Source organism: Pinus tabuliformis, chromosome 5_2 (assembly GCF_031772625.1).
Source record: "Pinus tabuliformis cultivar Carrire ecotype Pingquan chromosome 5_2, CPIR1, whole genome shotgun sequence".
In the NCBI taxonomy this organism is placed as follows: domain Eukaryota; kingdom Viridiplantae; phylum Streptophyta; class Pinopsida; order Pinales; family Pinaceae; genus Pinus; species Pinus tabuliformis.
In genome coordinates, this window is record NC_142306.1 from 972,978,636 (window position 1) to 973,122,814 (window position 144,179).

The 144,179-nt window shown below is 39.5% G+C and overlaps 1 non-coding gene and 1 pseudogene across 1 annotated transcript; one reads left to right on the forward strand and one right to left on the reverse strand.

Annotated features, from left to right (window-relative positions):
- Positions 1-31,203: 31,203 nt before the first annotated feature.
- On the reverse strand, positions 31,204-89,723 carry LOC149162539 (70 kDa peptidyl-prolyl isomerase-like; annotated as a pseudogene).
- Positions 39,829-39,900, forward strand: TRNAG-UCC (transfer RNA glycine (anticodon UCC)). Its single transcript has one exon. It is a non-coding gene; the product is annotated as a tRNA-Gly (tRNA).
- Positions 89,724-144,179: the final 54,456 nt, after the last annotated feature.

The following is a 144,179-nucleotide window of genomic DNA, read 5'->3' on the forward strand; positions in this document are numbered from 1 at the left end:
CAACTGTCAAGTGTTTGATCGAAAGATGCGCGCTCCACCTGCTCCTCTCCACCCTATAATTGCCGCTGGTCCATTCGCCAAATGGGGCATTGACTTTATTACTTGTAACCCTCACTCGGCCGGGGGCATGCGTATATCATCCTCGCGGTTGATTATTTTACAAAATGGGCCGAGGCGATGCCTACATTCGACGCAAGCGGCAAGACAGCTGCAGTTTTCGTATTCAATCATATCATAACTAGGTTTGGTGTCCCACAAGCAATCATTACTGACCATGGGAGCCATTTTCGAAACGTCATGATGACTGAGCTTACAAGCCAGCTTGGTTTGCGCCACGATAGCTCTACTCCTTATTATCCGCAAGCCAACGGTTTGGTTGAGTCAATCAACAAAGTTCTAGTCATCATGATTCGACGGATCATTGGTATCCATCGAACGAATTGGCATAACATGTTATTTTCGGCGCTATGGGCATATCGAACTTCAGTGAAAAATTCAACAGGTTTCACCCCTTTCCAGCTAGTTTATGGCTTAGAAGCTGTGTTACCTATTGAATGCGAAATCCCATCACTTCAAATGGCTGTCGAATTACTTCCAGCTACTTCCGAAGAGGAGAAACGGTTATTATACTTGGCTAAATTAGATGAGACTCGACGTGACGCTACTTTAGCTATCGAGACTCACGCGAAACGAATGAAAGCTCAGTACGATAAAAATGTAACCCCTCGAAGTTTTTCGGAAGGAGACCTAGTACTATTATATGATCAAGCTAACGATAAGCTAGGTGCCGGAAAATTCGTTCCCATGTGGCATGGGCCCTACATTGTAAAGCGAAAGCTAGCAAAAGGGGCTTATGAGTTAGTTGATTTTGATGGGGACTCTTTGGGTAAACCCAGAAATGGACTTTACCTAAAGAGGTATTATGCTTAAAATGATGGGTATGGAGAAATTTTTAGATAGGTTAGATTTTCTTTCTAGCTAGCAAGTGTGTTAGTTTAGTCAGTGTGCTTAGCTTAGCGAGTGTGGTTTTTCGTCATTATTCTGGCTTATCTTGGTTTTACTCTTGATATTGTAGATGTCGACGCCTCTCCAAACATACATTGGATTTGCTGATGGTGCTTGTCGTAATACACGGAATATCTCTTCCGCAGCTTGGGTTATCTATTCGCCCTCTGACGAGTTAGTTTCTATGCATGGGGTAAGCCTCGGTCAAACAACGAATAACATTGCAGAATACAGTGCAGTGGTTGAATTATTATCCGAATCTATTTCATTTGGAATTCGACGTTTGATAGTGAGGTTAGATTCTGAACTTGTTGTATTACAGCTTAATAGAGTTTATGCCATTAGAAATCCTGTGTTATTAAGGTTGTTTTTGAGAGTGCGTCTCTTGGAACGTGAATTTGATTACATTGAATATCAACATATTCCAAGGTCTTTGAATACATTAGCAGATGCAATTGCTTCTCGAATGTTGGACAGACATTTACGATAATCATGCAAGTAAATTTAAAAACATTTCATCACATATGTTAAACAAGATAAGCCGGTAATAGTGATATATATAGATAGAAGTGTGTCAAAAAATATATACATCGTCTTCGATCATAGGTTTAAAACACCTTATGATCGGCAAAATGATAGTACAAAAAGTCAAAAATGTCACATGTGACTACAAAAGTGACTAGTCAATCACTGGTGGTGCTCTCTGTACGACACCACTGCGCGGGCTACCTTACGCAAAAATCTCCTAAACGGTCCAGGGACCGCGACTACGAAGCGCTGAAGCCTGATAGGAATGTCGTCCATAGTAGTCTCAGGTATATCTGCCGTGAGACGCTCTAGATCATGCTCCAACTCAGCTAGTACTTCTGCTGTCGCATCCTGTGGGGCCGGTACCGGTGCAGCTGGATGTAGTCTATCATAAGGCCGGAGGTTGGCTGGACGCTGTGGACCAACATCTGCATTTTGAAAAAGTTTACTATTAGTTTTGAGACGATATATATAAAAAATACAAAAAATACATAATTAGAAAACTTGTGAAAATAAAAAGTACCTCTGTCGTCCCATTGTTCTCCCTGTGGAAGAACCATGTCCGGATCACCTCTGAAATCCATTCCGGCATACGGAAAGTCCTGTATCACAAAAAGCTGGCCCTCTAACCAGTCAAAATAACTATCTGAGAATCGAACTACTGTCGCGCCCTCGTCAGGATGCCGGGCCATCACCGCAACCCATCGTATCAGCTTTGGCTGCCGAGGACCCAAGATATCAACAGTGAGTTGCTGAGGGATCAGCATTGGAATTCTCTCCAAGGCAAAGCTCACGACTATAGGCCCATATCCAAAAGTCTTTAGTCGTCCGTTCTTTGCCTTGGTCAGTTGGCTCTTCATATGAGCCGACACAGCTTCACACCAGTTGAAAATGGTGCCTTGGTAACAGTCAATTGCCATCCGCATTTGGGATCCGGAAGCAATGTGTAAAGCGGCCGCGCCGCAAATTCTGGTAACCGTGAACGCTATGACTTTGAGTTCCGTAGAGTGATGTGTTTTATCTCTATGCCTTTTGAATGGTGAGCCCCACGTGTGCACCAATCCTCGCGGAGACTATCAAGGGATTGGCCACCCGGCCTAGTCCCCGCAAGACTGAGTTGCTCACCTCTGTTTGGCAAGCCAGTGAGAAAGTATACATCCGAGGGCTCTATCTCGAGCTGGTGCCCTCCTATGTAAAAGCATTGTTCTTGTACGTTCCATCGCTCAACCAGCCATTCCAAGAATCTTACCTGGCCCCTCATGCCCGGTATGGTCCAATATTTGTATAATCCGCATGCTCTTAGGGCATCCAGGGAAGGTTGATGATTTATTGCAGCTTCATCTTCCTCTACATGCTCTCTTTCTCTCCAGTCTAACATGATTAATGCCCTGCATATCAAAAATAGCAATTAGAAATTGATTTGGGAATTTTTGGTGGTTTTTTGAGAGAGTTGGGGTTTTGAAATGCGCGTTTCTCGGAGGACGCACCCCGGCTTTGTAGCACAGGGCGCCCGGACGCAGCTGGCCTGAAGGCGGGCTGCGTCTTCCGACCGTTTTCCCGTATGAGAAAAAGTCGGGGGACGCAGGTCACCCGAAGGGCACCTGCGTCCGCCGAGAGGCGCATTCCAAAACCAAAACCCCCCCAAAAAATGAAACTAAAACCTAAAAATTGATTCTAAACGGATAGAAATGCAGAGTAGGATGTGTAAAATACCTGGATGAGACGGCGTTCGATTCCGACGGTCAGATTTTCCGCAGCGACCACGGGAAGTTTCTTGTCAAAAGCTCCTTTTTCAACCTCAACAGTGAAACGGTAAAAATGACATGGTAAAAGGTCTTTTTATAGGTTTTTTGGATGAATTAGTTCATTTTTTACCATGAAAAGATGTTTTTGAATGTATTTTTGCCTATTTTAAACAGGTATGAGTAATGTGTTGCTTTTGTGCAGGACAAAGGGATTTCGAGGGAAATTGTAATTTTTCACAAACAAAAATATCAGAGTCATCTTTTAAGCCCTTTTCTGACTCCTAAAACATGAAAAGATCGCCGAGTGTTTCTTTTTCACTCGTTAAAACGGAATTAAAAGACGGTCCCCTTTTAGCTCTTTTCTGACCGCAAAATCAGGAAAAGATTGCCGGGTTTTTGTCGTTTCGAACTCGATAAGGAAATAAAACGACGTGTCCTTGATCGCTTTTTACTTTTCAGGTCAACGACACTATTATGAAAGTACTCCTTGGTCGCAAGATCAAGCGGTTCCCCCAGGTATTATTTTATACTTTTTCGGGCTTGAGGGACACAAATATACGAAAAAGTTCAACGTGGAGTCTCCTTTAGTTTTTTCAGACTCTCTAAAATTGAAAAACGCCGAGTTTCTCCTATACTGGGCTCGTTAAAACTTTTACAGTAGAGGACCTGTTCAATTACAAACAGGAACGAACCACTCCTTCCTAGGGTTCGAATTTAAACTAGGTTGGACTCGTCCAAAGGATGAGCTTATAATCAAGCATATGTTATCCTCCTCAAGCTTGTTAAAAATAAAGAGGTACTTGCCAGAAATGGTGGGGAAAAGAGAGAAGAATGAACCTGTTTGTCACCTTTTGTCTCAGAAGAAACTTTATTACCACTCTTGAACACGACACTTTTCATTCACCTGGGTTGGGAAATCTTTTACCTCACAGTTGACCAAATCACTTTGAAAGTCTTTACCGGGTTTCGGGGATTAACTTTGAGTTATTCGTCACCAAGCCATCTGTTGTGTCGTTATGTGTTCAAGAGGTCTGCAAGCAAAACCTTCATCTGCAAAATACTTGTCATCCATTTGACCATCCCTGAGTCAGTCCTTACAGCAACATTTCTTCAACTTGAACAATGATTTCGTGTTGCGGGCTTGCCTGCAACGGGTCGCTTTCTATCGACATCGACACATTATCTAGAAAGATGACTTAGGAATCGACAGTACCTTGAAGTCTGCATGCATCAATGGCAGGTTTCTCGCCTTTGACGTCAGTTTACATCATTGACTTTCGATCAAAGGATTCCGTGAAGTGTTCGACATCAAAACATCTATTCACATTTCACGGGTTGTGCTTGGTACTTTGAGAACCATTGACATTACTGGTGGTCTCTCTCATACTTGTTAACAGTTTACATCATTGACTGGTAATCAAGTGGTTTCTACCATGTTCGACATCGAATCATTTAATCACATGGCTAGAATCGTACCAATTCGGGAAGTAGAAGTGAAGACCCTGGATCTAGTTTCTACCATCCAGGCTGCGAGGAGTTTTGTATTCATTATCTATGTAGACTAATCATAAACAGATGGCTGCGTCCATACTGTGTCTACAAAAGTCTATTAAAATGATGTACTGCAAGATCATTCCTGTATCAGAATAGTTAGTCCATTAGTTAAAGTTTTGAATCTGAGTATGGGAATGCCTACCTCAGTGATGATATAATCTTATCCATGTATTTTGTGTTGAAAATTGCAGGTTCCAACCAGGCCATCCACAAGACAATCCTTGAAATGATAAAGCGCTTCACCCTTCCTAGAATTACAAAACCCTATTCTATTCCAGGCTTCGCACTTTAGGGGGCAATCTGTTACACTAAAAAATGTCACCTTGACTACTTACAGTTAGTATGGCTCAAATCAACAGTCATGCTACCCTCTTAGGCAAGTCTCATGCCTCTGTTATCCATCTCAAACTCAAAGAAGAGAGAAAGTCTTGTAAAAACTATGTTTATCTCTGGGGTCGCAGGTTCTCTCTAGCCTTACCTGCGGGGACGCTGACCATGTTCACAAAATCTGCGTCCATGGACGCTCTGTATGTTAAGGGACAGGTGCGTCCCTCTGTAAAAGGCAAAATGCGCGAGTTTTATCTTGAAAAAGTTACTTGTGGTTACTTCTAGAACATTCTAGAGGTCGGTTTGATGAAATGGATGCGCCTCCAGTTGGTTCATGTATCTCTATTAAGGGGGAACTTATCCCATCAATAAGGGAGCTATCCCACCCAAAGAGGGGGATGATCCCATTGATAGTGGACCTGAATAACCTCTTTACAGCACTATAAATAAAGGCATTGAGCCAGAAGGAGAGGAGGTTGGAGCTATACATTTTCTTTGGGTAAATGCTGCAGGATTTAGGTCTTCCATTAGAGCCTTTGTGAGGAGAGATTGTCTTCACTTGATTCTACTTGGGAGAGGGTGAGCTTTGTCAAAGTAGAGGAAAACCCTTGATGGACCCTGGGAGGAACTTGCACAACACCAAGGCCAGGTTGTAAGAGTTTCTTTGTTTCGTTATTAATACAAACTGGTTTATTTTTCTCAATAGCTTGTGTTAATGAGTTATTTCATGTGTTCCTTGGTCTGCATGTTGAATATATGTTTTATTATATGAAATGCAAGTGCTTGGTAATTGTTTGATTGTTTGTGGTTGCAGGAATTGACTTGAAGGAGGAGCTCATCCGGATCGTCAAGAACGGACTTCAACAACAGCGTTTTGGAATAAGGTAAGCCTAAACACTTGTAGTTTTCATGTTGTAAAAGGTGTATTTAGAGAAAGATCACTCCATTTTGTCTTGTTTGTCATTAGAATGTCTTAGACTTCTAGGAAGGTCAGTCGTGTCCGCACCCTTGACAAATTCCGTGTGACAAATTGGCGACTCCGCTGGGGAATCCATTAATGAGAGAGTCTTTTCCTTTATATGAACTTTGCTTTGAGAAAATCATTTTTATTTTCTGGTTTTTGACTGTGAGAATTAGTATTTGGGTGGCTTAGCTTTAGATTTAGTTAGATTTGGTTTTTCTTCATTTTTCCAGAAGGACGCACCCTCTGAGTACTGCACAGTGCGTCTTTGGACGCGCTGTTGCCGTCTGCACAGAGCGGGGCCGCACCTGTGACAACGGGTTGCCTGCGTCTTCCTGTAAACTTTAAGAAAATTCCATTTTTGCTTTAAATTGCTTTTAGATTTTGTTTTTCCTTAGTGTTTTCTGCCCAGATCCTTTAGTACCCTGTCAAGAATTTTCACCTGAACTTGTTTTGTGAGCTTTGAGTGTTTTAGTGGTTTTCAACGAAGTTTAGACCTAGGGTTTGATTTTTGGAAAGGCTTTGTAGTGACTTTGATAGTAGAAAGTTGTCCAGCCTTAGATCTCTCTGGTTAGTCAACCTTCTTAGAAGTCGGGCCTGTCGTAAAGTCTCCTTTTGTGAGCAACTTGCCATTTGAGTTGTTTTGGGTCAAATTTCGAATTGCTTGTTTATAAAGTATTGATTTCCATTTTACAAAAAGAACAAAAAGATTAGAGTTTTGTTTTGACTAGTTTTTGGTTCTGCAATAAGCTAGTCCTTGATTTGATTGTGATCAAGTAAAACACCTTAGAAATAATCATTGTTAGTTTTGGCCTCGTTAAGATTGCTTAGAGTAAATTTGCCTTTAGTTTGCTTATGAGTGCATTTTCATAGATTTTAAGAGTTGTTAAGATTGATTTTTGGTTATATTAGATTTATTTGCTTTATTAAAAGAAAAATACAAAAACATCTTCTTTAAAAAGTCTTGTTTCAAGTAGCTTTTTGTTTTTGAAAGAAGAAAAGAGTTTTTTTCGTGCATGTAAAGAGAGGTTATGTTTTTATGCTTGGAAAAGAAAAACGAATTGTTTCTTTGATTGTCTTCAATTAAGAAGTTGCTTTTATAAAGATTGCATTCTCTCAACTTTTTAGTTAAGCAATTCATCGAAAAAGTAAAGTAGTGGATAAATCATTCTAGGTGCATTTTGTAGTGGTTTCGAGTCGAGTCAACACACCACTGGTTTCACTTCCATCACCTTTTGACTTAAGAAACAACCTTAAAAGTAACGCTTAAATTAAAATCAATCTAGTAATCTTTATTTTTCTAGGGCTCTGAAGCACCAACATAGCTTAGGCTAGGGTCTTGGAGTAGGTGAGTACTTAACTCTCCAAGACTACAAAACCAAACAGATAGTCTATCTTGAGTAGAACAAATCCAATTGTTTCAGTTACATTCTGGGAAAGCTCCTCTTAAAGGAGAAGCACGAGCTCGTGTCCGAACCAGTGAGGGGATCATTCCTCCCTCGTTGGGAACGACGCCAGGCAGTACGTATTACAAACGGTAAACCTCGGATTAACCATTGTCGAGGAGCCAGGGGTCACTTATCGGTAAACCTTGGATTGTTGTCAAGGAGCCGGTAAGGGGATTGGAGCTTGCTACTCTGCCCTTGCGTGCTGTCGGAGTTTAGACTGTTCCCCCAGGTGTAATTGTTGTGATTGGTAACCTTAGTGGCCATAATATCTAGGATTCTACCCAAGGTGACGGTGGAGGGAAGGTCCCACTGTACCTGGAGCAGACGTCGGTTATACTCACTTGGATTTTCTGGGGGGTTCGCTTCACTTCGAGACGGTTAAAGTGGAGGAACTTGGTCCAGTCTATTCATTAAGCAGGTTGCCGGGGTAACTGTTCCACCCACCATTTCTGTACTGAATCCTGCGAGGTTGGGCCTAATCACCAACTAGCGCTTTTGGTCCGGAAGACTACTGTTTGTGTGTGGTTTGACGCTCTAGATTATTTAGGCGTGTGCTTCAAATTTGTTTGGTTCTTTAGAAGACTTTAGGTGGTTTGATTTGAAATTTTTTACTTTGTTTTCGTGTGTTGTAGTTAAAATCTTTAATTGTGGCGGAATTACCGAGACAGTCCCGTAGACTTCGGGGCAAGTCTCCTGAGATTGTTACCGGAATAGATTTGTTAAGAAAACTCCGTAAATCGCGGGGTGAATCTCCTGAAGACATTCCGGGTCATTTAGAAGGGTTAAAGGTCCTTGTAACTCCTCCTAGTGGCAGTAGAGTAGGTTCACCTGAAGAAGGAGAATCTTCCTTGGTAGTCCATCCAGATTACCAAAGTTTAGAAACAGGTTACAATCCCGAAGCTGTTACAGTTTCCGAGCTTGCTGGTAGTTTTTCATCTGCCAGTGAAACAGGCGAAGAACCTGAAATTTCCGAACCTGTTACTCCAACTCCTAGTGTTCCTGATTCACCAAGAATAGAAAGAATTATCACCGAAAATCTTCCTGTTGGATTAATTGCTATAGAAGAACTTGTTCCAGAGGAAGAAATAGGCGTTTCTGATTCTGAAGATCTAATTACCCTTGATCTAAGGGAGCGTGAATCCATCTTTTACAGTCCTCCTAGAAGTGAATCTTGGTACCTTGCATTAACCAATTTTTTAGACAACTCAGTAGGTTTTTCTACACCTCGTACTCCGGTTCCACCTAGAGGAATTCATTCTCCTGTAAATATGTCTGGTCAGTCATCTGTGTTTTCACAAAGTCCTGAATCATTTTTACATGGCGGTCCTTCTGTTCCTACTGGGTATCAATCACTTTCTGGTACCTTTGCGGGAGCATCTCCTCAACCCATTGATCATGGGTTATTAGTTGGAAACAGTGGTAATGTACCATTGAGTATAGGTGACGTTTATATGATGTCAGGTTCAACTCCCATTAACCAACCTCAAGGTGGCCAATTACCGCCTGGGGGGCAACCTTCGTTAATGCCTGGGGGGCAACCTCAAGGTACTTCATTCGTGACTGGGGGGCAACCTCAAGGGTATCAACCCCAAGGGTATCAACCCCAGCCTCAATATGTACCCCAAAGTCAACCTCAGTATCAATATCAACCTCAAGGATGGCAACCTCAAGGATGGCAACCCCAAGGGTATCAACCCCAAGGGTATCAACCTCAAGGATACCAACCTCAAGGTCAAGGTCAACCCCAGTATTCGTATTTACCTCAAGGTTATCAACCACCTCAAGGGCAATCATATGGGACTGCACCTTACAGTTATCAACCCTATCCTCAATACGGCTATGGATCTCAGTATCCTCAACCTGTTACGAGTCAATACCCTGGAATGTTAACATGGGATCCGTCACAGGGTCAACAGATGTCGCAACCAAGTATACAGTCGGTACCTCAAGCAGGACAACCTGCAGTTCCTGGTCCACCCCAGCAACCGCAACCTGTCCAGTCAAGTGTTCAGACCCCTGTAACTTCTGTAGTTACTCAGCCGCCAATTGCACCTGGTACTCCACCTCACACGGCTGCAGCAACTACCGCTTCATCTACCATGCTTACTTCTGGAGTATCGGCAGCTCCGGTTTCTACTGTCCCTGTAACCACTCCTCAGACATCTGTACCGTTGTCTGGACCCACGGTTCAAACCACAGTCCAGATGCCTGCAGGCCAACCTGGTACAAGTACGGTTGTTACTACTCAACCTCAATTTGTTCAACCTCCGTACCAGGGACAGTATCAACCTGGGCAAGCTGCCCAACAACCGGTTTACCAGTATCAACCGTATCCTGGGTACACTTATCAACCACCTCAGCAACCCCAGTACGGTCCGGTTAATCCTGGTTTTCCAGGAGGATATAATATCCCAAATGCGACTCCTGTTCCTAGTTATCCTGGATATCCTCCTCCTGGGGCTGGTATTGTGACTCAGAGTTTTAGAGATCCTAACCGGCAGTTACCGTTTATTGCGACTTTAGATTTACCCGACTTGACGCGCCTAACGAACGATCCAATTCAATATCTTCAGTTCTGGCCGCCAATGCCAAATAAGTTGCCCAGCGATATACCCAAGTTCGAAGGTAAGTCTGGAGAGGATCCGTCTAATCACGTGATGACTTACCACCTCTGGTGTGCATCAAATTCCATCTCAGATGATTCCATCCGCTTACGTCTTTTCCAGCGTACACTCATTGGTCTCGCAGCCAAGTGGTACATTGAGTTACCACGGGCCTCTTTTTACAACTTTAGCCAGTTAGCTACCTCGTTCTTAACTCATTTTCAGTTACCAGTCAGATACGATAATGGTACAGAATTATTAACTTCGCTAAAACAATCGACATCCACGTACATTTCTGATCACATCCATGAGTGGAGACGTCGAAGAAGATTAGTGAAAGTTTTTATCCCGGACCAAATCTTAGCTGAATGGTTTGTCAAATCATTATTACCAAGAATTACTGAAGATGTAGCTAAGGCCGGAGTAGTTACTGAGGAGCAAGTCATTGCTCAGGCACAATACCTTGACTTAGTTTACACTCAGTCGGGTACGTTACACGAGAAAATTCCGGATCTTCCAAAGTCAAACCAAATCGCTGCTGCTCCTTCGGGATCTCATGCCGCTGATGGTATGATTGGTATCGTGACTACGAAGAGTAAGAAGAAGTCTTCCAAGGCCTCCAATACTCCAATTATCACTTTGCCTGATTCTCCGACAGGAGAGTCTTCTCCTCCTGAACTTACCGCCGACATTCACGCTGTAGAGTCATCTACGGCCAAATCAAAAAACGGTGGAAAGAAGAAAGGAAAGAAGAAGGCTAAAGCAGACAAGGCTCCAAAGGAGAAAACGGAAAAGTCGGAAACCAATGACGAAAAACGCAAACCTCGATATCCTTGTCTCATTTGTGAAGAAGATCATTTTACGAGAGACTGCCCTCATCGGGCCGAGGTAGTGAAAATAGTCAAAGGTTCTCCCACTCCTGCTGTGTTAAAAAATCCATTTCCAGAGCAGGAGAATAAGATGATAGGTTCTTCTTCGAATGCCAGTGAAGAACCCATTTTGATGATGTCTCATGTCAGGATTGCGACTCGATCGCAAGATTATGGTAGTAAGGCTCCTGTTGATGGTAAGGAAGCAGAATCTTCTCACTCTAACCCATCAACCTCAGCTCCTGGTTCCGATCCACTACAGATCGAAAAACCTAACCCAGACTTAGTGATTAAGCCGCCCGCCAAGGGTGTACTTCGAAGGTCTGCTTTCAATCCACATGCGAGAGCAGCCCAGAATTACAACATTGTTGAAGACTTAGCTGTTTCACCTTCAGCAATGTCGGCACTCGAAGTGCTGCAATCATGTCCAGCGCAACGAAAATTGCTTTTGTCGGCTATTGGAGCTGTCGATGTTCAGGACCCGAACCTAATGATCTTTGATCTAGAAAATAGTACACCGCGTCTCCCCCATCAAATGGCTTTCCAAATTCCAGTGATAGTCAAAAACAGGCCTATTCATCGGACTGTGATTGATGAGGGAGCTTCTACGTGTATTATGTCGATTCAATGTTGGAGATCGCTTGGTTCTCCTTCGTTGAACCAATCCCCCACCATCCTTAAGGCCTTTGATGGCCGTGGGTTCCGTCCGTTTGGTATTCTACAAGAATTGCCTATAGGGGTCGAAGGTAAAACCGTTAGTCTGGATGTGGAAGTGGTTGATGCCCCTCTAGACTACAACCTTCTTTTGGGTCGAAGTTGGTCATATGCTATGACAGCGGTCGTTTCATCGGTCTTCAGAGTCATTAAGTTTCCACATAACGGTAAGATCGTGACTATTGATCAGCTGACATACTTTTCATCCGACCCAACCTCTTTAGAAACTATCCAGCATGTTGGTAAAACGACAATCCCTTATAGGGACATTGGTGTAGGTTTAGTTAAGGATTCCGGTTTACTGGGAACTTTTCCTCTCCCTCCACTCAATGCAGACCCTTCGTTTGCAACAATTCATATGATCACGTCAGAAAACATTATTTATGATGATCCTTGGTATGTTCCATCTGACTCTGAGCTAGACTCACTCGGTGATGTTATGCCGTTGAGTCCGTATGAGATTGCTTATGAAGCTCTTATGTCTTTTACCGACTTTCATTCAACCGAAACCGACCAAATGAATGTGGTCAGTGAAGAGTCACTTTTCACCTCACCCTTAGAACGGATAACGTTTCCCGAAGAAGTGTCATCTGACGAACAACTTCGCGAAATCCTAAGTGTAGATGATCTACCATGGGAAGATCTCCATCACAGATCTTCGTTTTTACCTAAGGATGATGCATTTGAAAATGATTTTTCATCTATCTTTACCGCTGAATATGTCAAAGACGCTCAGGATCCAACGAAACATTCTGATTCAGAGCTGAATTTAGGGAATATTTCTCGTACTATTCCCATTGATATTTCAGTGAAGCCCGGAATCGAGGAGAACATTCATATAGGTGCCGCATGTACTGAAGAAGAAATCCAAACTTACAAGGCCCTATTCCAAGAATTCCGCGACGTGTTTGCCTGGTCTTACGAGGAAATGCCAGGAATTGATCCTGCCATTGTTGTTCATGAAATCAAAACCTACCCGGATGCTAAACCCATTCGGCAACGGTTGCGTCAGATTCACCCTCGAAAAGCGGCTGCGATTAAAGCAGAAGTCGAAAAGCTGTTGAAAGCAGGTTTCATTTATCCGATCCCGTTAACGGATTGGGTATCGAATATTGTTCCCGTCAATAAAAAACAAGGAACAATAAGAATCTGTATCGACTATAGGGATATCAATCGAGCTTGTCCAAAAGACAACTATCCTACGCCTTATATCGATCAAATTATTGATGATTGTGCCGGAAGTGAGATGTTTTCCTTCATGGATGGTTTCTCAGGCTATAATCAAATCAATATTCTACCTGCCGATCAACCAAAAACGGCATTCATTTGTCCATGGGGGACATTTGCTTATTGCAAATTACCTTTTGGGCTTAAGAATGCCGGCGCTACTTTTCAACGGGCAATGTCTTATGCATTTCATGACATCAAGCACATTGTGCAACCCTATCTCGATGATTTGCCTGCTCATTCTTTACGTCGAGCTGATCACCTTGTCCACCTACGAGCAATCTTTATGAGGTGTAGGCATTATCGAATTCGGTTGAATCCCCACAAGTGTGTTTTCTGTATAGAAACAGGTCGATTGCTGGGATTTGTTGTTTCAAAAGCCGGCATTCGCGTCGATCCCTCGAAAGTCGAGGCTATCATCAAATTGCCTCCTCCTTCGAGTTTGCGCCAACTCCAAAGTTTGCAAGGGAAAGCGAACTTTTTACGCCGATTCATCCCAAACTACGCCGAGGTCACTAAAGGTTTTACACGGTTGTTGAAACAGAACGCACAATTCTTTTGGGACGAGATTGCCCAACAATCTTTTGATGCATTAAAACACGCGTTGACCCATGCACCGTTATTGCATCCTCCCAACTACAACCAGGACTACTTCTTATACCTCGCAGCTTCGCATTCCACCATTGGAATGGTGTTAGTTCAAGAAGATGAATTCAAAGCAGAGCATGTGATATATTATCTTAGTAGAACCTTAAATCCCACTGAGTTAAAATATTCGCATGTGGAGAAATTGGCCCTGGCAGCCGTTCAAGCTGTCCAGCGTTTTCGTCACTACATTCTTCTCCGCAAGACTACAGTTATTTCGGATTGCAACCCTATGATTTATATTTTGACAAAACAACTGCTAGGGGGCAAGTACTCTAAATGGATTGTTATCCTGCAAGAGTTCGACTTGGAGTTCGAGAAGTCCAAGTCTAAGAAATCTTTAGTTTTTGCGGAATTGATGTGTGATTTCCCGAGTGCTGACACAGAGACTGTGGCAGAGGAGTCCATTGCGGACGAATCTTTGTTTCTTATTAGCACTTTAGATCCGTGGTATGGGGATATAATCATCTATCTCCAAACCCAAACCTTTCGGCCTGAAGCTTCCAAGGAAGACCGTCGAAAAATTCGGTTTCGATCCCAGCAATACAGAATTATTGGAGATACACTTTATCGCCGGGGGGCAGACTTAGTTTTTCGACGTTGTTTAACTCACGAAGAGGCTGAGAGAGTTTTGAATGATTGTCACTCTGGAGCATGTGGCGGTCATATGTCTGGGTATGCCACAGCTCAGAAGGTGTTGCGCGCTGGCTATTTCTGGCCGTCTATGTTTAAAGATTGTATCCTTGCTGTCAGAACATGCCACAACTGTCAAGTGTTTGATCGAAAGATGCGCGCTCCACCTGCTCCTCTCCACCCTATAATTGCCGCTGGTCCATTCGCCAAATGGGGCATTGACTTTATTACTTGTAACCCTCACTCGGCCGGGGGGCATGCGTATATCATCCTCGCGGTTGATTATTTTACAAAATGGGCCGAGGCGATGCCTACATTCGACGCAAGCGGCAAGACAGCTGCAGTTTTCGTATTCAATCATATCATAACTAGGTTTGGTGTCCCACAAGCAATCATTACTGACCATGGGAGCCATTTTCGAAACGTCATGATGACTGAGCTTACAAGCCAGCTTGGTTTGCGCCACGATAGCTCTACTCCTTATTATCCGCAAGCCAACGGTTTGGTTGAGTCAATCAACAAAGTTCTAGTCATCATGATTCGACGGATCATTGGTATCCATCGAACGAATTGGCATAACATGTTATTTTCGGCGCTATGGGCATATCGAACTTCAGTGAAAAATTCAACAGGTTTCACCCCTTTCCAGCTAGTTTATGGCTTAGAAGCTGTGTTACCTATTGAATGCGAAATCCCATCACTTCAAATGGCTGTCGAATTACTTCCAGCTACTTCCGAAGAGGAGAAACGGTTATTATACTTGGCTAAATTAGATGAGACTCGACGTGACGCTACTTTAGCTATCGAGACTCACGCGAAACGAATGAAAGCTCAGTACGATAAAAATGTAACCCCTCGAAGTTTTTCGGAAGGAGACCTAGTACTATTATATGATCAAGCTAACGATAAGCTAGGTGCCGGAAAATTCGTTCCCATGTGGCATGGGCCCTACATTGTAAAGCGAAAGCTAGCAAAAGGGGCTTATGAGTTAGTTGATTTTGATGGGGACTCTTTGGGTAAACCCAGAAATGGACTTTACCTAAAGAGGTATTATGCTTAAAATGATGGGTATGGAGAAATTTTTAGATAGGTTAGATTTTCTTTCTAGCTAGCAAGTGTGTTAGTTTAGTCAGTGTGCTTAGCTTAGCGAGTGTGGTTTTTCGTCATTATTCTGGCTTATCTTGGTTTTACTCTTGATATTGTAGATGTCGACGCCTCTCCAAACATACATTGGATTTGCTGATGGTGCTTGTCGTAATACACGGAATATCTCTTCCGCAGCTTGGGTTATCTATTCGCCCTCTGACGAGTTAGTTTCTATGCATGGGGTAAGCCTCGGTCAAACAACGAATAACATTGCAGAATACAGTGCAGTGGTTGAATTATTATCCGAATCTATTTCATTTGGAATTCGACGTTTGATAGTGAGGTTAGATTCTGAACTTGTTGTATTACAGCTTAATAGAGTTTATGCCATTAGAAATCCTGTGTTATTAAGGTTGTTTTTGAGAGTGCGTCTCTTGGAACGTGAATTTGATTACATTGAATATCAACATATTCCAAGGTCTTTGAATACATTAGCAGATGCAATTGCTTCTCGAATGTTGGACAGACATTTACGATAATCATGCAAGTAAATTTAAAAACATTTCATCACATATGTTAAACAAGATAAGCCGGTAATAGTGATATATATAGATAGAAGTGTGTCAAAAAATATATACATCGTCTTCGATCATAGGTTTAAAACACCTTATGATCGGCAAAATGATAGTACAAAAAGTCAAAAATGTCACATGTGACTACAAAAGTGACTAGTCAATCACTGGTGGTGCTCTCTGTACGACACCACTGCGCGGGCTACCTTACGCAAAAATCTCCTAAACGGTCCAGGGACCGCGACTACGAAGCGCTGAAGCCTGATAGGAATGTCGTCCATAGTAGTCTCAGGTATATCTGCCGTGAGACGCTCTAGATCATGCTCCAACTCAGCTAGTACTTCTGCTGCCGCATCCTGTGGGGCCGGTACCGGTGCAGCTGGATGTAGTCTATCATAAGGCCGGAGGTTGGCTGGACGCTGTGGACCAACATCTGCATTTTGAAAAAGTTTACTATTAGTTTTGAGACGATATATATAAAAAATACAAAAAATACATAATTAGAAAACTTGTGAAAATAAAAAGTACCTCTGTCGTCCCATTGTTCTCCCTGTGGAAGAACCATGTCCGGATCACCTCTGAAATCCATTCCGGCATACGGAAAGTCCTGTATCACAAAAAGCTGGCCCTCTAACCAGTCAAAATAACTATCTGAGAATCGAACTACTGTCGCGCCCTCGTCAGGATGCCGGGCCATCACCGCAACCCATCGTATCAGCTTTGGCTGCCGAGGACCCAAGATATCAACAGTGAGTTGCTGAGGGATCAGCATTGGAATTCTCTCCAAGGCAAAGCTCACGACTATAGGCCCATATCCAAAAGTCTTTAGTCGTCCGTTCTTTGCCTTGGTCAGTTGGCTCTTCATATGAGCCGACACAGCTTCACACCAGTTGAAAATGGTGCCTTGGTAACAGTCAATTGCCATCCGCATTTGGGATCCGGAAGCAATGTGTAAAGCGGCCGCGCAGCAAATTCTGGTAACCGTGAACGCTATGACTTTGAGTTCCAGTAGAGTGATGTGTTTTATCTCTATGCCTTTTGAATGGTGAGCCCCACGTGTGCACCAATCCTCGCGGAGACTATCAAGGGATTGGCCACCCGGCCTAGTCCCCGCAAGACTGAGTTGCTCACCTCTGTTTGGCAAGCCAGTGAGAAAGTATACATCCGAGGGCTCTATCTCGAGCTGGTGCCCTCCTATGTAAAAGCATTGTTCTTGTACGTTCCATCGCTCAACCAGCCATTCCAAGAATCTTACCTGGCCCCTCATGCCCGGTATGGTCCAATATTTGTATAATCCGCATGCTCTTAGGGCATCCAGGGAAGGTTGATGATTTATTGCAGCTTCATCTTCCTCTACATGCTCTCTTTCTCTCCAGTCTAACATGATTAATGCCCTGCATATCAAAAATAGCAATTAGAAATTGATTTGGGAATTTTTGGTGGTTTTTTGAGAGAGTTGGGGTTTTGAAATGCGCGTTTCTCGGAGGACGCACCCCGGCTTTGTAGTACAGGGCGCCCGGACGCAGCTGGCCTGAAGGCGGGCTGCGTCTTCCGACCGTTTTCCCGTATGAGAAAAAGTCGGGGGACGCAGGTCACCCGAAGGGCACCTGCGTCCGCCGAGAGGCGCTTTCCAAAACCAAAACCCCCCCAAAAAATGAAACTAAAACCTAAAAATTGATTCTAAACGGATAGAAATGCAGAGTAGGATGTGTAAAATACCTGGATGAGACGGCGTTCGATTCCGACGGTCAGATTTTCCGCAGCGACCACGGGAAGTTTCTTGTCAAAAGCTCCTTTTTCAACCTCAACAGTGAAACGGTAAAAATGACATGGTAAAAGGTCTTTTTATAGGTTTTTTGGATGAATTAGTTCATTTTTTACCATGAAAAGATGTTTTTGAATGTATTTTTGCCTATTTTAAACAGGTATGAGTAATGTGTTGCTTTTGTGCAGGACAAAGGGATTTCGAGGGAAATTGTAATTTTTCACAAACAAAAATATCAGAGTCATCTTTTAAGCCCTTTTCTGACTCCTAAAACATGAAAAGATCGCCGAGTGTTTCTTTTTCACTCGTTAAAACGGAATTAAAAGACGGTCCCCTTTTAGCTCTTTTATGACCGCAAAATCAGGAAAAGATTGCCGGGTTTTTGTCGTTTCGAACTCGATAAGGAAATAAAACGACGTGTCCTTGATCGCTTTTTACTTTTCAGGTCAACGACACTATTATGAAAGTACTCCTTGGTCGCAAGATCAAGCGGTTCCCCCAGGTATTATTTTATACTTTTTCGGGCTTGAGGGACACAAATATACGAAAAAGTTCAACGTGGAGTCTCCTTTAGTTTTTTCAGACTCTCTAAAATTGAAAAACGCCGAGTTTCTCCTATACTGGGCTCGTTAAAACTTTTACAGTAGAGGACCTGTTCAATTACAAACAGGAACGAACCACTCCTTCCTAGGGTTCGAATTTAAACTAGGTTGGACTCATCCAAAGGATGAGCTTATAATCAAGCATATGTTATCCTCCTCAAGCTTGTTAAAAATAAAGAGGTACTTGCCAGAAATGGTGGGGGAAAAGAGAGAAGAATGAACCTGTTTGTCACCTTTTGTCTCAGAAGAAACTTTATTACCACTCTTGAACACGACACTTTTCATTCACCTGGGTTGGGAAATCTTTTACCTCACAGTTGACCAAATCACTTTGGAAGTCTTTAGCCGGGTTTCGGGGATTAACTTTGAGATTATTCGTCACCAAGCCATCTGTTGTGTCGTTATGTGTTCAAGAGGTCTACAAGCAAAACCTTCATCTGCAAAATACTTGTCATCCATTTGACCATCCCTGAGTCAGTCCTTACAGCAACATTTCTTCAACTTGAACAATGATTTCGTGTTGCGGGCTTGCCTACAACGGGTCGCTTTCTATCGACATCGACACATTATCTAGAAAGATGACTTAGGAATCGACAGTACCTTGAAGTCTGCATGCATCAATGGCAGGTTTCTCGCCTTTGACGTCAGTTTACATCATTGACTTTCGATCAAAGGATTCCGTGAAGTGTTCGACATCAAAACATCTATTCACATTTCACGGGTTGTGCTTGGTACTTTGAGAACCATTGACATTACTGGTGGTCTCTCTCATACTTGTTAACAGTTTACATCATTGACTGGTAATCAAGTAGTTTCTACCATGTTCGACATCGAATCATTTAATCACATGGCTAGAATCGTACCAATTCGGGAAGTAGAAGTGAAGACCCTGGATCTAGTTTCTACCATCCAGGCTGCGAGGAGTTTTGTATTCATTATCTATGTAGACTAATCATAAACAGATGGCTGCGTCCATACTGTGTCTACAAAAGTCTATTAAAATGATGTACTACAAGATCATTCCTGTATCAGAATAGTTAGTCCATTAGTTAAAGTTTTGAATCTGAGTATGGGAATGCCTACCTCAGTGATGATATAATCTTATCCATGTATTTTGTGTTGAAAATTGCAGGTTCCAACCAGGCCATCCACAAGACAATCCTTGAAATGATAAAGCGCTTCACCCTTCCTAGAATTACAAAACCCTATTCTATTCCAGGCTTCGCACTTTAGGGGGCAATCTGTTACACTAAAAAATGTCACCTTGACTACTCACAGTTAGTATGGCTCAAATCAACAGTCATGCTACCCTCTTAGGCAAGTCTCATGCCTCTGTTATCCATCTCAAACTCAAAGAAGAGAGAAAGTCTTGTAAAAACTATGTTTATCTCTGGGGTCGCAGGTTCTCTCTAGTCTTACCTGCGGGGACGCTGACCATGTTCACAAAATCTGCGTCCATGGACGCTCTGTATGTTAAGGGACAGGTGCGTCCCTCTGTAAAAGGCAAAATGCGCGAGTTTTATCTTGAAAAAGTTACTTGTGGTTACTTCTAGAACATTCTAGAGGTCGGTTTGATGAAATGGATGCGCCTCCAGTTGGTTCATGTATCTCTATTAAGGGGGAACTTATCCCATCAATAAGGGAGCTATCCCACCCAAAGAGGGGGATGATCCCATTGATAGTGGACCTGAATAACCTCTTTACAGCACTATAAATAAAGGCATTGAGCCAGAAGGAGAGGAGGTTGGAGCTATACATTTTCTTTGGGTAAATGCTGCAGGATTTAGGTCTTCCATTAGAGCCTTTGTGAGGAGAGATTGTCTTCACTTGATTCTACTTGGGAGAGGGTGAGCTTTGTCAAAGTAGAGGAAAACCCTTGATGGACCCTGGGAGGAACTTGCACAACACCAAGGCCAGGTTGTAAGAGTTTCTTTGTTTCGTTATTAATACAAACTGGTTTATTTTTCTCAATAGCTTGTGTTAATGAGTTATTTCATGTGTTCCTTGGTCTGCATGTTGAATATATGTTTTATTATATGAAATGCAAGTGCTTGGTAATTGTTTGATTGTTTGTGGTTGCAGGAATTGACTTGAAGGAGGAGATCATCCGGATCGTCAAGAACGGACTTCAACAACAGCGTTTTGGAATAAGGTAAGCCTAAACACTTGTAGATTTCATGTTGTAAAAGGTGTATTTAGAGAAAGATCACTCCATTTTGTCTTGTTTGTCATTAGAATGTCTTAGACTTCTAGGAAGGTCAGTCGTGTCCGCACCCTTGACAAATTCCGTGTGACCACATCCATATAGACTTCCTCACAGTCATGGATCAGATCAGAGAAAATGGCAAGTACAACTCTTTGGAAAGTGGCAGGGGCATTACAAATATGAAAGGGGAGGACTTTATATGCATAAGTACCCCACGGGCATTTAAAGGTAGTCTTTTCCTAGTCTTCTTTGGCTATTTGTATTTGATTGTACCCACTGTACCCATCTAGAAAAGAAAAATATTTCTTACCTGAAAGCGTGTCAAGAACTTGATCGATGAAGGGAAATGGAAAATAGTTGTGCAATGTGGCCTTGTTTAGTTCTCTGTAGTCAACGCAGATCCACCACTTGTCATTCTTCTTTGGAACTACAACTAGAGGTGACACCCACTTACTATCAAAAATGGGGTAGATGAAATCTGTGGCCAAAATTTTGTGAAGCTCCTCTTTGACAATGTCTTTTAATGTTGGGTTCATATGCCTTTGTGGTTGCCGAATAGGTCTCATTTTTTCATTCGTATATATATGGTGGATGAAAGTGTCTGGATGTATACCCCTCATATCCAAGTAATCCCATGTGAATTCTCTAGATTGTTCACGAATCATACTCATCAACTGCTGCTTTTGTTCTGCAGTCAATCCTGTACCGATATGTAAAATTTTCCCTTCAAATATTTCCATAGGTTCTGTGGTGAGCTCATGGCTTTCCTCCATTGCTACAAATGAGGTGAAGACAGCTGGGTGGAAAGTTTCCTGAAACTCATCACTAAACACATGCTGATAACCATTAAAAGATATGGGATAATCGATACAAGAGCTATCAGCTAAAAAATGTTGCAAAACATGCTCATCAAAATGCTCTTGGAGACCTCTAGACTAATCTAATGTTAACAAGGGTAACATGCAGTCTTTGTCTCCATGTGGGTTTTTGAGCCATAATGGTACTTCGACAGCTATTTGAGCAGGTGGAAAAATAGACAATGTTTAATTTTTAGGGCCATTAGAAATGATCATTTCCCCATTTTTGCATCCAATGACGGCATCAGCAGTTGCCAGCCATGGCCGCCCCAGGACTACCGGGTGTCTAGGCCTAAAGGTTTTTGGAGAAATGAATATGAAATATATAGGGTATTGCCAAGAGGAAATAGTAACTACTATGTCCTCCAGGGATCCTATTGGTCTAACGACGGATTTATCTACCATTTCTAAAAGGATATGGTGGTTTTAAGACTAGGTAGTTGTAGTGACATCATTATTTCATACGTCATTGCATTTATTATTACCCCTAGATCTAGAAGTGTGTTGGGTATAAGTACTCTATTTATCTCAATAGTGACAATGGGATTCTTGGGGTCATTGTATTTGGCAGGCATATCAGCAATCATGGTGGACATTTGGCTCATGATTTTAACATTATGGTTCTTATGCCCCTTACTCCCCAGTTTCTTAATGAATAGATCCTTGAAAATTTTGGTGTATATGGGAATGTCTGTAATTGATTGTAAAAGTGGGATTTTAATATAGACATTTCTATTTTCATTTTCCAGATCATATTCAAGTGGGGTCTCTTCTTTCTTTAGAATTAGTCTTTCCGGGTATGGTGGTTCAGGTGATTCTTCTTGTTTCTGTGACTGTTGTTGTTTTCCGTTTTGTGAATGATTTTCGGATAACGTGGAGGGTACCTCTTCTTGGATGACAACAACTTATTTTCCTTTGTAGACTGTCTTTCGTGATCATAATTGGATTTCATTCATAGGAATGGTAGTGATCATGTATGTAGGAAAAGGTTGAATATCAATGTTTTGCACTGGTTGAGGTAACCTTTTATGACTTGGGTTAGGTACAGGTTGCACAGGCAACAGTGTAGTATGGTGTGAGTTTATGGTAGCATGTGCTTGTGAAGATGATAGGTTAGTAGGTGCAGGTAATATTTGATGCAAAGGAGGTGGTGGAAACGTAGGTTTTTGATACATATTAGGGTTATACACTTGTTGATAGGTTTGCATGGTCGGATTATATGAAGAAATTGGCATATTTGGATAAGGCACATAGAATTGGCACTGAGGTTGATAGTTGTTGGCATACGGGTTTGTCCTCCAATTCTAGCCCCAGGAAGTATTTTTTGGTTGCTAAGCAACCCAAGGAGGGTAGGATGCAGGAAAGGTCCATGGTTGAGTTTGGCTATAACCTTGAGGTTTTGGATCTGGAAACACATTCTGACTCTGGCCTCTCCAGGTGGGTCTTTTGGTTGCTTGATATTGGTCAACGGTTTCTGCATTGGCCTTGTAGATGTCTTGTAAGCCGGGAAGTGATGGGCACTTCTCAGTCAGGTGTTATAGGGTATAGATTCCACAAACCTCAATGGTGTTTAAAGGACATTCCCTTTCTGCATGTTTATGCCTACACTTGGAACAAAAGACTTCCATGGCTGCTTTCTTGGCTTCTTCCTTTTGTTTAATTTTCATGGGGTCTAGCTAGTCACTAATTATGTTCAGGATATCAGTTTTAAAATTTTCTAATAGGTTTCCCAGCTCAACTCTTGTAACATCATTAACCACAGTTTTCTTTTGCACATAGTCTCTAGAATTGTCTCTAAGTTCCCGAAGCTTTTTACCTACTTTAGCTTGGCTTCTAGAATAGGTGTGACACAACTCAATGACTTCAACAAATTTCTTTTTATAAATGTATCCACCATTGAGTAGGTTTAATGTTTCAATCGAGTCATCTCTTAGCCATTTTAGGAACACAGTTCTTATAATATTTTCATCTAGGTTGGACCCATGGGATTTGTGGAATTTGTATAGGAATCATTCAAGATACTCTTCTAGGTTTTCATCTTCATTTTGTTGCATCCTAAGGATATCATTGATGTCCCTACTTTTTCAAAAATCTTGATACTTTTTAAGAAAAATTGATCTCATGTCATCCCGTGTGTATATAGTGTGTTGCCCTAGACTCACGAACCACATAAGGGATGAATCTTTTAATGTGGTGGGAAACAATTCAAGTTTATGAGAATCACCATAATATTTATAACTGCGACATAAAATATCGAATTCAAAAAGAAAGGCATCAGGATCTTTAGATGATTTATGTAGAACAGTGGGAGAGATGCTATTCAAATTCTTTTCATTGTGATGTCACGAGTCACATCTAGGATAGGGAATCTGAAGGTAACCTCCTCTTAGTTTTCTTAGTTTCCCCCTATAAATAGGTTCCCGTTGCATCGAGGACCTTCTCCCTCTTCCTGGCATTCATCGTTGTGTCTGTCCTCCCCATCTTGATGATCCATTTCTACAACTAGCACCTGTTAGGGTTTGTTGATTATGCTATGAATAGGGGGGATTGGGACATGGTTGATGTTGGTTGATTTCTCATCCTACTTGTCTTGTTGTTCCACTGGTTCTTATATAGGGTTGTCAAAGACTATTTGCTAAATGATCCTTTCCCCTCGATCTAAGAATTCCTGATTCGAAACCACATTGGCATCTGTTATCACTTAGAATTTCCTTTGAATTTATAAGAAGAAGGCATAGTCTGAGGTAACCACAAACCAATATTTTAAATATAGGTTCTATCCAACCTACACTCAGAGAGGGCTCTCTCTTTATGATTTAACTTTGTTTTTATGGGATCTTAGGCTAGCTATTAAAGTTCTGTGGAGTTTTGGTTTTGATATTGAGTTTGGGTGGTGGAATTTTGGAAATAGATGGATAGAGCAGGGTCTTCAAACCATTGGGCTATGGAGTCAACTAAAGAATGGTAGAACTGGACTAGATCATTAAATGGAATGTCTATAGGGAGAGTTAGCAAAGCAAAAGGAAAATATTTTAGACCAAGTGGATGAAGAGTTTCTAACCAGGGTAAAAGGGAACTTAAGAATCCTTGGACTGGGAACAGAATGAGGAACAGGTGATGATAATGAACAAAGGGCAATGAAGAATCCTTTGCTATAGATCATAGGAAGCTACCTAATCTAAGGAGCAATGAAGAATTCTTTAATTTAAATATACTGAATAAAACATTGATAAAGTATAACTGTCAAAACAGAGTGCATTCAAGCAAATTCTGAATTATCATTCCATGTTATAACTTTTAGAATTGAAAGATACATTAAATATTTATGGAAAACATAATAAAGCACAAAATTTAAAAAAAATATGACACTTATTTGTTATCTGCCTTGCATAGGAATCCTGTAAAATATCTCATCATTATTCCTTGGTCCAGCAAGCCAAACCAATCATTGATACAATAGAATTTTGAGTTGGAAGAGAAAGTCTATAACAATGTCTTAGAATCCACACTACATACTTCGAAATGTGAAATATTTATACAAAAATAGCTACAAAATATCTCATAACAGCTTGAGATTTAATCTAGGAAATAAAAATATCTTCAAGCACGAATATAGAGACAGATGGAAAACTGCATCCTGTTGTCCCTTTTATTGTGGTGTTGTTGGCTGTTTGCAGTTGAGATGTGAGCCTTTTAAGTAGGCTGGTAGTAGTGGTGTTTCCACGCTAGAACCTTCTTTCTTTTGATATTTTACTGATGCTCTTTGACCCTATTACTCTTTGACCCTGTTAATCTACCTTTTACCTATTTACCTGGTTGTCCTCAGATTTATTGTAGTAACTTATGATGTAAAAAAAAATTATAATCAATATGTCATTTTCTCCTACCATTCATCATCAGGTAATTTCACATTTAGCATCCTTTTGTAGATTTCATCTACCTCTGTGTATTTTTCAAAGTTTGGCTTTGTGGTGAACATATGCTTGATTTCATGCTCCAAAAAGAACAGGTTATCAAAGCTGTCATAGAGAACTTTCCCTGTTGGCAAGGCTTTGATAGTAGAAGTGCTTGCTTGCTCCTTTGCCAATTTCCTCAATCTATCACCATAGTCCAACTGGGTCATAAGTTTATTGTTGATGACCATTGGACTTGGGAGTCCCTTCTCCCTCAAAATTTGAAACTTGACCATGAACCTATCAATGGCTACCTGCATGTTTTGGCATTTTTCTTCCAAATTCAACATAAGGTTTCTTTTAGAGAGAACCTTCCTAATTTCTAAGATAGCTGTAGTCATGTCTTCTATATCAATCTCCTGAAGCTCATACCTATTTTTGTTGTTCAGGAAGTGGATGAGTTGATTGGCATCCTCTGTTATATCACCCAACTCTTCCTTCACCTTTTGGATAGCTTCATTAGCTATCTTCACTAGTTCTGTTTGCTCAAATATGACTTGAATTGATGGCCAAACATCATTCAGAGAGTCAATGTTGTTGTCCTGGAGCATTCCTTTAGTATGGCCTAATGGCTTTTGCAGTGTTAGATATTTCTCCAAGGCTTTGACTTTCTCACTCATCTTAAGATCTTTCTGTGTTTCTTCTCTTTGTTGTATTTGGGCAAGTTTGCAATCTGTTTCTAAACTTGCCACTTTCTCCTTTAACTTCTTATGTTTTGTTGCCTGGATTGATATCTCCTCCATGACTTTAACTAGCTCTGTTGTTTTCTATGTTGATGTGCCTACTATTGTGGATTCAGTGGTGATAGGAAGAGTTGTGGCAGGTAGAGCTGTAGGTGCCAATTAAGCTTCCAATGTTGAAGGTACTGCAGTAGAAACAATGGGAATGATAGTCCTAGAAGTGGTGTCCAGGTCACTTTGTTTGGACTATATCAGTGTGTCTAATTCCTTCTCTGTTTCTTTCAGTTGGTCATTTAGCTTTAGGACCAATTCCATGAGCTCTTCTTGTCCATTTTGTGTCTCCAAGACTTCTATTGTTTGTGGTTGATGTAATTGTGGAATCTTGAGTTGCTTCTTTAAAGCAGCTATATCATCATTCTTTTTCTTTATCAATTTTTCAGTTGCTTTTACATCTTTGGGATCATGTTGAACCTCAATGATTAAGTCCTCCAAGGACTTGATTCTGGTATCTTTGGCCTGTGAAGAGGCCTTCTCTAATTGGAACTGAGCTGATATATTGTTCAAGGAATTTTGTAATTGGTGAGATGTTATGGCTTTCCCTATCAAGGTGGAGTAAATCATCTCTCGTGTTTGTTTGTGTAGCTCAATTTGATCAACAGGATGTATGTCTTTTGCCAGTACATTGAAATCCATCTTTGTGTAGCCTGTTGTTGTACTTGCTTGTTGAATAGTGGGCTTCATGAACGTCATATGCATTTTACCTTCCTTGACATCATAGGCTGACATGAGCCTGGTTTGATTTGTGGGGGCCATTTTTAAGTACTGTGCATAACTTTTGGCCTTTAGCCTCTCATTTCTGGAATTAATTTGTATTTTCTCTGATGTCTTGGTCTTTGTCGGCTGACATTCTAAATGAGGTCACTTCAACACTCTACTGCCTTTCCAACATCTGAGTGTGTGATGTGGAAGGTTCTTGTACGCCTCCAGAGGGAGTAGCATGCCTGCTCCCTTCTCTTTTTGTGCTTGTGGCTCCAACTATTTCTTCTGTCAATTCCTATTCAGAGAAAGGATTTAATCTTTGCCTTTTGACCAGGCTGGTCTCTACATAGGCCTGTGATGTTGCTCTGCCTAAAGGAGTTGCCTCTTCATTGTTTCTTTTGAGGTTTTTCTCCTCATTTAGAGGAGTTTGCAAGGCTGGGGGAGTACTCATGATGGGCTCTGGTATACTTGTTTAAATAAGCTCCTCTGATAGGTCTGGTTGTTCTGACTCTTCTTGTACTAGGGATTCTTCTTCTACATGTGATTCACTTTGTGCCTGTGATTCTCCTTGTGCCTGTGATTCACCTGGTACCTGCAAGAAAGAACCTTCATCAAGTCGTTTCTCTAGGTCAATCAGTGTGTTTTCCACAGCCACTTTAGTACTATCCTTGTCCTATAGAGTGTTTTCTACCCACTCTAATTGGTTGGCATATTTGCCTATTTCAGGGATTCTGTGATGAATATAAGGAGCCATATTGTTTTCTGTCTTTTGTGGCAGATGAAATCCAAGGGATTGTATCTCCATATGAAGCTATGTTTTAGATTTAGTCTATGAAGGATCTGTTCTGCTTCCTTTCCAACTTCTCGGCTATTACACACAAAGGGGCCTAGTTGATCTTTGATTATGAGTTGGGCCTTCTTTTTGGCTTTGACAAAATGTACCTCATTTGAATTGATTATCTGCCTATAGTACTCCAGAGCAAATAACCTCATTGGGAGGTATCTGGGTAGTTTATATGGGGCCAACTCACAACCATAAATCCTAATTTTAGTGTGATTTTGGTACAAGTACCAATCTCCCACTTTATGTTGTTTTGAAAGCTGCAGGATCCTCCTGGTATCTGAACTAATTCTTGGAGGAGGGCTACATATCCGCATTGTTACAATAGGATGTAAAAATAGATCTATGAAGTCTGTATATGGATATGGGGAGTCATACTTATGGATCAAAGAAATCCAGAAAATCACTGACCTAGGGTGACCTTTGGTATCAAGTTTTTGGAGAGTAAATGGAAATTTGTCAGCTTGGAAATATAGGAAAAGGTGGTATAATACTGAGGAGTATTAGAAGACTCGTTCATTACTCATTCTCAGGAATTAGACATGCATATTATCTGCTATGAATTTGGCATAATCGTAGATGATGTCAGGGGGCTGTCCTCGAGTGAAAATGGACATGAAAGCTAAAATGATTTCATCTATGTACTCACTAGTAGTGTAGCCTAGAACTCTGGAAATCATTGTTACAATATCTTGGCAAAATGGGGAAAATATGGTGGCCACATAGGGAGGGGGGTCTCTTGGGATATGTTTTTCTTCCCTAATGAAAGTTTGAAACATTTCAACTAGTTTTCCAGTGGTAAGATTAGGGAATTGGTTCAGTAGATTACCAATTGACAGAGGGGTTAGGTTTTGTCCAGGCTGAAATTGGAGCATTTCATTGATGGATTCAGAAATGATGGTAAAGAGTACAGTCTGCTTTGGGGACATCACTGCTCTCTGATTGGGGATGTAATTGGCATGGAAATAATGGACAATTTCAAGGAAAACATGTACTTCTGGGAATTGGTACTTGGGAAAATTGGATTCCCAAAGCCCAATTTGGTCAGCATGATTGAGGAATAGGTCTCTGTATTTGCAATACAATTTTAATGGGGATTCAAGGACAATAGTGTCCTTAATTTGGAAATATTTATATGCCAGAGGGAGATGGTCTAAGTCCAGATGAGGAGTTTAAACTAGTCGGACATCCATGGCAATTGGAGCAGCCATTCTCAGTTCTTGTGGATTTCAGAACAGGGGAAATATTTTTCAGTTTCTTGAGGGTAATAGGGTTTTAATGTAGAGTATTCTTGAGTTACTGTGAACTTCTTTCAATTAATTTTTACTTTAATTTCAGAAATTGAGTAACTGGTTCAAATTTAGACAAGGTTTCCAGTGAATTTTGGGTTAAATACCTGGAATTTGGGGAAAAATGGCTCTGAACAGGTTGATGGGCGACTACGCACAGTCAAAAAAGTTTTGTGTGGGCTGGAAGGTGAACTGAGTGTTCTATGGCATCTTCAAGTTGGCAAATGGATGTAGGTTGACAGGTTCATCATTTGTTGGCACGTGCAGGGAGGTCTGGAGTTGAATTTCATGATAAAACAAATGATTTTGGGGTTTTGGCTTTATTCAGCAAGTCAACTTTTTGGTGGGTGATGGGAACAGTGGTCATTTTCGCATTTAGTGGGGTGATGGTGACGGTTTGTTTTGTATCGGGTGGCAGTATATGGTTTCCATCACACCACTTTAGGGCACTGGGTGGTTTTGGGGGGAGGCCACCCAATTCCATACATTGAACGCCACATCGCATCGGGGGCCTAACAGAAAACAACCCTTTTTGGGCGGGTAACTTTCAGATTTTGGGCCCTTCTGAAATCAACACGGGTCGTAGGATGGGGAGGGGAGAGATCGTGTGGTGGTCGGGTGATGGAGTTGCACGAAAGGTAACGGGGGGGGCCAGCAGGAATTTAAGCATGGTGGTTTTGATTTTATGTGAGATTAAGGCAAGGATTAAGGTATCGGGTGGGATTTAATTGGGTTTTTTAACTAACTTAATCGAAGATCGATTAGTTAGTGGGTCCGGGATAGGAAACTTTAGTTTATATAATTAAACTACGGTGGGGTTAAATAATATTTCGGGAGTTAATATATACGGGAAACAGATTTTGTTTATGTATTTAATAAATATAAAAAATTAGAAGTTAATATGAAAAAGGCAGAAAATGGATTGCGCTAAGCATAATGTGTATTTGTAATTTATTTTCTTTTTACATACATGCATTATAACTTAGGCTAAAGTATTTGTTATCACAAAATCAGGTACTGAGGGCTGCCAATCAGCAAGACTCTGTGTAACTGTTTCAAACCAGGCTTTTAACTAAGGCTTAGCCTCCTTAGTCTGAGAGGGCTCTCTCACAGGTTTTTAATATTGAACAAGATGGCTAACTCTTACAAGACACATGAAGAAAATATGTTGGCTGGACAAATATCAAATTGGTTCCCATTGGGCTTATGGAGTCACTAAAATCTCAGTAAACAATGGCACTATCCTTTCATAGAAATCAGGGCACTTTACATCTAATGTTCAAACATAACTTACATGAAACACAGTTTGCCAAGCATACAGGAAGTCAGAGCATGAAACATGAGTTATGAGTGATTATGCAATAACAAAACTGTAAAAGAACACTAAAGAGAATAAACCATCACACATTTGAACAATAAGATCTATTGTGAATCCTGAGAAGAAATAACAGTCATTTGTATTACTGAACTCTGCTATACATAAACCAAAATAGTCTTCTCTATTATCAAAACATCCAACCCCCTTTTCATTCATCTTTCAGCTCTATATAGAATGCTTACTCTACCTGATTCGAGCTCCCTCCTCCAGCGTGAGGGGAGCTCAATAATTACCTATGATGACACCTACTAAATTTTAACTAACTAATAATTACAGCTGACCACTAATTGACAGCGCTGGAATCCTAAAGCAAATAAGATCCTAATTCTACATCATGCTGGACATAGCATTTATTACAATTAAGACTCGTTCTCTGCCAAGTGGATTACTACAGCGGTAGCTTTGATGGCTTTAATAACAATGAACTTCATTCTTTGACATCTGCTCTCTTTCTGGAAGCGGCTGTGATAGCATGAGATGAGGATTCAATGTTCCAGGTTAGCATTGGATGCTGGATGCGTTGATGATTCAATAATATTAGGATAGAACCCATGTTTTCCCGGTCCTTGTCTTCCACCACTCTTCGAAAATGTAGCAGCATGTTCCCAGCTCTTTAATAACCCCAGGTATGGAACGCTGCCATGTTTTTGATGTGTTGTAGGTTGTATTGATGGGCAGGTGTCTCTCTTTCAAAATTCCCACTCACAGTATCACAATAGCTGCTCTGCGTTTAAAATCACCACCTACAGCAGTTTCGTAGCGCGCTACGAAACTGCTGTGTAATTTAAAAAACATAGCTTCAACCCAAAATCTTTATCAACTGAATATTACGAGTGGAATTTGCAGTCACCATTATTTTTTATTTCCCTCTCCTTCAGTTCAGACTTAAAATCCTGTTTCAAATTCTCCAAGAAGTTTTGCAGCTTATTGTGCACCATCTCAGAACACTTTACTTGTTAAGATTGAGAAAATCTCATGGATGTCAAACCTTCTTCTGCAGTGTCTGCCATATGAGACGACACAGATTCTAACGAAACTTGAGTGTTTGTTTTTCCAACAGAAATTCCCTTGCAACTAAAAGCAGAGGATGCTTTAACTTTTGTTGATTCTTTCCTTGAAAAATCCAAATCCATTTTACAACGGCTGCATCTATCCGACTTACAAACCTTTTGAGTGCTCCTTAAATTGCCAGAAATAGAGGACATCTCAGGCTTTGATGCATCTCCAACATTTGATATAGGAAACTCCATCTTTTTTACAAGATACTCATTTGTTATTATTGTGCTTTCTGAAGGGGAACCATCATCAGTCGTAGAAAAACTTTGAGAACATTCAACTACTGCAGTTTCATTGAAATAGAGAGATGGTAACTGACAAACCTCTAACTTCTGATATTCTGACGAATCTTTTAAAAACTCTGGCTCAGAAACTGTAAAATCCATTAAAGAGGGATGAAGCAGTGAGTTTAATCCTAAATTAGTAGGTCTTGTTGATCTTTTTACAAGCTGTGCATTTGAAACAATAAGCGTATTCTCCCTTGAAAACAAAGGAAATAATCTTTTAGGCGTAGGCGGGTGGTTCTGGTTCTGAGACATCAACTGGAACCGGTGTTGTACGTTACACACCTCTCCCAACCACACTAAGATGCGTTACATTACCACTGGAAGGGACTGCTGGTAGACTAGGCTGATCAAAACCACTGTTTGTCGTAGCTTCTACTTCATGAGAGGAATTCACACTCATACAAGCATTTTTATCCTGAGAAACGCTCTTATCATCATAAAGAGCCTGAAGAACCTCAGACAACGATGGAGCTGACATCATCGCCTTGAGATCTTCAATAATACCTTTAATCACCAAAGAATATTTAGAGGTGGCCCCGATGTATATTTTAATGGGTCCCCGGTGTCACCAATAACGGCGGCCTTGTGGCAATTAGATCCTTACCATCATTTGGCCTCTTCACTCATTCCATGTGATCCTCAAGCATTCTTTGTGAAAGCTCATTCTTTGTGACATATGTGTGCCAGGTATAAACCTATTCGCTTAGCTACTGAAAAGTAGGTTTCGAAAACACCACTAATTTCACCGGAGGCATTTGAATCACAGTCCTTGATACCTTTTGTTATCAGAAAATCGAGCACAGGAATAATGTTTTTTTTTATTTACTTGCTATTGTACTCCAGAGTTTCTCTATAAGAGCCCTGTACTCGAGCTTCACATCCCTGTTGTTGGGGTCAATCTCGAGTGCTTTCTTTATGTCCAGCTCTGCGAGCTCCAAATCTGCTGTCTGAATATATGCTTGTGCTCTTCTATATAAAGCCTTAACGTTTTGCGATTCAATCTCCAAAACCTTTGTACATAATTTTTCTGCTTGTGTATAGTCTTTCAATTTGAGTTTACAAGCTGCATTGTTGAGATTACAAGTGACCTTCAAGGGCTTCGACTGCTTCTTCTCCAGCCATAAACTCGAATGGTTCTTCATCAGATCCCTTTTTCTCAAATATGGTGCCATCCTCTAACTTCCCCGTGTATTTCACTTTGACCGCTGCCCCATCATTAGGTCGTTCATAACCTTCTCCTTGCTTCAGGATTTTCTTCAGCACTTTCTTATCATCAATAACTTCATCGACAACCTTCCAAGACACAAGCTCAAGATCCACAAACAATGTTGCCTTTGGTGGCGCGGCTACATCATTTCCAATTGCTTCACGTCCTTGATGTCCAAAACCATACTGAGGCTTCACTGTCAACAATACTTTTTCTCCCTTCTTCATCGTTTTGACAGCTATGGCAAAAGCTGGACAGAAATATCCATCCTTCACATAAAACTCCACACCCTCCTCTGATTTTGATACAGCAGTTCCGTCCTCCAGTCTAGCCTCATATTTAACCAAAACTTCATCAGCTTCTTTTGGGTGCTCCCATTTCTTATACTTGAAGTATTCAAGGACCCTGAGTCAACATATGAAGCCTGAATACAAACATCTGCAACAATATCATCTGCTAGTTCAGTTCCAACGGCAAAACTCAAGTTTGCTTCAAGTTGTCCTGGAGAGAGAAAGCATGTGTGCTTGAAATCATAATCATTGTAATACAATGGTGGACCTTCCAAAATGCAGAGAAACTTGGGCATGTCTCAGCAATAGCATGAAGTGATGATGGCACCAAATGGTGGAAAGAAGACCACTCCTGCTCAAGCCTAGGAGCAATTGAAGCAAAATCATGTGTCTGAGTTGTGAAGATCTCATTGCCATCCACTTGAATGAGTCGTTGCAATCGATGCTTGTCCTTCAAAATCCGTTGCCAAAACAGAATTGCACAAAAATTTGCCATAAGTGTCTTTGTATGATATGAAGAACCAACAGATCCATTAGCATCATTGTAATAGATGTCCACATATTTATTGAACAAAGATTGCTGCCCAAATGGCTGTATGATAGGCATTGGTCGTGCATCCATCAATGAACCAATTATTGCACCCTCTCTAAGAAACCCACACTGACCAAACTTAATGACAAGCATTGATGCCTCCAAAGAAAGGGGAAGACTCCCAAGCAAATTGCCATATAATGTTGGTTCATACTTTCCCCTATGATGAGATGGTGCCTTCAGAGCATCTAAAGAAACCAACAAATCTAGTGCATCTTGAGAAACAGAACGCTGCACTAAGGAACTTGGCAGTGCAATCACTTCAACCTTTTCATTCTTACCAAGATCTTTAAAGTAGTCCCTGTATCTTGTTATATCTGCACCTTTGGGGATTAGGTTGTTTTGCAGCTGCAACACTTCAAACTTTTCCCTTGTCTCTGCTTGGCAACAGTGGTGGATGCAAAGCATAAAAGTCACCATCCCACTCAAAACACTCCTTCACCTGTAATATTTCCCTTCAGATTCAGAACTGATGACAAGCATACATGCAGGAGCTTGAGAACATGCCACCTGTAAAATGCATCTACCCCAGAGCTATTTTGCATGACAGTTGCTATGGATTCAAACAAATCCCCAATTTCGTAGCGCAGCCAGTGCAAAAATATGAATTATGCGCTACGAAATCACTTAAAGCATGTTGCGCTGCGAAACTGCTAAAGGATTTATGCGCTGCTAAAACACTTTGTCCTTAAGCTAGTCTGAGCAATTTTTGGCAACAGAATTTTCAGTGATAACAGTGGCTCCACTTGGGATAGTGTGCCCTTGTGGTGCACTAAGAACCTGCAGTTCCAGTGCCTTATAAAATTTATTTGACAAACAGAAATTTGCTTGACCAGCATGACTGTAGGAGAAAGAAAGCTACTTCTACTGAAAAATGCTCAGTTGACCTTGAGCTTATTTTGCATTTACCTCTACCTACCTACCCTAACAATTTCAACTTCTTTCTGCTCAATCAATATGAAATTTCCAATGTAGCCAATCCTCTGTTTTATCTGATATTTGATTTTTTTGACTGCATCGGAGTTCAGAGCCAATCTGATAGTGTGATGACCGCTGCCACTGAAACGGCCTCTGATCTTCATAGCAAAACTGAAAAACTTGAGAGTAAAACTCTTCCATGTAGTCAGCTACAGGATCCCAGAATACATGATCAGCTTGATGATTCTTGTAACTTTTAGGTTGTGCAAACTGATCTTCAACAGCAGTGTACATTTCCTCAAGCGTAAAAGAGAAAGGAACCAGCATTCTCTCCTTGCGTTCTGCCATAGAAAACTTCTGAAAATAATGATCATGATTATGAAGATTATATGCCTGAATTTGTCCTTCTAAACCTTCAATGTCTTTCTCAATGTCTTTGGCAAATTCATCCAAAAATTTCATTTTATCCTCTGCCTTGCAGTCAAATGAATTTAAATACGAGGACAAGGACAAAGAAAATTTTTCACCTGTTTCCCCATTACTATGCTCATTATTCCATTTTGAAATCTTGAACTGAAGGAGAGTTTACCACCACCTCTGACCTATCTATCCATTCCTCCAAAAACATAAGCCATAAGTCTTGAAATGACTTAATGGATTTGACAGGAAAGCTTTCAACCCATTGTTTACATTTCCCTTGAAGTGAATCATAGAATAACATAATGCAAACATCCTCATGTTTAACTCTAAGAAGCTCAGTAAAATGACAGAAATCTGAGATATGCTTCAGAGTTAAACTCAAATCTTCTCCATTGAATTTTGGACCATTCCTTAGAAAATATGCATCCTTGGGAAAATGATTTGGGAAACCATGAATTCCTGAAAAATTTATGCATGCATACCTTGAACTAAGAATGGTAGCTTCTGGGTCCTTCATAACTCCAGTGGAATCACCATGAATGTATGAATTTCGAATTCTTCAACAATGGAGTTGCCAAGGTAGTTTTGCAGCCTCAAAAACCTTCTGAGCTCCTGCTACCTTCAGAAGTTCAGCTTCATAATTTCGGGAAAGAATAATCTTCAGGCTCCCGGCAGATGCACCAAAATGTTATCACAAAATCAGGTACTGAGGGCTGCCAATCAGCAAGACTCTGTGTAACTGTTTCAAACCAGGCTTTTAACTAAGGCTTAGCCTCCTTAGTCTGAGAGGGCTCTCTCACAGGTTTTTAATATTGAACAAGATGGCTAACTCTTACAAGAAGCATTGAAGGATACAGGATTTCATCTAAGTTGACATTGGTGGTGGCTTTTTAGAGCTGTTTGCAGAGAAGTGATGAGACTGAGTAGGTTGAAATTACATAGCAGTTTCGTAGCGTAGCAAAGCTAGTAAAGGGGCATCCGGAGCTGAGTGAACTCCTGTGTGAGGAAATCATGCTGAGACAACTAGATGCTGATGATATCATGGCTCAACATCAAGTATTGACATGCATGGCCTCTTGGATTGAAAAATTGAATTTTGTTACGCTTCTAGAATCGGGATCGCCACCCACAATTCCACCCAATGCGACTCTGAAATTCGATGTTGAATTGCTCTCTTGGGCTAGTGTAAAAGATATCTGCAAGGATGGGGGCATTTTTAAGAAAATTATCAAGGAAGGGGAGGAATGGGAGCACCCAAAAGAAGCTGATGAAGTTTTGGTTAAATATGAGGCTAGACTGGAAGACGGAACTGCTGTATCAAAATCAGAGGAGGGTGTGGAGTTTTATGTGAAGGATGGATATTTCTGTCCAGCTTTTGCCATAGCTGTCAAAACAATGAAGAAGGAAGAACAAGTATTGTTGACAGTGAAGCCTCAGTATGGTTTTAGACAACAGGGATGTGAAGCTCGAGTATAGGGCTCTTATAGAGAAACTCTAGAGTACAATAGCAAGTAAATAAAAAAACGCATTATTCCTGTGCTCGATTTTCTGATAACAAAAGGTATCAAGGACGGTGATTCAAATGCCTCCGGTGAAATTAGTGGTGCTTTCGAAACCTACTTTTCAGTAGCTAAGCGAATAGGTTTATACCTGGCACACATATGTCAACAACAGACAATTGATCACTTGGTAAATGAGCTTTCACAAAGAATGCTTGAGGATCACAGGGAATAAGTGAAGAGGCCAAATGATGGTGAGGTTCTGATTGCCACAAGGCCGCCGTTATTGGTGACACCGGGGACCCATTGAGATATACATCGGGGCCACCTCTAAACATTCTTTGGTGATTAAAGGTCTTATTGAAGATCTCAAGGCGATGATGTCAGCTCCACCGTTGTCTGATGTTCTTCAGGCTCTTTATGATGATAAGAGCGTTTCTCAGGATAAAAATGCTTGTATGAGTGTGAATTTCTCTCATGAAGTAGAAGCTACGACAAACAATGGTTTTGATCAGCCTAGTCTACCAGCAGTCCCTTCCAGTGGTAATGTAACGCAGCTTAGTGTGGTTGGGAGAGGTGTGAAACGTGCAACACCGGTTCCAGTTGATGTCTCAGAACCAGAACCACCCGCCTACGCCTAAAAGATTATTTCCTTTGTCTTCAAGGGAGAATACACTTATTGTTTCAAATGCACAGCTTGTAAAAAGATCGACAAGACCTACTAATTTAGGATTAAACTCACTGCTTCATCCCTCTTTAATGGATTTTACAGTTTCTGAGCCAGATTGTTTAAAAGATTCGTCAGAATATCAGAAGTTAGAGGTTTGTCGGTTACCAACTCTCTATTTCAATGAAACTGCAATAGTTGAATGTTCTCAAAGTTTTTCTGCGACTGATGATGGTTCCCCTTCAGAAAACACAATAATAACAAATGAGTATCTTGTAAAAAAAAAGATGGAGTTTCCTATATCAAATGTTGGAGATGCATCAAAGCCTGAGATGTCCTCTATTTCTGGCAATTTAAGGAGCACTCAAAAGGTTTGTAAGTTGGATAGATGCAGCAGTTGTAAAATGGATGTGGATTTTTCAAGGAAAGAATCAACGAAAGTTGAAGTATCCTTTGCTTTAAGTTGCAAGGGAATTTCTGTTGGAGAAACAAACACTCAAGTTTCGTTAGAATCTGTGTCGTCTCATATGGCAGATACTACAGAAAAAGGTTTGACATCCATGAGATTTTCTCAATCTTAACAAGTAAAGTGTACACTCAAGTTGTGGGATCTTACAAAAGCCAATCCTTCTGGGTTATCCAATAATGCTTGTACTCTGACCTATACTGGTCATACCAATGAGAAGATTGTTGTGGGGTTTTCTGTCATGGATGGATATATTGCAGGTGGTTCAGAGATCAATTCTGTTTTTGCTTACTACAAATCTCTGCCTATGCCTATGGGATAACATAGTTTTGGATTTGAAGACTCTATATCTAGTCAAGAAATGGAAGATGATAGTGGTTAATTTGTTTCAAGTGTATGCTGGAGAGGGAAATCAAAAATAATGGTGACTGCAAATTCCACTGGCAATATTCAGTTGATAAAGATTTTGGGTTGAAGCTATGTTTTTGAAATTACACAGCAGTTTCGTAGCGCGCTACGAAACTGCTGTAGGTTTTGTTTTTGAACGCAGACATACAGTTTGATATGATGATCAAGAATTTTCCAAAGGGAACACCTCAGTGACATGAAAGGGATCAAAGGAAGCTGCTACAGCCATTCAACATATGCCAGGTGTACCTTTAACAAAAGGTGAAATCTTTTAACCTAGGTTTAAGATTTTTGGTTATAAAGCCACTTTATTCTCGGTGATTAGGGTTTTGAGGGAGCTGCATACGAGAAGTTGGTTGGCACACCTGTCCATCAAAGAAGCTTCCAGCATATCAGAAACATGGTGATGCCCTATATTCTTGGCTCATTAAAGACTTAAAGTACCTGCTGCTGCATATTCGAAGTGATGAACAACCAAAAGGGAACAGCACATCAAGGACCGGCAAACAGGGGCCTATGTTTCAGGGTAACAGAAAAGATGTATCATTAAAGATCAACAAGCAGCTATAACCATCCATCACAGCCACCGCCAGAAAGAGAGCAGATGTCAAAGAATGAAGTTCATTGTAATTAAAGCCTTCAAAGCTACCGCTATAGTAATCCACTTGGCAGAGAATGAGTCTTGATTGTAATAAATGCTATGTCCAGCATGATGTAGAATTAGAATCTTATTTGCTTTAGGTTTCTAGAGCTGTCAGTTAGTAGTAAGTGGCTTTTATTAGTTAGTTTAAAGGTGAGTAGGTGTCATTAGAAAAGGACTTCGAGTTCCCCTTTACTAGTTTACTAGCTGGCTGGACAAATATCAAATTGATTCCCATTGGGCTTATGGAGTCTCACACATCTCAGCAAACAAAAACACCATCTTTTCATAGAAATCAAGGCTCTTTACATCTAATGTTCAAACACAACTTACATAAAACACAGTTTGCGAAAGGACACAGGAAGTCAGAGCATGATACATGAGTTCTGAGTGATTATGCAATAACAGGACTGTAAAAGAACACTAAGAGAATAAACCACCATACATTTGAACAATAAGATCTATTGAGAATCCTGAGAAGAAACAACAGTCATTTGCATTACTGAAATCTGCTTTACATAAACCAAAATAGACTTGTTCTCTATCAAAACATCCAACCCTTTGTCTATCTCTGTTTCAACTATTTATAAAGTTCTTCTACCTGACTTCGATTCATCTGAGGGGAACTCGAAGTCCTTTTCTCATGACACCTATTCATCTTTAAACTAACTAATAAAAGTCACTTACTACTAACTGACAGCTCTAGAAACCTAAAACAACTAGGATTCTAATCCTACATCATGCTGGACATAGCATTTATTACAATTAAGATTCATCCTCTGCCAAGTGGACTACTACAGCGGTAGCTTTGATGGCTTTAATTACAATGAACTTCATTCTTTGACATCTGCTCTCTCTCTGGCGGTGGCTGTGATGGATGTTTATAGCTGCTTACTGATCTTTAATAACACATCTTTTCTGTTACCCTGAAACATAGGCCCCTGTTTGTCGGTCTTTGATGTGCTTTACCATACTCGAATCCAAAGAAGCATAATTAATGAATTCTGATTACTCAAAATAGAACAGGCTGCCACGTCTTCGATGTGCTGGCCATTTTTTCATGCGTGAAGACAACATCTTTCAGAAAGATTTGCTGATTTGTCAATCATAATTGATTGGCTTAATTGATGGGTGTTTGTAGTCCAACGGTTAGGATAATTGCCTTCCAAGCAATAGACCCGGGTTCGACTCCCGGCAGACGCACCAAAATGTTATCACAAAATCAGGTATTGAGGGCTGCCAATCAGCAAGACTCTATGTAACTGTTTCAAACCAGGCTTTTAACTAAGGCTTAGCCTCCTTAGTCTGAGAGGGCTCTCTCACAGGTTTTTAATATTGAACAAGATGGCTAACTCTTACAAGACACATGAAGAAAATATGCTGGCTGGACAAATATCAAATTGATTCCCATTGGGCTTATGGAGTCACTAAAATCTCAGTAAAAAATGGCACTATCCTTTCATAGAAATCAGGGCACTTTACATCTAATGTTCAAACATAACTTACATGAAACACAGTTTGCCAAGCATACAGGAAGTCAGAGCATGAAACATGAGTTCTAAGTGATTATGCAATAACAAAACTGTAAAAGAACACTAAAGAGAATAAACCATCACACATTTGAACAATAAGATCTATTGTGAATCCTGAGAAGAAATAAAAGTCATTTGTATTACTGAACTCTGCTATACATAAACCAAAATAGTCTTCTCTATTATCAAAACATCCAACCCCCTTTTCATTCATCTTTCAGCTCTATATAGAATGCTTACTCTACCTGATTCGAGCTCCCTCCTCCAGCGTGAGGGGAGCTCAATAATTACCTATGATGACACCTACTAAATTTTAACTAACTAATAATTACAGCTGACCACTAATTGACAGCGCTGGAATCCTAAAGCAAATAAGATCCTAATTCTACATCATGCTGGACATAGCATTTATTACAATTAAGACTCGTTCTCTGCCAAGTGGATTACTATAGCGGTAGCTTTGATGGCTTTAATTACAATGAACTTCATTCTTTGACATCTGCTCTCTTTCTGGAAGCGGCTGTGATAGCATGAGATGAGGATTCAATGTTCTAGGTTAGCATTGGATGCTGGATGCGTTGATGATTCAATAGTATTAGGATAGAACCCCTGTTTTCCCGGTCCTTGTCTTCCACCACTCTTTGAAAATGTAGCAGCATGTTCCCAGCTCTTTAATAACCCCAGGTATGGAATGCTGCCATGTTTCTGATGTGCTGTAGGTTGTATTGATGGGCAGGTGTCTCTCTTTCAAAATTCCCACTCACAGTATCACAATAGCTGCTCTGCGTTTAAAATCACCACCTACAGCAGTTTCGTAGTGCGCTACGAAACTGCTGTGTAATTTAAAAAACATAGCTTCAACCCAAAATCTTTATCAACTGAATATTACGAGTGGAATTTGCAGTCACCATTATTTTTTATTTCCCTCTCCTTCAGTTCAGACTTAAAATCCTGTTTCATATTCTCCAAGAAGTTTTGCAGCTTATTGTGCATCATCTCAGAACACTTTACTTGTTAAGATTGAGAAAATCTCATGGATGTCAAACCTTCTTCTGCAGTGTCTGCCATATGAGACGACACAGATTCTAACGAAACTTGAGTGTTTGTTTTTCCAACAGAAATTCCCTTGCAACTAAAAGCAGAGGATGCTTCAACTTTTGTTGATTCTTTCCTTGAAAAATCCACATCCATTTTACAACTGCTGCATCTATCCGACTTACAAACCTTTTGAGTGCTCCTTAAATTGCCAGAAATAGAGGACATCTCAGGCTTTGATGCATCTCCAACATTTGATATAGGAAACTCCATCTTTTTTACAAGATACTCATTTGTTATTATTGTGCTTTCTGAAGGGGAACCATCATCAGTCGTAGAAAAACTTTGAGAACATTCAACTACTGCAGTTTCATTGAAATAGAGAGTTGGTAACTGACAAACCTCTAACTTCTGATATTCTGACGAATCTTTTAAAAACTCTGGCTCAGAAACTGTAAAATCCATTAAAGAGGGATGAAGCAGTGAGTTTAATCCTAAATTAGTAGGTCTTGTTGATCTTTTTACAAGCTGTGCATTTGAAACAATAAGCGTATTCTCCCTTGAAAACAAAGGAAATAATCTTTTAGGCGTAGGCGGGTGGTTCTGGTTCTGAGACATCAACTGGAACCGGTGTTGTACATTACACACCTCTCCCAACCACACTAAGATGCGTTACATTACCACTGGAAGGGACTGCTGGTAGACTAGGCTGATCAAAACCACTGTTTGTCGTAGCTTCTACTTCATGAGAGGAATTCACACTCATACAAGCATTTTTATCCTGAGAAACGCTCTTATCATCATAAAGAGCCTGAAGAACCTCAGACAACGATGGAGCTGACATCATCGCCTTGAGATCTTCAATAAGACCTTTAATCACCAAAGAATGTTTAGAGGTGGCCCCAATGTATATTTTAATGGGTCCCCGGTGTCACCAAAAACGGCGGCCTTGTGGCAATTAGATCCTTACCATCATTTGGCCTCTTCACTCATTCCATGTGATCCTCAAGCATTCTTTGTGAAAGCTCATTCTTTGTGACATATGCGTGCCAGGTATAAACCTATTCGCTTAGCTACTGAAAAGTAGGTTTCGAAAACACCACTAATTTCACCGGAGGCATTTGAATCACAGTCTTTGATACCTTTTGTTATCAGAAAATCGAGCACAGGAATAATGTTTTTTTTTATTTACTTGCTATTGTACTCCAGAGTTTCTCTATAAGAGCCCTGTACTCAAGCTTCACATCCCTGTTGTTGGGGTCAATCTCGCGTGCTTTCTTTATGTCCAGCTCTGCGAGCTCCAAATCTGCTGTCTGAATATATGCTTGTGCTCTTCTATATAAAGCCTTAACGTTTTGCGATTCAATCTCCAAAACCTTTGTACATAATTTTTCTGCTTGTGTATAGTCTTTCAATTTGAGTTTACAAGCTGCATTGTTGAGATTACAAGTGACCTTCAAGGGCTTCGACTGCTTCTTCTCCAGCCATAAACTCGAATGGTTCCTCATCAGATCCCTTTTCCTCAAATATGGTGCCATCCTCTAACTTCCCCGTGTATTTCACTTTGACCACTGCCCCATCATTAGGTCGTTCATAACCTTCTCCTTGCTTCAGGATTTTCTTCAGCACTTTCTTATCATCAGTAACTTCATCGACAACCTTCCAAGACACAAGCTCAAGATCCACAAACAATGTTGCATTTGGTGGCGCGGCTACATCATTTCCAATTGCTTCACGTCCTTGATGTCCAAAACCATACTGAGGCTTCACTGTCAACAATACTTTTTCTCCCTTCTTCATCGTTTTGACAGCTATGGCAAAAGCTGGACAGAAATATCCATCCTTCACATAAAACTCCACACCCTCCTCTGATTTTGATACAGCAGTTCCGTCCTCCAGTCTAGCCTCATATTTAACCAAAACTTCATCAGCTTCTTTTGGGTGCTCCCATTTCTTATACTTGAAGTATTCAAGGACCCTGAGTCAACATATGAAGCCTGAATACAAACATCTGCAACAATATCATCTGCTAGTTCAGTGCCAACGGCAAAACTCAAGTTTGCTTCAAGTTGTCCTGGAGAGAGAAAGCATGTGTGTTTGAAATCATAATCATTGTAATACAATGGTGGACCTTCCAAAATGCAGAGAAACTTGGGCATGTCTCAGCAATAGCATGAAGTGATGACGACACCAAATGGTGGAAAGAAGACCACTCCTGCTCAAGCCTAGGAGCAATTGAAGCAAAATCATGCGTCTGAGTTGTGAAGATCTCATTGCCAACCACTTGAATGAGTCGTTGCAATCGATGCTTGTCCTTCAAAATCCGTTGCCAAAACAGAATTGCACAAAAATTTGCCATAAGTGTCTTTGTATGATATGAAGAACCAACAGATCCATTAGCATCATTGTAATAGATGTCCACATATTTATTGAACAAAGATTGCTGCCCAAATGGCTGTATGATAGGCATTGGTCGTGCATCCATCAATGAACCAATTATTGCACCCTCTCTAAGAAACCCACACTGACCAAACTTAATGACAAGCATTGATGCCTCCAAAGAAAGGGGAAGACTCCCAAGCAAATTGCCATATAATGTTGGTTCATACTTTCCCCTATGATGAGATGGTGCCTTCAGAGCATCTAAAGAAACCAACAAATCTAGTGCATCTTGAGAAACAGAACGCTGCACTAAGGAACTCGGCAGTGCAATCACTTCAACCTTTTCATTCTTACCAAGATCTTTAAAGTAGTGCCTGTATCTTGTTATATCTGCACCTTTGGGGATTAGGTTGTTTTGCAGCTGCAACACTTCAGACTTTTCCCTTGTCTCTGCTTGGCAACAGTGGTGGATGCAAAGCATAAAAGTCACCATCCCACTCAAAACACTTCTTCACCTGTAATATTTCCCTTCCGATTCAAAACTGATGACAAGCATACATGCAGGAGCTTGAGAATATGCCACCTGTAAAATGCATCCACCCCAGAGCTATTTTGCATGACAGTTGCTATGGATTCAAACAAATCCCCAATTTCGTAGCGCAGCCAGTGCAAAAATATGAATTATGCACTACGAAATCACTTAAAGCATGTTGCGCTGCGAAACTGCTAAAGGATTTATGCGCTGCGAAAACACTTTGTCCTTAAGCTAGTCTGAGCAATTTTTGGCAACAGAATTTTCAGTGATAACAGTATTTTTGAGGGTCTTTTAGGAAAAGGGGTTTACATGGGGGGTAATAAGCACTTTTCCTAGGTATAAGTGATTTAACCTTAGGGAAAGAGTATTTTTTAGGGAAAATGAACGAACTGAAGGGGGCAGGGGGGGGGGGGGGGGAGATGAATTTTCATGAGGGAATTTTAGTACTTATTGCCTATAAGTCATTGGGCCGAGGGTCCGGTCCCTCCAAAAGTCAGAGAAATTCTCTAAGCCTTTTTTACTTAAGGTTTTTAAGTACTTTGAGCTTTATTGTGGGAAATTAGCTAAGTAAAAAGTGAAGTGAATGAGGGAAATTAATTAATTGCCTTTGATTTTCCATTTCATGCTTGATTGTCCATTTATCCATAGAATTTTCTCGATGGAGAAGAATAAACATGCTCTTGTCTAATCAATCACCATACTTCTGCAACCTTTCTACTACTTACCCATCTACTCATCCTATCATTTTTACTTCTCTTTATTAGGGTGCATTTAAGCTAGAAAACCCTACGAACATTTTTCTTTTTCTTTACAATGGAAATCTAACTAATTCTAACCTTATTAAATCCAAGGGCTTAGATTAAACACTTGAGCTCCTTTTATTTACTCTACCTATCTAATTATCTACCAAGATTACACTGTTTGGTCAGATTTTCATTCTCTATCTACAAACATGAAATAGCCAAGTTTAAACATTTTGACTATCCTGGATTGTGGCATAGATTACAAGCTACACGCAATCATTTATTTTGAAAAAAGTAAACTAGGAGTGGCATTTTGGCTTTCTCACTTTCATTGTCTTTTTCTTTTCCTAGGGTTCATATTTTTCATCTTTGTTTACCTTTTTGTTATTTTGTCCTTTGATTATTCTTTTAGGACATACCCTCTTTACATTTTTTAATTTTTGAATATGGAAAACATTTGCACAAGAAAAGGTATGTACATATTATAGGTTTAGTCTCAGTCATTCAAAATGATGACTCCTATTGGTATAGGAACCTAACAGTGGCTCCACTTGGGGATGGCATTTCTTAGTGAAATGTCAAGAACTTTGTAGATCAGTGATCTTCTAAATTACTATAATATTTCCTTCAAACATTTTCCTTTATGCTTATGCATTATTACTATTTATGAAAGTAAAATCTTCAAAGCTTAGGGCCTTCTCTCTAGGCTTCAACTTACAAAATTCACCATCCAATCAAATCTAGACATTTGAAAAGTAAAGTATGTACACGTGTTAAGTGAATTTAGTAACTAGGTTCAATGTAGTGCTTAAGAATTCGACCATTTACTAGTTCTCCTTCTGCTTCAGTACCATCTATTTCCTTTAGGAAGAAAGCATTATTACCCCTAAAAGCATAAATGATATATGGGCCTTTCCATAAGAAGTCAAACTTCCCATGTTTACCTTTATCTTACCTCCTTGAGTCCCATTTGAACACTTTGTCCCCAAGGTAGAAATTATCAGCCTTGGTTCTTTTGTCATAAATCTTCTTGATCCTTTCTTGCACAATGTGAGATCTGATGTACACCTCTTCCCAGTTTTGTTGTAAGTGAATTGTCTGGTTGATTCTCCTTTGAATGTCATTGGGTTCAACCTGCAATTCCTGGAGCAGTTTCATCACTAGTGTTCCCAGAGAGGAAGGAAAGACAGCTTCCATTCCATACACCAACTAGTAAGGAGAGGTTCCAATTGATTTCTTAGTGGTTAACCTGTCTACCCACAAGGCATTCACTAGCTTTTTGTTCCATGTCCTCATGTTATCCTCTAGCAATTTCTTAATGATATTAACAAGACTTTTGTTTGGGGACTCTGCTAGTCCATTTCCTTGAGCATAGTAAGCTATAGAATGGCCTAGGGTTATGTGATACTTTTTATAGAAATCAATCATTTTCTTGGATTTCAAAGTTGCCGCATTGTCAGTGATGATTTTGATTGGGCATCCAAATTTGGATAGGATATTGGCCTCAAGAAATGTTATGATAACTGTGTCAGTGGCTTGTCTTGATGGTATGGCCTCTATCCACTTGGTGAAATAGTCTGTTGTAGTAAGGATCCATTTGTGTTGGGCTGAGGAAGGTGGGTGGATTTCACCAATGAAGTCTAAACCCCATTGTTGAAAAGGTGTTTCAACAGAGATTGGTTTTAAGGGTAATGGTAAAAGTTTTTTTGTTCCTTCAAAAACTTGACATTTATGGCATGAGGTGACATGTTTCTTTACATCAGAAAATAGAGTAGGCCCATAGAAACTGGCTCTAAGGATTTTTTTTGGCTGTGGTTTTCCAATAAATATGTCCTCCATAGTCACCTGCATGAAATTCTTGTAAAACTATGTCAGCTTCTTCTTCCAATAAACAGTTAAGAAGGATACCTTCATGATTCCTCCAAAACAAAGCATTATCTATGATGCAAAACTTTGAAGACTTAATTTTTACAAACCTACTTTTGGTCTTGCATAATTCAGGCGGAGCTTATAAGTTCAATAAAATATATATGATATCATCATACCATGGTGATTCAATAAATGCCTAGCTGATTGGTGGAGTCGCCATCTCCTCTTCATTATCCATTTCTGCAATGAAATTTATGTCTAGGGCCTGACGGTTCGATTCATCCATGAGCTTGGATAAACCTTGGCCTTTGATTAATTTCGTTGGTTTGATTTCCAAATCATATTCCAAAATGGTAGCTATCCATTTCCCTCTTTTTCCATCTGGACCTTCCTGATTTAGGATGTCCTTGACTACTGAATTAGGGACATAGGCTATTATATGGGAATACAAGATGTAAACTCTGAAATATTTAATAGCTTTGACAAGGGAAAAAGCTTGTTTTTCCATTATGTTGTATTTTAAAGGGGCATCCCTTAGGGCTTTGCTAAATAAGGCAATTGGTTGTTCATAGCCCTGATCATTTTTCTGCAGTAAAACTGCAGCAATTATATGTTCTGAAGCGAAGGAAAATAGAATGAAATCCCTATCAAATTTTGGACTAATTAGAACTGGTGTTTTAGTTAAAGCTAGTTTGATATCTTAAAATGGTTTCTTAGCTTCAATAGTCCACCTTATGGTTGAATATTTCTTTAACATGTTATTTAATGATCTAATTAACTCTGTAAATTATAAATAAATCTCCTAGGAAAGTTAATCTTTCCTAAAATTGCTTGTAATTGTCTGATGTTTCTAGGATGTTGTATTTGTAAGATGGCTTCAATTCTGGCAGGATCTATTCTGATACCATCTTTTGAGATTATATGAGCCAGTAGTTTTCCCTCCTCTAGCCCAAATAAAGATTTCTTGGGGTTTAAATAAATTCCATACTTCCTACATTTGATGAATACTTGCGTTAGATGATCTAGGTGTTGATTATCAGATTTCAAAAATACATTGATGTCATCTCGGTATATCACTAGGAAGTCATGGATTTCCTTAGCAAAAGCTATGTCCAATGCTCTTTGGAAGGTGGCTCTTGCATTCTTTAATCCAAAAGGCATCTTCAAATACTATTACACAAAAATATCGTCACCATGACTATCTGCAGTCAGTATGGGTCCATCATCACTTGTATTGTCCTCCTAAGAAAGTCTCACACCTCAACTCTTCAAGTCAAGCTTTGAAAATGAGAGAAAGACATTGAAAATCAATAAAAGCTCTGGTTCCACACTTTCTCTCACTGTCACCTTCGGGCCCGCACCCTTTGTTCGTGTCATCTGCGTATCTGCACGCTTTGTCTGTAAAGGGGTGGGTGCGTACCCCTATGAAAGTCAAAAGGCACAAAGTTTATCTTAAAAATCTCACTTTGGGTTAATTCTAGAGGATTCTAGAAGGAATTTTGACGTGGATTGTTCGCTCTGAGGTGGTTCATGCATCCCAAAATAGAAGGAGCTAATCCCTTGACTAAAGGAGCTATCCCTTTGAAGGAGGGCTTTATCCCTTTGAAGGAGGACCTAGTAACTTCCCTCCATTGCACTATAAATACAGGCATTGGGGTGAGGACTAGAGAGGTTAGAAGCTGAACATTTTGACGGTAAATGCTGGTGAAATTAAGACTTCCTAGTTGAGCTTAAGAGGAGAGATCACATACCCTTTTGGCTTCATTGGGAAGTGAGTGAAACTTGTCAAAGTAGAGGAGACTTCTTGTTGGACCCTGGGAGGAGCTTGTACAACGTCAAGGCACAGGTTGTAAAGTTCTTCTTCTTTTGAATTAATACAATCAAACTCATTTTTCTCAACAAGTATCTTATGTTATTTGATTCATGGACTCCTTGACTTTCATGTTAAATATGTTTTATGATATTGGCTTTTCAGGTGCTATTTAATTTGTTTTCCTTCTTTGTGTTTGCAGATTCACGACAAAGGAGCTCATTTGGATCAAAGGAACGAGGGCATCCACAAACTTGCCTTGGACCCAAGGTAGGCCCTAAAACACTTGTTTGCCTTTGTTTATTAAAGCATATTTAGAGAAAGATAGTGTCTGGTTGGTTTTCTTGTCATTTTGTCACACAGAATGAGTCGATCTTGCGGACAAGATAGACCTTCCTAGAATCAGGTAGGCCCTAAAAACACTTGTTTGCCTTTGTTTATTAAAGCATATTTAGAGAAAGATAGTGTCTGGTTGGTTTGCTTGTCATTAGGTCTTCTTTAGATTCTAGGAAGGTCTATCTTGTCTGCAAGATCGACTCATTCCGTGTGACAAAATGGCGACTCCACTGGGGAATTGATTGTTTTCCTTGTTTATACTTTGACCTGAGAAACTGTGTTTTTTGTTTCTGTTTTTGACTTGATGATTGTGGGATTGGGTAGATTTACTTGATTTTGAGTTAGTTTTTATTTTTCATAGTTTTGGGAGAGGCACGCACCCTCTGAGTTAAGCACAGTGCGTACTTGTACGCACTTCTGCTTTGTGCACAGAGCGTGAACGCACCTATGTAAACAGGCTGCCTACGTACCCTGTCAAAATTTTGAGAAATTTTAAATTTTTCTCTTTATTATCATTTAGAATTTGTTTATAGTTTTTAGCCACTGCCCAGACCTGCATGTACCCTGTCAAAAGCTTTCGTTGGTTTAATTTCATTGGTGTTAGGGTTTTAGGTGAAATTCCTAGGAGTTTTTCTTGTTGGGCTTGTTTTTCAATTTGGTTGTGTAGTAGCTCTGAGCTTAGAAGCTGTAGGGACCTCAGATCACATTGGTTGTTGCCAGCCTTCTTATGAGTCTGACCATTTATGAAATCTCCCCTTGTTGAGGAATCCACTTTGAGTTTTATCATTTCAAAACTTCGAAAAGCTTGTGTTTAAAAGTTTGGATTTTCATTTTTTTTAAAAAGAAAACGAAAGATTGGTTGTTTTTTGACTAATTATGATTCTGCATAAATTAGTCCTTAGCTCACATTTAGCTAAGTAAAACATCCTCAAAAAGACACTTTGTAAGCTTTGACTTCAAATAGGTTTTATAGTTTGTAGATCTCAAGATTAGTCATTTCCATAGTTTTGAGTGTTTTATGAAAAATAAAAAATAAAAATCTCTTTTGGAAAAAGTTTGTTTTTTTGTAGCATTTGAGTGCTTTGAAAAGAAAAGGGAAATTTTTGTGAAATAACTAGTTGTCTCATTTTGGGTGCATTGGAAAGGAAAACGCTCTTCTTTAAATTTATTTGTTAAGAAAGATTTGTGTTTACAAAGTATTTGCATTCTCAAACTCTTTCCTAGCTAGAAGTTCATCGAAGAGAAAAGATTGTTTAAATCATCTTAGGTGCATTTTTTAGTGATTTCGAGTCGAGTCTTTACACCACAAGTTTCATCTCCGCCACCTCTTGACTTAAACAAAAACCAATAAAAATAACGCTTAAAGTAAAATTCATCTAGCAACATTTTTATTTTCTAGGGCTTTGATACACCAACTTAGCTTAGGCTAGTGTCTTGGAGTAGGAGAGTAATTAACTCTCCAAGACAGTAAAAACAAACAAGTAGTTGTATCTTGTGGTAGGAAGAAATCCAATTGTTGCATTTATGCTCTGGGAAAGCTCCTCTTAAAGGAGAAGCACGAGATCGTGTCCGAACCAGTGTGGGAATCAATCCTTCCTCATTGGGAATGACGCCAGATATTCACGTATTAAAAACGGTAAACCTAGGATTAACCATTGTCGAGGAGCCTGGGATCACTTGTTGGTAAACCTTGGATTATGTCAAGGAGCCTTCAAGGGGATTGAGCTTGCTACTCTGCCCTTGCGTGCGTATCGGATCGTAGACTGTTCCCCCAGGTGTATTTGTCTCAGTTGGTAGCCTTAGTGACCATATTCTTTAGGATTCTTCCTAAGGTGACAGTGGTGGGAAGATCCCACTCTACCTGGAGCAGACGTCGGCTAGACTCACTTGGATTTTCTGGGGGGTTCTCTTCACTCGAGACGGTTAAGTGGAGGAACTTGTGCCTGTCTATTCATTAAGCAAGTTGCCGGGGTAACTGTTCCAACCACCATTTCTGTATTGAACTCTGCGACGTTGGGCTTCATCACCAACTAGTGTTTTCAATACGGAAAGTTACTGTTTGTGTGTGTTTGATCTCCTAGATTCTTTAGGCATGTGATTCAAATTTGTTTGGTTCTTTAGAGGCTTTAGGTGGTTTTCATTGAGATTTTACTTTGTTTGTGTGTGAAGTAGTTAAAAGTTTTTAACTGTGGCTGAATTACCAAGGCAGTCCCGTAGACTTTGGGGCCAACCTCCTGAGTTTGTAAACGTGGCTGAGTTACTGAGGAAGTCCCATAGACTTCGGGTCCAACCTCCTGAGGAAGTACCGAGCCAGCTTGAAGGCTTGAAAGTCCTCGTAACTCCTAGAGACAATAGAGTTGGGTCACCTGAAGAAGGAGAATCTTCTTTGATAGTACATCCTGATTTTCAAACGTTAGTGGCAGATTATAATCCGCAATCAATGCCCGTTTCCGAAATTACTGGTAGTTTTTCATCTACTAGTGATATAGGTGAAGAACCTGAGATATCTGAACCTGCTACTCCAACATCGGGGTTTTCTTCTCCAGTTTTTAGTGGTCCTGGTTCACCTAGGGTAGAAAGAGTAATCACCCAAGATCTTCCTTCTGGTTTGATAGCTATAGAAGAACTTGCTACTCCGGAAGAAGAAGTAGGCATCCCTATCCCTGAAAATCAACCTGTTATTGAGCTAAGGGAGCGTGAATCAATTTTTTACAGTCCACCTAGGAGTAGTACTTGGTATCTTTCTTTGACTAATTTCTTAAAAAGATCAGGGTTAAGTTTTTCACCACCTCGTGCTCCTTATCACCCAACACCTAGAGGTTATTATCCTTCATTAAATATGTCAAATTAGTCGTCCATGTTTACTCAATCGCCTAAATCCTTTTTGTACGACGGTCCTTTTGTTCCCTCTGGGTATCAGTCCCTTTCTGGTACTTTTTCGGGAGCATCTCCTCAACCCATTGAACAAGGGTTATTAACTGGAAGCAATGGTACTAAGCCATTGAGTGTAGAAGACATTTTCATGATGTCAGGTTCTATTCCCAATCCTCAACCTCAAGGTGGCCAGTTACCGCTTGGGGGGCAGCCTCAATTATCTCCTGGGGGGCAACCTCAAGGTACTCAATTTGTATCTGGGGGAAACCTCAAGGACAGTACATACCTATGGTGTAGTATGTTCCTCAAGGTCAACCCCAGACTCAATTTGTACCCCAAGGTCAACCCCAGTATCAATTTATACCTCAACGTCAACCCCAGTATCAGTACGTGCCTCAAGGGTATCAACCCCAAGGTCAGTACTCGAACAAAAGTTTCCAACCACCTTCCGGTCAATCATATGTTCAAGGAACAGGAAATGTACCTTTCAATTATCAATCCTACCCTCAACCCAGTTATGGTCCTCAATATTCTCAACCTGTTATGGGTCAGTACCCCGGAATGAATATAGTGTGGGATCCATCGCAAACCCAACAGGTGTTGCAGCCAAGTGTACAGTTTTCATCTCAAACTGGACAACCCTTAGTTTCTGGTACACCTTAGCAACCAGTCCAGTCTAACGTTCAAACTTCTGTACCTTCGGCAGTTTCTCAGCCTGGGCCTAGTGCGCCTCGTACTCCACCCAAACGACTGCTGCAACTACCGCAACATCTGTTCAATCTACCCCACCTACTTCTGGAGTATCGACAGCTCCGGTTTCTACTGTTCCTGTATCTACTCCTCAGACATCTTTACCACCGTCTGGATCTACGATTCAAACTTCGGTTCAGATGCCTATAGGATAGCCTGGTTTAAGTATGGTTGTCACTAGTCAACCTCAATTGACTTATCGACCGTACCAGGGACAGTACCAATTCGGTCCTGCTGTGCAGCAACCAGTCTATCAGTATCAACCATACCCTGGGTACACTTATCAACAACCCCAGTACGGTCCGGTTAATCCTGGTTTTTCGGGAGGATACAATATCCCAAATGCAATTCCTATTCCTAGTTATCCTGGATATCTTCCTCCTGGGGCTGGTCTCATGACCCAGAGTTTTAGGGACCCTAATCATCAGTTACCGTTTCTCGCAACTTTGGACTTGCCTGACTTGTCGCTCCTGATGAACGATCCCACTAATTATCTTCCGTTTTGGCCGCCAATGTCGAATAAGTTGCCTAGTGACATTCCTAAGTTCGAAGGTAAATCAGGAGAGGACCCGTCGAACCATGTGATGACTTACCACCTCTGGTGTGCGTCTAACTCCATTTCAGATGATTTAATCCGTCTTAGAATTTTCCAGTGCACTCTAATTGGTCTCGCGGCCAAGTGGTACATTGAATTACTGCGAGGCACTTTTTATAATTTTAGTCAGTTAGCTACCTCGTTTTTAACTCATTTTCAGTTGCCAGTTAGATATGACAATGGCACGGAATTGCTAACTTCATTAAAGCAATCGACGTCCACTTATATTTCCGATCATATTCATGAATGGAGACGTCGACGGCGTTTAGTGAAGGTCTTTATTCCAGATCATATTTTGGTTGAGTGGTTTGTAAAGTATTTGTTGCCAAAGATCACTGAAGATGTAGCTAAAGCCAAAGTAGTTATTGAGGAGCAAGTAATTGCTCAAGCACAGTACCTTGACTTGGTCTATACTCAGTCAGGTATGTTACACGAAAAAATCCCCGATCTTCCCAAGTCAAATCAAATCACTGAAGCTCCTTCAGGATCTCATGCTGCGAATGGCATGATTGGTACAGTTAACACTAAAAGTAAGAAGAAGTCTTCCAAGAATTCTTCTCCTATCATAACCTTGCCTGATTCCCCGACAGGAGATTCTTCAGCCGAGATTTCCACCGATATTCACATTGTAGAGTCATCTACAGCCAAATCAAAATCCGGTGGGAAGATGAAAGGAAAGAAGAAGAATAAAACGGACAAAAATTCAAAGGAGAGACCTGAAAAATCGGAATCCAATGATGAAAAACGCAAACCTCGTTATCCTTGTCTCATTTGTGACGAAGAACATTTTACAAGAGACTGCCCTCATCGTGCAGAGGTTGTGAAGATTGTCAAAGGTTCCCAAACTCCTGATGTTTTGAAGGATCCATTTCCAAGTCAAGACAGTAAGATGATAGGTTCTTCCTCGAGTGCCAATGAGGAACCCATATTGATGATGTCCCATGTTAGGATTGCGACTCGATCGCAAGATTATGGTAGTAAAATTCCTGTTGATGGTAAAGAAGTAGAATCTTCTCATTCTAATCCATCAACCTCAGCTCCCGGTTCCGATCCACTACAGATCGAGAAACCTAATCCAGACTTGGTAATCAAACCGCCCGTCAAGGGTATACTTCGAAAGTCAGCTTTCAATCCACATGCGAGAGCGGCTCAGAACTATAACATTGTTTAGGATTTAGTTGTTTCATCCTCAGCAATGTCGGCTTTGGAAGTGCTGCAATCATGTCCAGCACAACGTAAATTACTTTTGTCGGATATAGGAGCTGTTGACGTTCAGGACCCAAACCTAATAATTTTCGATCTAGAAAATAGTACACCGCGTTTGCCTCATCAAATGGCTTTCCAGATCCTAGTGATAGTAAAAAATAGGCCTATTCATCGGACTATAATTGATGAGGGAGCCTCAACGTGTATTATGTCGATACAGTGTTGGAGATCGCTTGGTTCTCCTTCGCTAAATCAATCCCCGACGATTCTTAAGGCCTTTGATGGCCATGGGTTTCATCCTTTTGGCATTCTACAGGATTTGCTTATAGGGTTGAAGGAAAAACCGTTATCTAGATGTGGAGGTGGTTGATGCCCCTCTAGATTACAACCTTCTCTTGGGTCGAAGTTGGTCTTACGCTATGACAATGGTCGTTTCATCGGTCTTTCGAGTAATAAAGTTTCCACATAATGGAAAGATCGTAACGATAGACCAACTCGCTTACTTTTCATCCGACCCAGCCTCTCCAGAAAGTATTCAGCATGTCGGAAAAACAACTATCCCGTATAAGGATGTTGGAGTAGGACTAGTTAAAGATGTCGGTTTACTGGGAACTTTTCCTTTTCCTTCAATCAACGCATCATCTTCATTGGCAACCATTCATATGATTACATCAGACACCATTGTATATGATGATCCTTGGATCGTTCCTTCTGAATCTGAGATAGACTCATTTGGTGATGCTATGCCTTTGAGTCCATATGAAATTGCATATGACGCCGTGCGATCGTTTACCGACCCATATTCAACCGAAACTGACTTAATGAATGTGCTTCGTGAGGAATCACTTTTCACATCAAGCTTGGATTCAATCACGTTTTCTGAACTTGTTCACTCTGATGAGCAAATTCGTGAAATCCTATGTGTAGATGATTTACCATGGGAAGATCTCCATCACAGATCTTCGTTTTTATCCGAGAATGATCGTTTTGAAAATGATTTTTCATCAAATTTTACAACTGAATATGTCAAAGAACCTCAGAATCTAATGAAACATCCTGATTTCGAGTTAAATTTGGGAAACATCTCTTGAACTATTCCTATTGACATTTTGGTTAAGCCTGGAATTGTTGAGAACATTCATATAGGTGCCTCGTGTACAGATGACGAAATTCAAATATATAAGGCCCTATTTCAAGAATTCTGCGACGTGTTTGCCTGGTCCTATGAGGAAATGCCAGGAACTGATCCCGCGATTGTTGTTCATGAGATCAAGACTTACCCGGATGCTAAACTCGTCCGGCAACGTTTGCGTCAGATTCACCCGAGAAAAGATGCTGCAATTAAAGCAGAAGTTGAAAAATTACTGAAAGCAGGTTTCATTTATCCAATCCTGTTAACGGATTGGGTATCGAATATTGTTCTGGTTAACAAAAAGCAGGGAACAATAAGAATATGTATCGATTATAGGGACATTAATCGAGTCTATCCAAAGGACAATTACCCAACTCCCTATATCGATCAAATCATTGATGATTGTGCCGGCAGCGAAATATTCTCCTTCATGGATGGTTTTTCCAGATACAATCAAATCAATAATCTACCTCCCGATCAACCAAAAACGGCTTTCATTTGTCCATGGGGGACATTTGCTTATTGCAAATTACCTTTTGGGCTCAAGAATGTCGGAGCAACTTTTCAAAGGGCCATGTCTTATGCGTTTCATGACATCAAGCACATTGTGAAAACCTATCTCGATGATTTGCCTGCTCATTCCTTACATCGAGCTGATCACCTCATCCATTTACGAGCAATCTATATGAGGTGTAGGCATTATCAGATTCGGTTGAACCCACACAAGTGTGTCTTCTGTATAGAAACGGGTCGATTACTGGGGTTTTTTGTTTCAAAAGCCGACATTCGCGTCGATCCCTTGAAGGTTGAAGCTATCATCAACTTGCCTCCTCCTTCGAGTCTTCACCAACTCCAAAGTTTGCAAGGGAAAGCAAACTTTTTACGACGATTCATTCTTAACTACACCAAGGTTACAAAGGGTTTTACACGGTTGTTGAAACAGAATACTTCATTCTATTGTGATGAGATAGCTCAGAAATCTTTTGATGCATTGAAACATGCGTTGACCCATGCACCGTTATTGCATCCTCCCAACTACAACCAGGATTACTTCTTGTATCTCATCGCCTCTCATTCCACCATTGGAATGGTCTTAGTTTAGGAAGATGAATTCAGTACTGAACATGTGATATATTACCTTAGTCGAACTTTAAATCCAACTGAGCTAAAATACTCACATGTGGAGAAATTGGCATTGGCAGCTATTCAAGCTGTCCAACGTTTTTGTCACTACATTTTACTACGTAAAACTACAGTAATTTCTGATTGCAACCCAATGATCTACATTTTGACCAAGCAATTGCTAGGGGGAAAGTACTCTAAATGGATCGTTATCCTGCAGGAGTTCGACTTGGAGTTTGAGAAATCTAAGTCTAAGAAATCTTTAGTCTTTGCGAAGTTAATGTGTGACTTCCCGCGTGCTGACCCGGAAACTGTGGCGGAGGAGCCCATTGCGAATGAATCCTTGTTTCTAATCAGCACTTTAGATCTGTGGTATGGGGATATCATCGTTTATCTCCAAACCCAATCCTTTCGGCCAGAAATTTCAAGGTCGGAACGTCGAAAAATACGATTTCGGTCCCAACAATTCAGAATTATTGGAGATACTCTTTATCGTCGTGGGGCGGGCTCTGTTTTTCGACGTTTCTTAACTCACGAGGAAGTTGAAAGGGTTCTAAATGACTGTCACTCTGGAGCATGTGGCGGTCATATGTCTGGGTATGCCACAGCCCAAAAGATATTGCGCGCTGGCTACTTCTGGCCGTCACTGTTTAAAGATTGTATTAACGCGGTCCGAAAATGCCACAACTGTCAAGTGTTTAATTGAAAGATGCGCGCTCCACCTGCTCCTCTCCACCCTATAATTGTCGTTGGTCCTTTTGCCAAATGGGGTATCGATTTTATTACATGTAACCCTCACTCGGCTGGGGGGCATGCGTATATCATCCTTACGGTAGATTATTTTACCAAGTGGGCCGAGGTGATGCCTACATTTGAGGCAGACGGCATAACAGCTGCAATTTTCATGTTCAATCATATAATTGCTAGGTTTGGTGTCCCACAAGTGATAATCACTGATCATGGGCGTCATTTTCGAAACGTTATGATGACCAAACTTACAGACCAGCTTGGCTTGCGTCACGATAGCTCAATTCCTTATTATCCACAAGCTAACGGTCTGGTTGAGTCCATCAACAAAGTTCTAGTCGTCATGATCTGACGAATCATTGGCATTCATCGGTCGAATTGGCATAACATGCTATTTTCAGCGCTTTGGGCGTACCGAACCTTAGTGAAAACATCAACAAGGTTCACTCCTTTCCAACTAGTCTATAGTCTGGAAGTTGTGTTACCCATTGAATGCGAAATCCTGTCACTGCAAATGGCCATCGAGTTACTTCTAGCCACTTTCGAAGAGGAAAAGCGTTTGTTATACTTGGCTCAATTAGATGAGAATCGACGTGATGCTTCATTGGCGATCGAGACTCACACAAAACGTATGAAAGCCCAGTATGATCGAAATGTGACCCCTCGAAATTTTTCGGAAGGAGACCTAGTGTTATTGTATGATCAAGCTAATGATAAATTAGGCACTGGGAAATTCGTTCCTATGTGGCATGGTCCCTATATTTTCAAGCGAAAGCTAGCAAAAGGGACCTATGAATTGGTAGACTTTGACGGGGACTCTTTAGGTAAACCCAGAAATGGTCTTTACCTGAAGAGATATTATGCTTAAAAGATGGGTATGGAGATTTTTTAGTTAGGTTAGCTTTTCTTTCTAGCTGGTGTGTTTTAGTTTAAAAAGTGTGCTTATCTTAGAGAGTGTTTTTCGTCATTATTCCTGCTTATCTTGGTTTTACTCTTGATATTGCAGATGTCGATGCCTCTCCAAACATACATTGCATTTGCTGATGGTGCTTGTCGTAATACACGGAACATTTCTTCTGAAGCCTGGGTTATCTATTCGCCCTCTGACGAGTTAGTTTCTATGCATGGGGTAAGCCTCGGTCAAACAACGAACAACATTGTCGAGTATAGTGCAGTGATTGAGTTATTATCTGAATTTATTTCATTTGGGATTCGGAGTTTGATAGTGAGGTTAGATTTTGAACTCATTGTATTACAACTTAATAGAGTGTATGCCATTAGAAATCCAGTGTTATTGAGATTATTTTTGAGAGTGCGTCTCTTGGAACGTGAATTTGATTATATTGAATATCAGCATATTCCAAGATCTTTAAATACATTAGCAGATGCAATTGCTTCTCGAATGTTAAGTAGACATTTGCAATAATCATACATGTAAATTTAAAACCATTCCATAACATGATTTACAAGATAAGCTGGTAATAGTGATATATATATAGGAGTGTGTCAAAAAATACATCGTCCTCGATCATAGGTTGAAAAACACCTTATGATCGGCAAAAATGATAGGTACGAAAAGCAAAAATGTCATATGTTCCCACAATAGGCGATCATCCTATCACTGGTGATGATCTCTATAAGAAACCACTGCACGGGCCACCTTGCAAAGGAACCTCCTAAAAGGTCATGGGACCCCAATCACATAGCGCTGAAGTCGACGAGGAATGTCATCTATAGTGGTCTCTGGAATATCTCCTGTCAAACACTCTAGATGACCCTCCAACTCGGCCAAAATCTCTATTGATTCGTCCTGTGGGGCTGGCACGGCTGCTACTGGTTGCTTCCTCTCGTAAGGCCAGAGAGTGGTTGGTCACTATGGACCCACATCTGCATTTGAAACTTTTACTATCAGTTTTGAGACGATGAAAAATAAAAAAATAAAAATAGAAAAATGTTGAAAATGATGTTACCTGAGTCATCCCATTGCTCTCTTGGTGGAAGATCCATGTCTGGGTCACCGCGAAAATCTATCCCAGCATAAGGGAAGTCCTGAATAGAAAAAACTTGGTTTTCCAACCATTGGAAATACTCAGGTTTGAATCGAACAACCTCTGTCCCCTCATCCAGATGACGGGCCATAACTGTAACCCATCTCATCAGTTTGGGCTCTCGAGGAAGCCCAGCTCCAACAGTAAGGTGCTGCAGGATCAACATGGGAACCCTCTCCAGGCCAAAACTCACAACCAAAGCCCCATAACCAAAGGTCTTTAGTCGTCTGTTCTTGGCCCTGGTCAGTTGGCCTTTCACATTGGCCAACACAGCATCGCACTAGTTGAAGATGGTGCCTTGAAAGCAATCAACTGCCATATGCATCTGGGATCCGGTGGCAATATGTAATGCGGCAGCCCCGCAAAGTCTGGTGACAGTAAACGCAATCACCATGAGTTCAGGACGGGATATGGTCTTTATGTCTATCCTTTTGTCTCTAGCCTGGCTGTTGCAGAACTCTAGTCGGAGGCTATCGACAGACTGGCCACCTAGCCTAGTCCCGGATAGAGTCAAGTCTTCGCCTCTCTTAGGCAAACTAGTCAAGAAATATATGTCGGCCAGCTCGATCTCGAGCTGGTGGCCACCAATGAAGAAGCACTGGACCTGTATGCTCCATCTGTCAGCCAGCCACTGTAAGAAATCCACCTGAGCCCTCATGCCAGGGATGGTCCAAAATTTGTACAAGCCGCACGCCCTCAAAGCATCAAGTGAAGGTTGATGATTCCATGCGGAAGCATTCACATCCTCATGCTCTCGTTCACGCCAATCTAGCATGATGTACTCTCTGCATCAAGTAAAAAGATAAATTAGAATGCTAGAAATTATATTGTTTGGGTCAATTTTGAGATTTTTTGGGCTCAAAACCCTTGCCGCGGGGTACGCACCCTCTGCCTTAGAGACAGTGTGTGGGCCCGCATCTTGCCTTCACGGTAGGTGCGGGCCCCTGAGTTTTTTCCCATTGCGAAAAACGCGGGGCCCGCAGGCTACCAGTGTTACGCCTGCGGGCCCCGCGCGCGCGGGGTTTAAGCCTAAAAACCCTCCAAAAATGAAATGAAAGCCTAAAACAAGAAATGAAACGGTTAAAAATGAAGAGTGGGATGATGTGGATTACCTGGAGAAGACGGCGTTCGATTCCGATGGTTGGATTTTCCGCAATCTTCACGGGAAGTTTTCTAAACAAAAGCACTATTTTCTCACCCAAATCTCAAACGGTAAAAATGAATTGACAAAGGCCCTTTTTATAAGTTTTTTGAGTAAATAAATTGCAAATTTGTTTATGTTTCACTTTGGAAAGGTATTTTCGCAGCATTTTTATCCATTTTAAATAGGTATGAGTAATGTTTGCTTTTTGTTCAGGATAACAGATTATTCAGGAGAAATCTATCATTTTCAACGAAAAAATATTTAGAGTCATCTTTAAGCTCTTTTCTGACTCCTGAAACATGAAAAGATTGCCGAGTTTTTCTTTTAAACTCGTTAAAACAGAATTAAAAGATGGTCCACTTATAGCTCCTTTCTGACTGTAAAAACATGAAAAGATTGCCGGATTTTTGTCGTTTCAAATTCGATATTGCTTATAAAATGACGTTTCGTTGATCACTTTTTTACTTTTTTAGATCAGTGGCACTAATTACGAAAAGTACTCCTTGGTCGTAAAGATCAAGCGGTTCTCTCAAGTATTATTTTATACTTTTTCGAGCTTGGGAGACACAAATTTACGAAAAAGGTCAACCCTGGAGTCTTCTTAAGTTTTTTCAGACTCTCTAAAATTGAAAAACGCCGAGTTTCTCCTATACTGGACTCGTTAAAATTTCATAGTAAAGGACCTGTTGAATTACAAATAGGAACGAACCACTCCTTCTTAGGGTTCGAATTTAAACTAAGTTGGACTCATCTGAAGGATGAGCTTATAATCAAGCAAATGTTATCCTCCACAAGCTTGTCAAAAATAAAGAGGTACTTGCTAGAAATGGTGGGGGAAAAGAGAGAAAAATGAGCCTGTTTTTCATAATTTGTAACCACTCTTGAACACGACACTTTCATTCACCTGGGCTGGGAAATCCTTTGCCTAACAGTTGATCAAACCACATTGAAAGTCTTCAGCCGGTTTCTGGGTATTAACTTTGGGTCAATTTTCACCAAACCATCGGTTGTGTCATTATGTGTTCAAGAGGTCACTGCCAATAAGTCATTCATCTGCAAAATATCTGTCATCCATCTTGACCATCCCTGAGTCAGTCCTTGCAACTAAATTTCTTCAACTTGATCTATGATTTCGTGTTGTGGGCTTGCCCGCAACGGATCGCTTTCTATCGACTTCAGCTCATTATCTAGAAAGATGATCTAGAAATCATCACTACCTTGGGATTTGCATGCCTCAATGGCAGGTTTCTCGCCTTTGACGATAGGTTGCATCATTGACCTTCGATCAAAGGATTCTAAGATATGTTCGACATCAACACATCTATTCACATCTCATGGATAGTTTACATCATTGACTGGTAATCAAGTGGTTTCTACCATGTTCGACTTCAACACATTTATTCGCATGGATAGAATCGTACTATTTCGGGAAGTAGAAATGAAGACCCTGGATCTAGTTTCCACCATCCAGGCTGCGAGGAATTTTGTATTAATTATATTGTGGACTATTCATAAACAGATGGCTGCATCCATACTGTGTTCACATGTGTCTATACTTGTGATGTATTACAAGATCATTCCTATATCAGAGCAGTAGATAGTTTTCTAGTTAGTTTTGATCTGAGTATGGGAATGCCTACCTCAGCGATGATATGATCTCATATATATATCTTGCATTGAATGTTTTTACAGGTTCCGACCGGGCTCTCCACAAGATGATCCTCGAAATGATAAAGTACTTCACTCTTCCTATATGATAAATGAAATCCTCATCTACTACAGACTTTGCACTTTAGGGGGCAATCTGTTACACAAAAATATCCTCACCATGACTATCTGCAGTCAGTATGGGTCCATCATCACTTGTACTGTCCTCCTAAGCAAGTCTCAGACCTCAGCTCTTCAAGTCAAGCTTTGAAAATGAGAGAAAGACATTGAAAATCAATAAAAGCTCTGGTTCTGCACTTTCTCTCACTGTCACTTGCTGGCCCGCACTCTTTGTTCATGTCATCTGCGTATCTGCACGCTCTGTCTGTAAAGGGGTGGGTGCGTACCCCTGTGAAAGTCAAAAGGCGCAAAGTTTATCTTAAAAAACTCACTTTGGGTTAATTCTAGAGGATTCTAGAAGGAATTTTGACGTGGATTGTTCGCTCTGAGGTGGTTCATGCATCCCAAAAGAGAAGGAGCTAATCCTTTGACTAAAGGGGCTATCCCTTTGAAGGAGGGCTTTATCCCTTTGAAGGAGGACCTAGTAACTTCCCTCCATTACACTATAAATACAGGCATTGGGGTGAGGACTAGAGAGGTTAGAAGCTGAACATTTTGAGGGTAAATGCTGGTGAAATTAAGACTTCCTAGTTGAGCTTAAGAGGAGATATCACATACCTTTTTGGCTTCATTGGGAAGTGAGTGAAACTTGTCAAAGTAGAGGAGACTTCTTGTTGGACCCTGGGAGGAGCTTGTACAGCGTCAAGGCACAGGTTGTAAAGTTCTTATTCTTTTGAATTAATACAATCAAACTCATTTTTCTCAACAAGTATCTTATGTTATTTGTTTCATGGACTCCTTGACTTTCATGTTAAATATGTTTTATGATATTGGCTTTTCAAGTGCTATTTAATTTGTTTGCCTTGTTTGTGTTTGCAGATTCGTGACAAAGGAGCTCATTTGGATCAAAGGAGCGAGGGCATCCACAAACTTGCGTTGGACCCAAGGTAGGCCCTAAAAACACTTGTTTGCCTTTGTTTATTAAAGCATATTTAGAGAAAGATAGTGTCTGGTTGGTTTGCTTGTCATTAGGTCTTCTTTAGATTCTAAGAAGGTCTATCTTGTCCAAAAGATCGACTCATTCCGTGTGACAAATACATGAAAGTATCCCGCGGTGTGGTGAAAATAGTTTTAGCTTGGTCATCTGGGTGAACTAAGATATGATTGTAACCAGAGAACCCATCCAGTAATGAGATCCTGGTTGCCCCAACTACCCTTTGTAAGATGTGATCCATTTTAAGGAGGGGGTAGTTTTCTTTAAGTGAGACTTTGTTAAGATTTCTGAGATGTACACAAAGCCTGATTTCTCCAGTTTTCTTTCTTGTAGGAACCAAATTGAAAACCCAATGAGAAAATCTGATTGGTGCAATTATCTTGGCCTCATACATCCTTCGAATTTCCTTTTCAATAAAAAGCAGTAAAATGGGATTGATCCTTCTAAGATTTTGTCTAAAAGGTTTCTGATCTTCTTTTATAGGGATTTTATGTTGTATTATGTTGGTGTCATAGGACTTGAGGTCCTCATAACTCCATGCAAAGACATCTTGGAATTCTTTTAGTAACTCAATGTATTTCCCTTTCTTAGTTGGAGGTAATGACTGTGAAATTTTTACAAATTTTGGGTCTTCCTTGGTGCCTATGTTACACTCCTCTATATCATATTTTAATAGTTCCATTTTAGAATTTTTTGGAACATCGCTTGAATCAAACAAGTCTTGTAAGGGGTTTAATCCTTTGGGTAAAAATTTATCTTTAAGATTAATGATTTCAGTATCTTCATCAAGTATCTCATCAATCTCAATTTATTTTAAGCTTTCTACATCTGCTTTTGTGAATTTGGTGGGATGGAATATATCTATCTTTTCACTTTTTATTTCATTAAATTCCATTTCATCTTCACAATCTGAGTCTATTGAAATGTCAGTATCTATATTACTATTTACAAATTCATCATCTAAAGTTAAGAAATTATTTATCTCTAAAGTTAAGAAATTATTTATCTATTGGTCATTTGCAAATACTTGCCAGTTTTTCAAGTTATCAGGGATAGCAGGTCTGTGCCTGACTTCAGTAGTGTATTGATGATTTGGTTGAAAGGGTAACTTGCAAGGCTAGCAAACATTCCTAAACTATGTGCCTGCATATTATGTTTTCTTGGAATGACAACAAGCTTAGTTTCTAAGAAATTGTTTAATATTTCTATGATTATTCCTCTATAAAAATTTAATCTAGGATCTTTAGTCATATATACAGCATTGATTTGTTTAATAACCAACTCAGAGTCTCCCATGATGGAGACCCTTTGGGCTCCTAAGTTTCTAACTAGTTTAAGACCTAATATTAAGGCTTCATATTCAGCCATATTGTTAGTACATCTAAAATTTAGTCTGTAAGCATGACCCTCTGAATGATCATTTTCTAAATTATAAATCCATACTCCTGCTCCTTCTCCTAACTTATTTACTGATCCATAAAACTCAAGATGCCATAAAGTCTCATGTTCATATTTTTCATTATATGGAGGAAGAGAATTTTCCTTGTTTGTTGCATCTTGATCAATTTGTTTATTAGAAAACTCTTGAATTTGAACAGTTTCATTATCATTTATTACTGCAATTTCTTTTGGTTATGCACAAATACTATTCACAATTGTCTTTGGTGTTTGTTCAGCATTATAGAATATGAAAGAATCAATGTCTGAATGCATAGAGTAGATAGGAAAGTTTTGAGGACGATCCTGGCTACTCACCACACACTTCATTAAAGTTTCTCTAAATAGTTTCTTAGGTTGTCCAAATACAGAGATGGTGGCATATGACATGTCAAGTTGCAAAGATCCTTGGAGTTTGGCTCCCCATGATCTAGGCAAAAGCATACCATATTTAGGTGGGATGTCAACAACTACTATGTCCATGAGAATGCTCTTAGCAGGATACTGCACTAGGCTTACACATAGGTCTTTGATTAAACCTAGACATTTTACTTGGCTTGAATCAAATGAAAACAAGTCCTTGTAGGGCCTAGTAATGTCTAAGTTCAGTTTTTCCATAACTGATTTGGGCATTAAATTATGTGATGCACCTGAATCTAACATTGCATTGTGTAATATCTTGTCATGAATGCTAAGGCTTATATATAAAGGTGGCACACCTCCTTCTACTGGTTTACCATTCACATCAGGACCAAATATGAGCTCAGGCTGATCATCAAATAGGTTCACAAAATCTTCATTCTCAGTAATTTTCAAAGTTTGGTTTATCTGAGACATATATGTTTCATTTTTCATTAGTTCTTTCAATGGTACTGAAATTTTTAATTTAGCCACCTCTACCCCCAAATTGAAAGGTAAAGGGGCTTTTTCTATTTGAGTGTTTGGGATTTTCATAGGAGGAGTGTGAACAGGGTAATCTTCTTTTTCTTTGTGAGGGAGATTTTCATGTTGTTTCTCCGATGTGGGGTCTTGAGGTGTTTCCACTATTTCTTGGAATGGGATTGAAGTGGAAGGTTGATTATTAGAGGGTTGATTTGGAGTGATATCTACAATGGTGGGACCCAGAGGATTTTGATTTGGTCTAGGGAGGATTTGGAGAGTTTTAGTGATTGGAGCTGCTTTAATCTTCTTAGGTTGATTTGGTATAGTTTTCTTAATTTGATCAGGAGTATCAGTATTATTTTTTCTCCTTAAGTTGTATTGTTTGTGCACCACAAAAATGGCGGAATCATACCCTTGTTTATAGTCAAATGATTCACTAGATTGGGTTTGTAATTGCTACAACATATGTAGTTCCTGCTCATCTTGAGCTAAGAAGACTGTATCTTCACCATCTAATCCTATCAGCTTTATCTATGTGTCTTGTTCAGGGTCATCTAAATGAGAAGTTTCAGCATAATTCTCTTGAAAGGGAGGCCTAATGTTTTGGTCAGGTCCATTCTTCCGAGAGTTTTGATTTTGGTTCTTCCTAAAGTTTGGATTATTTACTGGAGGTGTCTGTTGATTATCGCATTGAGGCTTTCTCTCCATGTTTTCTATTCTATCCATAAGTTTCTCCATACTCTTGGTTAGAACATCTATTTTTAGATCTAAAGGTGAGCCTTCATCTTTGATAGGTCCTCTCCTCTCATTTCTAACTCTAGCTCTATTTGCTAACAGATTGGTTTCTACACTCACAGCTACACTCTGCATGTATTTTGCATGTCTTCTAGGGTTGGTGGGTTTATTTCTCTGAGATGGAAAGCCATATATGTATCAAATCCATTGGGAAATTTAATTAAAGCTAAATCAGGTGGGGGTCAAAGGTTAACTAGTACTACATTATATATATATATTGTTGAATCTTGTGCAATAGTCATGTACTGTTTCATTAGGTCCTCATTTGATGTTTGCATATTCAGAAAGGGTTTACAAAGGATTCTTTTTCTTCTCCGATCTATTTAAAAATTGTTGATAAAATACTTCTAAACTATCTATACTATTTGCAGGTAGTGCTCTAAACCATTTTCTAACGTCACCAGCAAGAGTTTGAGCAAACAGACTCATTTGAACATATCCTATGTCAATTTCATGCAATTCGAAATAGTCTGTCATTTTGTTTACATGAATTTGTGCAGTATAAGGTCCTATGCCATCAAACTAGACAATTTTGTTCTGATAGTCTTGTGGCATGGCACCCAATGGAGCAGGTAAGACTAAAGGAGCATATCTATTTGCTATGGTTCTTAGTTGGGCAAGGCTAAGAAGTGGGGTTGGGGTGCTAGGGGATGATGTAGTAGTAGTAGTTGCTTGATGAGTGATGGTAGGCTAGTGAGGGAGCACTGGTATGAATGGAGGTGAGGAATGAACTTCAGAGATGGAAGGGAATAATGGTGAACTAAGGGTATGGGTTACTAGTTCAGAAAGCTCGGGGATCCTAACAGTGGTGAGGGATGATTGAGGGGAATTCATAATATACTCATCAATTGATTGGTTTGCCTTTTGAATCTCAAGTTCTACAATAAATTCAGGGTCTAGAACTATGTCATCAAGTGCACTTTTAGACTTATTTCTAAATAGGGAAAGGTCAAATGGCACATCAAAAGGGAGTTCTTCTAAAACAGCCACTCATCCGGGTAGGAATCTGCTTTTATTGAAGGTGTGGGGCTAACTGAACTTTCTGTTTTTTGGGATCTTCTCGAAATCAGGTTAGGATTATCCACTACAGGGACAGGGTTTGGATTTGGATTGGTCCTAGTGTAATGAGTTCTATTTGAAGCCAGATTTTCAGGATTTTCTAGTTATTCTATTTTTATGAAATTTTGTAAATAACTTCAAATAAATCCTTCAAGAAGCATGAAATAAAGATTTAAACTTTTCTTAAAGGTTTATTAAGACTGAGGATTTGAATCCCTAGTATGGTCACCACTATGTTATCACTCAGAATTTCCTTTGAAGTTATAAGAAGAAGTCATAATCTGAGGTAACCACAAACTAATCTTTTAAGTATAGGTTCTAGCCAACCTACACTCAGAGAGGGCTCTCTCTTTATGATTTAACTTTGTTTTTATGGGATCTTAGGCTAGCTATTAAAATTCTGTGGAGTTTTGGTTTTGATATTGAGTTTGGGTGGTGGAATTCCGGAAATAGATGGATAGCGCAGGGTCTTCAAGCCATTGGGCTATGGAGTCAACTAAAGAATGGTATAACTGGACCAGATCATTAAAGGCAATGTCTACAGGGTGAGTTAGCAAAGCAAAAGGAAAATATTTTAGGCCAAGTGGATGAAGAGGTTCTAACCAAGGTAAAAGGGCACTTAAGAGTCCTTAGACTGGGATCAGAATGAGGAGCAGGTGATGATCATGAACAAAGGGCAATGAAGAATCCTTTTATATAGATCACAGGAAGCTACCTAAACTAAGGAGCAATGAATAATTCCTTAATTTAAATATACTGAAGAAAACATTGATAAAGTATAACTGTCAAAACAGAGTGCATTCAAGCAAATTATAAATTATCATTCCATGTTATAACTTTTAGATTCAAAGATACATTAAAGATTTATGGAAAACATAAGAAAGCACAACATTTAAACAAAAGATGATACTTATTTGTTATCTACCTTGCACAGGAATCCTATAAAATATCTTATCTTTATTCCTTAGTCCAGCAAGCCAATCCAATCATTGATACAATGGAATTTTGAGTTGGAAGAGAAAGTCTATAACAATGTCTTAGAATCCCCCCTACATACTACAAAATGCGAAGTATTTATACAAAAATAGTTACAAAATATCTCACAAGAGCTTGAGATTTAATCTAGGAAATAAAAGTATCTTCAAGCATGAAGATAGAGACAGATGGAAAACGGTATCATGTTGTCCCTTTTATTTATTGCTGGTTGTTTGCAGTTGAGTTGTTAGCCTTTTAGGCAGGTTGGTAGTAGTGGTGTTTCCACACTGGAACCTTCTTTCTTTTGATCTTTTACTAATGCTCTTTGACCCTGTTACTCTTTGACCCTGTTAATTTGCCTTTTACCTATTTACCTGGCTGTCCTCAGATTTATTGTAGTAACTTATGATGTAAAAAACTTTTTATAGTAAATCTTTCATTTTCTCCCACCATTCATCAGTAGGTAATTTCAAATTTAGCATCTTTCTATATATTTCATTTGCCTCTATGTATTTTTCGAAGTTTGGCTTTGTGGTGAATAGATGCTTGATTTCATGCTCCAAAAAGAACAGGTTCTCAAAGGTGTCATAGATAACTTTTCCTGTTGGCAAGGCTTTGATAGCAGAAGTGCTTTCTTTCTCCTTTGCCAATTTCCTCAATATCTCACCATAGTCCAGCTAGGTCATAAGTTTATCATTGATGACCATTGGACTTGGGAGGCCTTTCTCCCTCAAAATTTGAAACTTGGCCATGAACCTATCAATGGCCACCTGCATGTTTTGGAATTTTTCTTCCAAATTCAACATAAGGTTTCTTTTAGAGAGAACCTTCCTGATTTCTAAGATAGATGCAGTCCTGTCTTCTATATCAAGCTCCTGGAGCTCATACCTATTTTTCCTATTCAGGAACTGGATGAGTTGATTGGAATCCTCTGGAATATCACCCAACTCTTCCTTCACCTTTTGGATAGCTTCATTAGCTATCTTCACTAGTTATGTTTGCTCAAATATGACTTGAATTGATGGCCAAACATCATTGACAGATTCAATGATGTTGGCCCAGAGCATCTCTTTAGTCTAGCCTAGTGGCTTTTGCAGTGTTATATCTTTCTCCAAGGCTTGGACTTTCTCGCTCATCCTAAGAGCTTTCTGTGTTTCTTCTCTTTGTTGTATTTGGGCAAGTTTGCAATCTGTTTCTAAACTTGCCACTTTCTCCTTTAACTTCTTAAGTTTTGTTTCCTGGATTGACATCTCCTCCATGGCTTTAACTAGCTCTGTTGTTTTCTTTGTTGATGTGTCTGCTGTTGTGGATTCAGTGGTGATAGGTAGAGTTTTGGTAGGTAGAGCTGTAGGTGCCAATGAAGTTGCCAATGTTGAAGGTACTGCAGTAGAAATAGTGGGAATGGCAATCCTAGAAGTGGTGGCCAGGTCACTTTGCTTGGATTGTATCAGTGTGTCTAATTCCTTCTCTGCTTCTTTTAGTTGTTCATTTAGCTTTAGGACCAAGTCCATGAGCTCTTCTTGTCCTTTTTGTGTCTCCAGGACTTCTACTATTTGTGGGTGATGTAATTGTGGAATCTTGAGTTGCTTCTTTAAAGCAGCTATATCATCATTGTTTTTCTTTATCAATTTTTCAGTTGCTTTTACGTCTTTGGTATCATGTCCCAACTCAATGATTAAGTCCTCCAAGGACTTGATTTTGGTATCTTTGGCCTGTGAAAAGGCCTTATCTAATTGGAACTGAGCTAATATATTGTTCAGGGAATTTTGCAATTGGTGAGATGTTATGGCTTTCCCTGTCAAGGTCGAGTAAATCATCTCCCCTATTTTTTTGTGTAGCTCAATCTGGTCAATAGGATGTATGTCTTTTGCCAGTACTTCGAAATCCATATTTGTGTAGTCTGCTACTATTCTTGGTTGTTGAATAGTGGACTTCATGAATGTCATCTACATTTTACCCTCTATTATAGACATGTTTTGGCACCTCAACCCCAATCTTATATGTCAATAAAATAGGTCTCTTTAACCCTTAAAAGTGTTGTTTTAGACCCTAAAAGATCATGGTCAACTGATTACATCATTCCCCAAAAGTTCCACCTGAAAAACCATCCAGAAATGGCCTAAACTGGACCATACTGAAAGCTCCACTGTCAGGGTGCAATGCATACTGACTTTTACACTAGCCAGGTGAGATGCATACTGAAGAGGCCTTTTGTGGGGTGTGATGAGTGAGAATGGACAAATGCCTGAGACAGTTTGCTAAGTGGATGCTCATGGAATCTTCTAGAAACTTCTCCTATGATACTTGCCTCTCTGAATTCGCCCAGGGATGAGTAAGACATCCAAGAAATCTCCAAGTGGAACCAAAAACAACGAGTAGAATGACACTAATAAAAAACCCAGAGATGACTCACACCCTTGCATACATCTATAAATGGATCCCTCATTTGAGAGATCTGGAGGCTGGAATTTTGTAATTTATAAGGAAGTGCTGATAGTTTGTATCTGAGAAAGAGTATTGTATTGTTGGGCGATCTTGCTTTTCATGAGGTGAAGAGGGCTTTGATGCTGGGAGGATGATGTTGGATTAGACAGCTGGATTCTAATTCTCCCTTCTATTTTAATAAAGCTCTTTGAGTTTTCCTCCATAAAATTGTGTATTTGTGAATGCCATTGTATGTTCATTTTATTTCTAATTCTGCAACTCTTATGATATAATAGATCAAGATGCTTTGATGGTGTTTTGTTACTTTGTTTCTATAGGTATTCTCTAAGCGGGATAAGTAGGAGAGGAGGTGCAAGCTCTATCAAGGGAGAGAGAGATTAAAGCAAGGAGTTAAGCGGAAGATCTAGGTTGGTTCCTTTGCCTCTCTCTTATCTATTATACATAGAGGAAATCACAAATTACTTTAAACTGTTTGTTTCTAGGATAGCTGCCAATCCTAAAGGGCTAGTCGATCGAAAAGACACTAGTTTTCCCAGAAACAAAATGGTGACTCTGCAAGGGATCGAATAGATGTTTGTTTGTTATTGTTGTTTGTTTCATAAACTATAGACGAAGCCTGAAGTTAGCCAGACAACCTTTGAACTGCTCTTTCTCTACAATTGCATAGTAGATGAACACTGCTTCAGTCAATCTCCGGTTTAGTTTATGAACTGAACATTTGACTTACAAGCATTCTAGATGCCCTTTTGGTAGCTCAATAACCTCTCAAGATTATACCTCTATACTTTTCTCTTTACTGTTCATCATAGCTCAGCTTAACTCACTGAAATCAGCTGCAAATTTGAGCCAAAACCCATCTCAGTTGCACTCCCTGGCCCATCACACTATTTGTCATTGTCTGCCAGTATGCATCACACCTCCTAAGCCTGAAAAGTGAGATCCATCCTTGTTTCTGTGAAGCCTAGGTGCAATGACTGACTGAGCCTATTTCCCTTCTTGAAATTTGGGGTTTTTGTCCTTGTTTTCAGCTATGTTTAGTTGTTTTGCTGCTTATGAACAATACCTCATTACTAAAGCCTCCTTGCATCAGATAGATCAACCTCCATTGATTAGAATTAGTAGATGTTTTTATGTATTTGTCCATCATTTACAATCCTTTGTCCAAAAATTGCTTAAATCGAACTGTCGTTTTGGTACAAAAAGTGTCATAACTGTCGTTTTGTGTCAAAAAGAGAAGTGTCGTTGAGTCTTCCTTCCTTGGATAGTCGATTGAAAATTTTGTCATGTATTTGATTTGATTTATTTGATATTTGAAGTGTCGAAAGCATTTTCTATTCAAAATTGAAAAGTTTCGTTTAGTCTTCCTTTCTATTTTGAAAAGAAATTCTCGAAACGTCGCTTTGAGTAAAAATATTTCAGATCTTTACTACATTTAGTTTTCTTTTTTGGCATTTTCACATTAAAGAGAATGAAAAAAAATACATGCATTTGAATTTTCATTTAGACTTTGTGCGAAAAATGATTTAGGAAAAGTGCATTTAGTGTGTGCTGTTTGCTCTTTGTTTGAAAGAATCGTAATATTCTTTCCTTAGTAGCTAGGATTTTCATTGCTCAAAATAAACAACGATTGTTTATCATTGTAGAATGCATATTTAGGAATATTAAATCTACATCACGTGGTGAACCATTGGAAGGCAAACTAAAACAAGATCAACTCTAAAATAAATTTCAATGAACTTAACAACGCTTTGGAACTTAACACAACACATCTAGAGGTCTAGGCTAGAGACATGTTCCAGCGTCGTAAAATCTAGTAACTATCATTTTAATTGAAGGTTGGGTGATTCCTACTCCTTGATATGACAAGTGCTAACACAAACTTGTGCTCCCTGTACCATCGTGTATATATTGGAAGACCACAATAGGCTTATATCCTTTATCCATAGGAAGTCGTGTCTGCCACCCTATCGATCGCAATGCACTGAACACAACATTCGGGAAAATTGACTGCCATACATAAGTCCTTGGTAGTTTCTCTTTAATTTATCACCAAGGTGTATTTTGTAGTTTTTCGATTAGTTTGGTAATCCCTCTGTCTATATTTCCAGAGTAGTCACTTTCGTTCCTTTTCGACTCTTTAAAAGAAAATGTCCATCTGAGCACTTGTCACTTCAGGCTTATTAAAAATCGAAGGGGACTAGAGTCATCTTTAGCTTTTTCTTGACTCTTAGAAATTTTTAAAGCAAAGTTGTGTCAAAGCATCATTAAAATTTATTAAATTCGGAATAACATCCATGTTTCCTTTGTTGATCTTAGGTTGAGATAATGGAGTCCACCAATCATGGAATCCCTTTTGAGGGGAATCCTAGTCCTTTTACATCTTGGGGAAATATTGGTGCTCCTCATATGGCCACTTTGTCCCTTCCAGGACTTACCATTGGCATGCCAGTATGGCTGTTCTCGACCTCTGTGGTTCAAAATAACGTGATTCCTCAACAATCGAATCAGCATCTAGTTGATAGTAAAGTTGACCCCTCGCCTTCTTCTTCGTTTGTTTCTCCCTCCCCTTATTCCTCTTCACTTGGTGAAAGTATTGAAGCTAATAACCAAGTGGCTAAGAAGAAGAAGAAAGGTAAGGAGAAGAAGAAGAAGCCAATTTAGCAAGGGGGCAATCAAGCAACCATAGATTTGGATGCATCAGTTGGTGAAAATATGCACATTAAAGCTCCTAAACCCATATTTCCATGCATAATCTTTAAAGGAGACCATTTTCATCGAGATTGTCTGTGCATTCCTCGGATCTTGAGATAATGGTCCACCCATTCACACCAACCGATGCCATCAACCTCTGGTGATAATGTTGACAGCACACCATCAGCTAGTGATACTGAAGTTCATGGACAGAAAGGAAAAGTCAAAGTTCCATGTGAGTTATGTGAAGGGAACCATACCCTTCCCCGTTGTCCTTTTTTGGGTGAGGCCAAAAGAGTCTTGCATAACCGTCCTGCTTCACCATAGTGATTTCCAGCTGGATACAAGAAACTCTCCCCAAGTCCTTTACTAGTTGAAAATCCGACTGACTTAACTGAACCATTGGTCGAAACACCTATCGTTGAAAGTGAATCTTCTGAGTCCATACCAGACCAAAGTCAACAGGTCGAGATGGCAGTCGACCCAGTTTTACCTTCAAAAGATCATATCAATCCCCTAGAGAGTGAGAACGATACCGTTCAAATTTTCTTTATTACTTCAAAGTCTGATGAACTTGGGGGCAATTCGCCCATTCCTTCACAATAGGAAGACGATCCCCCAATTTCCACTACTCAAGGGGTCATTTCAACCGTTTATTCGATACCCCCTCCAATCAGCCTAGTCACTTCTTTTGATTGGAATTGACTAGCGAGATCTCGCCTTCCTTCTTATGTACCTTTCTGGATCATAGTACAAGTTTACAAAATGATCATTTCAGGCACTATCATAGATGAGGGTGCATTAGTGAGTATCCTTTCCTCAACTGCTTGGAAAGCGCTTGGTTTGCCATCACTTATGCCTGTTACGCAAAATTTGTCAGGCTTTAACAAAGGAACCAGATGACCGATAGGGATCCGTCCTAAGTTACCGATAAATTTGGGAAGGAAAATCATTCACCTAAATGTGATGGTAGTCCCAGGACCATTAGATTACAATCTACTCCTTGGACGTGACTATGTTTATAACATGGAAGCTATTGTTTCAACACTCTTTCGAAAGATATGTTTTCTATTTGAAGGAAAAATTGTCACCATTGACCAGCTTTCATTTCCTGGTTCAAGCATAGCTCCAACTCAATCATCATCCTTAAATGGTCCTTTTATATCCACAGTGTCTCTTCAACCCTCATTCCTTCCACCTAATTACCACAAGTAGTCTGGTGAATGTAATGAAGCTTAGGGGGCATGCACCCTTGTCTATTTGGTGGACAAACCTAGCTGAAAGGATAATTTTTCCTATAGAGATAAGTTTCCCTGTGGGTTATGTGATTAGTCTAAGACACCTTTCACCTTCATCTATTTTGCAGACGAAGTGCAGGAAGTGTTTCGTTTGTTCTGTGGATGAAATCATCTTGCATAACCACAGTAAGTTTCCATATGGTTACTGGAGACTCTACTTTTCATCATGCTGGGGGCATGCAAACCTTTTTATGCAAACTAAAAACGACCAATTTCATTTCCTAGTTTTGTTAGCTTTTTAGCTTTTTAGATTTTTAGTTTTTTTTTTAAACTCCTTAGGTGAGGTGATTGGTCCAACACACCATTCACCTTTTTCTGCGCTACAGACGAGGCAAAGGAAGTGTTTTTATATAAATGTTGACAAAAACTATCCTACCTAACCTCAATAGTTCCTTAGCTTTTTCACTTTTTTAGCTTTTTAGTTTAGTCATTTCTAGCTTGTGTAAAAAGAAAAACTAAAAACTGAGCATATGTTCGCCCAGAGTTCAAGCTCGTTAAAAAATTAACCTACCTCTGAGAATGTGTTCCCCTAGAGTTCAAGCTCATTAAAAAATGAACCTACCCCTGAGCATAGTTTCCGCAAGGTTCAAGCTCGCTAAAAAATAAACCTGCATCCACCACTGAGCATAGTTTCTGCAAGGTTCGAGCTCATTAAAAAATGGATCCGCACCCACACAGAGCATATGTTCCCCTAGAGTTCAAGCTCGTTAAAAAATTAACCTACCTTCAGTAAATAACCTTTGTGATTGCCATTACATCAGCCTTTTGAGCCATGGTTGTGTTCCTACCATCACCTCCATTCTTTTGGCCGATCATACACTTCCAATTGATTGTTTACCCTTTTGAGGAACATCTGTGATGAGTGGTCTTGTTAGCCAACCTTTTCACATCACCATGTTTTGAGAACTTCCAAACCTACCCGGCACCAGTTTCTACCCTAAACACCACTTGTTCCTAAAAAATGATTCTTCTTTAAACCATTTTCAGACTCGTTAAATATGAAAAGATTGTCGAGCTATTGGCCTTTCCAGCTCACTAAAGTAATTGAAAGTGCCATCCCTCATGTAGATTTTAATATTTTTTGGACCAGAGGGATTATATCACGAAAAAGTTCGAGCGTTTGTCTTTTTCGGCTTGCTAAAGTGATCGAAAATTCATCCCTTTTGTATTATTTTAATCTTTTTCGGACCTAAGGGATTATGCTATGAAAAAAGAACTTCTAGAGTTTCCTTTTCATCCCTTTTCAAACTCTCTAAACATGAAAAGGACCGAGTTATATTTGTCGTTAAACTCATTAAAATAATAGCGACAAACTTGTCCACCAGGAACGAGTTTAACTGTCGTTAGACTCGCTAAAACATAGCCACAGGTTTGCCCGAAGGGAAAATTATAGAACAAGCATATGTTATCCTCCTCAAGCTTGACAAAAATAAAGAGGTACTGGTCAGCAATGACTGGGGAAAAAGGGAAAGAAAACTTGAAGAATTTTATTGTAGCAGGTCGCTCTTGAACATGACACTTTCACTCCATCACCAGGATTGAGTCGAGTTGGGTTATTCCGTTCACCGGTGATTTCACCATTAGTCTTTCACGCCATCCATTTTTGGGGTTAATGCTACCAATCCATCTCAGTGTCGCCAATATGTTCAAGAGAAATCATTCAGTTGAGAATTCACCATCCAATTAATGCCTCATCCACTGCAATACCTTCAACCTCCATTTTTTGTGACCACCATTCCTGAACCTTGTATCGCCGATCGTTTTCACCTCCAGAAAATCATTTGCTTCGTTTTGTGTCGTAGATGTGGAATACATTAAGACCCTCCTATGACGGGTCACTTCTTGTCGACATCAGCTCATTATCCAAGAAGTTGACTTAGAAACAACCCTTTCAGTACTTTGAAGCTTGCATGCCTTAATGGCAAGTTTCTCACTTCCGTTGACAGGTTAAGATCAATGGCCTTCGACCGAAAGATTTTGCGTGGTGTTCGACATCAAATCATATATTCACACCACTTGAATTCTACTGTAGTACCTTGAGGGTCATTATCATTATCGGTTATTCCTCTTGCATCTGTTAACAACTCACATTATTGGCTGGTAATCAAGCGATGTCTTTCCATGTTCGACTTTAGAACATCTTTTCACATGGATCGACTTGTACATCGGGCGAAGATTGAACCAGTTTGAAGACCCCAGATCTAATTTCATCCATCCGAGCTGCGATATATTCAGGGATATAAAGACATCAAATGTACACAGAGGCTGCACATATAGTCATCTAAGCCAAGGAGGATGACTCTACATATGAAGAATCACCAGTCTGCAACTGCAGACGATTATCTATTCTATGTACATGAAATGAGTTTATAAAGCTGACCATGGGAATGCCCACCTCAGCTAGATCATGAAAATTATATGATGATGATGTATTGTATTGTATCTTATACAGGTCACCTTCCAGTGTCGAAACCTCAGATCCTCATGTTAAAGCATTTCACCCGACATCAAAGATTTACGACTTCATGCTTTAGGGGGCAACTGTTATAGAAATATTTGGGCACTTCAACCCCAATATTATATGTCGATAAACTAGGGCTTTTTAACCCCTAAAAGTGTTGTTTCATACCCTAAAAGATCATGGTCAACTGATTACATCATTCCCCAAAAGTTCCACCTAAAAAGCCATCTAGAACTGGCCTGAACTGGACCATATTGAAAGCTCCACTGTCAGGGTGAGATGCATACTGACTTCTACACTAGCCATGTGCAATGCATACTGAAGAGGCCTTCTATGGGGTGCGATGACTGAGAATGGACATATGTCTGAGATAGTTTGCTAAGTGGATGCTCATGGAATCTTCTAGAAACTTCTCCTATGACACTTTTCTCTGAATTCGCCTAGGGATGAGTAAGAGATCTAAGAAAGCTCCAAGTGGAACCAAAAACAACAAGTGGAATGACACTAATAAAAAACGCAGAGATGTATGTCTTTTTCCCTCATTTTTTTCTGCAGCTCAATCTGGTCAATAGGATGTATGTATTTTTCCAGTACTTCGAAATCCATATTTGTGTAGTCTTCTACTATTCTTGGTTGCTTAGTAGTGGACTTCATGAATTTCATCTACATTTTACCCTCCTTGACATCATAGGCTGACATGAGCCTAGTTTGATTTGTGGGGGCCATTTTTAAGTACTGTGCATAACTTTGGGCATTTAGCCTCTCATTTTTTGCTTTAATTTCTTTTTATTTTTCTCTGATGTCTTGGTCTTTGCGAGCTAGCATTCTGAATGAGGACACTTCAACACTCTGCTGCCTTTCCAACATCTGAGTGTGTTATTTGGAAGGTTCTTGTATGCCTCCAGAGGGAGTAGCATGCATGCTCCCTTCTCTTTCTATGCTTGTGGCTTCAACTGTTTCTTCTATCAATTCCTGTTCAGAGAAAGGATTTAATCTTTTCCTTTTGACCAGGCTGGTCTCTACATAGGCTTGTGATGTTGCTCTGCTTGAAGGAGTGGCCTCTTCCCTATTTCTTTTGAGGTTTTTCTCCTCTTTTAGAGGAGTTTTCAAGACTAGGGGAGTACTCATGATGGGCTCTGGTATACTTGTTTGAATAAGCTCCTCTGATAGGTCTAGTTGTTCTGACTCTTCTTGTACCTGGGATTCTTCTTCTACTTGTGATTCACTTTGTGCTTGTGATTCTCCTTGTGCCTGTGATTCACCTGGTACCTACAAGAAAGAACCTTCATCAAGCCATTTCTCTAGGTCAATTAGTGTGTTTTCCACAGCCACTTTAGTACTATCCGTGTCCTCTAGAGTGTTTTCTACCCACTCCAATTGGTTGGCATATTTTTCTATTTCAGAGATTCTGTGATAAATTTAAGGAGCCATCTTGTTTTTCTGTCTTCTATGGCAGATGAAATTCAAGGGATCGTATCTCCATATGAAGCTCTATTTTAGATTTAGTCTTCTAGCTTCTCGGCTATTACACACAAAGTGGCCTAGTTGATCTTTGATTCTAAGTTGGGCCTTCTTTTTGGCTTTGACAAAATGTACCTCATCTAAATTGATTATCTGTCTGTAGTACTCCAAAGAAAATAACCTCATTGGTAGGCATCTCGGTATTTTATATGGGACCAACTCATAGCCATAAATCCTAATTTCAGTGTGATTTTGCTACAAGTACCAATCTCCCACTTTATGTTGTTTTGAAAGCTGCAGGATCCTCCTAATATCTGAACTGATTCTTAGAGGAGGGCTGCCTATTAGCATTGTTACAATAGGATGTACAAATAGATCTATGAAGTCTGTATATGGATATGGGGAGTCATACTTATGGATCAAAGGAGTCCAGAAAATCACTGACCTAGGGTGACCTTTGGTATCAAGCTTTTGGAGAGTAAATGGAAGTTTCTCTGCCTAGAAATATAGGAAAAGGTTGTATAATACTGAGGAGTATTTGAAGAATCATTCATACCCATTCTCAGGAATAGGTCACGCATCTTATATCCTATGAATTTGGCATAATCATAGATGATGGTAGGGGGTTGTCGTGGAGTGAAAATGGACTTGAAAGCTAAAATGATTTCATCTATGTACTCACCAATAGTGTAGCCTAGAACTCTGGAAATCATTGTTACAATATCTTGGCCAAATGGGGAAAATATGGTGGCCACATAGGGAGGGGGGTTTCTTGGGATATGTTTTTCTTCCCTGATGAAAGTTTGAAACATTTCAGCTAGTTTTCCAGTGGTAAGATTAGGGAATTGGTTCAGTAGATTACCAATTGACAGAGGGGTTAGGTTTTGTCCAGGATGAAATTGGAGCATTTCATTAATGGATTCAGCAGTGATGGTAAAGAGTATAGTCTGGTTTGGGGACATCACTGCTTTCTAACTGGGGATGTAATTGGCATGGCAATAATGGACAATTTCAAGGAAAACATGTACTTCTGGTAATTGGTACTTGGGAAAATTGGATTCCCAAAGCCCAATTTGGGCAAGATGATTAAGGAATAGGTCTTTGTATTTGCAATACAATTTTAATGGGGATTCAAGGACAGCAGTGTCCTTAATTTGGAAATATTTATCTGCCAAAGGGAGATGGTCTAAGTCCATATGAGGAGTTGAAACTAGTTGGACATCCATGGAAATTGAAGCAGCCATTCTCAGTTCTTGTGGATTTGAGAACGGGGGAAGGGTTTTTCAGTTTCTTGAGGGCAACATGGTCTTAGTGCAGAGTATTCTTGGATTACTGTGAACTTCTTTCAGTTAATTTTTTCTTTAATTTCAGAAATTCAGTAACTGGTTCAAATTTAGATAAGGATACCAATGAATTTTGGGTTAAATACCTGGAATTTGGGGAAAATTGTTTCTGAATAGGTTGACAGGCGACTGTGCACAGTTGAAAAAGTTTTTTGTGGGCTAGAAGGTGAACTGAGTGTTCTATGGCATCTTCAAGTTGGCAAATGGATGTAGGTTGACAGGTTCGTCGTATGTTGGCACGTGCATGGAGGTATGGAGTTATATTTCATGATAAAACAAATGATTTTGGGGTTTTTGCTTTATTCACCAAGTCAACATTTTGGCGGGTGACGGGAAGATTCGTTGTTTTGGCATTTAGCAGGGTGACAATGACAGTTTGTCTTGTAGCGGGCGGCACTATGTGGTTTTCATCACATCGCTTTAGGGCACTGGGTGGTTTTGGGAGGAGGTTTCCCAGTTCCATACATTGATCGCCACGTCATACCAGGGGTCCAGTGGAAAACAACCCTTTTGGACAAGTAACATTCGGATTTCAGGCCCTTCTAAAATCAACATGGGCCGTCGAATGGGGAGGGGAGAGATCGTGTGGTGGTCGAGCAATGGAGTTGTACGGAAGGTAATGGGGGGCCCCGACGGGTGTTTAATGCGAGATTAAGGCAAGGGTTAAGGTATCGGGCGGGATTTAATTGGGTTTTTTAACTAACTTAATCGAGGAGCGATTAGTTAGTGGGTCTGGGTAGGAAACTTTAGTTTATATAATTAAACTAGGGTGGGGTTAAATAATATTTCAGGAGTTAATATATACAGGAAACGGGTTTTTTTTAGGGATTTAATAAATATAAAAAAAATAGAAGTTAATATGAAAAAGGCAGAAAATGGATTGTGCTAAGCATAATGTGTATTTGTAATTTATTTGCTTTTTACATACATGCATTATAACTTAGGCTAAAGTATTTTTGAGGGTTTTTTAAGAAAAGGGGTTTACATGGGGGGTAATAAGCACTTTTCCTAGGTATAAGTGATTTAACCTTAGGGAAAGAGTATTTTTTAGGGAAAATGAATGAACTCAAGGGGGGGGGGATGAATTTTCATGAGGGGATTTTAATACTTATTGCCTATAAGTCAGTGAGCTGAGGGTCCGGTCCCTCCAAAAGTCAGAGAAATGCTCTAAGCCTTTTTGACTTAAGGTTTCTAAGTACTTTGAGCTTTATTGTGGGAAATTAGCTAAGTAAAAAGTGAAGTGAATGAGGGAAGTTAATTAATTGCCTTTGATTTTCCATTTCATGCTTGATTGTCCATTTATCCATAGAATTTTCTCAATGCAGAAGATAATAAACATGCTCTTGTCTAATCAATCACCATACTTCTGCAACCTTTCTACTACTTACCCATCTACTCATCCTACCATTTTTACTTCTCTTTATTAGGGTGCATTTAAGCTAGCAAACCCTTACGAACAATTTTCTTTTTCTTTACAATGGAAATCTAACTAATTCTAACCTTATTACATCCAAGGGCTCAGATTAAACAATTGAGCTCCTTTTATTTACTCTTCCTATCTAATTATCTACCAAGATTACACTGTTTGGTCAGATTTTCATTCTCTATCTATAAACATGAAATTGAAAACATGAAATAGCCAAGTTTAAACATTTTGACTATCATGGATTGTGGCATAGATTACAAGCTATACACAATCATTTATTCTGCAAAAAGTAAACTAGAAGTCGCATTTTGGCTTGCTCACTTTCATGGTCTTTTTCTTTTCTTCGGGTTCATATTTTTTATCTTTTTTGACCTTTTTGTTATTTTTGTCCTTTGATTATTCTTTTAGGACATACCCTCTTTACATTTTTTAATTTTTGAATATGGAAAACATTTGCACAAGCAAAGTTATGTACATATTATAGGTTTAATCTCAATCATTCAAAATTATGACTCCTATTGGTATAGAAACCTAACATCATCAACACTTCCTCCTTCTTGTCTCATACCTACATATTGATTAGCAGTGGTAAGAATGGGTATATTAACTAATCCAAAAGTTGTGGGAAATTTAGAAATGGAAATCAATTTACCTTTTCTATCCCTAGGTCTACATGTACTCCTATGCATAAAGATAAAAGAAATAGAACTCAAGAACAAGAAGTGATCGGTCAGACTTTGGAGAAACCCTAGAAAAGTGGATGTGTGGCTCTTCACTCACATCCTACTGTACTCTCTCCACCCTCTAACAGTCCTGCAAGATCTTGAAACTCAAATGATAATGGTTACCTGAATAAGAAATGACAACTTCCTCGGCAACGACACCAAAATGTTGAGAGATTAAATTAGTGAATTAATCTCCTAATATTTTATATGTCAATTCAGACTCATAAGAACAATTTATCTTGTGCTTTCTTTGTTCAGTTCTAGATTAGAGTTTTAACATTTCTTTATAATGATCAGCGAGGTAATAAACACACTAATGCTTTTAAACTTAAAAGAAGTCAAACATCTAGATGTCATAAGCAGACCCAACAATCAAATTTAATCTAATGACTTCAAAAGTCTTTACACACCTAACCTAGGTTTGAAATTTGAACTTAACAGTCTATTAGACTCTTTACCACTAATTTCAAGTGATGAGAATGAATACCTAGTCACACAAGACTTAATAAATCAAAACACTCAAGTTCTGGTTCTAATTCCTACAGTCCACACTCAAAGGAAAATAAAGATTCACTACTTGTAATAGCAATCCCATTCTAGCTTAAACAATCAATTTGTAATTAATGAGTAGTTACTCTACTAGCTTGTCGTACCAAAGATCTTGAAGTTAAGTACTAAACTAGATACTTTGTTTCATTTTTAACTTACCAACTCGATTTTGTATTCTCAACCAAAATAGATCCAGGTCCCTAATTGATCATAGTAATGAGAGTGGTTTCAAGCCTTAATTCTACTTAAACATGGAAATCAAACAAATAACTATGAGAAACTGTACCCTAAATCATCCTACAGTTGTATCAATCTCGAAACGGTGAGTAACCCTATTCAAAATCAATGCTCTTCTATTAAAATCCAATCAGTCATTTAAGCTATGGGAAATTTAACCAAGTAATCAAACGAGACAGAGGAATCAATAGTCGAAATGAAACTAAACAATTGCCTTAACACTAACAAACAAAATAGGGGAATCAATCATCCAAACGAGACTAATGAAGCTGCTTTAACAACTAAGACACGAAACACTCCGTTATATTCTGAGGTTAATCCACGCAGAGTACTTATCGTCCGAGAAGTCTATTTGACAAAGAAAACTAGTTGAAGCTATAACAATCACTCAAATCAACACTCTAGACACAGTGCCCCTATTGTACACCTTTATGTAGATAAACTAGATCAACTGTAATTAGTGTAAATAAATAATAGAGGAAATGGAGAGTCATCGGCAAATGAACTCAACAGTCACTCCCTCTTGTATATAATAATGAACAACCTGAAAGAATAATACAATTACATTTGAGGAGTTACCTCCTGACCTGACACAATCATATCCGGTACGGAGAACTTTATATGTTGTTCTTTTATTGGAAAAATGGCCACCACAAGGCTCGTTGTGACTGGCACTTAATATATCGTGCATTTCATCTTCCCACACACACCACCTCATGATGAAGGTTGGCCCTGTATAAAATAAATCTCCCTCAATCCAAGAGAAACTAGCACTATGTTGTGCTATATTATGCTTCTCTCAAGCCAACATGTTTTGAGGTGGTTTTCCTGATACCAGATAATTGGCGACATCAACGAACCAAGGAGTAATAGTAAAAATGGAAAATAGAGCTTCATCTAGAAATTCGCCAGGCACTGGCGTTGGCATGCTTCCCTACATAACATTCAAACAAGATAAGAAATCAACTGGCAAGTTATCTCTTCCAAGCCTATCAATTATAGTTATATTGAATTCTTGTAGAAGAAACAATCATCTAGTTATCTTATCATTAGTAATAGGTTAATTTATTAAAAATCTAATAGCAGAATGGTTGGTATGGAAAAATGTCTCACAACTGGTAATATAATGTCTAAGCTTCGTTGGAGCATGCAAAAATACTAACAACTCTTTTTCAGTAACCATATGATTTAATTCTACGGGAGAAATATTTTTGATAACAAAATAAATGGCATAGGGAAATTTATCCTCCCTTTGTCCCAAAACTACTCCCAGTGCAGTATTTGAAGCATCTGTACAAATATGAAAAGGTAAGGACCAATTTGGCCCTCTTAGCACTAGAGCTATAGACAATCTTTCCTTTAGTACTTGAAAATCCTATTGACAGTCAAAATTCCATACAAATTCAGCATCTTTAGCTAACAATTTAAATAATGGTGCTGCAATTCTAGTGAAATTCTCAATAAATCGTTGATAATATCCTTCGCACCCTAGAAAACTTCTTACGTCTTTTTGGGAGTTCGAAATAGGGATACACGAAATTACCTCGATTTTTGTTGGTTCAGCTTGAATCCCTTTAAATGACATGTGATGGCCTAGAAAAATTCCCTTGGTTTGCATCATTCTACATTTATCACTACTAGGGGCCAAATCAGCTTCTTGACAATGAATCAATACCTTCTCTAGATTTTCCAAAGCCTGTGGGAAGTCATCTCCATAGCCTGTGAAATCATCCATATAGACTTCCTCACAGTCATGGATTAGATCAGAGAAAATGGAAAGTACAGCTCTTTGGAAAGTGGCGGGGGCATTACAAATATGAAAGGGGAGGACTTTATATGCATAAGTACCCCACGGGCATGTAAAGGTAGTCTTTTCCTAGTCTTCTTTGGCTATTTGTATTTGATTGTACCCACTGTACCCATCTAGAAAAGAAAAATATTTCTTACCTGAAAGCGTGTCGAGAACTTGATCGATGAAGGGAAATGGAAAATAGTTGTGCAATGTGGCCTTGTTTAGTTCTCTGTAGTCAACACAGATCCACCACTTGTCATTCTTATTTGGAACTACAACTAGAGGTGACACCCACTTACTATCAGAAATGGGGTAGATGAAATCTGTGGCCAAAAATTTGTGAAGCTCCTCTTTGACAATGTCTTTTAATGTTGGGTTCATACGCCTTTGTGGTTGTCAAATATGTCTCATTTTTTCATTCATATAGATATGGTGGATGAAAGTTTCTGGATGTATACCCCTCATATCCAAGTAATCCCATGTGAATGCTCTAGTTTGTTCACGAATCATACTCATCAACTATTGCTTTTGTTCCACAGTCAATCCTGTATCGATATGTAAAATTTTCCCTTCAAATATTTCCATAGGTTCTGTGGTGAGCTCATGGCTTTCCTCCATTGCTACAAATGAGGTGAAGACAGCTGGGTGGAAATTTTCCTGAAACTCATCACTAAACACATGCTGATAACCATTAAAAGATATGGGATAATCGATACAAGAGCTATCAGCTAAAAACTGTTGCAAAACATGCTCATCAAAATGCTCTTGGAGACCTATAGACTAATCTAATGTTAACAAGGGGAACATGCAGTCTTTTTCTCCATGTGGATTTTTGAGCCATAATGGTACTTTGGCAACTATTTGAGTAGGTGGAAAAATAGACAATGTTTAATTTTTAGGGCCATTAGAAATGGTCATTTCCCCATTTTTGCATCCAATGACGACATCAGCAGTTGCCAGCCATGGCCGCCCCAGGATTACCGGGTGTCCAGGACTAAAGGTTTTTGGAGAAATGAATATGAAATATATAGGGTATTGCCAAGAGGAAATAGTAACTACTATGTCCTCCAGGGATCCTATTGGTCTAACGACATATTTATCTACCATTTCTAAAAGGATATGGTGGTTTTAAGAATAGGTAGTTGTAGCGACATCATTATTTCATACGTCATTGCATTTATTATTACCCCTAGATCTAGAAGTGTGTTGGGTAGAAGTACTCTATTTATCTCAATAGTGACAATGGGATTCTTGGGGTCATTGTATTTGGCAGGCATATCAACAATCATGGTGGACATTTGGCTCATGATTTTAACATTATGGTTCTTGTGCCCCTTACTCCCTAGTTTCTTAATGAAGAGATCCTTGACAATTTTGGTGTATATGGGAATGTCTGTAATTGATTGCAAAAGTGGGATTTTAATATAGACATTCCTAAGTTCATTTTCCAGATCATATTCAAGCGGGGTCTCTTCTTTCTTTACAATTAGTCTTTCCAGGTACGGTGGTTCAGGTGATTCTTCTTCTTTCTGTGACTGTTGTTGTTTTCCGTTTTGTGAATGATTTTCAGATGACGTGGAGGGTACCTCTTCTTGGATGACAACAACTTATTTTCCTTTGTTGACTTTCTTTCCTAATCATAATTGGATTTCGTTCATAGTAATGGTAGTGATCATGTATGTAGGAAAAGGTTGAATATCAATGTTTTGCACTGGTTGAGGTAACCTATTATGACTTGGGTTAGGTACAGGTTGCACAGGCAACAGTGTAGGATGGAGTGAGTTTATGGTAGCATGTGCTTGCGAAGATGATAGGTTAGTAGGTGCAGGTAATATTTGATGCAAAGGAGGTGGTGGCAACGTAGGTTTTTGATACATATTAGGGTTACACACTTGTTCATAGGTTTGCATGGTCGGATTATATGAAGAAATAGGCATATTTGGATAAGCCACATAGAATTGGCGCTGAGGTTGATAGTTGTTGGCATAGGGGTTTGTCCTCCAATTCTAGCCCCAGACAGTATTTTTTGGTTGCTGAGCAACCCAAGGAGGGTAGGATGCAGGAAAGGTCCATGGTTGAGTCTGGCTATAACCTTGAGGATTTGGATCTGGAAACACATTCTGACTCTTGCCTCTCCAGGTGGGTCTTTTGGTTGCTTGATATTGGTCAACAGTTTCTGCATTGCCCTTGTAGATGCCTTGTAAGTCGGGAAGTGATGGGCACTTCTCAGTCAGGTGTTCTAGGGTATAGATTCCACAAGCCTCAGTGTTGTTTAAAGGACATTCCCTTTCTGCATGTTTATGCCTACACTTGGAACAAAATACTTCCATGGCTGCTTTCTTGGTTTCTTCCTTTTGTTTAATTTTCATGGTGTCTAGCTAGTCACTGATTATGTTCAGGATATCAGTTTTAAAATTTTCTAATAGGTTTCCCGGCTCAACTCTTGTAACATCATTAGCCACAGTTTTCTTTTGCACATAGTCTCTAGAATTGTCTCTAAGTTCCCGAATCTTTTTACCTACTTTAGCTTGGCTTCTAGAATAGGTGTGACACAACTCAATGACTTCAAAAAAATTATTTTTATAAATGTATCCACCATTGAGCAGGTTTAATGTTTCAATCGAGTCATCTCTCAGCCCTTTTAGGAACACAGTTCTTATAATATTTTCATCTAGGTTGGACCCACGGGATTTGTGGAATTTGTATAGGAATCGTTCAAGATACTCTTCTAGGTTTTCATCTTCATTTTGTTGCATCCTAAGGATATCATTGATGTCCCTACTTTTTCAAAAATATTGATACCTTTTAAGAAAAATTGATCTCATGTCATCCCATGTGTATATAGTGTGTTGCCCTAGACTCATGAACCACATAAGGGATGTATCTTTTAATGTGGCGGGAAACAATTCAAGTTTATGAGAATCACCATAATATTTATAACTGCGACATAAAATATCGAATTCAAAAAGAAAGGCATCGGGATCTTTAGATGATTTATGTAGAACAGTGGGAGAGATGCTATTGGAATGCTTTTCATTGTGATGTCACGAGTCACATCTAGGATAGGGAATACGAAGGTAACCTCCTCTTCATTTTCTTAGTTTCCCCCTCTAAATAGGTTCCCGTTGCATTGAGGACCTTCTCCCTCTTCCTGGCATTCATCGTTGTGTTTGTCCTCCCCATCTTGATGATCCATTTCTACAACTAGCACCTACTGGGGTTTGTTGATTATGGTATGAATAGGGGGGATTGGGACATGGTTGATGTTGGTTGATTTCTCATCCTACTTGTCTTGTTGTTCCACTGGTTCTTATATAGGGTTGTCAAATACTATTTTCTAAATGATCATTTCCCCTCGATCTAAGAATTCATGATCCGAAACCACATTGGCATATGTTATCACTTAGAATTTCCTTTGAATTTATAAGAAGAATGCATAGTCCGAGGTAACCACAAACCAATATTTTAAATATAGGTTCTATCCAACCTACACTCAGAGAGGGCTCTCTCTTTATGATTTAACTTTGTTTTTATGGGATCTTAGGCTAGCTATTAAAGTTCTGTGGAGTTTTGGTTTTGATATTGAGTTTGGGTGGTGGAATTTTGGAAATAGATGGATAGAGTAGGGTCTTCAAGCCATTGGGCTATGGAGTCAACTAAAGAATGGTAGAACTGGACTAGATCATTAAAGGGAATGTCTACAGGGCGAGTTAGCAAAGAAAAAGGAAAATCTTTTAGGCCAAGTGGATGAAGAGGTTCTAACCAGGGTAAAAGGGCACTTAAGAATCCTTAGACTGGGATCAGAAGGAGGAACAGGTGATGATAATGAACAAAGGGCAATGAAGAATCCTTTGCTATAGATCATAGAAAGCTACGTAAACTAAGGGGAAATGAAGAATTCTTTAATTTAAATATACTGAATAAAACATTGATAAAGTATAACTGTCAAAACAGAGTGCATTCAAGCAAATTCTAAATTATCATTCCATGTTATAACTTTTAGAATTGAAAGATACATTAAATATTTATGGAAAACATAAGAAAGCAAAAAATTTAAACAAAATATGATACTTATTTGTTATCCTCCTTGCACAGGAATCCTGTAAAATATCTCATCTTTATTCCTTGGTCCAGCAAGCCAAACCAGTCATTGGTACAATAGAATTTTGAGTTGGAAGAGAAAGTCTATAACAATGTCTTATAATCCACACTACATACTTCGAAATGTGAAGTATTTATACAAAAATAGTTACAAAATATCTCATAACAGCTTGAGATTTAATCTACGAAATAAAAATATCTTCAAGCACGAATATAGAGACAGATGGAAAACTGCATCATGTTGTCCCTTTTATTGTGGTGTTGCTGGCTGTTTGCAGTTAAGCAATGAGCCTTTTAGGCAGGCTGGTAGTAGTGTTGTTTCCACACTGGAACCTTCTTTCTTTTGATATTTTATTGATGCTCTTTGACCCTGTTAATCTGCCTTTTACCTATTTACCTGGCTGTCCTCAGATTTATTGTAGTAACTTATGATGTTAAAAAAAATATAATCAATCTGTCATTTTCTCCCACCATTCATCATCAGGTAATTTCACATTTAGCATCCTTCTGTAGATTTCATCTACCTCTTTGTATTTTGCAAAGTTTGGCTTTGTGATGAACAGATGCTTGATTTCATGCTCCAAAAAGAACAGGTTTTCAAAAGTGTCATAGAGAACTTTCCCTGTTGGCAAGGCTTTGATAGCAGAAGTGCTTGCTTGCTCCTTTGCCAATTTCCTTAATCTGTCACCATAGTCCAACTGGGTCATAAGTTTATCATTGATGACCATTGGACTTGGGAGGCCTTTCTCCCTCAAAATTTGAAACTTGGCCATGAATCTATCAATGGCCACCTGCATGTTTTGGCATTTTTCTTCCAAATTCAACATAAGGTTTCTTTTAGAGAGAACCTTCCTGATTTCTAAGATAGCTGCAGTCATGTCTTATATATCAAGCTCTTGAAGCTCATACCTATTTTTGTTGTTCAGGAAGTGGATGAGTTGATTGGCATCCTCTGGCATATCACCCAACTCTTCCTTCACCTTTTGGATAGCTTCATTAGCTATCTTCACTAGTTCTGTTTGCTCAAATATGACTTGAATTGATGGCCAAACATCATTGACAGAGTCAATGTTGTTGTCCTGGAGCATCTCTTTAGTATGGCCTAATGGCTTTTTCAGTGTTAGATATTTCTCCAAGGCTTTGACTTTCTCACTCATCTTAAGAGCTTTCTGTGTTTCTTCTCTTTGTTGTATTTGGGCAAGTTTGCAATATGTTTCTAAACTTGCCACTTTCTCCTTTAACTTCTTAAGTTTTGTTGCCTGGATTGATATCTCCTCCATGGCTTTAACTAGCTCTGTTGTTTTCTATGTTGATGTGCCTGCTATTGTGGATTCAGTGGTGATAGGAAGAGTTGTGGCAGGTAGAGCTGTAGGTGCCAATTAAGCTTCCAATGTTGAAGGTACTGCAGTAGAAACAGTGGGAATGATAGTCCTAGAATTGGTGTCCAGGTCACTTTGTTTGGACTATATCAGTGTGTCTAATTCCTTCTCTATTTCTTTCAGTTGGTCATTTAGCTTTAGGACCAATTCCATGAGCTCTTCTTGTCCATTTTGTGTCTCCAAGACTTCTATTATTTGTGGTTGATGTAATTGTGGAATCTTGAGTTTCTTCTCTAAAGCAGCTATCTCATCATTCTTTTTCTTTATCAATTTTTCAGTAGCTTTTACATCTTTGGGATCATGTTGCAACTCAATGATTAAGTCCTCCAAGGACTTGATTCTGGTATCTTTGGCCTGTGAAGAGGCCTTCTCTAATTGGAACTGAGATGATATATTGTTCAAGGAATTTTGCAATTGGTGAGATGCTATGGCTTTCCCTATCAAGATGGAGTAAATCATCTCCTGTGTTTGTTTGTGCAGCTCAATCTGGTCAATAGGATGTATGTCTTTTGCCAGTACATTGAAATCCATCTTTGTGTAGCCTCTTGTTGTACTTGCTTGTTGAATAGTGGGCTTCATGAACGTCATCTGCATTTTACCCTCCTTGACATCATAGGCTAACATGAGCCTAGTTTGATTTGTGGGGGCCATTTTTAAGTACTGTGCATAACTTTGGGCCTTTAGCCTCTCATTTCTAGAATTAATTTGTATTTTTCTCTGATGTCTTGGTCTTTATCGGCTGACATTCTAAATGAGGTCACTTCAACACTCTACTACCTTTCCAACATCTAAGTGTGTGATGTGGAAGGTTCTTGTACGCCTCCAGAAGGAGTAGCATGTCTGCTCCCTTCTCTTTTTGTGCTTGTGGCTCCAACTGTTTCTTCTGTCAATTCCTGTTCAGAGAAAGGATTTAATCTTTGCCTTTTGACCAGGCTGGTCTCTACATATGCCTGTGATGTTGCTCTGCCTGAAGGAGTGGCCTCTTCCTTGTTTCTTTTGAGGTTTTTCTCCTCATTTAGAGGAGTTTGCAAGACTGGGGGAGTACTCATGATCGGCTCTGGTATACTTGTTTGAATACGCTCCTTTGATAGGTCTGGTTGTTCTGACTCTTCTTGTACCAGGGATTCTTCTTCTACATGTGATTCACTTTGTGCCTGTGATTCTCCTTGTGCTGTGATTCACCTGGTACCTGCAAGAAAGAACCTTCATCAAGACGTTTCTCTAGGTCAATTAGTGTGTTTTCCACAGCCGCTTTAGTACTATCCCTGTCCTATAGAGTGTTTTCTACCCACTCTAATTGGTTGGCATATTTGTCTATTTCAGGGATTCTGTGATGAATATAAGGAGCCATCTTGTTTTCTGTCTTTTGTGGCAGATGAAATCCAAGGGCAAATCTCCATATGAAGCTATGTTTTAGATTTAGTCTCTAAAGGATCTATTCTGCTTCCTTTCCAACTTCTCGGCTATTACACACAAAGGGGCCTAGTTGATCTTTGATTATGAGTTGGGCCTTCTTTTTGGCTTTGACAAAATGTACCACATTTGAATTGATTATCTGCCTATAGTACTCCAGAGCAAATAACATCATTGGGAGGTATCTGGGTAGTTTATATGGGGCCAACTCACAGCCATAAATCCTAATTTCAGTGTGATTTTGGTACAAGTACCAATCTCCCACTTTATGTTGTTTTGAAAGCTGCAGGATCCTCCTGGTATCTGAACTAATTCTTGGAGGAGGGCTACATATCCACATTGTTACAATAGGATGTAAAAATAGATCTATGAAGTCTGTATATGGATATGGGGAGTCATACTTATGGATCAAAGAAGTCCAGAAAATCACTGACCTAGGGTGACCTTTGGTATCAAGCTTTTGGAGAGTAAATGGAAATTTGTCAGCTTGGAAATATAGGAAAAGGTGGTATAATACTGAGGAGTATTTGAAGACTCGTTCATTACTCATTCTCAGGAATTAGTCATGCATATTATCTGCTATGAATTTGGAATAATCGTAGATTATGTCAGGGGGTTGTCCTGGAGTGAAAATGGACATGAAAGCTAAAATTATTTCATCTATGTACTCACTAGTAGTGTAGCCTAGAAATCTGGAAATCATTGTTAGAATATCTTGGCAAAATGGGGAAAATATGGTGGCCACATAGGGAGGGGGGTCTCTTGGGATATGTTTTTCTTCCCTAATGAAAGTTTGAAACATTTCAGCTAGTTTTCCAGTGGTAAGATTAGGGAATTGGTTAAGTATATTACCAATTGATAGAGGGGTTAGGTTTTGTCCAGGCTGAAATTGGAGCATTTCATTGTTGGATTCAGCAATGATGGTAAAGAGTACAGTCTGGTTTGGGGACATCACTGCTCTCTGACTAGGGATGTAATTGGCATGGAAATAATGGAAAATTTCAAGGAAAACATGTACTTCTCGGAATTGGTACTTGGGAAAATTGGATTCCCAAAGCCCAATTTGGTCAGCATGATTAAGGAATAGGTCTTTATATTTGCAATACAATTTTAATGGGGATTCAAGGACAACAGTGTCCTTAATTTGGAAATATTTATATGCCAGAGGGAGATGGTCTAAGTCCAGATTAGGATTTGAAACTGGTTGGACATCCATGGCAATTGGAGCAGCCATTCTCAGTTCTTGTGGATTTCAGAACAGGGGAAGGATTTTTCAGTTTCTTGAGGGAAATAGGGTTTTAATGTAGAGCATTCTTGAGTTACTGTGAACTTCTTTCAATTAATTTTTACTTTAATTTCAGAAATTGAGTAGCTGTTTCAAATTTAGACAAGATTTCCAGTGAATTTTGGGTTACATACTTGGAATTTGGGGAAAGTTGGCTCTGAACAGGTTGATGGGTGACTATGTACGGTAAAAAAAGTTTTGTGTGGGCTGGAAGGTGAACTGAGTGTTCTATGGCATCTTCAAGTTGGAAAATGGATGTAGGTTGACAGGTTCATCATTTGTTGGCATGTGCATGGAGGTCTAGAGTTGAATTTCACGATAAAACAAATGATTTTGGGGTTTTGGCTTTATTAAACAAGTCAACTTTTTGTTGGGTGATGGGAACAATGGTCGTTTTCGCATTTAGCGGGGTGATAGTGACGATTTGTTTTGTATCGGGTGGCAGTATGCGGTTTCCATCACGCCGCTTTAGGGCGCTGGGTGGTTTTGGGGGGAGGCCACCCAATTCCATACATTGAACACCACGTCGCATCGGGGGCCCAATAGAAAACAACCCTTTTTGGGCGGGTAACGTTCAGATTTCGGGCCCTTCTGAAATCAACAAGGGTCGTAGGATGGGGAGGGGAGAGATCGTGTGGTGGTCGGGTGATGGAGTTGCATGAAAGGTAACACGGGGGGGGGCGGCAGGCATTTAAGCATGGTGGTTTTGATTTTATGTGAGATTAAGGCGAGGATTAAGGTATCGGGTGGGATTTAATTGGGTTTTTTAACTAACTTAATCGAAGATCGATTAGTTAGTGGGTCCGAGGTAGGAAACTTTATTTTATATAATTAAACTAGGGTGGGGTTAAATAATATTTCGGGAGTTAATATATACGGGAAACAGGTTTTGTTTAGGTATTTAATAAATATAAAAAATTAGAAGTTAATATGAAAAAGGCAGAAATGGATTGTGTTAAGCATAATGTGTATTTGCAATTTATTTTCTTTTTACATACATGCATTATAACTTAGGCTAAAATATTTTTGAGGGTTTTTTTGCAAAAGGGGTTTACATGGGGGGTAATAAACACTTTTCCTAGGTATAAGTGATTTAACCTTAGGGAAAGAGTAATTTTTAGGGAAAATGAATGAACTGAAGGGGGCGAGGGGTGGGGGAGATTAATTTTCATGAGGGAATTTTAGTACTTATTGCCTATAAGTCATTGAGCCGAGGGTCCGGTCCCTCCAAAAGTCAGAGAAATGCTCAAAGCCTTTTTTACTTAAGGTTTTTAAGTACTTTGAGCTTTATTGTGGGAAATTAGCTAAGTAAAAAGTGAAGTGAATGAGCGAAATTAATTAATTGCCTTTGATTTTCCATTTCATGCTTGATTGTCCATTTATCCATAGAATTTTCTCGATGGAGAAGAATAAACATGCTCTTGTCTAATCAATCACCATACTTCTGCAACCTTTCTACTACTTACCCATCTACTCATCCTATCATTTTTACTTCTCTTTATTAGGGTGCATTTAAGCTAGAAAACCCTACGAACATTTTTCTTTTTCTTTACAATGGAAATCTAACTAATTCTAACCTTATTAAATCCAAGGGCTTAGATTAAACACTTGAGCTCCTTTTATTTACTCTACCTATCTAATTATCTGCCAAGATTACACTGTTTGGTCAGATTTTCATTCTCTTCCTATAAACATGAAACTGAAAACATGAAATAGACAAGTTTAAACATTTTGACTATCCTGGATTGCGACATAGATTACAAGCTACACGCAATCATTTATTTTGAAAAAAGTAAACTAGGAGTGGCATTTTGGCTTTCTCACTTTCATTGTCTTTTTCTTTTCCTAGGGTTCATATTTTTCATCTTTTTTTACCTTTTTGTTATTTTTGTCCTTTGATTATTCTTTTAGTACATACCCTCTTTACATTTTTTAATTTTTGAATATGGAAAACATTTGCACAAGCAAAGGTATGTACATATTATAGGTTTAGTCTCAGTCATTCAAAATTATGACTCCTATTGGTATAGGAACCTAACAGTGGCTCCACTTGGGGATGGCATTTCCTAGTGAAATGTCAAGAACTTTGTAGATCAGTGATCTTCTAAATTACTATAATATTTCCTTCAAACATTTTCCTTTATGCTTATGCATTATTACTATTTATGAAAGTAAAATCTTCAAAGCTTAGGGCCTTCTCTCTAGGCTTCAACTTCAAAAATTCACCATCCAATCAAATCTAGACATTTGAAAAGTAAAGTATGTAGAAGTGTTAAGTGAATTTAGTAACTAGGTTCAATGTAGTGCTTAAGCATTCGACCATTTACTGGTCCTCTTTCTGCTTCAGTACCATCTATTTCCTTTAGGAAGAAAGCATTATTACCCCTAAAAGAATAAATGATATATGGGCCTTTCCATAAGAAGTCAAACTTCCCATGTTTACCTTTATCTTCCCTCCTTGAGTCCCATTTCAACACTTTGTCCCCAAGGTAGAAATTATCAGCATTGGTTCTTTTGTCATAAATCTTCTTGATCCTTTCTTGCACAATGTGAGATCTGATGTACACCTCTTCCCTGTTTTGTTGTAAGTGAATTGTATGGTTGATTATCCTTTGAATGTCATTGGGTTCAACCTGCAATTCCTGGAGCGGTTTCATCACTAGTGTTCCCAGAGAGGAAGGAAAGATAGCTTCCATTCCATACACCAACTAGTAAGGAGAGGTTCCAATTGATTTCTTAGTGGTTAACCTGTCTACCCATAGGGCATTCACTAGCTTTTTGTTCCATGTCCTCTTGTTATCCTCTAGCAATTTCTTAATGATATTAACAAGACTTTTGTTTGGGGAATCTGCTAGTCCATTTCCTTGAGCATAGTAAGATATAGAATGGCCTAGGGTTATGTGATACTTTTTATAGAAATCAATCATTTTCTTGGATTTCAAAGCTTCCGCATTGTCAGTGATGATTTTGGTTGGGCATCCAAATTTGGATAGGATATTGGCCTCAAGAAATGTTATGATAACTGTGTCAGTGGCTTGTATTGATGGTATGGCCTCTATCCACTTGGTGAAATAGTATGTTGCAGTAAGGATCCGTTTGTGTTGGGCTGAGGAAGGTGGGTGGATTTCACCAATGAAGTCTAAACCCCATTGTTGAAAAGGTGTTTCAGCAGAGATTGGTTTTAAGGGTAATGGTAAAAGTTTTTTTCTTCCTTCAAAAACTTGACATTTATGGCATGAGGTGACATGTTTCTTTACATCAGAAAATAGAGTAGGCCAATAGAAACCGGCTCTAAGGATTTTTTCAGCAGTGGTTTTCCAATAAATATGTCCTCCACAGTCACCTGCATGAAATTCTTGTAAAATTGTATCAGCTTCTTCTTTCAATAAACAGTTAAGAAGGATATCTTCATGATTCCTCCAAAACAAAGCATTATCTATGATGCAAAACTTTGAAGACTTCATTTTTACAAACCTACTTTTGGTCTTGGATAATTCAGGAGGAGCTTATAAGTTCAATAAAACATATATGATATCAGCATACCATGGTGATTCAGTAAAGGCCTAGCTGATTGGTGGAGTCGCCATCTCCTCTTCATTATCCATTTTTGAAATGAAATTTATGTCTAGGGCCTGACGGTTCGATTCATACATGAGCTTGGATAAACCTTGGCCTTTGATTAATTTCATTGGTTTGATTTCCAAATCATATTCCAAAATGGTAGCTATCCATTTCCCTCTTTTTCCATCTGGACCTTCCTAAGTTAGGATGTCCTTGACTACTGAATTAGGGACATAGGCTATTATATGGGAATACAAGATGTAAACTCTGAAATATTTAATAGCTTTGACAAGGGAAAAAGCTTGTTTTTCCATTATGTTGTATTTTAAAGGGGCATCCCTTAGGGCTTTGCTAAAGAAGGCAATTGGTTGTTCATAGCCCTGATCATTTTTTTGCAGTAAAACTGCAGCAATTATATGTTCTGAAGCGAAGGAAAATAGAATGAAATCCCTATCAAATTTTGTACTAATTAGAACTGGTGTTTTAGTTAAAGCTAGTTTAATATCTTCAAATGGTTTCTTAGCTTCAATAGTCCACCTTATGGTTGAATATTTCTTTAACATGCTATTTAATGATCTAATTAACTCTGTAAATTATAAATAAATCTCCTAGGAAAGTTAATCTTTCCTAAAATTGCTTGTAATTGTCTGATGTTTCTAGGATGTTGTATTTGTAAGATGGCTTCAATTCTGGCAAGATCTATTCTGATACCATCTTTTGAGATTATATGAGCCAGTAGTTTTCCCTCCTCTAGCCCAAATAAAGATTTCTTGGGGTTTAAATAAATTCCATACTTCCTACATTTGATGAAGACTTGCCTTAGATGATCTAGGTGTTGATTATCAGATTTCAAAAAGACAATGATGTCATCTAGGTATATCACTAGGAAGTCATGGATTTCCTTAGTAAAATCTATGTCCATTGCTCTTTGGAAGGTGGCTCTTGCATTCTTTAATCCAAAAGGCATCTTCAAATACATGAAAGTATCCCGCGGAGTGGTGAAAACAGTTTTAGCTTGGTCATATGGGTGAACTAAGATCTAATTGTAACCAGAGAACCCATCCAGTAATGAGATCCTGGTTGCCTCAACTACCCTTTGTAAGATGTGATCCATTTTAAGGAGGGGGTAGTTTTCTTTAAGTGAGACTTTGTTAAGATTTCTGAGATGTACACAAAGCCTGATTTCTCCAGTTTTCTTTCTTGTAGGAACGAAATTGGAAACCCAATGAGAAAATCTGATTGGTGCAATTATCTTGGCCTCATACATCCTTCAGATTTCCTTTTCAATAAAAATCAGTAAAATGGGATTGATCCTTCTAAGATTTTGTCTAAAAGGTTTCTGATCTTCTTTTATAGGGATTGTATGTTGTATTATGTTGGTGTCATAGGACTTGAGGTCCTCATAACTCCATGCAAATACATCTTGGAATTCTTTTAGTAACTCAATGTATTTCCCTTTCTTAGTTGGAGGTAATGACTGTGAAAGTTTGACAAATTTTGGGTCTTCCTTGGTGCCTATGTTACACTCCTCTATATCATATTTTAATAGTTCCACTTTAGGATTTTTTGGAACATCGCTTGAATCAAACAAGTCTTCTAAGGGGGTTAATCCTTTGGGTAAAAAGTTATCTTTATGATTAATGATTTCAGTATCTTCATCAAGTATCTCATCAATCTCAATTTATTTTAAGCTTTCTACATCTTCTTTTGTGAATTTGGTGGGATGGAATCTATCTATCTTTTCACTTTTTATTTCATTAAATTCCATTTCATCTTCACAATCTGAGTCTATTGAAATGTCAGTATCTATATTACTATTTACAAATTCATCATCTAAAGTTAAGAAATTATTTATCTGTTGGTCATTTGCAAATACTTGCCAGTTTTTCAAGTTATCAGGGATAGCAGGTCTGTGCCTGACTTCAGTAGTGTATTGATGATTCGGTTGAAAGGGTAACTTGCAAGTGCTAGCAAACAGTACTAAACTATGTGCCTGCATATTGTGTTTTCTTGGAATGACAACAAGCTTAGTTTCTAAGAAAGTGTTTAATATTTATATGATTGTTCCTCTATAAAAATTTTATCTAGGATTTTTAGTCATATATACAACATTGATTTGTTTAATAACCAACTCAGAGTCTCCCATGATGGAGACCCTTTGTGCTCCTAAGTTTCTAACTAGTTTAAGACCTAATATTAAGGCTTCATATTCAGCCATATTGTTAGTACATCTAAAATTTAGTCTGTAAGCATGACCCTCTGAATGATCATTTTCTAAATTATAAATCCATACTCCTGCTCCTTCTCCTAACTTATTTACTGATCCATAAAACTCAAGATGCCATAAAGTCTCATGTTCATATTTTTCATTATATGGAGGAAGAGAATTTTCCTTGTTTGTTGCATCTTGATCAATTTGTTTATTAGAAAACTCTTGAATTTGAACAGTTTCATTATCATTTATTACTGCAATTTCTTTTGGTTATGCACAAAAACTATTCACAATTGTCTTTGGTGTTTGTTCATCATTATACAAAATGAAAGAATCAATGTGTGAATGCATAGAGTATATAGGAAAGTTTTGAGGACGATCCTGGCTACTCACCACACACTTCATTAAAGTTTCTCTATATAGTTTCTTAGGTTGTCCAAGTACAGAGATGGTGGCATATGACACGTCAAGTTGCAAAGATCCTTGGAGTTTGGCTCCCTGTGATCTAGGCAAAAGCATACCATATTTAGGTGGGATGTCAACAACTACTATGTCCATGAGAATGCTCTTAGCAGGATACTTCACTAAGCTTACACATAGGTCTTTGATTAAACCTAGACATTTTACTTGGCTTGAATCAAATGAAAACAAGTCCTTGTAGGGCCTAGTAATGTCTAAATTCATTTTTTCCATAACTGTTTTGGGCATTAAATTATGTGATGCACCTGAATCTAACATTTCATTGTGTAATATCTTGTCAGGAATGCTAAGGCTTATATAGAAAGGTGGCGCACCTCCTTCTACTGGTTTACCATTCACATCAGGACCAAATATAAGTTCAGGCTGATCATCAAATAGGTTCACAAAATATTCATTCTCAGTAATTTTCAAAGTTTGGTTTATCTGAGAATTATATGTTTCATTTTTCATCAGTTCTTTCAATGGTACTGAAATTTTTAATTTAGCCACCTCTACCCCCAAATTGAAAGGTAAAGGGGTTTTTCTATTCGAGTGTTTGGGATTTTCATAGGAGGAGTGTGAACAGGTTAATCTTCTTTTTCTTTGTGAGGGAGATTTTCATGTTGTTTCTCCGATGTGGGGTCTTGAGGTGTTTCCACTATTTCTTGGAATGGGATTGAAGTGGAAGGTTGATTATTAGAGGGTTGATTTGGAGTGATATCTACAATGGTGGGACCCGGAGGATTTGGAGAGTTTTAGTGATTGGAGCTGCTTTAATCTTCTTAGGTTGATTTGGTACAGTTTTCTTAATTTGATCAGGAGTATCAATGTTATTTTTACTCCTTAAGTTGTATTGTTTGTGCACCACAAAAATAGCAGAATCATACCCTTGTTTATAGTCAAATGATTCACTAGATTGGGTATGTAATTGCTACAGCATATGTAGTTCCTGCTCATCTTTAGCTAAGAAGACTGTATCTTCACCATCTAATCCTATCAACTTTATCTATGTGTCTTGTTCAGGGTCATCTAAATGAGAAGTTTCAGCATAATTCTCTTGAAAGGGAGGCCTAATGTTTTGGTCAGGTCCATTCTTCCCAGAGTTTTGATTTTGGTTCTTCCTAAAGTTTGGATTCTTTACTGGAGGTGTCTGTTGATTGTCTCATTGAGGCTTTCTCTCCATGTTTTCTATTCTATCCATAAGTTTCTCCATACTCTTGGTTAGAACATATATTTTTAGATCTAAAGGTGAGGTTTCATCTTTGATAGGTCCTCTCCTCTCATTTCTAACTCTAGCTCTCTTTGCTAACAGATTGGTTTCTACACTCACAGCTACACTCTGCATGTATTTTGCATGTCTTCTAGGGTTGGTGGGTTTATTTCTCTGATATGGAAAGCCATATCTGTATCAAATCCATTGGGAAATTTAATTAAAGCTAAATCAGGTGGGGGTCTAAAGTTAACTAGTACTACATTATATATATTGTTGAATCTTGTGCAATAGTCATGTACTGTTTCATTAGGTCCTCGTTTGATGTTTGCATATTCAGAAAGGGTTTGCAGAGGATTTTTTTTCTTCTCCGATCTATTTAAAAATTGTTGATAAAATACTTCTAAACTATCTATACTATTTGCAGGTAGTGCTCTAAACCATTTTCTAACGTCACCAGCAAGAGTTTGAGCAAACAGACTCATTTGAACATATCCTATGTCAATTTCATGCAATTCAAAATAGTCTGTCATTTTGTTTACATGAAGTTGTGCAGTATAAGGTCCTATGCCATCAAACTAGACAATTTTGTTCTGATAGTCTTGTGGCATGGCGCCCAATGGAGCAGGTAAGACCAAAGGAGCATATCTATTTGCCATGGCTCTTAGTTGGGCAAGGCTAAGAAGTGGGGTTGGGGTGCTAGGGGATGATGTAGTAGTAGTAGTTGCTTGATGAGTGATGGTAGGCTGGTGAGGGAGCACTGGTATGAATGGAGGTGAGGAATGAACTTCAGAGATGGAAGGGAATAATGGTGAACTAAGGGTATGGGTTACTGGTTCAGAAAGCTTAGGGATCCTAACAGTGGTGAGGGATGATTTAGGGGAATTCAGAATATACTCATCAATTGATTGGTTTGCCTTTTGAATCTCAAGTTCTACAATAAATTCAGGATCTAGAACTATGTCATCAAGTGCACTTTCAGACATAGTTCTGAATAGGGAAAGGTCAAATGGCACATCAAAAGGGTGTTCTTCTAAAAACAACCACTCATCCGGGTAGGAATCTACTTTTATTGAAGGTGTGGGGCTAACTGAACTTTCTGTTTTTTTGGATCTTCTCAAAATCAGGTTAGGATTATCCACTACAGGGGCAGGGTTTGGATTTGGATTGGTCCTAGTGTAATGAGTTCTCTTTGAAGCCAAATTTTCAGGATTTTCTAGTTATTCTCTTTTTATGAAATTTTGTAAATAACTTCAAATATATCCTTCAAGAAGCATGAAATAAAGATTTAAACTTTTCTTAAAGGTTTATTAAGATTGAGGATTTGACTCCCTAGTATGGCCGCCACTATGTTATCACTCAGAATGTCCTTTGAAGTTATAAGAAGAAGTCATAATCTGAGGTAACCACAAACCAATCTTTCAAGTATAGGTTCTAGCCAACCTACACTCAGAGCGGGCTCTCTCTTTATGATTTAACTTTGTTTTTATGGGATCTTAGGCTAGCTATTAAAGTTCTGTGGAGTTTTGGTTTTGATATTGAGTTTGGGTGGTGGAATTCTGGAAATAGATGGATAAAGCAGGGTCTTCAAGCCATTGGGCTATGGAGTCAACTAAAGAATGGTAGAACTGGACCAAATCATTAAAGGGAATGTCTACAGGGTGAGTTAGCAAAGCAAAAGGAAAATATTTTAGGCCAAGTGGATGAAGAGGTTCTAACCAAGGTAAAAGGGCACTTAATAATCCTTAGACTGGGATCAGAATGAGGAGCAGGTGATGATCATGAACAAATGGCAATGAAGAATCCTTTTCTATAGATCACAAGAAGCTACCTAAACTAAGGAGCAATGAATAATTCCTTAATTTAAATATACTGAAGAAAACATTGATAAAGTATAACTGTCAAAACGGAGTGCATTCAAGAAAATTCTGAATTATCATTTCATGTTATAACTTTTAGATTCAAAGATACATTAAAGATTTATGGAAAACATAAGAAAGCACAATATTTAAAAAAAAGATGATACTTATTTGTTATCTGCCTTGCACAGGAATCCTATCAAATATCTTATCTTTATTCCTTAGTCCAGCAAGCCAATCCAATCATTGATACAATGGAATTTTGAGCTGGAAGAGAAAGTCTATAACAATGTCTTAGAATCCCCCCTACATACTTCAAAATGCGAAGTATTTATATAAAAATAGTTACAAAATATCCCACAAGAGCTTGAGATTTAATCTAGGAAATAAAAATATCTTCAAGCACGAGGATAGAGACAGATGGAAAACTGCATCGTGTTGTCCCTTTTATTTATTGCTGGCTGTTTGCAGTTGAGTTGTGAGCCTTTTAGGCAGGCTGGTAGTAGTGGTGTTTCCACACCGGAACCTTCTTTCTTTTGATCTTTTACTAATGCTCTTTGACCCTGTTACTCTTTGACCCTGTTAATCTGCCTTTTACCTATTTACCTGGCTGTCCTCAGATTTATTGTAGTAACTTATGATGTAAAAAAAATTTTACAGTAAATATTTAATTTTCTCCCACCATTCATCAGTGGGTAATTTCACATTTAGCATCTTTCTGTATATTTCATTTGCCTCTATGTATTTTTCAAAGTTTGGCTTTGTGGTGAATAGATGCTTGATTTCATGCTCCAAAAAGAACAGGTTCTCAAAGGCATCATAGATAACTTTTCCTGTTGGCAAGGCTTTGATAGCAGAAGTGCTTGCTTGCTCCTTTGCCAATTTCCTCAATATCTCACCATAGTCTAGCTGGGTCATAAGTTTATCATTGATGACCATTGGACTTGGGAGGCCTTTCTCCCTCAAAATTTGAAACTTGGCCATGAACCTATCAATGGCCACCTGCATCCTTTGGCATTTTTCTTCCAAATTCAACAATAGGTTTCTTTTAGAGAGAACCTTCCTGATTTCTAAGATAGTTGTAGTCTTGTCTTCTATATCAAGCTCCTGGAGCTCATACCTATTTTTGATATTCAAGAACTGGATGAGTCGATTGGCATCCTCTGGAATATCACCCAACTCTTCCTTCACCTTTTGGATAGCTTCATTAGCTATCTTCACTAGTTATGTTTGCTCAAATATGACTTAATTGATGGCCAAACATCATTGACAGATTCAATGATGTTGGCCCAGAGCATCTCTTTAGTCTGGCCTAGTGGCTTTTGTAGTGTTATATCTTTCTCCAAGGCTTGGACTTTCTCGCTCATCCTAAGAGCTTTCTGTGTTTCTTCTCTTTGTTGTATTTGGGCAAGTTTGCAATCTGTTTCTAAACTTGCCACTTTCTCCTTTAACTTCTTAAGTTTTGTTGCCTGGATTGACATCTCCTCCATGGCTTTAACTAGATCTGTTGTTTTCTTTGTTGATGTGCCTGTTGTTGTGGATTCAGTGGTGATAGGTAGAGTTTTGGCATGTAGAGCTGTAGGTGCCAATGAAGTTGCCAATGTTGAAGGTACTGCAGTAGAAATAGTGGGAATGGCAATCCTAAAAGTGGTGGCCAGGTCACTTTGTTTGCACTGTATCAGTGTGTCTAATTCCTTCTCTACTTCTTTTAGTTGGTCATTTAGCTTTAGTACCAAGTCCATGAGCTCTTCTTGTCCTTTTTGTGTCTCCAGGACTTCTACTATTTGTGGGTGATGTAATTGTGGAATCTTGAGTTGCTTCTTTAAAGCAGCTATATCATCATTCTTTTTCTTTATCAATTTTTCAGTTGCTTTTACGTCTTTGGGATCATGTCCCAACTCAATGATTAAGTCCTCCAAGGACTTGATTCTGGTATCTTTGGCCTCTGAAAAGTCCTTATCTAATTGGAACTGAGCTAATATATTGTTCAGGGAATTTTGTAATTGGTGAGATGTTATGGCTTTCCCTGTCAAGGTCGAGTAAATCATCTCCCCTATTTTTTGTGTAGCTCAATCTGGTCAATAGGATGTATGTCTTTTGCTAGTACTTCGAAATCCATATTTGTGTAGTCTGCTACTATTGTTGGTTGTTGAATAGTGGACTTCATGAATGTCGTCTACATTTTACCCTCTATTATAGACATGTTTGGGCACCTCAACCCCAATCTTATATGTCAATAAAATAGGTCTCTTTAACCCCTAAAAGTGTTGTTTTATACCCTAAAAGATCATGGTCAACTGATTACATCATTCCCCAAAAGTTCCACCTGAAAAACCATCCAGAAATGGCCTAAACTGGACCATACTGAAAGCTCCACGGTTAGGGTGCGATGCATACTGACTTTTACACTAGCCGGGTGTGATGCATACTGAAGAGGCCTTTTGTGGGGTGTGATGAGTGAGAATGGACAAATGTCTGAGACAGTTTGCTAAGTGGATGTTCAAGGAATCTTCTAGAAACTTCTCCTATGATAATTGCCTCTCTGAATTCGCCCAGGGATGAGTAAGACATCCAAGAAATCTCCAAGTGGAACCAAAAACAACGAGTAGAATGACACTAGTCAAAAACCCAGAGATGACTCACACCCTTGCATACATCTATAAATGGATCCCTCATCTGAGAGATCTGGAGCCTGGAATTTTGTAATTTGTAAGGAAGTGCTGATAGTATGTATCTGAGAAAGAGTATTGTATTGTTGGGCGATCTTGCTTTTCATGAGGTGAAGAGGGCTTTGATGCTGGGAGGATGATGTTGGATTAGACAACTGGATTGTAATTCTCCCTTCTATTTTAATAAAGTTCTTTGAGTTTTCCTCCATAAAATTGTGTATTTGTGAATGTTGTTATTTGTGAATTCCATTGTATGTTCATTTTATTTCTGATTCTGCAACTCTTATGATATAATAGATCAAGATACTTTGATGGTGTTTTGTTACTTTGTTTCTATAGGTATTCTCTAAGTGGGATAAGTAGGAGAGGAGGTGCAAGCTCTATCAAGGGAGAGAGAGATTAAAGAAAGGAGTTAAGCGAAAGATCTAGGTTGGTTCCTTTGCCTCTCTCTTATCTATTTTTTTTTTTTCTCGGTAAAAGACTATCTATTATATTAAGTGGAAATTACATATGAGCTGTAAAATCTGAAAGACAAGACCAGGGCCAACTGTAGCACCTGGGAGAACAAGTTTGACATGCTATATTCCCTCGCAGGGGCGTTTACCAAACTCTCTAAAGTTGTTGACACAAAAGACCAAGTGACCGTGACTGAAGGCTGACATAGAGCCGCAAAAGACCACAAAACATGCTGTAGGCTGACATAGAGCCGGAAGGAGTTAGACAGTGACCACATGACCCTCGCAGGGGCTTCCATTCTTCCAATTAGCATCAGAACATTTCCTTACGAGGTAAAGACCAGTACAAGACCAAACCATAAGACAAAACGACAAAACGACGACCTGCCAATGAACATAACCAGTAATAGACACTGTGGTAAACAAAAAGCAAATACCCGCTGGAACAGTTGGACATATCCGGAGCCGAGAGAGATGAGGGTGATCCTGAGGTGGCGACTGGAGATTAGTCCTCGGGCTCTGCCTCGTAAATATAGCTCCATCCCTGACCTTCCGGCATTCCATCCCGCAGCTCCACTGGAGGATTGGCCAAGTTTGAGGGTGCTTGTTCCTGAGGCGAAGGAGGAGATTGCCGAAGTTCTCTTCCAGAGGTACTGGCTTCCCTGGGAGACCGCAACACTGGATTATCCTCCCCTTTGCCTTCGTGGGGAAGCTCAGCCATCTCTGGCTGCTTCCCACCTTCATTTCCTTCAGGGGCCTTGGTGAAGAGCACCGATATGTGGGCATTGATGCCCGCGTTCTCCATCGAACTGCCCAAGGAGAAGATGACAGAGCCAAAGGCCGGAAGCCCTGACTCTCCCACGCTCGCACTACCAACCTCCATGAACTGTCCAATCTGCAATGGTGTTGCTTTCGCCCTCCGATGGCAATAGCAACAACAACAGTGATGATGCTCCTCTTCTGCTGGGCGTCGAGAGGATGATCCTCTCCCCGGACCTCTCCTGCTCGGCTATTGCTCTCGAAGCCTTGCCATTGAGCTTCTACCACGTTTGCCCTGTTCCAAGACCTCTGCCAAATGGATGATGACCCCGCGGTGCCCTGTGAGAGAATTCGGAGTCTGAATTGCCACAGAAGAGCAAACACCAAGTAAATTATGCCATCGTTCTCGCTCGGAATACCACAAGCTCCTGAATTTGCAGGATTCCTCCACAGACCAGGCTTTGAATGAGCGTCTAGCCTTAGATTTATCCCTGAACTACGCAGCCTGTATTTCTCCCTCACGACCTTCCCGATGGTGGCATACCCAAGATGCTGTAACTGCACTGTAGGGTGGTGGAATGTCCCCCCAATCCAATTTCCCCTGACACTGCAAAATTCCTTGCTCAGCCTTGTCATAAGATTGCAATACGCCATCCTGCTTATGAAGAAGCGCTTCAGGGCTTCGAGGCGAGCCCGCCTTAACTGCTCGCTGTACATCCATACTTTCCCTCTGCTCGGCATTGAATGCCTGGAGCTCGGGCCTCCCAACCTTATAACTTGACGGCGTATAACCATAACTACTCAGCATTGGCACGGGGCGGCACATGCTGGGCATGTGTCTCGTCCGTCTGAGACGTGCCTTCACCCGCATCTGGGAATTCAGCATCGCTTTGGATGAGACTCTTACAGTCCTGAGCCTTTTGATTGTTTGGGATAATGTCCAGATTCCCTGTTAGAAGGGTTCGGGGACTTTCCACTCCCAAATTGGCTAGGAGGTCGGCAGTCTTATTGCCTTATCTTCGTGTGTGAAGAAAGGAGAGTGCTCTGTGGTTGTGCATCTCCCGTTCTATGTTATTCAGCCTTGCTTCAAGTCTCCAACTGTGAGCCACTTTCCTAGTTTGAGAACCATTCTGTATTCGTGTGGCCATGTTGATGATGATCTGGGAGTCTCCTTCTACCATCAATGGTTGGAGATTGAGTTCCCTGGCTATAGATAGCCCTTGCCAAAGTCCTTCCAGCTCAGCCGAGTTGTTGGTATCCCATCCAATGTTACCATAGTAAATCTGCAAGAGGGTGCCCTTAGAATCTCGAATAATGCCTCCAAATCCTACTTGACCTGGATTGCCCTTGGAGGCCCCATCAAAGTTGAGTTTGTAGGTGTTGATGGGTGGGGGTATCCATCTGCTATTATCCTTGATGTTTCTGTTTATTCTCTGAGGCATGGTGGATTCCTGAGGTAGCTGCAGCTCCCAATTGTCAAGAATATTTTTCTCATTGTCTGTGGTTGGGAGGTCCTCTTTTGTCCAGGGATGCAAAAGCATGGTTTCTCTGAGATTTCCCTTCAGTCGATTCCAGACTATTTCTATGGGAGAGTTCTGATTTTTGAAAATGCGTCGATTCCTTTCCTTCCAGAGGTTCCATAAAGTTATGCCCGGGATAATATTCCAGAGATAATTGAGTATCTCACAGCTGTAGGGATTTTTTGGCCACTGTCGGATGGTGTCAATGATATCACTATTTACTTTGCATCGCCTCTGGCATCTGAAGCTTATCTTGTCCCAGATCTGTTTGGCAAGTGGGCATGTATCTAGAAGATGCTGCTGGGTTTCCTCATTTTGGAAGCAGTTGTGACAGATTGAGGGACCTTGAAAATTGCGTCTTCTTAGCCTGTCCCAGGTGAGAATTTTCTTGTGTCCTAACATCCAAAGGAAGTGGGAAATTTTAGGCCACGCTTTAAAGCTCCAGATTCTACCCCAAAGAGGGTCCGGCCTGATGGGAAAATCGCCAACCAGATTGTACACCTCTGAGGTGGAATAGGACCCTTTCGGTAAGTAGCCCCATCTGAGAATATCCGCACCTTCCTGATATCGGATGCTTCTTTTCTTTAACTCGTTCTCCAGTTCATCTATTTCTGCAATGTTAGTGTTGTTGGTTATCTGATTGCTCGATAACCACTGTCTGAATCCATTCTCCGTTTCTTGAGTCCAGTACTGGTGGACGGTAGCCAGCTGCTGCTCCTGCCTGAACTGAGCTGCCTCTGGAGGAAGAACACTAGAGAGGCTGGGCATTTGATTCCATGCATCATTCCAGAAGCGAGCCGTACGACCATTCCTGATCTCCCAAAAGCTATGCTTTTGTATGAGCTGATAGTGCTGCTTAGCGGCGTTCCAAATGAGTGAGCCTCTGTCAGTAGGTGTAAATCTGATTAGTTCTTCTTGGGGCCTATTATTGGCATATTTGGCTTTCCATATTTTGGCCCACAGTTTGTCTGGATTAGTCACCCACTGCCACCATATCTTAGCATTCATTATAGTGTTGCTGTACTCAGGATCCCTCAGCCCAATACCTCCCTTATTTTTGGGCCTGCATACAGTGTCCCATTTCACCAAAGCCCATTTGCGATTAGTTGCTGAGCTTCCCCATAAAAAGTCTCTCTGCAGATTTCTCAATCTTTTTAAGACCCACTTTGGAGCTGCCAAGATAGAGAAGAGATAGAGAGGCATTGCTTGGAGAACAGACTTTATCAGAACCACTCGACTGGCAAGATTGAGAGAGCGGAGAGTCCATAGAGAGAGTTTTGACTCAAGCTTTTCTAACAAGATCCTCCAGGCTGGCAGATTTAAGGCGCCTCTCTCTTATCTATTATACATAGAGGAAATCACAAATTGCTTTAAACTGTTTGTTTCTAGGATAGCTGCCAATCCTAGAGGGCTAGTCGATCGAAAAGACACTAGTTTTCCCAGAAACAAAATGGCGACTCCGCTGGGGATCGAATAGATGTTTGTTTGTTATTGTAGCTTGTTTCATAAACTATAGACAGAGCCTGAAGTTAGTCAGATAACCTTTGAACTGCTCTTTCTCTGCAATTGCATTGTAGATGAATGCTGCTTCAGTCAATCTTCGGTTTAGTTTATGAACTGAACATTTGACTTACAAGCATTCTAGATGCCCTTTTGGTAGCTCAGTAACCTCTCAAGATCATACCTCTGTACTTTTCTCTTTACTGTTCATCATAGCTCAGTTTAGCTCACTGAAAGCAGCTGCAAATTTGAGCCAAGACCCAGCTCAGTTGTGCTCCCTAGACCATCACACTGTTTTTCATTGTCTGCCAATATGCATCGCACCTCCTGAGCCTGAAAAGTGATATCCATCCTTGATTTTTTGAAGCCTAGGTGCAATGATTGACTGAGCCTATTTCCCTTCTTGAAATTTTGGGTTTTTGTCCTTGTTTTCAGCTATGTTTAGTTGTTTTGCTACTTATGAACAATACCTCATTACTGAAGCCTCCTTGCATCAGGTAGATCAACCTCCATTGATTAGGATTAGTAGATGTTTTTATTTCTTTGTCCATCATTTACAATCCTTTGTCAAAAAATTGCTTAAATCAAACTGTCGTTTTGGTACAAAAAGTGTCGTAACTGTCGTTTTGTGTCAAAAAGAGAAGTGTCGTTGAGTCTTCCTTCCTTGGATAGTTGATTGAACATTTTTTCATGTATTTGATTTGATTTATTTGATATTTGAAGTGTCGAAATCATTTTCTATTCAAAATTGAAAAGTGTCGTTTAGTCTTCCTTTTTATTTTGAAAAGAAATTCTCGAAACGTCGCTTTGAGTAAAAATATTTCAGATCTTTACTGTTGGCATTATGATGCATGTGTTGTACTTGATGGAAAAAAACTCATAGATGATCAACTCACTTATATATATATAGATGAATCTACGGAAGAGATATCAGATGACAATTCTCAGTATGACAAGTCCAAAGGGGGAGATTGTTGGCATTATGAGACAAGTGTTTTCCTTGATGGCAAATCACACAAATGATAAATTATAGTGCAGCAAATTTATTTGATAAATTATAGTGCAACAAAGTTTCCTTCATGTAGAGAAAAGTTCACGCACTTTTATGCAGAGAAAAGTTTATTCCATGTAGAGAAAAGTTCACGCACTTTTATGCAGAGAAACGTTTATTCCATGTAGAGAAACGTTCACACACTTTTATGCAGAGAAAAGTTTATTCCATGTAGAGAAAAGTTCACGCACTTTTATGCAGAGAAAATTTTATTTCATGTAGAGAAAAGTTAACGCACTTTTATGCAGAGAAGAGTTTATTTCATGTAGAGAAATGTTCACGCACTTTTATGCAGAGAAAAGTTTATTTCATGTAGAGAAACGTTTACGCACTTTCATGCAGAGAAAAGTTCACTTCATGCAAGAGAAAAGTTCACACACTTTCATGGTTGGTTCATGGTATTATTCCAACAGTTTTTGATCCTATGGTTTTGGTCCGTGGTATTGCATCCAAAAGTGTTGATCTCACGCACTTTCATGGTTGATTCATGGTATTAGTCCGACAGTTTTTGATCCTATGGTTTTGGTCCGTGGCATTGCATCCAAAAGTGTTGATCTCACGCACTTTCATGGTTGGTTCATGGTATTAGTCCAACAGTTTTTTGATCCTATGGTTTTGGACCGTGGTATTGAGAAAGGACTAAGGCTATAAAAGAGGAAGGAGATCATTTGGCAAAGCATCTTCTGAATTATTGAATATCTGATAAAGTGCTAGATCTGGAATATGGTGATTGGGTTATGGTGCAGATCTGGATCTGAATGAAGAAGGAACCTGAGCGTAAGGAGAAGGATAAGTTCTATTGATGGGTCAAAATCTTAAGGCTGGAATAGTGGTATCTCTATATGATTTTGATCTGTGATATGTGGCACACGCTTGATCTATAAATCTAATAATCTGGGTTAACTAATATCTAAATATTTGAAAGAATGAATTTATAGATCTGAATTATTGATGCATGTTTTATTGTACACATGTTATGATCTGGGTATGTCTGATGTATGGAACAACTGCAAAATTATAAGGAAATATTTGCAGATCTATATGCGGGTTGGCTTTAGTGAAAGCATTGATTCAGTATTGGATAAATCAGAGATTGATGATGCAAGTGTAGTTGATGGGTTTTTGATGTTCTTGGATCCAGTCTGAAAATTAATGAAAAGTGGTCCTTGAAAGAAAAGAAGTAGGGGGTTGTAGCTCCCTTCCAGGAGAGACTGGAAAACGAGAGAGAGAGTTGTAGCTCTCTGCAGGTTGTAGCCTGCGTACTGGTAAAGGACTGCACCAGTACAAAATCATTGTAAAAGGAGTTTCTTATTAAAAGAAGATAGAGACATATTGCAGCAGGGGGTTTTCACTCACATTGGGTTTCCACCTTACATTTGGTGTTCTTTTGTGTGACTATTTGCTTTTCTTGTTCCTGCTCATTATTTTATGATACTGACATACAAAGTAATGATCAATATTTGAAGAATTATTCAAAGTATAAATAAGGAAGATATATTGAAAAGAATTTGATAATACTGATTCACCCCCCCTCTCAGTATTATTTCCAACAATTGGTATCAGAGACAGGTTCTTCTGAAGAAGCTTGATCGCTTGAAGGAAGATCTAACATCATGAGCAACTACGAGAGGGAAGCATCAATCAGGCCACCGATTTCTGATGGGACAAACTTTGTATATTGGAAGGTAAGAGTTACTGCCTATCTTCAATCTTTGGGTACAGAAGTATGGGACATTATAGAAACAGGGTATACTTTTCCATCAGCTACTCCTATAGATTCAGCTGAGAAGAAGAAATATGAAACAAATGCAAAGGCGGTTAATACTCTTCTAGGATGTCTATCTCAATATGAATTCGTGAAGGTTATGCAATATAAATCCGCAAAAGAAATATGGGACAAGATTGTTTTGAGCTACGAAGGAGATGAACAGGTAAAACGTGCAAAACTTCAAACCCTCAAGATTCAGTATGAGAATCTCAGAATGTATAATGATGAAAGTGTGGCTAACTATTTCCTTCGGGTAGATGAGATTGTTAATTGTATGAAAAACTTGGGTGAAGAAATAAAAGAGGCTATTGTGGTTGAAAAAGTCCTAAGATCATTGTCCTCCAAGTTTGAATCTAAAGTATCTGCAATAGAAGAAAAGGAAAATCTACGAAATCTTACTATGTCTCAGCTACACGGAATTCTAACTGCTTATGAAATGAGAAAAGGAGGTCCATCAGACAGGAGAGAAGCTGCTTTTAAGGCTTCAGGTAAAGGAGACTACTATGAATCAAGTCACGTGCCAGAAGAAGAAGAAGAATCAAATTTTGTCAGAAATCTTCAACGGGGTACTGGAAGGTTCAGAGGTAAGCTACCTTTTAAATGTTTTTCTTGTGGAAGAGTAGTTCATTATGCTGCCAAATGTCCTCATAAGGATAAGATTGACAAAGGAAAGGGACCTGCTAGATGGAACAAGAAACAAAATGGAAATAAGAAAAGCTACTACACTCATGAAGACAGTGATGGTCTATCAAATAGTGATGAAGATGAACGAGGTAATGACTATAAAATTTTAATGGCATTTGAAGATGATGATTACATGGATTCCATAGATGTGGATAGTTTTTATGAAGAGATTTCTAGACTTAAGACATGTATAGAAGAAAAGAATATGATCATTGATACTCTACAATTTCAAATTGATGAAAAAGAAAAATATCTTGAAAAGTTAGAAGGTGAAATTGTTGACCTTAGAAAAGAAATTGAGAAAACAAAGGCTATTAATCTTAAGTTTGTCAAAGGATCTGAAACTCCGAATGAGATCATCAATGTACAGCATTCTCCGCTAAACAAGACAGGTCTGGGGTATAATGGAGAAACATCTCAAGCATCCACCTCAAAGAGTTATCTTGATGCAGCAAGAAGGAATGAGAAAAAGCACAATGGAGATCACCAGGTAAATCAGGGACGAATTACATCAAGAACGAACAAAGACTATCACGTAAACCAGGGGCAATCTGTCTTAAGGATGAACAAAAGCTACAACCAGCCACAGGTAAAATCTTCTCAATTTGCTTCAAGAATAGATGACAATAGAAATTACAATCATTTGGCCGGTAGATTTGATAATCGCAGAAGTTTCTTCAATGGGCAATGTTTCTCTTGCCATAACTTCGGTCACAAAGCAGCTCAATGTGTTGCATATAAAACAATCATGACTAGAAAAGCTCAAAAACAAAGAAGTATGATCGGGATTACAAAAAGGACCTATAACAACTTTTCGGCTCTTGAAAATGAAGTTGAATGTTCTATTTGCAATAACTTTGGTCATGAAGATTCTGAATGCAGGAGCAGGTTTCAGCAGACAAAGGAACAAGCCTCAAGCACCAGAACATGGAGAATAAAGGAACCAAAAACAAAAAGATGTGGGATAGAATTTTATGTAGAAGGACAAGAAAATCTATGGTACATTGACAGTGGATGTTCGAAACATATGATAGGTGATAAAGAAAAACTTGAGTCATATTCTGCTTTAGAAAAGGGAAAGAAAGTTTCTTTTGGAAATGATACTCCTGCAGCTATAAAAGGAAAAGGCACTGCTCAGTTAAAAGAAAAGGTCAAAGCTGGAAATGTTTTGTATGTTGATGGATTGAAGCATAATCTTCTAAGTGTCAGCCAGATGTGTGATCAAGGAACCGAGGTGATATTTAGATCAAACGGATGTCGTGTTCGTGATCTTGATACAGGTGAAACAGCGATCAAAGGTAGAAGAACTCCAAATAATCTATACATATTTGAAGAAGGACAACAACAATATTATTTGAGCAAGGATGATGAACACTGGTTATGGCACCGGAGGTTGGGGCATCTAAGCTTTTCACAAATAAGGAAAGCATGCAAATATCAGGCAGTTCGTGGTCTTCCAGATATCAAAATTCCAGACAACACCATATGCAAATCATGTCAGTTTGGAAAGAAAACCAGAACTAACTTTCCATAGAAGGAAGGATCAGCTAGCACGCCTCTTGAGCTAGTCCATAGCTAGCATGCCTCTTGAGCTAGTCCATACAGATGTATGTGGTCCATTTAGGAAAAGGACACCTCAAGGAGAAGAATACTTGATATTATTCATTGACGATTTCTCCAGGTTTGTTTGGTTAGGACTTATGAAGCACAAAGACGGAGCATTCGAGAAATTCAAATCCTTCAAAGCCTTGGTTGAAAATGAATCAGGTTACAAAATTAAGTGCCTCAGGTCTGACAGAGGTGGGGAGTTTACCTCAAATGAATTTTTCAATTTCTGTGAAGAACATGGGATAAGAAGAGAATTCTCTACAGCTAGAACTCCTCAGTAAAATGGAGTGGTGGAAAGGATGAATAGAACAGTCCAACAAATGGCTCGTGCTATGCTGGATGAGTCTGGAACTCCCGCAACTTTCTGGGGTGAAGCCGCATATGCTGCGGTTGTTATTCTCAACAAAACAAATGTCCGAGTGAACAGAACTCAAACTCCTCATGAGCTCTGGTATGGTGAGACTCCTTCGGTAAAGCACTTCAAAATCTTTGGGAGCAAATGCTATATTAAGAATACTGATGAGAAACTTGGAAAACTTGAACCTAGAGCAGATGAAGGCATTCTTCTTGGTTATTCTCCACACAGCAAAGCATATAAGTGCTACAATAAAAGACTTGGAAGAATTGTTGACAGCATTGATGTAGTGGTTGATGAAAAGGGATACATTCCTAGGCAAGTAAATCATGAAAATATCGAAGAAGATGAAGACTACCCTCAAGGACAGAATGATGAAGAAGAAGAACCTCAAGGAGCACCAGAGGAACAGATAAGAATAGAAGAGAAGAATCCATCCCGGTACGTTCAGAAGAATCATCCAGAATCTCATATTTTGGGGCAGAAAGAAGCAGGTGTACAAACAAGAAGAACAATTGCAGAAGCTTCAAGCTATTTGGCATTACTCTCCTCCACTGAACCACAAAATGTAAAAGAGGCATGCAACGATGAATTTTGGGTCAAAGCAATGGATGAAGAACTTGAGTAGATCGAAAAGAACAACACTTGGGAGTTGGTTCCTAGACCAAAGGATAAGAAATTAGAATGTTATAAGGACAAAATGGGTCTTCAAAAATAAGTTGAATGAAAATGGGGAAGTAATTAGAAACAAGGCAAGACTTGTTTGTAAAGGGTATGTGCAGCAAGAAGGAATAGATTTTGAGGAGACTTTTGCTCCTGTTGCAAGACTTGAGGCCATCCGAATGTTCCTTGCTCTCTCAAGCTTTCAAAAGTTCAAAGTATTTCAAATGGACGTGAAACCAGCCTTTCTGAATGGAGACTTAGAAGAAGAAGTATACATTGAGCAGCCAGATGGGTTCATTCTTGGAAATGATCCAAATCTTGTATGCAGACTGAAAAAGGCTCTCTATGGTCTTAAACAAGCTCCAAGGGCTTGGTACTATCGTTTGGACAAATATCGTCATCAACAAGGTTTTTCCAAAGGATCAGCAGATAGCAATCTTTCTATAAAAATTGAAAATGACAAATTGCTAATACTTGTTGTGTATGTAGATGACATTATCTTTGGCAGCAATGAAGAATCTATGAGTCAAAGCTTTGGCTTGGTGATGCAGAAAGAATTCGAAATGTCCTTGCTTGGAGAATTGACATATTTTCTTGGCCTGCAAATCCAACAAAAGGAAGGAGGGATCTTCTTGTCTCAAACCAAGTATCTCAAGCAGATTTTGAAGAAATGTGGCATGGAAGATGCAAAACCAGTATGTACACCCATGATCACAGGATGTAGCCTCAGTGCAAATGATGAATCAGCAGCAGTACATCAACCAACATACAGATCTATGATTGGAAGTCTACTTTATTTGACAAGTACCCGACCAGACATCATGCATGCAGTGGGAATAGTTGGAAGATTTCAGGAAAATCCAAAGGAAACTCATCTTCAGGCAGTAAAGAGAATCTTCAAATATCTTCAAGGGACTCAAAATTATGGCTTATGGTATCCTAGAGATACATATCTCACACTTCATGCTTATACCGATGCAGATTGGGCCGGAAGCGTGGATGACAGGAAGAGAACAAGTGGTGGTGCATTCTTTATGGGTTCCATATTAGTATCTTGGTTCAACAAGAAACAAAGTTCGATTGCCTTGTCTATAGCTGAAGCAGAATATGTTGTTGTTGCATATTGTTGTACTCAACTCCTTTGGATGATGCAGACCCTGCAGGATTTTCAAATCACTTGTACACCACCTATCTCCATCTTATGTGATAATACAAGTGCAATCAGCATTTCAAAGAACCCAGTCATGCACTCAAAAACCAAGCACATACCAATCAAGTATCAATTTCTCCGGGAACAAGTGCTTGAACAAAAGGTCAAGTTGGAGTATGTTCCTTCTACCAAACCATTGCCTAGGGAGACCTTCGAATACCTCAGGCAAACACTGGGGGTTGTTGATGTATCATCTTGTTGTTGAATCTCTTTTGATTGTTGGTTGTATGCAAGGTTCATCTGAAGTATATGCGTACATTGGTCGAAGATCGAATGGCACAGGTTCAGGGGGAGCATATCATGCATTGTTGGCATTATGGAGGAAGTACAGAAGGATATCATGGATGCTGGTCTGAATATTGCTGCAATACGTCTCTATCTCTTTCATGATGTATAAGTCTTGTTTCTTCTTGAAGAACATCTTTTGCAGATCTTTCCTACAGTCAGGGGGAGAAGGAATAGCACAATTCAGAAAGAGCAGAGCTTTCAGCATGTAGCATGAACAGATTGGTACACCTTGGCATATACAAAGGGGGAGCTCATTCAGAGATTTCAACAGGTACTCAGGGGGAGTATGAACAGCGGAATGCCTTTCTAGGAAAGAGAATATCTTGGTTCGCCCTTTGCCCTTGATGTCAAAGGGGGAGAGTGATTTGGTATTGTTGCCATCAAGTCCAAAGGGGGCGATTGTTGGCATTATGATGCATGTGTTGTACTTGATGGAAAACAACTCATAGAAGATCAACTCACTTATATATATCTAGATGAATCTACGGAAGAGATATCAGATGAAAATTCTCAGTATGACAAGTCCAAAGGGGGAGATTGTTGGCATTATGAGACAAGTGTTGTCCTTGATGGAAAATCACACAAATGATAAATTATAGTGCAGCAAATTTATTTGATAAATTATAGTGCAACAAAGTTTCCTTCATGTAGATAAAAGTTCACGCACTTTTATGCAGAGAAAAGTTTATTCCATGTAGAGAAAAGTTCACGCACTTTTATGCAGAGAAAAATTTATTCCATGTAGAGAAACGTTCACGCAATTTTATGCAGAGAAACGTTTATTCCATGTAGAGAAACGTTCATGCTCTTTTATGCAGAGAAAATTTTATTTCATGTAGAGAAAAGTTCACGCACTTTTATGCAGAGAAGAGTTTATTTCATGTAGAGAAATTTTCACGCACTTTTATGCAGAGAAGAGTTTATTTCATGTAGAGAAAAGTTTACGCACTTTCATGCAGAGAAAAGTTCCCTTCATGCAAGAGAAAAGTTCACACACTTTCATGGTTGGTTCATGGTATTAGTCCGACAGTTTTTGAGCCTATGATTTTGTCCGTGGTATTGCATCCAAAAGTGTTGATCTCACGCACTTTCATGGTTGATTCATGGTATTAGTCCGACAGTTTTTGATCCTATGGTTTTGGTCTGTGGTATTGCATCCAAAAGTGTTGATCTCACACACTTTCATGGTTGGTTCATGGTATTATTCCAACAGTTTTTTGATCCTATGGTTTTGGACCGTGGTATTGAGAAAGGACTAAGGCTATAAAAGAGGAAGGAGATCATTTGGCAAAGCATCTTCTGAATTATTGAATATCTGATAAAGTGCTAGATCTGGAATATGGTGATTGGGTTATGGTGCAGATCTGGATCTGAATGAAGAAGGAACCTGAGCGTAAGGAGAAGGATAAGTTCTATTGATGGGTCAAAATCTTAAGGCTCGAATAGTGGTATCTCTATATGATTTTGATCTGTGATATGTGGCACATGCTTGATCTAAAAATCTAATAATCTGGGTTAACTAATATCTAAATATTTGAAAGAATGAATTTATAGATCTAAATTATTGATGCATGTTTTATTGTACACATGTTATGATCTGGGTATGTCTGATGTATGGAACAACTGCAAAATTATAAGGAAATATTTGCAGATCTGTATGCGGGTTAGCTTTGGTGAAAGCATTGATTCAGTATTGGATAAATCAGAGATTGATGATGCAAGTGTAGTTGATGGGTTTTTGATGTTCTAGGATCCAGTTTGAAAATTAATGAAAAGTGGTCCTTGAAAGAAAAGAAGTAGGGGGTTGTAGCTCCCTTCCAGGAGAGACTGGAAAACGAGAGAGAGAGTTGTAGCTCTCTGCAGGTTGTAGCCTGCGTACTGGTAAAAGACTGCACCAGTACAAAATCATTGTAAAAGGAGTTTCTTACTAAAAGAAGATAGAGACATATTGCAGTAGGTGGTTTTCACTCACATTGGGTTTCCACCTTATATCTGGTGTTCTTTTGTGTGACTATTTTCTTTTCTTGTTCCTGCTCATTATTTTATAATACTGACATACAAAGTAATGATCAATATTTGAAGAATTATTCAAATTATAAGTAAGGAAGATATATTGAAAAGAATTTGATAATACTGATTCACCCCCCCTCTCAGTATTATTTCCAACATTTACTACATTTAGTTTTCTTTTTTGGAATATTCACATTAAAGAGAATGAAAACAAATACATGCATTTGCATTTGCATTTAGACTTTGTGCGAAAAATGATTTAGGAAAAGTGCATTTAGTGTGTGTTGTTTGCTCTTTGTTTGAAAGAATCGTAATCTTCTTTCCTTAGTAGATAGGATTTTCATTGCTCAAAATAAACAACGATTGTTTATCATTGTAGAATGCATATTTAGGAATATTAAATCTACATCACGTGGTGAACCATTGAAAGGCAAACTTTTAAACAAGATCAACTCTAAAATAAATTTCAATGAACTTAACAACGCTTTGGAACTTAACGCAACACATCTAGAGGTCTAGGCTATAGACATGTTTTGGCGTCATAAAATCTAGTAACTATCATTTTAATTGAAGGTTGGGTGATTCCTACTCCTTTATATGACAAGTGCTAAGACGGACTTGTGCTCCCTGTACCGTCGCGTATATATTGGAAGACCACAATAGGCTTATATCCTTTATCCATAGGAATTTGTGTCTGCCACCCTATCGATCGCAATGCACTGAACACAACATTCAGGAAGATTGATTGTCGTACATAAGTCCTTGGTAGTTTCTCCTTAATTTATCACCAAGGTGTATTTTGTAGTTTTGTGATTAGTTTGGTAATCCCTCTGTCTAGATTTCCAGAGTAGTCGCTTTTGTTCCTTTTTGACTCTTTAAAAGAAAAGCTCCATCTAAGCACTTGTCACTTCAGGCTTATTAAAAATCGAAGGGGACTAGAGTCATGTTTAGCTTTTTCTTGACTCTTAAAAATTGAAAAAGCAAAGTTGTGTCAAAGCGTCATTAAAATTTATTAAATTTGGAATAACATCCATGTTTCCTTTGTTGATCTTAGGTTGAGATAATGGAGTCCACCAATCATGGAATCCCTTTTGAGGGGAATCCTAATCTTTTTACATCTTGGGGAAATATTGGTTCTCCTCATATGGCCACTTTGTCCCTTCCAGGACTTACCATTGGCCTGCCAATATGGCTGTTCTCGACCTCTGTGGTTCAAAATAACATGATTCCTCAGCAATTGAATCAGCATCCAGTTGATAGTAAAGTTAACCCCTCGCCTTCTTCTTCGTTTGTTTCTCCCTCCCCTTATTCCTCTTCGCTTGGTGAAAGTAGTGAAGCTAATAACCAAGTGGCTAAGAAGAAGAAGAAATGAAGGAGAAGAAGAAGAAGCCAATTCAGCAAGGGGGCAATCAAGAAACCATAGATTTGGATGCATCAGTTGGTGAAAATATGCACATTAAAGCTCCTAAACCCATATTTCCATACATAATCTGTAAAGGAGACCGTTTTCATCGAGATTGTCTGTGCATTCCTCGGATCTTGAGAGAATGGTCCACCTGAATGTGATGGTAGTCCCAGGACCATTAGATTACAATCTACTCCTTGGATGTGACTATGTTTATAACATGGAAGCTATTGTTTCAACACTCTTCCGAAAGATATGTTTTCCATTTGAAGGCAAAATTGTCACCTGGATGTGATGGTAGTCCCAGGACCATTAGATTACAATCTACTCCTTGGACGTGACTATGTTTATAACATGGAAGCTATTGTTTCAACACTCTTCCGAAAGATATGTTTTCCATTTGAAGGCAAAATTGTCACCATTGACCAGCTTTCATTTCCTGGTTCAAGCATAGCTCCAAGTCAATCATCATCCTTAAATGGTCCTTTTATATCCACAGTGTCTCTTCAACCCTCATTCCATCCACCTAATTACCGCAAGTAGTCTAGTGAATGTAATGAAGCTTAGGGGGCATGCACCCTTGTCTATTTGGTGGACAAACCCAGCTGAAAGGATAATTTTTCCTATAGAGATAAGTTTCCCTGTGGGTTATGTGATTAGTATGAGACACCTTTCACCTTCATCTATTTTTCGGATGAAGTGCAGGAAGTGTTTTGTTTGTTCCACAGATGGAATCATCCTGCATAACCATAGTAAGTTTCCATATGGTTACTGGAGACTCTACTTTTCATCATGCTGGGGGCATGAAAGCCTTTTTATGCAAACTAAAAATGACCAATTTCATTTCCTAGTTTTGTTAGCTTTTTAGCTTTTTAGTTTTTTTTTTTAAACTCCTTAGGTTAGGTGATTGGTCCAACACACCATTCACCTTTGTCTTCGTTGTAGACGAGGCAAAGGAAGTGTTTTTATCTAAATGTTGACAAAAACTATCCTACCTAACCTCAGTAGTTCCTTAGCTTTTTAATTTTTTTAGCTTTTTAGTTTAGTCATTTCTAGCTTGTGTAAAAAGAAAAACTAAAAACTGAGCATATGTTCCCCTAGAGTTCAAGCTCGTTAAAAAATGAACCTACCTCTGAGAATATGTTCCCCTAGAGTTCAAGCTCATTAAAAAATGAACCTACCCCTGAGCATAGTTTCCACAAGGTTCAGGCTCGCTAAAAAATAAATCTGCATCCACCACTGAGCATAGTTTCTGCAAGGTTCGAGCTCATTAAAAAATGGATCCGCACCCACACAGAGCATATGTTCCCCTAGAGTTCAAGCTCGTTAAAAAATTAACCTACCTTCAGTAAATAACCTTTGTGATTGCCATTACATCAGCCTTTTGAGCCATGGTTGTGTTCCTACCATCACCTCCATTCTTTTGGCCGATCATACGCTTCCAATTGATTGTTTACCCTTTTGAGGAACATCTGCGATGAGTGGTCTTGTTAGCCAACCTTTTCACATCACCATGTTTTGAGAACTTCCAAACCTACCCAGCACCGGTTTCTACCCTAAACACCACTCGTTCCTAAAAAATGATTCTTCTTTAAACCATTTTCAGACTCGTTAAATATGAAAATATTGTCGAGCTATTCGCCTTTCCAGCTCACTAAAGTAATTGAAAGTTCCATCCCTCGTGTAGATTTTAATATTTTTTGGACATGAGGGATTATATCACGAAAAAGTTCGAGTGTTTGTCTTTTTCGGCTCGCTAAAGTGATCGAAAATTCATCCCTTTTGTATTATTTTAATCTTTTTCGGACCTAAGGGATTATGCTATGAAAAAAGAACTTCTGGAGTTTCCTTTTCATCCCTTTTCAAACTCTCTAAACATGAAAAGGATCGAGTTTTCTTTGTCGTTAAACTCATTAAAATAATAGCGACAAACTTGTCCACCAAGAACGAGTTTAACTGTCGTTAGACTTGCTAAAACATAGCGACAGGTTTGCCCGAAGGGAAAATTATAGAACAATCATATGTTATCCTCCTCAAGCTTGACAAAAATAAAGAGGTACTGGTCAGCAATGACTGGGGAAAAAGGGAAGAAAAACTGAAGAATTTTATGGTAGCAGATCGCTCTTGAACATGACACTTTCACTCCATCACCATGATTGAGTCGAGTTGGGTTATTCCGTTTACCGGTGATTTCACCATTGGTCTTTCACACCATCCATTTTTGGGGTTAATGCTACCAATCCATCTCAGTGTCGCCAATATGTTCAAGAGAAATCATTCAGTTGAGAATTCACCATCCAATTAATGCCTCATCCACTGCAATACCATCAATCTTCATTTTTTGTGACCGCCATTCCTGAACCTTGTATCGTCGATCTTTTTCACCTCCAGAAAATCATTTGCTTCGTTTTGTGTCGTAGATGTGGAATACATTAAGACCCTCCTACGACGGGTCACTTCTTGTCGACATCAGCCCATTATCCAAGAAGTTGACTTAGAAACAACCCTTTCATTACCTTGAAGATTGCATGCCTTAATGGCAAGTTTCTCACTTCCGTTGACAGGTTGACATCAATGGCCTTCGACTGAAATATTTTGCGTGGTGTTCGAAATCAAATCATATATTCACACCACTTGAATTCTACTGTAGTACCTTGAGGGTCATTATCATTATCGGTTATTCCTCTTGCGTCTGTTAACAACTCACATTATTGGCTAGTAATCAAGCGATGTCTTTCCATGTTCGACTTCAGAACATCTTTTCACATGGATCGACTTGTACATCGGGCGAAGATTGAACCAGTTTGAAGACCCCAGATCTAGTTTCATCCATCGGAGTTGCGATATATTCAGGGATATAAAGACATCAAATGTACAGAGAGGCTGCACAGATAGTCATCTAAGCCAAGGAGGATGACTCTACATATGAAGAATCACAAGTCTACAACTGTAGACGATTTCTGTTCTATGTACATGAAATGAATTTATAAAGCTGACCATGGGAATGCCCACCTCAGCTAGATCATGAAAATTATATGATGATGATTTATTGTATTGTATCTTATACAGGTCACCTTCCAGTGTCGAAACCTCAGATCCTCATGTTAAAGCATTTCACCCGACTTCAAAGATTTACGACTTCATGCTTTAGGGGGCAACTGTTATAGACATATTTGGGCACTTCAACCCCAATCTTATATGTCGATAAAATAGGGCCTTTTAACCCCTAAAAGTGTTTTTTCATACCCTAAAAGATCATGGTCAACTGATTACATCATTCCCCAAAAGTTCCACCTAAAAAGCCATCTAGAACTCGCCTGAACTGGACCATATTGAAAGCTCCACTGTCAGGGTGAGATACATACTGACTTCTACACTAGCCATGTGCAATGCACACTGAAGAGGCCTTCTATGGGGTGCGATGAGTGAGAATGGAAATATGTCTGAGACAATTTGCTAAGTGGATGCTCATGGAATCTTCTAGAAACTTCTCCTATGACACTTGTTTCTCTGAATTCGCCTAGGGATGAGTAAGAGATCTAAGAAACCTCCAAGTGGAACCAAAAACAACAAGTGGAATGACACTAATCAAAAACCTAGAGATGTATGTCGTTTTCCATCATTTTTTTGTGCAGCTCAATCTAGTCAATAGGATGTATGTATTTTGCCAGTACTTCGAAATCCATATTTGTGTAGTCTGCTACTATTCTTGGTTGCTTAATAGTGGACTTCATGAATTTCATCTACATTTTACCCTCCTTGACATCATAGGCTGACATGAGCCTAGTTTGATTTGTGGGGGCCATTTTTAAGTACTGTGCATAACTTTGGGCATTTAGCCTCTGATTTTTGGCTTTAATTTCCTTTTACTTTTCTCTGATGTCTTGGTCTTTGCGGGCTAGCATTCTGAATGAGGACACTTCAACACTCTACTGCCTTTCTAACATCTGAGTGTGTTATGTGGAAGGTTCTTGTATGCCTCCAGAGGGAGTAGCATGCATGCTCCCTTCTCTTTCTATGCTTGTGGCTTCAACTGTTTCTTCTGTCAATTCCTGTTCAGAGAAAGGATTTAATCTTTTCCTTTTGACCAGGCTGGTCTCTACATAGGCTTGTGATGTTGCTCTGCTTGAAGGAGTGGCCTCTTCCCTATTTCTTTTGAGGTTTTTCTCCTCATTTAGAGGAGTTTTGAAGACTAGGGGAGTACTCATGATGGGCTCTGGTATGCTTGTTTCAATAAGCTCCTCTGATAGGTCTAGTTGTTCTGTCTCTTCTGGTACCTGGGATTCTTCTTCTACTTGTGATTCCCTTTGTGCTTGTGATTCTCCTTGTGCCTGTGATTCACCTAGTACCTACAAGAAAGAACCTTCATCAAACCATTTCTCTAGGTCAATTAGTGTGTTTTCCACAACCACTTCAGTACTATCCGTGTCCTATAGAGTGTTTTCTACCCACTCCAATTGGTTGGCATATTTTTCTATTTCAAAGATTCTATGATAAATATAAGGAGCCATCTTGTTTTTCTGTCTTCTATGGCAGATGAAATTCAAGGGATCGTATCTCCATATGAAGCTCTATTTTAGATTTAGTCTCTGAAGGATCTGTTCTTCTTCCTTTCTAGTTTCTTGGCTATTACACACAAAGCGGCCTGGTTGATCTTTGATTCTGAGTTGGGCCTTCTTTTTGGCTTTGACAAAATGTACCTCATCTAAATTGATTATCTGTCCATAGTACTCCAAAGAAAATAACCTCATTGGCAGGTATCTAGGTAGTTTATATGGGACCAACTCATAGCCATAAATCCTAATTTCAGTGTGATTTTGCTACAAGTACCAATCTCCCACTTTATGTTGTTTTGAAAGCTGCAGGATCCTCCTGATATCTGAACTGATTCTTAGAGGAGGGCTGCCTATTAGCATTGTTACAATAGGATGTACAAATAGATCTATGAAGTATGTATATGGATATGGGGAGTCATACTTATGGATCAAAGGAGTCCAGAAAATCACTGACCTAGGGGACCTTTGGTATCAAGCTTTTGGAGAGTAAATGGAAGTTTGTCTGCTTGGAAATATAGGAAAAGGTGGTATAATACTGAGGAGTATTTGAAGACTCGTTCATACTCATTCTCAGGAATTGGTCATGCATCTTATCTGCTATGAATTTGGCATAATCATAGATGATGGCAGGGGGTTGTCCTGGAGTGAAAATGGACTTGAAAGCTAAAATGATTTCATCTATGTACTCACCAGTAGTGTAGCCTAGAACTCTGGAAATCATTGTTATAATATCTTGGCCAAATGGGGAAAATATGGTGGCCACATAGGGAGGGGGGTTTCTTGGGATATGTTTTTCTTCCCTGATGAAAGTTTGAAACATTTCAGCTAGTTTTCCAGTGGTAAGATTAGGGAATTGGATCAGTAGATTACCAATTGACAGAGGGGTTGGGTTTTGTCCAAGCTGAAATTGGAGCATTTCATTAATGGATTCAGCAGTGATGGTAAAGAGTGTAGTCTGGTTTGGGGACATCACTGCTTTCTAACTGGGGATGTCATTGGCATGGCAATAATGGACAATTTCAAGGAAAACATGTACTTCTGGGAATTGGTACTTGGGAAAATTGGATTCCCAAAGCCCAATTTGGGCAAGATGATTAAGGAATAGGTCTTTGTATTTGCAATACAATTTTAATGGGGATTCAAGGACAGCAGTGTCCTTAATTTGGAAACATTTATCTGCCAAAGGGAGATGGTCTAAGCCCATATGAGGAGTTGAAACTAGTTGGACATCCATGGCAATTGAAGCAGCCATTCTCAGTTCTTGTGGATTTGAGAATGGGGGAAGTTTTTTTCAGTTTCTTGAGGGCAACATGGTTTTAGTCCAGAGTATTCTTGGATTACTGTGAACTTCTTTCAATTAATTTTTTCTTTAATTTCAGAAATTGAGTAACTGGTTCAAATTTAGATAAGGATACAGTGAATTTTGGGTTAAATACCTGGAATTTGGGGAAAATTGGTTCCGAATAGGTTGACAGGCGACTGTGCACAGTCAAAAAAGTTCTGTGTGAGCTAGAAGGTGAACTGAGTGTTATATGGCATCTTCAAGTTGGCAAATGGATGTAGGTTGACAGGTTCGTCGTATGCTGGCATGTTCATGGAGGTATGGAGTTATATTTCATGATAAAACAAATGATTTTGGGGTTTTTGCTTTTTTCACCAAGTCAACTTTTTGGCGGGTGATGGGAAGAGTGGTCGTTTTGGCATTTAGCAGGGTGACAGTGACAGTTTGTCTTGTAGCAGGCGGAACTATGTGGTTTTCATCACATCGCTTTAGGGCACTGGGTGGTTTTTGGGGGAGGTTTCCCAATTCCATACATTAATCGCCACGTCATATCAGGGGTCCAGTGGAAAACAACCCTTTTGGATGGGTAACATTCAGATTTCAGGCCCTTCTGAAATCAACATGGGTCATCGAATGGGGAGGGGAGAGATCGTGTGGTGGTCGAGCAAAGGAGTTGTACAGAAGGTAATGGGGGGGCCCGACGGGTGTTTAATGTGAGATTAAGGCAAGGGTTAAGGTATCGGGCGGGATTTAATTGGGTTTTTTAATTAACTTAATCAAGGAGCGATTAGTTAGTGGGTTTGGGGTAGGAAACTTTAGTTTATATAATTAAACTAGGGTGGGGTTAAATAATATTTCGGGAGTTAATATATACAGGAAACGGGTTTTGTTTAGGGATTTAATAAATATAAAAAAAATAGAAGCTAATATGAAAAAGGCAGAAAATGGATTGTGCTAAGCATAATGTGTATTTGTAATTTATTTTCTTTTTACATACATGCATTATAACTTAGGCTAAAGTATTTTTGAGGGTTTTTTGGGAAAAGGGGTTTACATGGGGGGTAATAAGCACTTTTCCTAGGTATAAGTGATTTAACCTTAGGGAAAGAGTATTTTTTAGGGAAAATGAATGAACTGAAGGGGGAGGGGATGAATTTTCATGAGGGGATTTTAATACTTATTGCCTATAAGTCATTGAGCTGAGGGTCCAGTCCCTCCAAAAGTCAGAGAAATGCTCTAAGCCTTTTTGACTTAAGGTTTTTAAGTACTTTGAGCTTTATTGTGGGAAATTAGCTAAGTAAAAAGTGAAGTGAATGAGGGAAGTTAATTAATTGCCTTTGATTTTCAATTTCATGCTTGATTGTCCATTTATCCATAGAATTTTCTTGATGGAGAAGATAATAAACATGCTCTTGTCTAATCAATCACCATACTTCTGCAACCTTTCTACTACTTACCCATCTACTCATCCTACCATTTTTACTTCTCTTTATTAGGGTGCATTTAAGCTAGCAAACCCTTACGAACAATTTTCATTTTCTTTACAAAGTCTAACCTTATTACATCCAAGGGCTCAGATTAAACACTTCATCTCCTTTTATTTACTCTAGCTATCTAATTATCTGCCAAGATTACACTGTTTGGTCAGATTTTCATTCTCTATCTATAAACATGAAATTGAAAACATGAAATAGCCAAGTTTAAACATTTTGACTATCATGGATTGTGGCATAGATTACAAGCTGTACACAATCATTTATTCTGCAAAAAGTAAACTAGGAGTGGCATTTTGGCTTGCTCACTTTCATGGTCTTTTTCTTTTCTTCGGGTTCATATTTTTTATCTTTTTTGACCTTTTTGTTATTTTTGTCCTTTGATTATTCTTTTAGGACATACCCTCTTTAAATTTTTTAATTTTTGAATATGGAAAACATTTGCACAAGCAAATTTATGTACAAATTATAGGTTTAATCTCAGTCATTCAAAATTATGACCCCTATTGGTATAGAAACCTAACAGCATCAACACTTCCTCCTTCTTGTCTCATACCTACATATCGATTAGCAACGGTAAGAATGGGTATATTAACTAATCCAAAAGTTGTGGGAAATTTAGAAATGGAAATCAATGTACCTTTTCTATCCCTAGGTCTACGTGTACTCCTATGCATAAAGATAAAAGAAATAGAACTCAAGAACAAGAATTGATCAGTCAGACTTTGGAGAAACCCTAGAAAAGTGGATGTGTGGCTCTTCACTCACATCTTATTGTACTCTCTCCACCCTCTGACAGTCCTGCAAGATCCTGAAACTCAAATGATAATGGTTACCTGACTAAGAAATGAAAACTTCCTCGGCAATGACACCAAAATGTTGAGAGATTAAATTGGTGAATTAATCTCCTAATATTTTATATGTCAATTCAAACTCGTAAGAATGAGTTATCTTGCACTTTCTTTGTTCAGTTCTAGATTATAGTTTTAACATTTCTTTATAATGATCAGTGAGGTAATAAACACACTAATGCTTTTAAACTTAAAAGAAGTCAAAAATCTAGATGTCATAAGCAGACCCAACAATCAAATTTAATCTAATGACTTCAAAAATATTTACACACCTAACCTAGGTTTGAAATTTGAACTTAACTGTCTATTAGACTCTTTACCACTAATTTCAAGTGATGAGAATGAATACCTAGTCACACAAGACTTAATCAATCAAAACACTCAAGTTCTGGTTCTAATTCCTACAGTCCACACCCAAAGGAGAATAAAGATTTACTACTTGTAATAGCAATCCCATTCTAGCTTAAACAATCAATCTGTAATTAATGATTAGTTACTCTACTAGCTTGTCGTACCAAAGATCTTGAAGTTAAGTACTAAACTAGATACTCTGTTTCATTTTTAACTTACCAACTCGATTTTGTATTCTCGACCAAAATAGATCCAGGTCCCTAATTGATCATAGTAATGAGAGTGGTTTCAAGCCTTAATTCTACTTAAACATGGAAATCAAACAAATAACTATGAGAAACTGTACCCTAAATCATCCTACGGTTGTATCAATCTAGAAACGGTGAGTAACCCTATTCAAAATCAATGCTCTTCTATTGAAATCCAATCAGGCATTTAAGCTATGGGAAATTTAACCAAGTAATCAAACGAGACATAGGAATCAATAGTCGAAATGAAACTAAACAAATTGCCTTAACACTAACAAACAAAATAGGGGAATCAATCATCCAAACGACACTAATGAAGTTGCTTTAACAACTAAGACACGAAACACTCCATTTCATTCTGAGGTTAATCCACGTAGTCTACTTATCGTCCGAGAAGTCTATTTGACAAATAAAACTAGTTGAAGCTATAACAATCACTCAAATCAACACTCTAGACACAGTGCCCCTATTGTACACCTTTATGTAGATAAACTAGATCAACCGAATCAACTTAAATTAAACCAAGCTCACACCATTCGCATTATTCAAATAATCAATCTAAAACAAATGCTTCCTATGTTGCATACACCTGCAGAAACAAACCAAAAGAGAGTCAATTGATTCAATGACTAAAGGAAACAAGAGAATGATTTCGAAATTGATTGATCTCGATCTAAATTAACTCAAATTCCATTCATCTCTAGTCTCTAGATACGTTGTCTACTTTAAGTATTTGAAAATAGTTTCTGCATTGCCAATTGATAAACTAAATCTTCACAATCATTACATGATAATGCAATTCGATAAACTTCATGTACATATATGGCAATCACAATTCAATACAATGTGTGAGGTTCATGAACAGAGTAGGTCTTTGTCCGAAAGAAAAAACAATGATTTACACCAAATATTTAGATTCAGATTGCCGAAGCAACGAGGTTAAAAACATCATAACATCAGCTTAATGCAATCAATCGAAACTTCAAAAAACTTTCCACATAGCAGGAAAACTTACAATTAAGTGCAAATAATTGAAGAATTGACTATGTCTACCACACATAGATACTACTAAGCAATATTACAAAGCTAAACCCAGATGGGTGGGCCCGACCACACCTGGGAGCTAGTTAACTTACAGTAAGTAAGAGATTTTGATCATGATTAACTCGTCATCCATAACGAAATTTCATCAAATGATTAACTCCAACTTAATGCAGGACCATTGTGGGCATATTTTATTCAAAAATAAGTCAAGGGATACATAGTAGTAATTTCAAATTTTTTTCACTAGCTCTAATGTATTACATCGCAACCTTTTATAGGTGTTTGTTGGGTAGCGGATCCCCCACAATGCAACTTTGGGGCTCAAAGCCCGAGTTTTGGGTAAAGTTGTATTGTAAATACTCTGCGAAGTGCGCGGAGCGAGAAGTAAAGAGTCAATTCAAATTGTTTTCTGCCCTCGAAAATGTAAAGTGTTATATTGTAATGTCGGCCCACCCATGGTCAGCGGACCATGGGAATGTATAAATAGACTGAGGCTCTAAGATGTAAAGTAGTCTTAGTGGGAATCATAGAAGTCTTTGTCAATGATGGGATAAGTTTGAATCTGTAAGTCCGAGTCTTGAGTCGTAGAAGTAGGTAGAGGATCTGCAGCTGAGTGTGCAAAGGCCTAGAGTCTGCAGCTGAGTGCGTGAACCCCTGCAGCTGAGTGTGCACGGTGGTGTCGGGTTCTAATCAGAGGAAAAGTATTAATAAAGATAAGTCGATTCTGAAATATCGTGTATCTACGTTTCTAGTATTTATGTTTAAGCATCTCTTTATAGTTCTATAATTGTGCGCATTTATGTACATGTTGAATGGTGAATGAAAGTATCAGGCCCACTTAATTTAATTAAGAAACCATCATAATAAGTACACTAAGGATAGAAGATCAAGGCAAGACCTCTTTGCACTCTTTACAGAGTTGCGCGAAGGTAGTGGCACAGGTTGCGAAGGGTAGACAACTGCGGGTAGCAGCACAAGTGTGCAGGTTCTTTCTGCGAACCTCCAGAGACCCCATCAAGACATCCCAATGGTGCAGAAACCTAGTTCCAGCACCCTCCCATACTACCTCGAGTGAGACCTCAGTTCGCGCACTACGGACTATTGCCAAAAGGGCCGGTAGTTTCTGGATTTGTTCGGCTTAATCACTTCTGAACCTGGGTCAGGCCACACAAAGCAAACAAATGGTTCTATTGTGGGGACCGAGATCTACCAAAGGAATGTCTGATGTCAGAACACTGGAATCCAACGAAGAAGGAAATTGAGGAGTGGTTGGACAAAAGAATCCACGCGTTTGCAACACAGGAAAACAAGAATGAATGGATATCTGAATAACAGTGGTTGGAGCGATATTTCTATACATAGATCCATGAAATTTTCTTCACTTCCTTTCCATCAGAGTTGTACGAGTGGCTTGCGAAGTTAGCAGACAGTCAAGGGAGGTGTCGGCTTGATAAACCAATTGTATGGACTCCTGAACGAGTGTGCAAATTAGAAGCCTCGGAAGACAGGATCGTGCTCGTTGTAGACCACTAGCTTGACCGAATTATAGGAAGATTCATCACTAAGTTCACAGTCAACACGATTGTTAGCTACAGCGAGGCAAAGAGACGCCTCCTCAAGGGACCGCGAGGTAAGTACATAAGGTCTTTGAATACCTGGATTAAAATGTTATTTTGTGAAAAGCGGGTGATGCGAATAAATTAATGTTTGTGACTACGCGGAGTGGAAGACCCTATAGAAGCAACGATAGTGCAAGTATAGAAGGCAGACCTTTGATTTCATCGTGAAGAGAGAGTGAGGAAGAGCTCACGAAGGTTTCCCCAAGAAGCACGGTTAGTTTGATAAAGCAGAGGATTTCGCGACTACCACCCCCACCCACACCACCACTAGTCTCACCAGTTTTACCTCCATCTCCACCCACCCCACCTCTGCCACTAGCATAGTTCAATATGGTGAACGCGGTCAAGTTACCAGTATTCAAGGGTGTAGGAAATGAAGATCCAGACCAGTTCTGGTTCGTGGTAAGAGCGGTATGGGAAGCCCAAGGTGTTGTGGATGACAATATCAAAAAGGCGACGTTGGTTAGTGTGTTACAAGATCGCGCATTGACATGGTATATTAAGTACTCGAATGACCACCAGAATGTAGGAATCGTGGAGATTCAGATAGCGCTGAATAAGGAGTTCAGTAGGCCAAAGTCGGAAACCCAGTCAATTATTGGGTTTAAAGAGATCGCAATGATCTCGGGTGAGACCCCGTGGGATCTAGACCAATGATTGAAGGGTATGATTCGCGAAGCGAATATGACACTGACAGATGCGTAGCATTGTGAGTGGTTCGTAGCATCGCTCTCACCACATTTAAGGACCGCGTTGTTGCAATAGAAGTTGACCACACAAGCCAAAGCATTGGAAATGGCGATGAGACTACATGAGACACTGATACAGGATCCTACATTGGGGGTCCAACAGATTCACGCGTAGTTACAGAATATATGTTTAGAAATGAAGAGCCTGAAGCAAGAAACGACATTGAGACCAGAGGTGTGCGAAGAAGTCTGGTGCATAAAGTGTAAAGGCCAGGGCCATGACAAGGATCATTGTCATGTTTTTGCTAACCACATAGCAAGAGGGGGGCCTATGCCAATAAGACCTGAAGCGCAAGCAGGACCCAGTGTAATGCCTGCCTTGTGGTGCACGATATGTCAGATAGGAGGAAAACATAATACAGACAATTTTCATCTATTTCATAAATATACGCAAACGTCTCAGCAGCTATTTTGCAATTTTTGTAGGTTCGTAGGGCATGATGAGCGCACTTGAATAAGTTATGAATTAATGATGGACCGAACCCTGGCATATAGAATGCATATACAAACGTGAGCCCTACACCCGAATGTAGCAATAGTGTGTGGTGGATTCCAAGGACAAAGGGGGCGAGCAGGAATGGGACCCGAAAGGGGTCACGGACAGGTGATTTGTTACAATTGCGGAGGAACTGGGCACTATGCTCATGACTGTAAAACTCCTATAAGGATATCATGTTTATATTGCAACCAGTTTGATCATGAGACTGAATATTGCCCGACGTTGATAACCAAGCTACGCGATAAGGGGGTCCTTTAGCCACCACCCACCTAGAATGTATAGATGATGAGATCGGAACCCCGCGAAGAAGAACCAATGGTGAACATGATGCTTAGAAGTTGTCTCATGACAAGGGAGTACATGGGAAAACAGCCTGAAGAAAGCATCTGGGTTCATAAGGCTCCTACAAAGGAGCCCGAATTTGATCTGGAACATGCGAAAAAAGCATATATGGAAGCTAGAAGAGCTTCGCGGAGGTCTCCACTTCAGGTACAAAGGATCAACAGGAAACGGGGATGGATCCTTCGATGCTCACTACCTTTCTAGAGACATGCATGAATTTTTTACATGACAGCAAGGCAGTAAAGGGACTGGAGGAACTGATCACTAGGTGCGAGGGAGCAGGAGAGCCGCGCATGGTCCGAAAAGTGGTAAAACATGCATTTCACACTAGAGAGGAAATGCAGGTGACTGCACAGATCGGAGAATATGAAATGGATCAAGTGGTTCCGGACCTAGGATCAAACGCGAATGTGCTGCCAAAACAAACATGGGAACGTATGGGTAAACTAGCATTGCAGTGGTCTCCTATTCAGTTGTGCATGGCCAATCAACAAAAGATCATAACAATGGGAAGACTACAAGGAGTCATAGTAGATCTTGAAGGAACGAGCATGCTTGTGGATTTTGACGTAATAGAGATTGTTGATGATAGCAATCCCTACCCTACGCTACTAGGCATAGATTGGTCCACTGATATCAATGGGATCATAAACCTAAAGAAGTGCAAAATGGTTTTTGAGAAGAAAGTGCTACGCGTTGTAGTACCGCTTGACCCGGCCAAAGGTGCGCGCTACACTGAACCAGTGCGTGATGACGAAAGTGATGATGAGCATGACTGTATCTATAAGATAATGGCACGAGAGCATGATTGGGTCAATCCGACCATGGATGGTAGAATTACATGGGAGCGTGAGAGCTCCTACACCTTAGATTCAGATAAAGAAATAGAGCAATGGCAAAATTGACTGCATGAACTGATGACACTCAACTGTAATACATTGATGAAGTGACTGCGCTGTGTAACTACAGAGGTGTGTGACTTACCGATGTATGATGGGTTAATCGGGATGGAGGAATTTCTTATTTTTTTGAGAATGTTGTACTTGAATAGCAATGGTTCGATGCCTTGAAATGGGCATTGCGCGCTACGCCCGCAAGATGGTGGGGAACACATCAAGGAAGTTTTGAGGATTGGAGTGACTGTCAAAAAATGATGCGCCTGTGATTTGGGATACTGTAGCTACGACTAAAGGATAAATTTGACGGACGAGATGATCTACACTCCCACCTCGTGAAATGGTTGAACGTTTATGGGGATGAGCCACAACCAGAATGGGTGCATTTGTTCTATCATACTTTGGTTGTCATTCCTATGAATTGGCATATAGAAACAGAGCTCCGTCATGGAACAAGCGAGTGGGATATTATACGCGAAGGATTTCTGCTAACTTTCACTTTTGAAGATCGATGGTGGGATACTGTTGATGATGCACTACAAGCCGTAAATGTTCTTATCTTTAGCACACCCCAGAGGCCAATAGAAGTAGTTCAGCTGGAATGGGCAACACAGTTACACTGCGCATTGGAATGCTATAATGTAAACATTGAGGAGGAGGATGAGGACCCTTGAAATATTACCATTCTAGAAATAGAAGGATATCGCGAGGTTCAAGGACCTCCGCTTGAGGATCCTGACATCGCAGCGCCGCTCAAAATGAAGAAAGTCAACATTGGAACAAAGGCGGAACCAAAATATGAGACAATAGGCGATTATTGGGATGCTTTTATGGTGGATAAAGTCGCGGAGCTACTTCACAAATATCAGGACTTATTCCCGACTAAAATTACAGAGTTAAAATGAATTGTCAGCAACTTGGGAGTAATGAAAATCAACCTAAAACCCGATGCGAAGCCCGTCAAGCAAAGGCCTTATTGGTTGAATCCAAAGTACAAAGGGAAGGTCTGCGAAGAATTAGACAAGATGCTCACGGCAGGAATAATTGAGCCAGTAGAAAAATCGGATTGGGTAAGCCCTATGGTAGTATAGGAGAAAAAGCAGAAGGGAAAAATCAGGATATGTGTGGACCTTAGGATGCTGAATGATACCTACGTACATGACCCGTTCCCCACACCATTTACAGATGAAGTACTGGAAAATGTGGGTGGACAAGAAGCGTACTCATTCACAGATGGGTTCTTAGGGTACCACCCGATTAAGATCATGCTGGAGGGTAGGAGAAAAACAACCTTCGCGACAAAGTGGGGCTGCTTCCAATACATGGTTATGCCATTTTGACTGAAAAATGCGCTAGTAATCTTTTCGCGCATTGTTGTCGCCGCATTCAAAGAATACATTCACAAATTTTGGAGGTGTATCTGGATGACTGGACCGTGTTTGGTGTTATAGCTCCAAATCTCACTCTTATGGTTTGTGATGCTGCACTTATCGCCTAGGGCAACCCCTCCTTCCAGACCTGGTCCCAAAATTTAAAAAACAGTGTTTTATTCCCTATACGCGACATTGCCCTGAGTTAAACGCGTGTACACGCGGTTTTGTTATACCCAACCCACGTGTACCTATTAAAACACTTAAAAAAATAATAAATTCCTCTTTTTCGGGCGGAGATCGCGGGTTTTACCTGCTGGATCACCTGTTAGTGCCCGTGGCCCAACTGTTCCCAACCAACTCCTAACTAAAAAACTACTTTGGAGAGGGTATAAAAAGACATCAATGGGAAGGCCAAGGGGAGAGAAAAGAAGAGCAAGATTATTATGCTGAGATTTTTCCCTTAGACCAGGTCTGAAGTCCTTGGTGCATTTTGCACTTCCCCCACTTTGCATAGGAAACCCTTGTTTCCATGTGTATTGGTGATCATACATCCTTGATGTCATCATTGAGTAAGACTTGGAAGGAGCTCTTGTTGGAGGCTTGAGGCTGGAACGAATCCGGGAGGAAGCTTCGCTTGGAGCCTGCTGAAGGTGTTTCAGGTGATATCTTTCCGTTATATGTACTTTACTTTCTTTTATATAAAGAAACACGTCTTTTTTCCCGAAACAATCTTTCTTTATGCTTATGAGGTTCATGTTTCGAATTCTTATGCAAGTAGTTACTTAAAGATTTTTATAACTAACTTTACAGCATGAAGATGATTTTCATATAAGTATTTGTCTATGTAATGTGGTATTCTTTGATTTGTCTGTCTTGCAGGTCAAAGAGGAAGAAGGGAACTCCAAGAAGGGTTTGGACCCTTAAGGCCTTCTCAAACGTAGGACCTTAGGTACGTACCCTTAACATTGTAATTTGCTTAAAGTAAAGATGATGGTTGTGTGTGTGTTTCTTTGAATAAGCATTTTTCAGTCTGGTAGAGTCTTAACCCAAAGGACCCTCGGGGTGCTTTCCCCTCAACCAGAATTGGCGACTCCGCTGGGGAACAACACTCTTGTTGTTCCTAGTTTGGGTAGCCTTAAAGCCCATCAAAACTCAGCCTCTCTGTTTGCTGGTTTTGACTATCTGATTGGTTCCTGAACTTTAACTTTTTCCAGCTTTTTCAGTCTGTGTTTTTTATTTTTCTTGAAAACTTTCAGATACGCTTTTTTCCTGGATTACAGAGGCGTATATACGCAAGTTGTACTAAGTGAACCCGCGTATACGCGAGTTTCCTCAGTTACAGTCGCGTGTACACGCATTCTACAGTTCACTGCAGGCGCGTATATCATATAATTTTCAAGATTTATAAATTTTTGTTTTGCTGAATGTTTGTCTGGTGTTTTGGGTCAGTCTTAAGCAGTTATTTTCCAGTAACAGTTCTCTGTTTGACAGAGGGCATCTTGTTCTGAATTCTTTTTAGTTATAAGGAGTACTAGTCTTATTTTCGTTGATTGCAAGCGTCATTGATTTTGACACACAAGATTTCTGTTTAAGAGTCTTGACTGCTCTGTTTTGACAGAGTAGGAAGGTTGGATTCAATCTTTGTGTTCATTTTGTTTGATGACCCTTTTTGTTTGCTTAACGAAACCCTTTTTGAGACCATTTGCTCCTTCGTTTTGGGAAAAGTTGTTTGTTATCATTTTCTTGAGACTTATCCTTTGATCTTTTGGACTTTCATTGCTGCTTTTGATTGTAAAAGAGTGATTTCGAACACATTTATTTTTGTTGGGTTCTCATCATTTCAAAGGTGTCAATTCACAAAAGTGTTTGGTTGCCTTTTTCTTCAATCATTAGTGTCAGTATTTTTGAGAGTTTTTCTTTGAAAAAGACTTCTTTGTTGATTGAAAGAAAATCTTTTGAAAGTTTTGAGTTTCGCTTTCTTAAACTTGCTTCTCATTTGATTTCCTTTTTTGCGAAGTGAAAGTGCTTTGTTTTTTATCTTACAACTTGTTTTTATTGTTTGGACGAAATGATTGGTAACACATCATCTTCTATCTAAGCATTTTAGTGGCAAGACAAAATTTGGTAAAGCAGCAACTTTCCTTCTTTATTTTTAGAGTAGTCTTCGAATCTTGCATCCACATCTAGTTCTTGCATTAGGGTAGGATTTGCATCTCTTTGTAGGCATATTTAGTTTTGTTAGTTTTTGTGAGTGTGGAATCTGAAAAGAAAAAGAAAATTTGTTTACATTACAAGTACCTCTGAACCTCATAGAAATTGCTCTTCATCGAAAACAAAAGTGCATGTGCATGTAGCTAAGTTTTATTAATTTCTTTTGCGTCCATAAAAACACCACAAGTTTCATCTCCATTACCGTGTGACTTAAAGAACAGCCTAATAAAATCAAGCGCTTAATTAAAATCCACTAGAACTTTTTGTTTTAGTTATTACACCAACAAGTCTAGGATTTTAGGGCCTTGGATTAGGCAAGTGGAGAGTTAACTCTCCAAGGCCACATAAAACGTCAAACATAAGAGTCTGATTAACGAGAGTAAATCCAATAGCGTTAGGAAGACCAGGAAAGCTCCGGATCTGGGAGTTAAGCACGAGGGTCTGTGAAGACAGGGAAGAGAGATACCCCCTCTCCTACTTGTCCGAACTTACCTCACGACTGTTCCACCTGGCTTCTGCGACGAGTTGGTGCCCATAGTTGCCTCTCCTAGGGATCTGCATAGGTGGCTGCGGAGGGGAATCCCGTGGCACCTGAGGTCGACGTTGTATCACTCTCGACAATACTACTGGAGGGCACCCTTGCGAAGCTTGGGGGCTTGCACCGGTGCAGGCTGTTGTTAGGAGGTCAGCGTAACTTCCTCTGTTACCTTCGCTGATAGGACTGGGCCATCATTATCCCAGACTATCTTCGGAAGGCCCCTGACTCCACTTTCTTGTATTTTGGTGTCCGGTCCTCACCACCCGGAGCAGAAATACTTGGAAGTTGTTTGACTGACTGTATCTTTAGGGACTTTATAGTGAGTGCTCTTTGCTCCTTGTATATAGTTGGCTTTAGGTATTTTTGTCTAGTCACATTTGGGCTTTGTGGTATGAGTGACTGGCTTACCACTCTACCGATCTTGAAAGGCTTTTGGTCATTCTTTCGGAAGTTGTGGGGTTGTCTCCTCAAGGGCAAAGGTTTTGATTGCTTATCCATATTCTTTGAAGAGTTATTTATATTCCCGCAAGGGAAAGGGTCTTTAGAACAGTTAGATATGGCCCATATTCCTATGGAAACCAACCAAGGTACCCTTCCAAAAGGGGATCCTTGTGCTTTTCCTTTCTTTGGAAACGTTGGTACTCCCTTGATGGCCACTTTGAATATTCCTGGGTTGAATGTTGGACTACCCATTTGGCTGTGGTCCACTCCGAATATTCCGAATGCTCTTGAAGCTTCTCAGTTGAATGCTTTATTTCAAGGGCATCATATGGGTGCTAATTGTTCATCTTCTTTCAAAGAGAAATCTGGGCTTCCTTCTTCTCCTCCTTCTTGTAACAAGAAATCTAAAAAGAGGAGAAAGAGGAAGTCAAAGAAGAAGAATAAGTCTATCCCTTCATCTTCAACCTCTGCGAGTCATGTTGGAGATGAGCCTTCAACCACTGCAAGTCATGCTAGGGGCACAAGTCTAGTCACTGCAAGTCACACTAGCACTTCATCTTCAACCTCTGCGAGTCATGTTGGAGATGAGTCTTCAGCCGCTGCAAGTCATGCTGGGGGCATGAATCTAGTCAATGCGAGTCATACTAGCAAAGAGTCACCAACCTCTGCAAGTCATGTTCGAGACTCTCCGCAAACCACTGCTAGTCATGTTGGCGGAATGGAGGTTGATAAGAAACCTAGACGTAGAAGTTTTAAACCTAAGTTCCCTTGTAGGATATGCAAGGGAGACCATCTTACTCATTTATGCCCTGGTATTCTAGAGGTTCAAAAGATATGGTCCGAGTCTGAAAGTACTTCTACTCCTAGATCTGATATGGTTTCTCATCAATCCCATCAACCATTGGTTGATAATGTGGTAAAGCCAGTGCAATCGCTGGCCGATTACACTCCTCTTTTGGGGGGTGAAGTGCCTAACAAAAGAGTCTGTTTGATATCTAGTATAGAGTCTTCTAGTATAGGGGGCATTCCGGTTACTTCGAATGTTCCCCCTCCAAGTGCTAAGAGTGTTTCCTTTGATTGGGATAGTCTTGTTGAGCCTCGTCTTCCTTCCGCTGCACCTTTCCAAATAAAGGTCAGAGTTAATTCCACAAATGTCTATCGATGTATGGTGGATGAAGGATCCTCTACAAGTATTATATCCTTTTTGACTTGGAAAGCTTTGGGTTCCCCAAAGTTGTTGACAGCTCAGAGTCAATTATTAGCCTATGATAGAAGGCCTGGCGAATCTATGGGGATTCTTCCTCAAGTGCCTATCACTTTAGGTGGGAAGACTATCTTAATCGATATGATGGTGGTTGATAGCCCTTTAGACTTTAATATGCTACTTGGGCATGATTATGTCTATGCTATGAATGCTGTGGTGTCTTCACTCTTTCGAGTAATGTGCTTTCCTCATAACGGGAATATTGTCACTATTGATCAGCTTGCATCTAATAATCACCACCCTAATTCGACTTTACTGCGGAATACCCCTTGGTTTGTTCCAAGTGTTCAAGTAGACTCTACCCCGCCACGGGTCAATTATGTGGCATTGAATCCTCAATGTTCAATTGCTTCTAAGAAGGATCCTTTGACTTATTATTCTCCTTCTTGGGACTTGGTCCCGGCAGTTGACCGAGAGATTCTTCCTATAGGAACATGTGACCCTTTAATTCCCTCTTTTGATCCTTGTAGTTCTCATGATTTCTCAGATCTTGCTTTGCCTTCACAGGAGGAACTCTTTGAAGCCATGAGTTATGACTACCAAAGGATCCCTTGGCCTGAGCCCTCCAAAGGGTTTGTTTAGCAGAACTATTATGCGTAAACCGCAAGGCTGCGTGGTTCCCTGTACCATATTGTATATATGAGGTACGCATTTTCAAGTTTTGTATCCTATAACACAAATATTTTATATGGAGTTTAAATGTGGGATGTATTAACTTCGTGTCTAGTGTTCCTATTTATGTTTACAGAACTTGGAAGATTTCTCCTTTGGAAGTTTATGGTTGGTCCATTCTGACAGGTATTGGTTCTCGAAACTGGCATATAGGTTAGGTTTTTCCACCTGCATTGTGCACTTATCAGTTTCCTTTCCCATTTTGCCTTAGGATCGACCCCACCAAGTTATGATGCGGAACCTTCTCATTGCTTAGAAGTATCATGGCTTGTGTGGTAGAGCCTACCTTATCATGGGTGCCCTAGTTAGTACCTTGTTGTCGCTTGGCACTCATGCTGATTTTTCATCCCTAGGCTCGGGAGTCCTCTGTAGTCCCGCCATGACTTGTGCGTTGGAGACTCATTCCTCTTTTCTTCTTCGCTTCATTCTGGCCTTATACCCTAGAGGCTCCTACGTATGTTGAGTTGTACTTCTGCATTGCATGTTGACTATTTTCACCTTTTGGCCTAGAGCCGGCTTCACTTAGACTCGTGTTTAAGCCAACTTTTGACCATGACGTCTGCAAAATCAACCTTGCATACCCTTGACTTCTGCAGCTTGACATACCTTGATCCGTGGAAGGAACATCCCTCTAAGAGTCACCGACCAGTTTTCGCCTCCCTGCATTGAGCATAGGAACATTCCTTTCCCAGGAACTAGATCATCTGTTTCACCGACACTCGTTCTTTCCACTGTACCATAGCATTCTTTTATTCTTTTTCCGGCTTATCAGAAAAAGACAAAAAAATTAAATATTCCAAAAAGAGCGGGAACAGGGACGTTATTTCCATCTATTGTTGGCAGCTAGAGTCAGTCGTGTTGCCCTTGAACAAAGCACTCAAAACAAAGTCTCCTCCACATGGGTGGGATTTAGTTTGACTTAGGTACGCCTTAACCTTGGTATTGAGTCAGTCCTCCCCCGATTGGTTATCTCTTCCAATCATATGGAGGGTTCGTTCGTGCCTCCTGCATGGCGAACTTATACAGAGTCATCATATGCTGCCACATAGTCATATTGAGTCGTGCTTTTGTTCAAGGGAAGTTAGCCTGAGTCGGCCTTTCTGCGGTGTCTCTTGACTCATTTTCAGTCAGCCATCCCTGGTTGTCAGTATCATGTCTCTCATCACATCAGTTATATTGGTCCTTTACTCGTGCCGGTTTGAGAAGGTCCCCATTGACTTCTTGCTGGCGGGTCTTGTCCTTATCGACGACGACAAATTACTCTGAGGACAGGCCTAGAGCCGCACCCTGGCCCTATTTTCATTATTGATAGGTCACCTTGTGCTCAGCATCGATCAGTATCATGGGTCTTTGACTGAGTGGTTTCCCTTGTGTTCGACGTCAGCACACATTATCACACATTGGGATTCGTGCAGTACCTTGGTTTCCATTTGACCCTATTGGTGGATACCTCGCCTCTGTGTCAGCTTTCATTATTGGTTGGTTCAGAGGGTTTCTGCCGTGCGCTAGCCACATCTTGTGTTCGCCGGAAACGTACTTCGGTTGGGTTACTACATCTTTTTTCGTCTGATTCCTTCCACATTATTGGCCTACGGGTTACACTCACGCTAGATTGATGGAGGATGCCTTAATGCCTTCCTTCTAGCAGATCTTTCCCTATCGACTCCGACTCATTGCTCTGGGGCAAAGATCTAGAGTCCATTTGGCAGTACCTTGGGGTTTGCAGTCATTAGTGGCAGATTCCTCGCTATCGACAGTGGGAAACCATCATTGTCTCCTGATTGATAGATTCTTACAGGTGTTCGACTTCAGCTCATCTATTCACACTTGTTAGATTGTACTGGGTACCTTGACACTCATTATCATTATCGGTGAGTAGTCTCGCGTTTGTTAACGGTATACATCAATGACCGGTAATCAAACGATTTCTCACATGGTCGACTTCAGATCATTTATTCCCATGGTGTAGAAATGTACCACGGCGGTCGGTGAAGACCTCAGGTTGTATCAGCATTCATTGGTTCACTTGACAGTTGCTCTTGTTGCTGCTAGTTGATACCACTCCACCTTATATGTTGCAGTCAGTCATGGCGACATTCTATATGCTGGCACCTGAGTTTGCAGTGTAGTACCATCCTATTCCATCATGTTCAGTTGGTACCTTTTGAGATCAGTCTTTGGTTTCAGTGATCCATTACATCATACAGCATCATTGACAGTTTTATATGTGATATTCAGACATGTACTTGCTCCTTATGATCAGATGATCCATTATGTATCTTCCAGTCATTTATACTTGTATACTTAGTGGATCCGCTTGTACTTGATATGCGGACATGCTTTACTTTTCCTGAGCATGGGTATGCCCGCCTCAGACAGTGTTTCTTTCTGATCTCCTTTCGGTGGCTTGGCAGGCTGAATTCTGGTGAAGTCCTCCTCGGTTTTTCGGCAGAGTTCCTTTCCTTGTACTTACTTAATATATTTCGGCCATCATGTTTCCCTTCTAACCTCATAGATTAGGGGGCATCTGTTATAGCTCCAAATCTCACTCTTATGGTTTGTGATGCTGCACTTATGGCCTAGGGCAACCCCTCCTTCCAGACCTGGTCCCAAAATTTAAAAAATAGTGTTTTATTCCCTATACGCGACATTGCCCTGAGTTAAACGCGTGTACACGCGGTTTTGTTATACCCAACCCGCGTGTACCTATTAAAACACTTAAAAAAATAATAAATTCCTCTTTTTTGGGCGGAGATCGCAGGTTTTACCTGCTGGATCACCTATTAGTGCCCGTGGCCCAACTGTTCCCAACCAACTCCTAACTAAAAAACTACTTTGGAGAGGGTATAAAAAGACATCAATGGGAAGGCCAAGGGGAGAGAAAAGAAGAGCAAGATTATTATGCTGAGATTTTTCCCTTAGACCAGGTCTGAAGTCCTTGGTGCATTTTGCACTTCCCCCACTTTGCATAGGAAACCCTTGTTTCCATGTGTATTGGTGATCATACATCCTTGATGTCATCATTGAGTAAGACTTGGAAGGATCTCTTGTTGGAGGCTTGAGGCTGGAACGAATCTGGGAGGAAGCTTCGCTTGGAGCCTGCTGAAGGTGTTTCAGGTGATATCTTTCTGTTATATGTACTTTACTTGCTTTTATATAAAGAAACACGTCTTTGTTCCCGAAACAATCTTTCTTTATGCTTATGAGGTTCATGTTTCGAATTCTTATGCAAGTAGTTACTTAAAGATTTTTATAACTAACTTTATAGCATGAAGATGATTTTCATATAAGTATTTGTCTATGTACTGTGGTATTCTTTGATTTGTCTATCTTGCAGGTCAAAGAGGAAGAAGGGAACTCCAAGAAGGGTTTGGACCCTTAAGGCCTTCTCAAACGTAGGACCTTAGGTACATACCCTTAACATTGTAATTT